The 144179-nt window shown below is 47.2% G+C and overlaps 1 protein-coding gene across 3 annotated transcripts; it reads right to left on the bottom strand.

The window, feature by feature from the left end:
* Positions 1 to 64317: 64317 nt before the first annotated feature.
* On the bottom strand, positions 64318 to 140639 carry Pxylp1 (2-phosphoxylose phosphatase 1). 3 transcript variants are annotated; one of them, XM_045136903.1, is made up of 6 exons: positions 140588 to 140639; positions 103923 to 104054; positions 83428 to 83586; positions 82474 to 82600; positions 71618 to 71757; positions 64318 to 66650 (listed from the first exon to the last, which is right to left on the bottom strand). In XM_045136903.1, the coding sequence occupies exons 2-6, from the start codon at positions 103999 to 104001 to the stop codon at positions 65713 to 65715; spliced, it is 1443 nt and encodes a 480-aa protein (XP_044992838.1). In that variant the 5' UTR covers positions 104002 to 104054; positions 140588 to 140639; the 3' UTR covers positions 64318 to 65712. The 3 variants fall into 3 exon arrangements, with proteins under 3 accessions (XP_044992838.1, XP_044992839.1, XP_004663672.2); XM_045136904.1 differs by lacking the exon at positions 140588 to 140639 and adding an exon at positions 140089 to 140193; XM_004663615.2 differs by lacking the exons at positions 103923 to 104054; positions 140588 to 140639 and adding an exon at positions 101286 to 101381.
* Between the last annotated feature and the right edge of the window lie 3540 nt (positions 140640 to 144179).

Below are 144179 nucleotides of genomic sequence, written 5' to 3'. Positions count from 1 at the left end.
GGCCCCCCTCCCTTGATCCTTGCAGAGGACCCAGCTGGCAGAACAGAACAGGCTGCTCACAGAGCTGCAAAGCCGCAATGGATACCATGCAGTCATCTTAGTTTTTCAATCAAGAAGCCCCCACTTCCGTGGGCCTGGAAGGCTTGGGCTCCTGGGTGTTCTTGCAGAAGCATCAAGGAGACCCTATCATAATATTGACCTTTGGTCCAACTTCAGCGAATGAGGAACTTGAAACCAAATTCAATATGATTTTAGAGAAAACCAGAAAGGTGACATTCCTTGCACCTGAGTGTTCTGGAGTAATTCCTAACTACTGCTGGTATTTCTCCATGTAATGTAATCTGTGAAATTCCTCTTTGGGAAGAGAGGAGCTCCTGGATCTTGACCAGAGCATCCTTCTCTCTCCTTCTCATTGTCACCTCTGCCCATTGGAAGGCCCTTCTTGTTTATGCAACAGGAATAGCTTAGTTTATAATGTGCATATTGCACTACTAGAAATATGAGTTCTTGCCAAGTGCTGCACTCCTCATTTTAGAAATAATCTTCAAGGGCTGGAGAGATGGCTTAGCGGTTAAGCACTTGCCTGTGAAGCCTAAGGACCCCGGTTCGAGGCTCGGTTCCCCAGGTCCCACGTTAGCCAGATGCACAAGGGGCGCACGTGTCTGGTGTTTGTTTGCAGAGGCTGGAAGCCCTGGCGCGCCCATTCTCTCTCTCTCCCTCTATCTGTCTTTCTCTCTGTGTCTGTTGCTCTCAAATAAATAAAAAATAAATAAAAAAAATTTAAAAAAAAAGAAATAATCTTCAAGAACAATCATAAGAATCCGCCCTGACCAACTGCTCTCTAATTGGATTGCAGGCAGCTCCATCAGAGGGAATTCATACCTAGTACTGAAAATGGAGTTATAAGTTATGTTTGGAAGGCTATATGCCCTGTTCTCTGGCTAAAGGAGAATGTTGTGCCCATCAGATTGCCCTCCATTTTTATTTTATTTGAGAGATAGAGAGAGAGAGAATGGGCACACCAAGATCTGTAGGCACTGCAAACAAACTTCAGACACATGTGTCACCTTATGCATCTGGCTTATGTGGGTACTGGGGAATTGAACCTGGGTTCTTAGGCTTTGCAGGCAAGCACCTTAACCACTAAGCCATCTCTCCAGCACCCTCAATTGCTCTCTAAGTAGTCATATTTATGTCCATAGGTTAGGGCTGTTGTCATTTTTGGTTAGAGAAGCTTCTTTTGGAAGGTGACAGTAACTTCCATGAAAACCCTAGACTCAACAAGGTGAGAAGTGACAGGTGAGTGCTCAGTGTTGGATGAGACATCTCTAGCACACCCTCCGGGGCTCAGGGAACACTGTGGAGGAGCTGACAGAAAGAACCTTAGTGCTGCTGTTACCACTCATCAGAGAAGCTCCTCTGTGATACTAAGGAGACTCAAAACTCATCGAAGTGCTAAAAGCGAGAGGCTGTTGGAAATTCATTGCTAAGTGACACATCTCTGTCAACCCCTCCAAAGCTCATGGAACATTGCAGAAGGGGCGTGAGAACCACAGGATGGGGAGGAGCACTTTGGGGACACTATCCTCCGGACATGAGCTGACCGTTGTAGGCATGACCTCACAGCGGCTGTCCTTACCTGCATAAGACCGTCACGATGTTGAGCCCATCAACATTTTGACATAGAGGATGGAGGAGAACAAAAACAATGGATGTCAGAATAGAAGAAGGACTGCGTGGAAAGAGGAGCTTCACTGGAACGGGGACAGGGGAGGAGAGCAAAAGAGGGTAATGGGAAGGGACTGTGGTCAAATTGCAATATGTTCATGTATTAAAATCATCAACTTAGGGCTGGAGAGATGGCCTGGCGGTTAAGCGCTTGCCTGTGAAGTCTAAGGACCCCGGTTCGAGGCTCGGTTCCCCAGGTCCCACGTTAGCCAGATGCACAAGGGGGCACACGCGTCTGGAGTTCGTTTGCAGTGGCTGGAAGCCCTGGCGCGCCCATTCTCTCTCTCTCTCTCTCTCTACCTCTCTCCCTCTCTCTCTCTGTGTCACTCTCAATAAATAAAAATGAACAACAACAAAAAAATTTAAAAAAAATACTTAAAAAAAAATCATCAACTTAAAAACCACCGGGTATGGTGGTGCATGACTTTAATTCCAGCACTTGGGAGACAGAGATAGGAGGATCACTGTGAGTTCAAGGCCAGTCTGAGGCTGCATAGTGAATTCTAGGTCAGCCAAGGCTAGAGTAAGATCCTACCTCAAAAAAAAAAAAAAAAAGTAAAAGAGGACTGGAGAGGTGGTTTAGTGGTTAAGGCACTTGCCTGTGAAGCCTATGAACCCAGGTTCAATTCCCCAGTACGCACAGAAGCATAAGGTGGTACATGTGTCTGTAGTTTGTTTGCGGTGGCTGAAGGCTCTGGTGCATCCTTTCTCTCTCTCTCTCATAAGTAAATAAATAAAAAATATATTTTAAATGTAAAAGAAAGAAAGAGATCAGGTATTGGGCCTAGATTTAAACCCAGATGGTTCTGGCAATAATAAACCTAGTGTCCAGTGAAAATTACCTAAGGAATAATGGGGAATGGCAAGTCCTTACACACATGAATTGAGTTTCTTTGAGTAATTAGGAGTTGTGAAACCCACACTGTGCAAGTAAGGTATTCTGAGAGACAAAAGTAAAATATCTGGTTCTCTCCCAAAGGAAGCGACCATATAGCCAGAGAGGACCACCAGGGCACTCTGAAGCTCACAGAGGGCCTGACTGGCCTTGACCACGAGCAGCATGAGGAGCCAAAACCCAGGGCTGGATGAGTCCAGAAGTCTCCCTGGGTGAGGGGTCCTAGGAGGAAAACTACACCCACCCAACTTCCCGGGTTCTGTGAGCCGAACTAGACGAGGAGGGAAAATGAGAGACCAGCTTGTAGATGGCATCCGACCCTGAGCAGGGGAGCGCAGACACGAGGCAGCCGGGCTTCCGGCATGGGAACTGCACACCGAGAAAAGCGCTTAAGAAGGATTATGAGGAAGCTCCCATGCAAGACGCCATGTGTTAGGGATTCTGGGAGTCAGTAATTGTTTCTTTGTAATAATGCTTATGGTATTCTTTTAAAAGTTGACTTTGAGCTGCAAACATTGTGTACATTGCACAGAGAACTTCTAAAGAGGTTTATAGCTGGATATGGTTTAATCCACACTATTAGCTAGAAGGAGTGAAGGGATTATTGACTTACAAAATCAGCAAGTCCAGTCAGGAGTGTCTGGATGGAAGAAATTTGGGATAAGATCAGACACTCAGTGTTGACTTCATAGAGTGGTTATGGATTGCTGCAGGAGTTGGCGGACGACCATGTTTTCCTACAAGATCTCACTTGCAGGAGGAACAACTAGAATGCTGCTGAAGGCAGCTGGGGGAGTCCAGGACAGCATGCGAGAAGTCATCCCAGGCAGTGGAACTGACAGGGAGCTAGGACTGTCACGTGATAACTGGGGCCACCTCAAAACCCCTCCATGCCTCACTTGACATAGGTACTCACTCACTCATCCAAGCGTTTGTGTTTGGTAAAGCTCTGTGGATGGTTCTGGCTTCAGCAATGTGGGACTTGGTCTCTACAATCCAATGGCAGAGACACGTATGCAGAAATGGTTGAAGCTCATCGTTCTCTTCCCCTGCTTTCCTGTCCACCTTGTCCTTCTGGAAAACAAATACTGGTTGTATTGGTAGGGGACTGGCTCTGTTGTCCTCCAGCGTCAACTTTTGGTCTCCTTTTGTTAACAAGAGGGTAGATGTTCATTTCAGCACGAAGTTTCTATAACTCCTTTCCTTACCTTCCAGAAAGTACAGATGGAAGGAAAGTTCTCTGTTTGACCGAGATGAAGGGTATAGAACAGATAACAATCTTAAGAGGAAGAAGAGTTCAGAGGCTCCTGAAAGAAGAAAGGATTAGGATCAGGGTGGGGTTCGAAATTGAGAGTTTTATTTAGAGAGAGAGAGAGAAAAGGGGAAAGGGAGGAGAGAGGAAGAGCATTAGGTACAGTGTGATAGAGAGAGGGACAGGGACGATCTGGGATGGAACATCCTTGGTGAGCAGAAGGACTTGGAGCCAGAGACTCGTGCCTATCTGAAGGACGTTGGGATCTGTGTGGTGCTTTGGATCTCCTTCACAGTGACACTTGCTTCTTGTCTAAGACAGTTGGTTGTGGGGGAGGGGTTACGGTTTAATGTGTTCTTCAAAGTTCATTACTGGAAACTTATTTCCCTATGCAGCAGTGTTGGGAGGTGGGGACTTTTGGAAGGTGCTTAGGTCATAAGAACCTAAAAGGGTCATAGTGGGTTAGCACCATATAAGAGGACATGACAGAGTGGAGTTGGATCTTTTTGCCATTCCGCCTTGGGTCACGTGAAGTCACAGAGTTCTCGTCTCGTCGGTAAGGGAAAGCTGTATTCAAGGCAACATCATCTTGGAAGCAGTGGACAGTCTTCACTAGATGACATCACCTTGATCTTGGATTCTGCAGCCCTTAAAACTGTGAGGGGGGGCTGGAGAGATGGCTTAGAGGTTAAGGCACTTGCCTGTAAAGCCAAAGGACCTCTGGTCAATTCCCCAGGACCTGTGTAAGCCAGATGCATAAAGTGGTGCATGCATCTGGAGTTCATTTGCCATGGCTGGAGGCCCACTTTTTTTCTCTCAAATAAATAAAATAAAGATATTTAAAAAATTAAAAACTGTGAGGAACAAATTTCTGATCTTTATAAATCACTCACTATGGGGATTTTCTGTCATAGCAGCACAAATAGTCTAAGACAGGAAGTCCTTTTTTTTAATGTAAGCTATTACTAAGACGGAAGGCAGGTCAGGTTTATGTGTAGGTGTTGTGTTACCTTCAGTTTTGGAGTCAAGTTCCCTCAGCCTCCTCTGTGCAGGTTTTGTTTTATGGTTTTCGAGGTAGGGTCTCACTCTAGCCCAGGCTAACCTGGAATTCACTCTATTCTCAGGGTAGCCTCGAACTCACGGCAATCCTTATACCTCTGTCTCTGGAGTGCTGGATTAAAGGCGTGCGCCACCACACTTGGCTTGTGCAGCTTTGATACCCGAGGTCGTTGGTCTCTGTGGGTGTCATGGTTGGGGATATGGTATGGCTGAGCACAGAATGACCCAGCACAGCGCGGCTTTCTCCACGTGGAGCACACAGGCTTCACACCCGCTTTTTACACACAGTCGGCTCTGTGGCACAGATGGTCCCTCTCGTCTATCCTGACCCATGTTTCATGAGCTGAGCCTGGAATCCACTGTGGCTTTAAATTCTTCTCCAGATCCCTTCACCCCTTCCATTTTCATTGCCATTCCTTCTGCCAATCCAGATAATCCTTCCTTTATGGAATGATTCTGCCATTCTTGTTTTCTTTTTAAGAAAATTTTAAATCATTTTATTTATTTATTTATTAGATACAGAAGGACAGAGGGAGACAGGGAGAGAGAATGGGCATGCCAGGTCCTGTAGCCACTGTAAACGAACTCCAGATATATGTGCCACAATGTGCATCTGGCTAATGTGGGACCTGGAGAATTGAACCTGGGTCCTTAGGCTTTGCTGGCAAGTGCCTTAACTGCTAAGCCATCTCTCCAGCTCCCCCCACCCCGCTTTTTTTTTCTTTTTCTGAGGTAGGGTCTCACTCTAGCCCAGGCTGATCAGGAATTCACTATTAGTCTCAGGGTAGCCTTGAGCTCATGGCGATCCTCCTACTTCTGCCTCCCGAGTGCTGGGATTAAAGGCGTGTGCCACCATGCCCGCCCCCACCCCCACTTTTTTTTTATTTTCCAAGGTCGGGTCTCACTCTAGCTCAGGCCAACCTGGAATGCACTATATAGTCTCAGGGTGGCCTTGAACTCATGGCGATCCTCCTACCTCTGCCTCCAAGTGCTGGGATTAAAGGCGTGTGCCACCAGGCCCAGACCATTCTTGTTCTCTAAAATAATCTTTCTTTAAACTTAAAACTTACCCGTTGACTTTCTTATCTCTGTATCTTCCTTCTTAACATATTACACATCTTACCATTTGTTGCAGTCAAGTTTGCATTGCTGGCAGAAATCACCCAGCCAAGAGCAGCTTGTGGGAAAAAAGATTTATTTTGGTTTACAGACTCAAGGGGAAGCTCCATGATGGCAGGGGAAAATGACAGCATGAGCAGAGGGTAGACATCACCTCCTGGCTAACATCAGGTGGACATAGCAACCGGAGAGTGTGCCAAACACTGGCATGGGAAAACTGGCTGTAACAGCCATAAGCCCGCCCCCAACAATACACTGCCTCCAAGAGGCATAATTCCCAAATCTCCATCAGCTGGGAACCTAGCATTCAGAACACCTAGGATTATGGGGAACACCTGAAAATGTTTTGCCTCTGGCCCCCATAAACTGATAGCCAGACATGATGCAAAATGCAATACATTCAGTCCAACTTCCAAAGTCCCCATATTTTTTTTTTATCAATCCTAATAATGCTCAAACATCTCAATAATCCAAAGTCTTTTAGCTAAGCCATAAACCCAAAACCCATAATGACACAGAATAAACATTCACGCTACAAAAGATGGCACTGGGCACAGCAAAGAAATATTCAACCAATACAAGACTTAAACAGGGCAAACATCAGACTCTGTAGCTCCAAGTCCAACAACACTAGTCAGTGACAAATCACGCCAACCCCCGCTCGCCAACACCAGGTGGACATCAGCAATAGGAGACTGTGCCCAACATTAGCAAGGGAAACACTCGCCAACACCAGGTGGACATCAGCAATAGGAGACTGTGCCCAACATTAGCAAGGGAAACCTGCCTATAACACCCATAAGTCTGCCTCCAACAGTAGACTGCTCCAAGAGGCATTAAATTCCAAATCTCCATCAGCTGGGAACCTATTATTCAGAACACCTGAATCAAACCACCATACATACCATTCTACAAAATTTTGATTCTGAGAGCTCAAATTATCACCAAGTTCTTTCATAGTCTATAGATACCTTAAGGACAGAGACATTGATTTATCTATCCCTAGAACAAGGTGGGGTACTGGGATTATACATCTCTAAATAATCGTGTGATCCCCTCCCTCACTTCCATCAAAGGGCTGCATGAACTAGTGACTTCCTTTTCTCTGAATTCTTTAACTACTTTTCCTGCTCTGTTCAGTCGTTTGTTATGTAACACATTTAGTTATTAAATTGCAGACTATCTTGTCTGGTCTATTTCTGTAGAATGTAAGCTCTATGAGGATAAGGACTTCTCTAGTTCCAAACCTAGAACTATACCTGGCATATATTCTTATTGGGCAATCGGGTTCCTGGAGAATCTTAGTTACTCAGTCAGTGTGGAACTGACTTAAGCAGTACATTTTGGAAACATATCCTTATGAAAACAAGTCTTCATCTGTGTTCATCATAAACTCTTGAGAACCTGAAGTTGACAAAGTATCTTCTATCTCTGTCCCATGGAGTTAAAAACCCCTCAAAAATAGAAGTCTAGATATTTATAAGTAATAATTCATTAGATAATGATGGCATTTAATAGTTGCAATTTATAATATTGAATCAAAGAGAACCAAAAAGAGAAAATAAAAACATTCTTACTTTTAAAGAAAATTATTGATTTTTAAAATTTTTCTGTGCTAGACTCAGACCACATATTTGAGCTGCCATTTTAAATATGTGTATGTAATGTACATCTAAAAATGTTATAAATATAGGAATAATTAATAAAACATACATGGATCACTTAAATAGTACGGTTAAAGCAAGAAACTAGTTAAACTTCTCTCAAGTCATTTAACAGCAAAGCTACCCTTTATGAGCTCCCAGGGTCCTCTGCCTAAGTATAGAACAGAACTGCCTCCCTCCCCCAAATATGACACAGTATTGACTTTTGTGAGACTTTTAAAATTTTTGAAAAATATTTTATTTATTTATTTGCAAGGGAAAAGAATGGGTGCACCAGGGCCTCTAGCCACTGCAAACAAACTCCAGATGCAGCCTTAACCTCTGAGCTATCTCTCCAGCCCCATGTGAAATTTTTTAATTGGCTTTTCTTTATAGCTTTATAACCTATGTTTTTTAAAATTTTTTTTATCTATAAACAGAAAGAGAGAGAGAGAGAGAGAGAGAGAGAGAGAGAGAGAGAGAGAGAGAGAGAGAATGAGGAAGAGGGAATGGATGCAACGGGACCTCTTGCCACTGCAAACAAACTCCAGATGCATGAACCATTTTGTGCATCTAGCTTACATGGCTACTGGGGAATTGGACCAAGGCTGTCAGGCCTCGCAAGCATGTGCCTTTAACCACTGAGAAATCTCTCCAGCCCTACAACCTGTATTTTATACTTTTAAAGGTTTTATCAAAATAATAATCCTCATTGTTAACAAAAAAATACTAAACACAACCAACAGTTAACCATCTTCCCTCATCCCACTCTATAGAAATAATCATTGTTGACCTTTTGAGACATTTCTTCTGGCTGATCTCTATATATCTTCACATAATAGACTTATACCACAGTATGTTAGTTGTACCCACGCTACAAGGATGAGTGAGGACAGTATGTTCTTATCCACAAAACAAGTATTTGAATTGTACCTGATCTGTCCTCAGCAGTGCTGGATGCTAGAAAGCACTGGAGCAATCTTTTAGATTTTGAAGAAAAAATGATTTTTCCATCTGAAAAATGAGGTCTTAGCCAAGATTATCACTAAAGTATGGCCACTGACTATGAGGGCAAAGATAATATGGCACACTTTTTTTTTTTAAACTAAGGAAGTCATCTGAGGATATGCCAAAGTGATTTAAGGAAAACCCAAAGGACAAATGTAGGCTCCTGAAGTGGTTTAATATAGTGAAGATCCTGTGTCTTCCAAATTGGAGCGTGGGAGGTCTTGGAGCAAAGATGAGGATTTGATAGATACTTGGTATGTAAAGAAATTGTATAAGACTGAGAGCTAAAATAATGACTGAGATTCTCAGAATGACAAATGCAAACTCCAGGAAAACAAACGACCAAAGGTTGTACTAGAAAAGAAATACACTTAGCATGATTGTTAACCCTACAGTGAACAACAGTTTTTCATGGTCCCAACAATGTAAACCCTGTTGCTCATTTTCACAGTCTTGGGCTAACTATAGAGACATTAGAAAACACTTAGTTTTCATTACACATGTCATACACCATAAAGGACTTCTTTATCCCTGATGTGCAGATGTAATGATTCTATATTTAAGAGGCTTGTATCTTTCAGCTTTTGCTTCTCATTATCTGCTTCTGTTCTGTGTACTCCTCATTGCTGGGACAAAACACCCAACAAAAAGTAGCTTGTGGGAGAAAAGGGTTTATTTCCGCTTAAAGTTTGTAGGGGAAGTTTCATCATGGCCAGGGAAGTGTGGCAGAGCAGACAGCTGAGTATCACATCTCATCACATCAGCTGGGAGGAAGCAGAGAGTGAGCTGAGCTGGCACTGGCGAGGGGCCTGAACTATATCAACCCAAGGCCCACCCCCAGCGACACACGTCCTCCAGCACGGATCCACCTCTCGAGGGTTCTATGACCTTCCCAAATTGCCACACCTGCTGGGAACAAGGTAGTCAAAACACACGAGCCTCTGGAGGACATTTCATTCAAACCACCACACATAGGTCTTGTATTAACCCATTATGTCTCCTCTTTATGTCATTTAAAAAATACCTGTTACACGGGGGAGAGAAAGAGAATGGGCATGATGGGCCCAACAGGGCTTTTGCCACTACAAATTCCCAATGCATGCCCCACTTTGTGCCTCTGGGTTTATGTGGGTACTGGGAAATCAAACCTGGGCCATCAGGCTTTGCAAGTAAGTGCCTTTAACCACTGAGCAACCTCTTCAGCCCATACTTTCTCTTATCTTACAATTTCAATCTCTTTGTCCTCTCTCTGGAATATTTTTCAGCTCTATACACTAAAGTTTCTGTTACACACACACACACACACACACACACACACACACACTTTACAAGTGTGTCTTTAATAAGAGCACTTTACAATTTTGAGTACTCTTTTACATCAATCTTGTTTTTTCATGATGTAATATCTTTTCAGATTTCTCTGAGGACGCTAATTGTTAGTTTCTTCCCTTCTGTTTCATTTTTACTTGAGTCATATTTAAAAAAAAATACTTTTTTTTATTTGCAAGGAGAGAAAGGGAGGCAGAGAGAGAGAGAGAATGGGCACTCCAGAGCCTCTAGCTGCTGCAAACGGACTCCGGATGCGTGCATCACTTTGTGCATCTGCCCTTATGTGGGTACTGGGGAATAGAACTTGAGTCATTAGGCTCTGCAGGTAAACCCTTGATCACTGAGCCATTTCTCCAGCCCTTGGGTCATTTTGTTCTTATTCACTTATTTGGCCATTTCAGTTCTTTCTCTCAGAATGAAGCTATATGATTCGAATTTTCTTTACTACTTGGTTGAGGCTTTGGCCATGTGGTGATTTATCTTTGCCCCTTACTTGTGTGAATTAGACTAACAACAACAGGTAATTAGAAACTGCTTTTGTTGGGGGGGGTGCGAAAACATGGGCTTGTCATGTAAGCCCACAAAGTACCAAAGCCTGACAACTGTCTCCTTATTTGTTTTTATTTATTTGTATGTTTCCTTTACTTCCTGTCAGACGTCAGATTCCTGTTCAACTTTGCAGTAGACATCTTAATTACCCAAGGAGCGCCTGTCTAAGAACAGGTGATACAAGGTTGCTTTGCTCTAATTTACCTAACCTGTATCATCTTCCTTTAAGACTAAAAGCACAAAGATAAGACTAACCAAGATATTTTACTACCAGCTTTGACAACGTACTGTTCCAGATTCCACCCCCGGCAAAGTGACTGAAAATTGCCAGTGTCTGTTGTAAACCTGAAATCACCTTGGATTCTAGAAACCATGAATCCTCATAGACAGATCACTCCATGATGAGGTCAACCTACATGGGAACAATTATCCTGTGGTGGGATCTGAGTTTCTTCTTCCACAGAAGCAACCATCTCACGGGAGCTTGATTATCCTAAGATAAGGCCTTGTCCAGTCACCGGGTTTGAGGTGATGAACAGACTAGCTTGATCGGCTGCTTGTTTACTCATATATATGTCTCCCCTGCCCCAGCCCATCCTCTACTTAACCCTAACGCTCATGTCAGCTCCCCGAAGATGGGCTGCGTGTTTGATCTCCATCTCAGCCAACATGTGGCATTAGAGTCAAATATTTTCCTGCCTTTTCCACCACAACTTTTCCATTTGATCCCAGCCAAGTGGCCAGACCCAATTTGCTGGGACTCCGAGAGTCAGGTCTCCGGCCCGGTTCTGGTTACACAGCCCCTCTGGCCTTGAATTGCTCCTTGGAGCTGTGGTATTAAATGAACTCACATGTACTGGTCTCGCTACAGAGCGGGCGAACCATTTGCTGCTTCTTTTCTTTTTACTCTAATTACCTGGCAGCTCTTCAGCTTCCCAGCCACTTAGCCAGGGCTCTCCTGAATCCCAGCCTGTCAGGAGTCTGGTCTCTGAGAGGAGAGCAAGGGTGCCGAAGGGTTTCCCCTTCTCCTCAGTGGGGTGTGCAGAAGCACCCATGGTCCCACCTATCTGCCAAGTGAGGCATTTTATCAATCACCGTAGCTCTAGCTCCAGTGCCCACTCAGCTAATGTTTACAAGATTGCTTAGCTCCCTGCATTTTGAGATTTCTTTCTCAGTTCTATCCTCCAGCCCTTCTTCACACAATATAGGTTTGTTTGGCTTCCTTTATCCTCTTTCTTCTTCCATCACTCCTCTGTCCACCATGTGACCTCCGGAAATGCTTTATCTGCTGAGAGCTCCTTTATTACCACTCAGCGATCACCACGATTCAATTGCTTTTTTTTCTTGGTGGGGTCTTGGTCAGGAGAAACCAAGCATGAAGACGGCCCATCTTTCATCTGGTGCTCTGTTACCCTCTGGGTGCATACAGTACCAGGTCCTGTGCTTGAAATCCTACCTCTTCCATATGCTTTCCTTACAGTTTGTATACTTGGGTAAGATGAGGAAGGGAGGGAAGAAATGTGGTGGTAGTCAAAGCAACTCGCTTTAGTTGAGGTCCCTTTGAAGACAGTCTACTAATGCATTCCCATCAGATACAATTTGAATGTTTAATTGGCCACAGAAAGGATTTTAGGCAAGGCTTCCCGAAAGACATTGCAGTGACAATGAAATAAAAATCACTTAAAAAGGATGATATAGTTACTGCCAAGTTCCAAAGTTGTGATGAGCATTTCTTAAAACCTTTTTTAAAAAACATCTTTCTTTTCTTTTTTATTTTCTTTTTATTTTTTGTTTTTTCTAGGTAAGGTCTCACTCTAGCCCAAGCTGACCTGGAATTCACTAACAAGTCTCAGGGTGGCCTTGAACTCACTGTGATCCTCCTACCTCTGCTTCCAGAGTGCTGCTGGGATTAAAGGCGTGCGCCACCACACCTGGCTCTTTCTTTCTTCTTTCTCCCTTCCTTCCTTCCTCTCTCTAACTTTCTTTCTTTCTCTCTTTCCTCCCTCCCTTTCTTTCTTTTTTCCTTCCTCTTTCTTTTTCTGTTTTTATTTATTTATGTATTTTTAGTTGTAGAGGGATAAAAATAGAATGGACATGTCAGGGCCTCTTCTTGCTGCAAATCAACTCCAGACACATAAGTTGCTTTGTGGATTTGGCTTTTACGTGGGTACTGGGGAATCGAACCCAGGTCAGTAGCTTTGCAAACAAGTGCCTTTAAATACAGATCATCTTCCTAACCTGTGTCATTTCTCCATGACAATATTACTGGAAGTCAGCTTTAGGATGAATGTGGGCTATTTCCTTAAAATAGCTCCATTATGAACAAGAATCATGTAACAGTTACCTTCTTTTTTTATTTTAGAGAGAGAAGGGGGGGGGGAGACAGACAGACAGACAGATAGAATTGGTTCACCAGGGCCTCAGCCACTGCCATCGAACTCTAGACACTTGTGCCACTTAGTGGGCATATATGACCTCATGATTGCCTCACCTTTGTGCATCTGGCTTACATGGGATCTGGAGAGTCAAACATGGGTCCTTAGGCTTCCTAGGCAAGTGCCCCAACTGCTAGGCCATCTCTCCAGCCCACAGTTACCTTCTTGTTGCTGGGATAAAATACCTGACCAAAAGCTGCTTAGGGAAGGAAAGGGTGTATTTCTGGCTTGCAGTTTTGAGAGGAAGTTTCATCATGGCCAGGAAAGAAAGCATCAAGGGAGCAGACATGCAGGAGTCACATGTCCACAGCAGCAGGGAGGAAGTAGAGGGAGGATGAACTCTGTATGTGACAAGTTGGGGGCAACAAGACCGACCCCAGTGATACACCTCCTCCAGCAAGACTCTACTTCTCCAAGACCTCACCAGCTGAGAATTATGCATGAGGCTTAATCATAAACTCATGAGGCTGTAAGGGTCATTTTATACTGAAACCACTGTGGCTGCTGCCATTACATTTATAACATAAACATATTGCATAACATTAAATTATTACTTTGAGAATCAGAATGGTGGAATGCATGAACATTTAGGCATTTAAAATTTTTATTAGCGAATAATTATAACTTGGAAGGAAGAAGAACTAGCCTCCAAATAAATAGACAGAAATAATAATCAGTTGGCAACCATGTCTCTAATTAAGGAATTTTCTAATAGCTATCCATATTAAAGAAAAAATGTGTTCAACCATGATATAGTTGAATGAGAACATCAGAATCCCGTACACGTGTATATACCAGAAATTTAATAGGGGGCCACATAGATGCCAGAGAGTCAGAGCTGTTAGTGACAGCAGGAAGCCATTCCCAATCGTGTGCTACAGGAGGAGACTGCCGGGGTCTCTGACAGTGGCTGGGATCACACTGGGCAGCAGCAGGAGCCATTCCACGTCAACCATCAGCGGCACCATGCACACTGTATTGCTCACAATATGCCAGGCCTTAGGGACTATGCATAATATAAATACACACGTGTATGCCTCTCAAGTTCTCCCTATACTTTCAGATTGACCATAAGCTATCGCTAATATAGATGCCAACAACATGAGATTTTGTGTGCATGTGGATGCCAGAGGATGAACTCAGGTACTGTTCTTCAGCCACTGACCACCCTCTCTGAGAAAGGGTCCCTCATCAGCCTGGAGCTTGCCAAGTAGGCTAGCTTGTCTGGCTAGTGAGCTCAAAGGATCCCCCTGTTTCTACTCCCCCAGGGCTAGGATTACCAGTGTGTGCCGCCACCGCCAGCTTTCTTTTATGTGGGCCCCGGGGATCGGATGCAGGTCCTCGTGCTTCCGTGGCAAGCACTCCACCCACCGAGCTCTCCAGCCTGTTTGAAAATTATAAACCAGGAAGTACATCAACCATCCACTTTTGGATGTGGAAGCCATTTTTTCCTTCGATTTTTATCTCCAGTATGAACACCAGGAGAGTACCACAGTCTGTGACGCACAGCTGCCATTCCTGGACATTAGCAGTCTTGGGGAGGTGGTCCTCAAAGGAGCGACTCCACCTCCCCTCTCCCTTGGACGACAGGGAAGAGGGTGGAGGTATGTCAATCACTCACCTGGTAAAGAGACCACGCCCACTTAAATGCATGTTCAAAAGGTGGGGGTAATAGATCGCCCCCCTTACAGCTGTGATGTACTATGCACCAAGACACTCCTTCCTTCATGCAGTTGCTAGCAGACCCTCACTTTTGAGCCTAGCCCCTGTCTGAGCTCTAACCCAGAAAGCTTAATTTTTCCCTTTCTTACTCTTCTTTGGATGCTAGTTGAAACTCCAAGCATGTTTCTCTGAAGCTTTAGGTTTTTTATTTTTTCACGCACTTCTTGATAAATCTCCTCTGCCTCCGTCCTCACCATCAGTGTAGCTAATTTTTCGTAGTTGCAAGACCAAGGACTTGACAGCATGAAGACCTGAAACACCATCACGGTCAATGCGACACAGCTCAATCTGTGTGACTTCTGGAATCGATGCTAAGTTTAGTATGCGCTACTCATTTTCATGACAACAGGAAGGAATAACATTCCAAAACCTAGACTTCACAAGTAAGGAAGGTCGTGGGTGGAGGTGCTTAGCTGGCCGCGTTCCCTCACTCACTCCCACCTGGCAGGTGGCAGACTAACACGTCTGTAGTTTACAGTACCTTCTTCCAGAGACTCTGAAATGTACAGGGCATGTGGAGGATGCTGAAAGCCTGCCCTCCCTTAGATGAGAGCATCAGCACTAAGGAAACCAGAGGGGCGGAGAGGCAGCAGGGCCACTTTCAGCCAGCGCTCCTTACAAAGTCTGATGGTTAGGGGCCGGGCGTGGTGGCGCACGCCTTTAATCCCAGCACTCGGGAGGCAGAGGTAGGAGGATCGCTGTGAGTTCAAGGCCACCCTGAGACTACAGAGTGAATTCCAGATCAGCCTGCACTGGAGTGAAACCCTACCTCCAAAAAACAAAACAAAACAAAACAAAACATCCAAAACCAATACAAACAAACAAAGTCTGATGGTTGAGGCACCAAGAGATCTGGTTGAGCCCCACGGGCCCTGACTCATTTCTTAGGTCCCTGAGTCTCAGCGACTCCCTAGCCCTCCCTTGGCTCAGGAAAGACTTTGAGTCTAGAGAAAATGGAAACCTGAAACTGTGGCAGGTGCTCCCCACTTTTTATTGTTTTTTGTTTTTCGAAGTAGGGTGTCTGTTTAGCTCAGGCTGACCTGGAATTCACTATGTAGTCTCAGGGTGGCCTTGAACTCACAGTGATCCTCCTACCTCTGCCTCCTGGGTGCTAAGATTAAAGGTGTGTGTCACCATCGCTTGTTCACTCCCTTTTGTAGCCTCATGTTTCGCTGTGAGGAAATTGCCACTTCAGAGAACTAAGATCACTGTAACAATAACAAACCTGGGGTAGAAGGAAAAAATGAGAAATATGAAATAAATTAAAGGGGAAGGGGCTAACTAGGAAACTTCCACAGCCAGTGGCTACCCTTTATTTCGAGGTTGTTAAGCCTCATTCAGTTTCAAGGATATACACAGAGAAAAAAAAAAATTCTGTCTTTCTAGGTAAGAACCTGCACAGCATCCCTTCTGGGAACAGACCTTGTCTTCCAGAAGTTGTCCGTGGGAGGGGCCCTGTAGAGTTTTTGGGAAATCCATGGGGTGTTCTCACTTGGTCCAATGATATGGGGGTGAGGATGTCAGTGGACACTAAACAATTAGATTGGGCAAGGGATGCCTAGAGAGGAACCCCACTGGGAACAGTACAGTGGGCGGCTGAGAAAGGTGAGGGGCTCCCAGCTCCCACCCCTGACACATACACCCATGCCCCACTTACTGTACACTATACCTTCAGGCAGATTTTGAGCTGAGGAAGATGTGCTCTGATGGTTTAAAGGTAAAATGTCTCCCATAGGCTCATGTTTATTTTATTTTATTTTATTTTAATTTTTTTATTTGAGAATGACAGAGAAAGAGGAAGACAGAGAGAGCGCGCGAGAGAGTGAGAAAGAGGCAGAGGGAGAGAATGGGTGCGGCAGGGCTTCCAGCCTCTGCAAACCAACTCCAGACGGGTGCGCCCCCTTGTGCATCTGGCTAACGAGGGACCTGGGGAGCCGAGCTTCAAATCAGGGTCCTCAGGCTTCAAAGGCAAGCGCTTAACTGCTAAGCCATCTCTCCAGCCCTCATGTGTTTAACTACTTGCTCCTCAGTTGTTTGGGAAGGTTGTAGAATCTTTGGTAGGTGGAGCCTTGCTGGAGGGGGCCTGCGGAGGGGGGCAGGCCTTGAGGGGTTACAGCTTGACCCTCCCTGCAGCTTGCTACCGTTCTCTGTCTGTCTCTCCAGCTCCCTGCTGATGGGCCCTGAGAGCCAGCCTCCTGCTCCTGCCAAGCTTTCCCACCAGGATGGACTCTACCCTCTGGAACTGTAAACTGCAGTCAGCTCTTTCCTTCCCTAGTTGCTTCTGGTCAAGTATTTTGTCCCAGTGATGAGAAAGCCATTGATGCAGATGCTAGCAATACTAGCTAGCGTCACTGTGAATGGACTGAAAATAAGAAGTGACGCTAGGTGCTCAAATCATAGCTCTATAATTACACCTAAAAGAAAATAATTGTTTTGTGTTTCATTTAGTTTTTTTTTTTTCAAAAATGAATTACTGGGCTGGAGAGATTGCTTAGTGGTTAAGGTACTTGACTGTGAAGCCTAAGGACCCAGGTTCAGTTCCCCAGTATCCACATTAGCCAGATGCACATGGTGGTGCATGCGTCTGGAGTGGCTAGAGGCCCTGGCATGCCTGTTCTTTCTCTCTCAAATAAATAATAAAAATAAACAGTTATAAAAAGGGGATTATTGCTATGGTTTAAATGTACCTTCCAAAACTCACACGGAGATTTAATTGTCACTCTGACAGTCTTTGGAGGTGGGACCTTGGGGAGGTGATTGAATTGTAAGTGGATTAGAGCTGCTGTCGCTGTAAACCTGAGTGTGTTCTTACTCTCCTCTCTCTCCTGCAGGCTGACCTCCTACCATGCTGACAGATGCTGTCACCATGCGCCTGGTCTTCCAGCCTCCAGAACCATGAGTGAAATAAACTCGTGTTGTTTGTAAGCCACCCAATACCCAGCTTGGATCTTTTTTTTTTTTTTTTTTTTTTTTTTTTTGCTTTTTCAAGGTAGGGTCTCACTCTAGCCCAGGCTGACCTGGGATTCACTATGGAGTATCAGGGTGGCCGCGAACTCACGGCGATCCTCCTACCTCTGCCTCCCGAGTGCTGGGACCGAAGGCATGCGCCACCACGCCCGGCGAGCCAGCTTGGATCTTAAGTGACCTGTCAGGACTTGGCCCTCAGAGGGGCACTCTTGACAAGTGCTGAAACCTTCAAATGAGGCTGAATGGGGTTTTTAGGTCATTTCCTGAAGGGGACTTGCATTTTAAAAAACTATATTTTAGGGCTGGAAAGATAGTTCAGTGGTAAAAAACAAAAACAAAAAAATCCTAAACATTCGTTTGTAAAGACTGACAGCCAGGGTTTAATTCCCCAGTACCCACATAAAAACAGATGTACAAAGTGGCGCATGCACCAGGAGTTTCTTTGCAGTGGCAGGAGGCCCTGGCGTGCCCGTACCCAATCTCTCTCTGTGTCTGTCTCTTTCTCTCTCTCAAATAAATGATTAAAAATATTTTTAAAAGTATTTTAATAGTATCTTAAAAATATTTTTAATTATTTATTTGAGAAAGAGAGTATGGGTCTGCCTTGGACCTCTTGCCACTGCAAACAAACTCCATATGCAAGGGCCACATTGTGTATCTGGCTTTATGCGGGTGTTGGGGAATTGAACCCGAGTAGGCAGGCTTTACAAGCAAGTGCCTTTAATTGCTGAGCCATCTCCCCAGCTGTTCTTTTGCATTCTGACCATAAAGAAAGCCGAGAGCAGTTTTATCCCACCATGCGCCCCCTGCCATAATGAGCTACCATATCACAGAGCCAAAAGCATTAAGGCCAATTAATGATGGACTGGAGCCTCCAAAACTGTGAGCTAACACAACCCTTGCTCCTTTTAAGTTTATTATCTCAGTTATTGGTTCAAATGAGATGAGCGGGATCATCTCTTTGGCTTGTCATCAGTGCCTACCTGTGGTGAACAGACATTTGTTCGTGTCACCAGGAAAAGTCACGCAACTCAACTGACACTCAAACAGACACAACAGAAACAAAGATAATTTAGGAGGAGCAGTTACATGGCCTCTGCTATGAGTATGACACATGCGACTGAATGTGACCTGTAAGTGGGGTGGTCGTGGGGGCTCCCTTTCCCATGTGGTATGGGATGGTGGGCTTCTGTGCTCTAGTGACAGCTGTGTGTCTTCCACTATGGGGGATAAGACTTGCAATCAAGGCTGATCCATCTGAGGACGTAGCATCGCTGTCAGGAATCCTAGGATGTCCATCCTCTCGTATATGGGATAGGCTGACATGCAGCCTTGAAGAGTGGGGTCTTCTCTGTGAAAATGGGGATGACCTCCCCAAATGGCTGCTGCACTAGAGATTATATTCAGTCCCCAAGTGGCACATACGGGGTGGGATTGTAAGCAGGCTGTGGGGACCGTTGCTTGGCCTTTTCTGTGTGTGATAAGCTATGCAACTAAGGCTCAGCTACCTGCCCAGCTAGAGCTTGCCCACATAAAGGAATAAACACAATAGGAAAAAGGCAGCAGACGCTGTCCGCCACATGACATATGCAGACGCCGTCCTCCACATGACACATGCAGATGCTGTCCTCAGCCATCCTCCACATGACACATGCAGACACCATCCTCCACACGACACACGCACACACTGTCCTCCACATGAGACATGCAGACGCCGTCCTCCACATGACACATGCAGACACCGTCCTCCACACGACACATGCACACACTGTCCTCCACATGAGACACGCAGACGCTGTCCTCCACGCGGCACATGCAGACACGGTCCTCCACGTGACCTTGTGATCTGGCACAGGTGGAAAGGGGGGTGTCGGGTCGTTGCTCCTTCCCGCTGGCAGCATTTAGCAGAAAGGCTGAGGCCTCCCTGGCTATCAGGGCCTGGAGAACAGCAGAGGAAGCGCAGACACTATGAGGGAACTGAGCACACCAGGTTAGATCTTTGCTAGAGTCCCTCCTGGGGTTTGGACATTTGGAAGCCATCAGAAGATGCTGAGGAGGGAGAGAAAGATGTAGAAGAGATAGAAGATCATTTCAGGTGCAACCTTTAACTCAGAGGAAGGGAAAATCCATGATATAGCATGCAGACAGCAGCCTTAGTAATGGCCCAACACAGTAAACTGAATTGGGAAAGGCTTTTTAAAAATCTTATTTATTTATTTATTTGAGAGAAAGAAACAGAGAAAGGGGATGGGTGTGCCAAGGCCTATTGCCACTGCAAATGAATTCCAGATGCATGTACAACTCTGTCCATCTGGCTTTCCATGGATGCTGGAGAATTGAACCTGAACAGTCAGACTTTGCAAGTAAGTGCCTTTAACTGCTAAGCCATCTCCCCAGCCCCAGAAGGACTTTTAGATAAGAAATAAAAGTGTCCCTCACAGCTTGACTCATGGGGCAGTGGGACAAGGGACAAATGGGATGGGTCCGAGTGCGGCTAACACAGAGAAACTGAGCAGTGCAGCTGTCTGTCCTTCCTTTGGATGAAGGTGTCATCATCTGAAGCCACACGAGAGAGTTCAGTCCCTAATGGATTGGCTCATGCGAGCCATACTGGGTCATTGCTGGCTGAGGTCTACCTGAATGTCAGGGACTGGAAAACCATAGAGGAACGCCAGACACCACCAAGGGAAGTGAGCATGCAAGAAACAGTGTTTGATGCCCGGTTCACCCGACCTGGTAGACTGTGATAGCAGGAGAGATAAGAAAAAAGTAATTCAGCAGGGACCTTGGCACTGGTATCGAGGTTTTCGTGGCTTTGTTGAACCCCACAGTGTGACAGGCTCCTTAGGGGGTGGGAGAGGCTCTGGTGGATCTGAGCAATTTGGACTTGCATATCAAGTGCTGAAGCTGTCGTGAAGAAATGAAAAGGGGGGAGGGCTGTCAGATGAAGGGAGCTGTCCAGGTCACTCCCAGACAGACCTGGTGGCAAGATTTGGGTAGAGCCAGCACTCCGGAGCTGACAGAGAGTGAAGTGCTGCATTTGTGAACCTGTGGAAGGCTCTAACGTCTGAGCTATAGGTCACCAAAGGGTGGATGAAAGAATGGGAGACAGAGTGATAGGGTTAAAAAGATTAAGCTTTCTCTAGCGATGGGCAGCTTGGCACCTCAGAGTATTGCTGTCTGGGTACATTTCTCCCCGCCCCCTCCAAGAAACTATACTTGAGGGGTGGAAATTCCAGGACCTTTTCCACAGCTAGGCGTGGTCATTGGAGAGGCAGTGACCAGCTATAGCACTGGACAGGCGTGGGGAGCTGCAGCGGGAGGCTGTTGCAGTCCGCTTCGTGTTGCTGGGCAGGCACCAGACCCAGAAGCAGCTTATGGGAGGACAAGGGTTATTCAGGCTCACAAATTCCAGAGAATACCATCAGTGGCGGAACAACCTGGCTCCCTTCCAGAGGTTCATAACAGTTAGACACCATCATACAGCCAGTAAGCACCCCACAACCAGAACACTCCCAGACCTCCAAACTGCTCCCCACACACCTTAGGAGTGGACTCCAAGATCCACCCCCAAACACACCTAGGGGCTGGACTCCAAGGCGTGGCCCCCAGTGGCATATCTCTTCCCCAGGAGGGCTCTGCCCAGTGGAGATTCAAGATTCAAGCCTGAGTCGATGGGGCCACATTTAAACCACGACAGGGTGGAAGGCAACAGCATAGCTCTGCTTACCCCTGGCTCCAGGCCAAGCCTGAGGAGCGCTGACCCCACAGAGAGCATTAGGGGCCGGAAGTGACGCAATAGCCCCCTGGCAGCAGCCACACCCCAGGAAGAGGAGACTGTATTATGACTCATGGAAAATGAGTATTATGGAGGGCTGGATGAATAGCGCCCCCCACATCCATGCCATAGTCCCCGATATTGCTCTGACAAAATAACCAACACAAAGGATAGAATCTTTTCAAATGGTGTCGGACCTTGCCAATATAGTTTTTAAAATAGTCCCCAGGGCTGGAGAGATGGCTTAACGGTTAAGCGCTTGCCTGTGAAGCCTAAGGACCCCGGTTCGAGGCTCGGTTCCCCAGGTCCCACGTTAGCCAGATGCACAAGGGGGCGCACGCGTCTGGAGTTCGTTTGCAGAGGCTGGAAGCCCTGGCGCACCCATTCTCTCTCTCTCCCTCTGTCTTTCTCTCTGTGTCTGTCATTCTCAAATAAATAAATAAATAATATTTTAAAAAAAACTTTAAGGGCTGGAGAGATGGCTTAGTGGTTAAGCACTTGCCTGTGAAGCCTAAGGACCCCGGTTCAAGGCTCGGTTCCCCAGGTCCCACGTTAGCCAGATGCACAAGGGGGCGCACGCATCTGGAGTTCGTTTGCAGAGGCTGGGAGCCCTGGCGTGCCCATTCTCTCTTTTCCCCTCTATCTGTCTTTCTCTCTGTGTCTGTCGCTCTCAAATAAATAAATAAAAAATTTTAAAAAAAAAACAAACAAAAAAAAACTTTAAAATAGTCCCCAGCTGCCGGATCCCAAGTGAAGCTGGCACTTTCTGCTTAGAGCAGACAGCGGTGAGCGTTCAGGGGCCCTGGCTGCTCTCTGTAAAACGATCTCATCATATAGTGCTAATCCTTGGGCACCTTACAGATTTGGAAAAGCACTGGGAAAAATAGTGAAAACAGTAGTGAAAGAGTTTAAACAAGAGCACCCCGGGGGGGGGGGGGAGAGTGGGAAGGCATACCAAGAAGCCATAAGGCTACTGTGCCAGAGGTGGGATACGCCCCTTGGGGTGGTGGATGAGAGACGATCCTGAATTCTCATAAACGTGAGGGCTGTTGGTTGCATGCCAGAACTAGACGGTAAGTCTCTGTTGCTAAAGACCCTGCCCACTTTGGCTGCAGGACATGGAGAAATCAAGCTGGCTGACGTACTACCAGAGATATTACGCAGGCTGTGGGGGGAGAGCTGTTGCTGACTGCCCTGCTTAGTGACCGGCCGTGTGTGCTGTGCTACCAACGTGCCAAAAAAGGTGTGCCTGCTGGTGTAAGTATGGCACAACTTTTATGGGTACAGCTAACTGCTCTATGATTGGATTTAAGACCCACTTCTCCATAGGAGAAAATGCAGTTTTGGTCCCGTAAGGCAGAACAAAAACCTGTTAGGTGTGTGTGTGGGGGGGGGGGGGGGCAAAGGCCCTTGTGGGGAAGCTACTGCTGTTTTGCTAAACAGGTATGCGTGCCTGTCAACTTGCCTTCTAAACGTTCCTGTTTATGCCCCAGGTTATTGATACTGTCAGCATTGGTCAAGGAAGCTTCTTACTTTTTCTTCCTGTCTTTTTCATTTTTTTTATTGTAGTAGACAGTGGTGATTGTGAAGCCTCATAATCAGTCAATTACTAAGAATAAATGTCTGTTGCTGTGGCATACTGGCCCAATGCTCAGCCGGAAATGGAAGAAAATAATCACACATCCATAGCACCCCCTATGAGGCTCAGGGAACATCAGAGAAGAGGGACAGGAACAAAATGTAAGAGCCAGTGGAAGGGGTAGAGTGCTGTGTCACTGTTTCCTCTGAATTGAATGAAGCATTCCTTCTCAGAGAACCGGTGAGGCTCACAAGATCCAGGAAGCCAACAAAACTCCAGAGGCTCAGAAAGTCAAAAGACTCATGAAGTCCCTTCCCAAGGTTTTGTAAGCAGTAAACACTAGCTGGGGGAGAGTCTTTGTTGGGGAGCCACCTGCAAGGTGGGCAGGGGAGTTCCAGGGTGCAGCTGTCAGACACCCTCGCCTATGCTAAGGTGAGGTTTCTTTGGTGACTCAGCTGCCTCTGTTTCACCTATGCTCCTGGAAGTAACCCCAATCAATTCATTACACCCCTGTCCTCTCGCTTACCAAGATAGACTTGGGCGGAACTTCTTTGGTTTATTGCCAGCATCTTATCTCCTCAGGAAATGTCACCTGACAAAGGGAACGATTCAAAATGACCTTGGCTTTGTCTAATGAGGTCCTAGTGCTAGATCACAGGCAATGCTTCATCCTGCTTCATCCGGGGTGGTCATTTCCTTTACATCTCACCAGGAGACCCGTCAATGCGGCAAAATACTGTGCAGAAGTCACAAAGAAGGAGGCATTTTTATGTGTTCTGGCATGGAAAAGTAGTCAACACGTATTTTGGAGTTAAAAACTCAAGCTGCAAATAAAATGTACACTAAGAATATTCTACTATACTTGTATATATTTTTACATATATGTAAGTAAACATGGAGACAAGGGTCTGGAAAGACAGAAATCCAGGGCTTGCTAAGTATCCTATCCTGTGGGGAGGGCTTATACCACAGAGCAGTGTCTCAGCCCAAATGCCCAGAGCAGCACTAGATTAAAATTGCACAATAACCCACACAGGTTATATTCACAAATTCATTTTTTTAAAAATTTTATTTATTTGAGAGCGACAGACACAGAGAGAAAGACAGATAGAGGGAGAGAGAGAGGATGGGTGCGCCAGGGCTTCCAGCCTCTGCAAACGAACTCCAGACGCGTGCGCCCCCTTGTGCATCCGGCTAACGTGGGACCTGGGGAACTGAGCCTTAGGCTTCACAGGCAAGCGCTTAACTGCTAAGCCATCTCTCCAGCCCCACAAATTCATTTTTGACCCACAAGTAGAAGTGCTTTCCCCCTATATTTGAACTACTGAACTGCCCAACTTGTATTCTATCTGAACACATAAAATAGTAAATTTGTTTTTCATGGTAGGGTTTCACTCTAGTCCAGGCTGACCTGGAATTCACTATGTAGTCTCAGGGTGGCCTTGAACTCATGGTGATCCACCTATCTCTGCCTCCTGAGTGCTGGGATTAAAGATGTGCGCCACCACACCTGGCTCCTAAAATGTTAAATTTTGATTGATGGTCAAAAGTTATTGGAACATATACCATTAGCTTTGGCTAGAAGCTCCTGGCTTTTGCTGTTGTTGTTGTGGTTTGTGTGTGTGTGTCTATGTATATGTTTGTGTATGTTTGGTGAGGTGCATGTGTGTGCACATGTATGTTGAAACCAGGGGTCTTCCTCAATCACTGATCACCTTATTTATAGAGACAGGGTCTCTCACTGAACGTGAAATTCAGTAATTCAGCTAGTCTAGCAAACCAGCTTGTCCTGGGCATCTGCTTATCTCCATCTCCCAGCACTGGGATTATGGGGCACACGCCACCATGCCCAGCATAAACTTGGGTAGATCTGAACTCAGGCCGTCATGCTTGCTTGTATGAAGTGCTTGAGCCATCTCTCCCGCCCCAAGTTCCTGGGTTTTAAACGAAGTGTTGGTCTTGGCTTGTTGTCTCCCATCTAGAGCTTGTGAATATTTCTTAGAACAAGGCTAGCCTAAGCCTTGGCCAGTATCTTTGTATTTAGCTTGGGCTTTGAGACAAATTGGCCCCATTGGACAACAGTCGGACAAGACTGGTAAGGGAAAGTCGTGGAGTCCCCTGTCCTGTGGCCAGTGAGTCCCACACAAGACCACCTGTCTGCATGGTGAGCTGGGGGCCAGGATGGGCTACAGAGTGCATTCCAGGTCAGCCCGGATTAAAAGAAGTAGAAAGAAGAAGGAAAGAAGGAAAGAAGGAGAAGGAGGAGGAAAGAGAAGGAAGAGAAGACCTCGAACACAAACCAATCATATCGCTTGATCGTCAATAAAGAATGATGGCCTATTTTGGTGCTGCGGAAAATGGCTGTGACAGACTTACTGAGAGATGCATGTCCTGTGGGTAACGTAAAGGGTTTTTAGGAAACATTTTGATTACACATGATTTAACATAAGCATCGACTGACTTTTACCATGTACGAAGCCCACGTTTTCTGATTTCTTCTTCATACTGAGAAGCTGGCTGGCCAGACCCCAGACTCGCCTGCAGCTCTGGGAAGAAGCAGGATCTGGAGCTGTCGCTGCAGCCCACCGCGCCTGCGCACTGCGGCGCCACCAGGCCCTGGGCAAGAGGTCACTGCAACCTCCGGTGCTTTGCCCACGCCCTGCCCTTGTCTTGGACGCCCTGGGCTCCAACCTGCTTGCTGCTGCTTGGCCCCGGGGTGACCCCTTCTTCCCGCTGAGGGAGAAGGGGGTGAGCAAGGCAGCAGGGCCTCTGTCTCACGCGTGCCAGATGGCAGCAGGCGGGAAGTAGGAGGTCCTGGGAAGGCTGGTCTGAGGGTTGCCTGAGGAGACAGTGGGAGATGCCAAGCGGAGCCAGCAAAGGAGAAGCGGACGAGGTAGGGTGGGGTGAGCTGCCGCGCGAGTGACTCTCACCCGGAGCTGCCCGGCCTGGCCATGCCTGACCTGCCATCGGAGGTCCCCTTTGCCAGTTTTCCCTTTTAATGGAGCCAGTCCTTGCAGGATTCTGTGCTTTGCACCCAGAAAAGACTTTACTGGGGCCAATGGTATGAGATCTGGCTTTACCCTGCTCCCCTTGGAATCTTCAGAGGCCTGCAAAGCCATCTACGAAGGCCAGATCTGTTGCTGCTTGTAGAACTCCCTCCAAGCCTCAATGGCTTGGGGCCTTTTGTGACCCCAAGTGCAGACACTGATAATTTAGATGGTATGGGCAAGGTCAGTGTTTAACAAATCCCTTACCGCAGACCCAGGCTTTCTTCTTGGTGCAGGAGGCCCACTTTAGGGCCAAATCTTTCTTTGTGCAATAATGTCTCTGTGCACCTGATGTCAGGTGTAGATTTCCTCTACATTACATTAGCCATGTTAACAATAACAAAGATTTACAAACTTTTAGCACAGAATCTTTTTTTAAATTATGAAACTAATATTTGTTTTTGAAACCTTACTACAGAATAGACATCAGCCAAGCAACCTCTCTGGCTTTCTTTCTTTCTTTCTTTCTTTCTTTTTTTTTTTTTTTGGTTTTTCGAGGTAAGGTCTCACTCTGGCTCAGGCTGACCTGGAATTCGCCATGGAGTCTCAGGGTGGCCTCGAACTCTCGGTGATCCTCCTACCTCTGCCTCCCGAGTGCTGGGATTTTTGCACCCCCCGATGACACCTGGGGCTCTGTCTGGGAACTCCAAGAAAGAGCATTCAGGGCACTGCTCAGGGCGGCGGGTCTTTCATCCTTATTGAGAGCAAACATGGAGTACTTGGTGTATATTACAGCTCCTCCTGAGGTCTGGGAACACAGGGAAGTGTGGGATCCATACCCAACATAAAGGAGAGGCAGACCAGATAAGACACGCCACCGTCACCCAGAGCCCATGCAGACCGGGGAGGGGCTGTAAGTATATCACATGACCATATAAGCTTGAGAAGGGAGAAGGGAACGAGGGCTGGGATGGCTAGAGCAGGTACCACGGCAGAGCCAGACGTAAGGAAGTTATACTAGCTCTCACAGGAAAAGAAAGTGAAATCTGAGGGGTGGAGTACACGCACACAAGAGGGGCACCTCTGCAAGGGTGGGTATTTCCAAGGTATACCCAGGGAACAGTTGGCTGTGCATTTGGTTGAAGTAACAAGACATTTCAAATGAGAGCATAGGAAGGACCAACAAGTGAAGAAAACTGAGGGTTGGGAAGGTGGCTCAGCAGTGAAAGGTGCTTGCTTGCAAAGTCTGCTGGCCCAGGGTTAATTTCTCAGGACCCATGTAAAGCCAGATGCACAAAGTGGGGCATGCATCTGGAGTGTGTTTGCACCGGTAAGAGGCCCTGTTACACCCATTCTCCCCCCCCCCCCCTCTCTCTCTCTCTCTCTCTCTCTATCCCCTCTCAAATAAATACATTTTTACAAAGAAAATTTGATGCATTTCAAGAGACTAAGGGCCCTGAATAATTCAACACATTGATGGAAAAAATCCCACAAAGAGAAAGAAACCAAAGTTGGAGCAAAACATGAGACCCTGAACTGAGAGATGTGGTGTTTGATATGAACCTACAAGAACGTCTAGGGTCAGCAGAGGGAACCTGGGTGTACCAACTCTGCAAAGGGGCACAGGCCTCCAGCCTGCTGACAGTAAGCTGCATATTAGCTTCCACTTACTTGTCAGGCATCAAGAAGCACGGTGACTCATCTGAAGTCACCCAGCAGAGGACTGCAGGGGGTCCTGACTCACAGGCCTTCCCGGAAGAATCCTCGCTGGGCAAGAACCCATGATCCCCAGGCATGTGTGATTGCAGCTGGGAGAGCGGCCTCACAACCCAGCCAGGGCTTCTTGGAACTTTCTCTTGCCCACACCCATGGAGGCGAAACAGCCAGACCACAGCCTCAGCTCCAGCCTCCTGTGACTTGCTGGCATCCGCAGTGTGGTGGTCTCCAGCTTTCTCTAAAGCCATCAACATGCATACATGTGCACACAGTTACCTCAAGTGAGGTGTGAGATTCGCTCCCAAGCTGGGGTCTGTAGGATGGAACTGCACATGGAAGGGAGTAGATGCCAGAAATTTCTGGGGGAAGATGATGTAAGATGTTCATTCCCTCATCAGACACAATGTGATGGTGACACATTTGAACTCACTAGTTCTGCTTCTCTTTCTGTGTCCCTGGTTTTGTCCAGTGGTTGCCTGGAGTAAAGTCTTTGCCCAAACATCCCAAACACTCAGCTGCCAGCTGAGATGAAAGCCATCTGGTTCCACACAGCACATGTTCACCTTTCTCTTCATCACTTGTAGACACACACACACACACACACACACTATAAAAACAAATTGGATACTGGGCACGGTGCCACACACCTGTAATCCCTGCACTCAGGAGGCAAAGGTAGGATTGTCATGAGCTTGAAGTCAGCCTGGGGCTACCAAGTGAATTCCAGGTCAGCCTGGGCTAGAGTGAGATTCCACCTTGGGGGAAAACAACAGCAGCAACAACAAACTAAAAAGCAAAAGCAAATTGTGTCTTAGGTTTGCTGTAATAGACATTCAATGGAGTTGAGGTAGGAGTAATTAGCAAAAATTCAGACACTAAGAGAAATGGTTGTATGCAGAAGGTCCTCTGTTTGCATACTCCCTCCATCCTCACAAGAATCTGGAGACATGAGAGGGGCATGTCATTGGGGGACAAAATGACACAAAGTCCCTGACAACGCAGAGGGTAGCCTCCTCTCCTTGGGTCCTTGGATTCCAGAGTTTGAATGATTTCCAGCAACTCCACGGGGAGAGCAAGAATGACATTGTCAGAAAAGGACAAGGACAGCCACCGTACATCCTGGTGGGGAAGGGACTCTCCTGTGGGAAGGCCACAGTGACTTCTCAGCATTGGGCTCTGAATTCCCAGAAATCTGATCCGGAAGATCCAGGCTGAGGCATTCTGCCGCGGTAGACAATGACTCAGACCTGATGGGAAGGCCAGATGCCTTCCCTGGGGCCACTGGTGCTGAGGGACTGGGTCCTTCTGCCACCAGAGGAAGAACTGTTTCAGCAAGCTCTGGGTCATCTGCCTCTCTTCCAAGGTAAACATGCCATTGCCGCTCCATTGTATATCTGGTCCAGCTAGCTTTTCTAACTAAAGAAACATTAAGTGGGGCTGGAGAGATGGCTTAGTGGTTAAGGCGCTTGCCTGCAAAGCCTAAGGACTCATGTTCAACTCTCCAGGTCCCATATGAGCCAGATACACAGTGACACAAGGGAAGGTCACATATGTGCACCAGGTGGTGCACGTGTGAAGATACTTAAGGGGAGATTTGAAGAGCACCCCTCATTGGAAGGCTCAGAGAGCATTCTCAAAGAGAGTTTGGGTTGACTATGGAAGGCCAAGCAGGAGTAGGACATGGAAGAAACTGGGAAAGGGGGAATTGAAGTGACTTTGAGAACCAGGCAGAACAATGAATGAGGTGGGGATGATGGCAGATAGCAATGCATGAAGGGAGTTACGGTGCCCAAAGCAGAGAAGCCGGATTCATCCCAGGGATGACAGAGTTGTGGAATGTTGTCAGCCTTAGCACAGTCAGACCTTGTTTAAGAGACATCCCTGTGTGTACCATGGGGGGACCCATCGAGGCTGGAAGCAGGAGTTGGGGGGCTGAGGCTGCCTCTGTGATGAGATGGGAGGCTGAGGTACTGAGGTGGGAGGAAGGGCCCAGGTCCAAGGAACGTTTAGAGACGAATCTTCACTCTCTGATAGCTGAGGGGCTATGTGAGATGGGCAAGAAATTCAAGGTGAGTTCCTGATTGGGGGACATGAGTGAGTGGTGATATCATTCCCTAGCAAAGGGATTTCAGGGGCTGATTAACAGCGCTTGCTGTAGAAGCTTGAGGGCCAGAGTTCCATCCCCAGTGCCATGTTAAAAGCCAGCCCTGGCTACACATGCCTTTAACCCCAGTGCCAAGGAGGACAGAGATGAGAGAATTGCTAAGGCTCACTTCCCAGCCAGTCTGACTGAAATATGGCAGTTCCAGGTTCGGTGAAAGACTCGGCTCAAGGAAATACTGTGAAAGACTAATGGAGGAAGGTACCTGACACTCGTCTGTGACCTCCACACACATATGCAGACAAGTGTTTATACCACGTACAGAAGGCACACGCATGTGAAGACACATGCACACACCACACACATGCACAGAGAGCACACACATATGCAGAAATGTGCATACACCACACACATGCACAAAGGGCACACACATATGTACACACATATGCAGACATGTGCACACGCCACATACATGCACATAGGGCACACACATATGCAGACGCATGCATACACCACACGTGCACACACACACATCTTCTAACATTAGAAGAGAGAACTTGTGAAAGCAGTTGGGTGGGGTGGGCTGGCTAAGATAGCGAGTGAGAAGCTGGTGAGTCCACTTGATCAGGCAGTTACGTGAAGTGAGCAAGGTGAGAACAACGTAGGGCATTCATGGGCATAAAAGTGTGTGGGAGACATCCCCTTGAGGATGGATAGACACAGAGAAGTCCATGAAGGAGACTGTGAGGAGGGGACCTGAGGGAGGTGTCACTGTCTTGGCACCGGGCTGAGTGAAAGAATGAGTGAGTGACTATGCATATTAAAGTGTTTGTCTTTTTTTTTTTTAAATCTCTGGCTCTCTCTTCTTGAAGCAACTTCAAGCACTAGATTGTACAGCCAGAAACTGTCACCATCCACCTTGGAGCAACAGCCACCAGGGCTCTCATAACGTAGATCTGGATATGGTTATGAGAGTTTTCAGGAAATAGAGGAAGTCACGAACTCTCAGTAGTTTTCCAACCAGTGGTTTCCTTGCCTGTCAGTGTTATTTTTCCCCCAACAGACTTTTAATTTTAGTCTTATTCTAGATTTAAAGGGAAGTTCAGAAGATTGCATGGAGAAATCCCATACACTCAATACCACATTTCCCTACTGTCAATATCCTACATTAGGTGGGAAATTTATCATAATGAACAAACCAATACAGATAACATTATTCTTAGCTAACTAAGTTTTATTTTTTTAATTTTTTAAATTCAGTTTCCTTAGTTTTAAGCCAATTTCCTTTTTGCATTGAAAGAAAGAATCGTGGTTATGACATTACACTTACCTGTCATGTCTCCTGAGGCTCTGGCCTTAGAAAGTGTCTCATGCTCCCCTTGTTTTTGATGAGCTAGACAGTTTGAAGACCAACGGTCAAGTGTTTATAGAATTTCCTTTAATTCAAAATTGATGCCTTTCTCATGGTTAGAGTGGGTTCTGGGCTTTAGCGGGAGACCACAGAGTGATGTGGTGTCGTGACACGGTACGTGCTGACGGGACTGTCAACATGAGTCATCCGTGCTGATGCTGGCACTGCTCACCTGGCTGAGTAAGTGCTCGTCAGCTTTCTCCGCAGCAGAGTTCCCGATTTCCCCCTTGTTCACACTGTTCTCTTCAGAAGGAAGCTACTCTGCACACCGTACCCCAGAGGCTCAGGGGTTATGCGTGGCCCCTCTGACAGGGAGGCCGTCAGCATTTTGAATCTCCCTCTGCATTTCCACTGGAAGGGAGAATCTCTTCAGCATCTTTGCACTTTTGCAGACGCTCTTTTAGGAACACATGGGCTTGCCATGGAGCATGACTTGAGAACTCTCATTGGACTTAACATTTCTTTCTTTCTTTTTTCAAGGTGGGGTCTCTCTCTAGCTCAGGCTGACCTGGAATTCACTATGGAGTCTCAGGGTGGCCTTGAACTCATTCCTACCTCTGCCTCCTGAGCGCTGGGATTAAAGGCCTGTACCACCACGCCCAGTGACTTAACGTTTCTTTTTTTTTTTTTTCTCAATTTTTATTGACATTTTCCATGATTATAAAAAATATCCCATGGTAATACCCTCCCTCCCACTTTCCTCTTTGAATTCCATTGTTCATCATATCCCCTCCCCATCTCAGTCTCTCTTTTATTTTGATGTCATGATCTTTTCCTCCTCTTATGATGGTCTTGTATAGGTAGTGTCAGGCACCATGAGATCATGGATATCCAGCCCATTTTACGCCTGGAGGGAGCATGTTGTAAGGAGTCCTGCCCTTCCTTTGGCTCTTACATTCTTTCCGCCACCTCTTCTGCATTAGACCCTGAGCCTTGGAAGGTGTGATCGAGATATTACTCAGTACTCCAGGCACTTCTTTCCAGCACCAGGATACCTTCTGAGTCATCCCAAGGTCACTGCATCTGAAAAGAGAAGATTCTCTACCAAAAGTGATAGAAGCATTAATATAAGGGTATGAATATTAAGAGAAGTGCTTATTGGGCAGTTTGATAAGCATAGTATATACATTTATCCAGACATTAGCAAGCATTACACCCCTAGGGCTCATGACTACCCCTGTTTTAAGTTTTCAGTATCAGGGAAGTATTCCCTCCCTTGGAGCATGCCTCCAGTCCAATTAGAGGGCAGTTGGTTTCCACCATGATAGACATGCCATTATTGCACCCGTTGGCTCATTTGACCTGGCTGGCCAAATATAAGGTTTGCAGTATCCACTGTTGAGTATCTTCACTGCTGGTATCTCTTTCTCCCAATGAACTGCATGTAGAATGGCTTCTTCCAGCTTTCTGTCAGGTGGTCTACATGGAGGAGGTTGTCAGGTCAATTCCAGCAGGAGACTTAATGTTTCTTAATGTACCTAAATGCACACACTTTGGGCTGGGGAGATGGGTTAGCAGTTAAAAGCACTTGCTTGCAAAGCCTGTCAACCTGGGTTCAACGCCCGAGTACTCACATAAAGCCAGGTGCACAAAGTGACACATGTATCTGGAGTTATTTTACATTGGCAAGAGGACCTGGTGTGCCCATTCTCTGTCTCTGTCTCTCTTTCTCCCTGTTTGCAAGTGATAAATTAATAAAACTACTTTTTTAATAAAATAAACATGCATATCTCCAGAATACCACATCATAAGATTGTAAAATGCAAGTAAAAGGTCTTCCCTTCTGGTTCAAAGGCCCCCTTCAAAGCAAGCCAACAGGGTGCTTGCCAAGGGCCCACCAAGCCTGTTTGCCCTGAGTTGGTCCCAGGTATGAAGCTTGACCTAACAACAAAGTCAGGAGACATAACCTCTGCCTCCCCCAAAAGGCAGAGATCAGAAAGGAAGTATTTGAGAAGAGTAACGATGCAAAGATCTTCACAAAGCCAAGTTTTACTTTGTTCCCCAAACAGCATTCATTCCTGTGAGCCAAGAGTATCACTGGAAAGACAGCCCGATCACACATCGCTACAGAGAGAAGCCAGGCACGTGTTACACGGACATGATGGGAAAGAGGATTATTCTTTTAAACCATAACAAGAATAACTGCCATGTGAGTTAGAAACCATAGTGCTGGATCTCACCATGGTAAAGTTTTATAATTTAATACAACATGATTGCACCATGATAAGATAAGAACCTGTCCTACTTCCGTTCTCGCCAGTGACTGTGTCTCCACCCTCGCTCCACAACCTTCCTGCCTCTCCACACAGAAACTGCTTTTCTTTCTCTCTTTTCCTCCTTATTGCCTGGACTTTGAAGTCCAATGTCATGTAAACATTAACTTGCTTCTTAAATAAAGCCACAAAGAGCACACTGTAACCCAAGCGTCTGACTTGTCCCAACGTTTCCCACGAGCTCTAAGGAGTCTGGCTTCTTCTCCCACATGCCTCTGCCTCACAGAATTCTTCCTGAAACAGTATCCTTTTGCTGTTAAAGTGTTTCTCAGAGGATTCCTATTAAGGACTATTTTTAGGTAGTACTATCTACCAATTTCCTTTTGTATATAGTTAAGCCAAAAGATTTTTGATTTAAACAGAAAATATGCTCAATAGCAGTACAAATGATAAAAAGAAGGGCAAAAGTTTGAACTTGGCCTGGCAGCTTTACAAGCAAGCACCTTTAGCTGCTGAGCCATTTTTCCAGCCCCCTCCCACTTATGAACTTTTCAATTCATCAAACCACGCGCTTCATTAATGTAATCTTTGCAAAGCTGGTGCCAAAGGAGATTCTTTCTGAATTTGCATCTAAAAAACATCATAGAGGGCTGGAGAGGTGGTTAAGTGGTTAAGGCACTTGCCTGAAAAGCCTAGAAATCCAGGTTCTATTCCCCAATACCCACATAAAGCCAGATGTGCAAAGTGGCACATGCATCTGGAGTTTGGTTGCAGTGGCTAGAGGCCCTTGAGTGTCCATATTTTCTCTCTCCCTCTCTCTCTCTGTGCTTGCAAATAAATGAATGCATAAATAAAATATCTTAAAAACATCGTAGAGATGCTTTTAGATTTCTTCATTGGTTACATGATTAATATACCATTCCCAAATGAAGTAGTATAAAATGGTAGTAATTTTTCTAACATTGAGAGCTTTAATACATGGGTGGCTGAAAAAACAATTATAGCTGTAAGGGTTTGACTATAAAAATGAAATGTCTTTATCACTTCCGTCTCTACTGCAATGTGTGTTCTTTTGCAATGCCCATGTTGTTCAAAATAGGCTTCTGGACCTGAATTATGTAGCTGTACAATCTCAAATAAATAAAATATTGATACTAAAAGAAAAAAATGCAAATTCCTTTTATCTTACTTTTCTTACACAGAGTTATTTTTTCTAGACAGATGATTAAATACTGCCATGCATTTGCTGAATTGTGTGGTTAATCTTTCTCAACAGAAGGAAGTTTAGTAAATTTCCTCAGTTCACAATTTTTCATTATTTGACCTTTTCTAAATACCAAATGGAACAGTTATAGTCAATTCCATCAGCCTGCATTCATCCCCAAACACCTGTGTGCTGACCTAATGTAAAACTCTTGGCTAATTTTCTTTTGAGAACTGGCATAGACACAAAGCAAATGGCTGTTAAAGTTATGAAGTTTTGGATTTATTCTGAACTGCCATTATTTATGCAGAAGCAGCAGAGTATTCTTTGTTGTTATTCTGCTTTTCTACCATTATTTTATCATTTATCACTAAGCAAAATGACTTACATTGCTTCATTGAGTCTAGGTATTAGTAATCATGTGTCTAATTTCATAATCAAAACAGCCATAAACACATTCTTTCTAAATAACATTAACATTCTATTCATGTCCCCTCATCAATCTTTTTGGTTTTTTTTCTCCCTCTCTACTTCCCTCCTTTCTTTCCTTCCTTTATCAAGTCCGCTGGGCAGGTGCTTCTCTGGATGCTGGAGGATCAATGACAGATAAACACTTGGTCTTCGTGAAGCTTAGGCTATTGATTTAAAATCCTACCTTCTTGTCTGGCCTAAGATCATTTAGAGAAAATAATGGAATCCTGGAAAAGAAAGGCAACATGGACAGCTTTGGCTGAGCTGGAGGAAGAATATTTCACTAACCTTTAGCTGTTGCCTCATATCTTCTTGTGGGGCTCTGGCTATATAAACAGTTCTTTTCTCCCAAGAACTGGCTCTGGGGAGAACATTCTTCCTCCTTCAGCATGAATAACTCTAGGTTGGAGTGTTTGGAGGGACAGCAGTTCACTGAGACCCAAAGCAGGAGAGGCTTCTTAGAAACTCAGGCGCCCACACTCATCTGTTGCGGCTTCCTGAGGCCCAGGCTCCAAAGCCCCAGCAGAAAACCTCATATGCACAGGAAATTGGGGAAAACCAGATAAAGGCAACCCATTACGTGACACATGTGCAGAAGGGAACCAGTTAAGCATTAATTCAAAAGCCAGGTGTGGTGACGCACACATTTAATCCCAGCACTTGGGAGGCAGAGGTAGGAGGATCACTGTGAGTTCGAGGCCACCCTTAGGCTACATAGTGAATTCCAGGTCAGCCTGAGCTAGAGTGAGCCCTACCTCGATACTACCCCTCCCAAAAAGAGTTAACTCAAGTTAATTTAAGGATATAAGAGTGAGTGGTGCAATGGTTTACCTCATAAGAATCTAATCTCCAAAGCTAAGGCATTGGAAGCAAATGCTGAAGGCTCTCAGGGCTATCAAGGGCAGGTGGCTGGACAAAGAGACATTTCACCAAGAGCATGACAAATCACCGTGGGAACTCGGGATGTGCATTGTGCAGTGGACACGTACAGACGTAGCCTCGGGACAAACTTGCTTCTGCTTTGCCTCCTAAAGTCTCCCAGTAGCACCGTCATCTAGGGTCACAGTCTTCAACACATGAAACTGTGAAGACTGAGAAATGACTGACGGGTCTTCAGATCCATTGGAAGGAATGTTCTCCAGCAAAGACATGAGGTCTTATAATTTCATTCATCTGTTCTCCTGGTTTTGTTTGTTTCTGAGCATACACTATGGTCCAGATAATCCAGAGGATAATCTGATAATTAATACACAATCTGCTGGAATCACCTTCATGTTGCTGGGACAAAGCACCCAACCAGAAGCAGCTGATGGGAGGACAGTTTTTCTTTTGGCTTACAGTCTCCAGAGGAAGTTCCGTGATGGTAGGGGAAAGCATGGCATGAGCAGAGGGTGGGCATCACATCCTTGCTACAGCAGGTGGAAAACAGCATCAGGAGAGTGAGCTGAGCTCTAGCAAAGAGGAGCTGTCATAACACTCCAAGCCTGCCCCCAACAACACCCCTCCTCCGGCAAGGCTCCACCTCCCCTGTTTTCATCAGCCCAGGAGCAAGCATTCAAAATGAATGAGGTTATGGGGAACAACTCATTCAAACCACCACACAAACCCTTTCTTTTCAGATCTTACAGTCTAATGGAAAATGTAGGCTTATAAATAACTAATCAAATACCAGATTGTGACCAAAGAATAATGTATTTATTTATGAAAATTCTCAACCAAACAACAACCACAGATTAGGGGTTCTGATATGAGGTTCCTCGGGGTCTCAGAACAGGGTAAAATTCAATGTTCCCCAGGAAGGCGACAGAAGGCACTTTTTAGGAAGTGACCTAGCAATGAGTTCTAAAGGACAAGAGCCTTTCCAAGGGTGTGTGTGTGTGCGTGTGTGTGTGTGTGTGTGTGTGTGTGTGTGTGTGTGTGTGTGTGTGTATGTCCATCCTTGTGGTTCTTCTTACTAGGAAAAAATAGTGGTCTCAGACTAGTAGTTAATCACTAATGGTTCAGCCTCCTTGTTAAGCACCACATTCCAGTTACTTAGAACTGGTGTGGAATTCATTTGCTTGAGCCTGAACTGAAAAAAGATTGGAATCTCAAAGTCAAGGACTAAACTAAATCTTGAGCAGAGTGAGAAGACCTGGTAAATGAAAGGTCTGTGGGATTAACCTTTTGTTGTTAGCCAATCTGCTATTGATAACTGACTCATTGAGGTAGAGCAAGCCTTCCATTTCCTGAACAAAACTTAGAAACTGGTATGGAAATGTTGCAGAATCCTCTTCTGTTCTTCCAGACAGTTCCCAAGAATAGTTAACTGGAGGGCTTGAACTAATTTTTAGTTTTCTAGGACCCTAAGCCTGCAGACACGAAGGCCCCTACATTAAATTTGCTAAGGCTGTCACAACAAAGTACCACAGATTGGGTGGGAAGTGTACACAACAAAAATTTATTCCTTTCATTTCTGGAGGCTAGAAGTCTAAGATCAAGGCTGTGGGCAGGGGTGGTGTCTTCCTAGGCCTCTCTTCCTGGCTGAAGATGATTGCCTGCTTGCTGCCTCTTCATATGCTCTGTGCCGTGGCACACATCCTTAGCACAACTTTGTATGTCCAAGTCTTTTCAGAGTATAAGGAGACCAAGCCAGGCCTGATGGTGAAGGTCTCCAATCCCAGAGATTACTAGGGACACTAAGGTAGGAATGCCTAAATTTAATGCCTGCCTGGACTACAGAATGAGTTCAAGGCCAATGTTGATTACAGAGTAAGTTCAAGGCCAGCCTGGCAACTTAATGAGACTCTATCTCAAAATAAAAAGTAAAAAGAGGGTAGGAATATAGCTTAGTAGTAGAGAGAGTGCCTGCATGTGTGCATATGTGAGGCCCTAGGTTCAATTCCAGTATCAATCAATCAATCAATAAAAAGGGCCGGTCCTAATGTCCTGTTAGATTATTACTTGATTAATAACTTCATTTTAACTTAGCCATTTCTTTGAAGGCTCTACTTCCTAATATAGTCACATTCAGAAAGACTGGGAGCTAGGGCTTCTGCGTAAGAACTCTGGGGAAGATACAATCAATACAATTGGAGAACCCCTTTTGAGGATTGTTCCTCTCTGGGTGTCCTGTGATTTGCTATGTGGAAACTGCATGAACCATAGAGAAAGCTAGTGACTACTGGGCCCACTACTTCTCTTAAAAGAATGCCCATTCAAGGCTGAGCATGGTGGCACATATTTGAAATTCCAACACTTAGGCAGCCTAGGCAGGAAACTTGCTGAGTTTGAGACCAGACTGGGCTACACAGCAAGACCATTTCAAAAACCTGTAGACAAACAAACTAAAAGAATGTTCACTCGAAACCAAGAAGAAGATGGGAGAAACTTGAGGCCTGCACCCTACCCTAATATACTAATGAGATACTAATGAGATGGGTGCTTGCGTTTATTGTTACATTAAAAAATAAATCTTGGCTGAACACTCAGTGCTGCAGGACATAGAGCATCTTCAAGGTTTTTCAAAGTTGATCAGTATTTTGTTTTTATGATCATCAATGCTGAGCCCACCACTTTGTACAGGGCACAGTATAAGATGGCAGAGGTAGATGTGTGAATATATTTATGAAATCTAGTCCACAACTAAAACAGCAATATTTAAAAAATCAAACATTTTAATACCATCTAATCCAAAGACATACCAACTGGATGTATGCTAAGGAGTTACGGTAAGAAAATATCAAGTCTTTGTTTTCTGTAATTAAACCAGTATTTCTACAAGCATGGAAAACTTTGTACGTACAATTGCAATTCATGATCTAAAATAGTCTGGAATCTGAGCTGAGGTGTTGCAGGAAGGGTCTGTTGGCATCGTATGATGTGACAGCTAGTGAATTGCAAAGTGTGCGCCTTGTGTGTTCAGAACCAAGGCTGCAGTGAGGGCACATGACGAAGCACAAGTGAGCACTGCCAGAGACACTTGGCATTCATGACACATTTGATTTTCAATAAAGTTTTGGCTGTTGGGCATTCAGAAACCACTTGCTGTTGCCAATCTTTTTATGACCCCTATTTGCAGTTAATAGATGTCACATGGAATAGTCGTGGCCCACAGTTTAAGAATCTGTCATTTGGAAGACGCTTGTAAAATTTCCTCACATGGATTTAAAGAGGATTCAGAGTGCAGCTGCTCACAGAAGTGGTGAACTGACAACCCAGCCAGATGTCTACGGTCCTTAGAGTTTAGGTGAGAGAATCTGGCAAATGAGATGAAAATCACAGATGCTGATGTCATCCCTGACCCCAGGAGAGGAAGAGAAAGAGGGTCTAAGCCATGAGTCAAAGTGGGAAGATTCCGGATGTGGTGAGCCTTAGGTGTGGATGGAGGTCTATGGATGCTCAGGTTACAAGCCAACTGATCCAAATAAGCTTCGGGGATCAGAGAATCCTGAAATGTGCACAAAATTCTTTTCTTAAAATATTTATTTATTTGTAAGGGGGTGGGGGAGAAGAGAAAGAAAGAAAGAATGGGAAGCTGCAAACAAACTCAAGCTGCATGCACCACTTTGTGTGCTCAGCTTTACATGGATACTGGAGAACTGAACCCAGGTCAGTAGGCTTTGCAAGCATCTTTAACTGCTGAGCCATTTCCCCAATCCACAAAATTCTTTAGAGGCAAAAAATGCACACTCAGGTCAGATATATTAGATTTTGTTCTAATGTTTGCTGCTTTTTGGTTTTTGGGTTTTCAAGGTAGGCTGACCTGGAATTCTCTATGGAGTCTCAGGGTGGCCTCGAACTTGCGGTGATCCTCCTACCTCTGACTCCCAAGTGATGGGATTAAAGGTGTGTGCCACCATGCCCAGCTAATGTTTGCTGTTTTAAGTCAGTATGCTTGGTGGTAATTTGTTATGCATGAAAAGATATGTAATACTTTGAGTTATTCAGATTCTCCCAAATGTTGGCACATATCATGCGTTATTGAAACACACACACACACCCACACACACAATTTTCCAGCTCATCAGATGAGGTGGTTTGAATGTAAATAGCCCCATAGCCTCAGGTATTTTTTTTTAAAGATTTTTATTTATTTATTTGATTATTTGAGAGTGACAGAGAGAGAAAGAGACAGATAGAGAGTGAGAGAGAGAATGGGCGCGCCAGGGCTTCCAGCCGCTGCAAACGAACTCCAGACGCGTGCGCCCCCTTGTGCATCTGGCTAACGTGGGACCTGGGGAGCCGAGCCTCGAACCGGGGTCCATAGGCTTCACAGGCAAGTGCTTAACCGCTATGCCATCTCTCCAGCCCAGCCTCAGGTATTTTTGATTAAACTCTCTACTTCGTCTCTAGCAGGAGACTGTCACTCGGGGCTGATCTGGAGTCCAGCCCTCAGGTGTTCAGAACCAGCTCCTATTTGCTGGTGCTGCCTGTTGTCTCTATGGCATGGACGTAAATGAAGAGAGTCAGCTTCTTCTGGCATGAAGAAGCTTCCCCTGTAAGCCTTAAATAAACCCTTTCCTCCCATAAGCTGCTTTTGGTGGTGCGTTTGTTACAGCAACAAGAAGGTAACTATAGCATCAAAAAAAAAAAAAAACAAAAAAACCATATTGAGAGCTCATGGTGCAGATGTTTTCTTCAACCCTCCCCCCCTTTCTTTTTTGAGGTAGGGTTTTGCTCTAGACCAGGCTGACCTGGAATTCACTATGTAGTCTCAGGGTGGCCTCAAACTCATGGCAATCCTCTGACCTCTGCCTCCCAAGTGCTGGGCATAAAGGCATGCACCCCACCACACCTGGCATAATTCTCATATTTTTCTTGGAAGCTCAAATCTTCTCATTGGCATTGAATAGCCCATTTTTTTTCAGGTTAAGAGCTGTGTTCATTATTTTTTAGAAAACATCTACCAAGTATTCAAGTCCAAGTAATCATGCTATCAGTTGTTCAAATCAAAGGTGTTTTCTAGTCTAATTTAGCTAGTAACTTAAGTGACCACAGAATTACTTCTCCTCAGAAAGGACTTCAGTATATAACAGACATACTTTATGAATACTTCTCGCTTGGACACACAGATTATTAAAGGGACATAAGTTTGATGCTCAAAATTAAAAATGAGTATTATGTACAGCTCAGTGAGAACATTCTTAAGTGAAATCAGCTTCTCTATGCCCCACCTCTACAAGTATATTAAAAATACAGGGCTGGAAAGCCGGGTGTGGTGGTGCACGCCTTTAATCCCAGCACTTGGAAGGCAGAGGTAGGGGGATCTCCATGAGTTCGAGGCCATCTGGAGACTACATAGTGAATTCCAGGTCAGCCTGAGCTAGTGTGAAACCCTATCTCAAAAAACAAAAACAAAACAAAACAAAAATACAGAGCTGGAGAGGTGGCTTAGCTGTTAAGGTGCTTGCCTACAAAGCAACAAGCCGTTTGATTCCTCAGTGCCCACGCAAAGCCAGATGCACAACGTGACGCATGCATCTGGAGTCCATTTGCAGCAGCTGGAGGCCCTGACATGCCCTTTCCCTCTGTCTATCTCTCTTCTCTCTCTGCTTGCAAATATATATATCTAAATGCTGCTGCAAATATAGTTTGGTGCCACTGCCAAGATTCATTCAGACCAAGGTGCCAAAAGTTTTATTCACCATCTTAAAAGTAAATGTCAAGACAATTAAAACAAAATTCAAGTAACACTGTGAAGACAAAATTTGTTTTATTTATTTTTTGAGACAGGTTCTCGTGTGGTTCTCGTGTATTACCAGGCTGGCCTCAAACTCACTATGTAGCTGAGGATGACCTTAAAGATTTCCTCCTGGGCCGGCCTCCCCAGTGCTGGGATTGCATAGGCCTATACCACCACCCACGGTTCGTGGAAAGTTTTGACCTTGTCCATCCCCTTCCACAGGGAAACATCGCAACAACACAGACGTGCCGGGCACCTCTGAGAAAGCTCTTACTTGATGACTAACTTCAAAGCTGTCTCATAAAACACTGTTACCAGTACCTGCCGCTCCCTAGGAGAGGCCGGGGAAGGGTGCAGTTTGCTTAAGATATGGAAAACAAAACTGAATCGCTATGCGTTATACACACAGACAGTGCTTGGCAAGGAATGTGGCCCGGTGCTGAGGATCGGAACCGCGGGTCCTTGCGCATGCTGGGCAAGCAGCCTACACGGAACCACATTACCTTCTGTACCTGCCTGCGCTGAACACTCTCGTCCATACCTCCTCCAGCCACCGCGGAGGAGCTGTGCAGCCACACGAGGAACCTATGTTCTAGGGACAAGCCTGTCACTGCTTTCCGCTGGGACACAGGCTGGTGATAAGGGGGTCCGGGAACCATCTAGAACCAGCCCCTACCTCCTAGAGACACCGGGGACCAGCACAGGAGGCAGGCGGGAGGGCACCGCTGGGAACCGCCACGCTGCACAGCGGAGATGCTCGCGCCCCGACCTCCTGCCTTCCTCCCTAAACCCAGGCTTCCCAGATTCCCGCCTCTTCAGAAGCCCTCCCAGCGGCTAATCTCACTCCACCCTCCACTTTCAATCATAAGCAATTCCGGGGGCTGAGGCCCCGCGAGGATTTTTGGGAAATGGAGTCCTGGTCAAGAGGATTCTGGGAGTCGTAGTTCCTGCTGGTCCCTTGACACCGACGCCTTCATGTTTTCCAGTAGCGGTTTCTATTGCTGCAGAGCACTGGCAAGAGACGTGTACTCCAGTGTCTCGCTAGCCTTCGAGACCTGGCTTCCAGGGCTTTCAGTGGGGTGGGGAGGGGTTCGTGCGCGGGATGTGACAGGCTTGCTCCCCCTCCCATGGCGTGGCAAATGCTAAAGATGTGGTAATCTAGGACAGCAGGTGGGTCAGACCTTGAGATTCCAGATGAGCAACACTCAGATCTCAACGAATAGGGCTTGAAAAAGCCCTCGAGTCACAATGGGGAGATGAGCAATGTCTCCAGAGAGTAAAGAGCTTTTGTTGATTTCAGGAGCGGCACCCTGTGACCATCCTTGTGACTGCTTCGGAACTGGGCAGTAGTCCCAGGAGAAATGATGGGAGCAGATGATGTTAGTAGCAGTGTGCATTTATGACAGAAAAATATTCTTATGGTATATGTAAAGGAGTGCTACATATCCACCCATCTGTTACAGACATTGCATTATATGGTACTGTGTAAATATGCTTGGCAGATGCAACATTATGGAAATGAAGCAATTTCCATTTTCAGTGTTTTTCAGATATTTTTAAACACAAACACATGTTATTCTTTGTATGACAAAATGTCAAATGCCATTAGGTAAAAAAGATTTTGAGGGCTGGAGAGATGGCTTAGCGGTTAAGCACTTGCCTGTGAAGCCTAAGGACCCCGATTCGAGGCTCAATTCCCCAGGACCCACGTTAGCCAGAAGCACAAGCAGGCGCATGCGTCTGGAGTTCATTTGTACTGGCTGGAAGCCCTGGCACGCCCATTCTCTCTCTCTCTGTCGCTCTTAAATAAATAAACAAAAAATATTAAAAAAAAAAAGATTTTGAGGGAAAAAAATCGCTTTAGACTTTTCACATCTCAAATATGCTTTTACATGAGCATGTACCTGTTGCAGTCAGGTTCGCATTGCTGGCAGAAATCACCCGACCAAGAGCAGCTTTTGGGAGAAAGGGTTTATTTGGCTTACAGACTCAAGGGGGAAGCTCCATGATGGCGGAGGAAACAATGGCATGAGCAGAGGGTGGACATCGCCTCTTGGCCAACATCAGGTGGACAATAACAGCGGGAGAGTGTGCCAAACACTGGCAAGGGGAAAGTGGCTATAACACCCATAAACCCACACCCAACAATACATTGCCTCCAGAAGGCATTAATCCCCAAATCTCCATCAGCTGGGAACCTACATCAAGAACACCTAAGTTTATGGGGGACACCTGAATCAACCCACTGCAGTACCATTATATATAAATGGCATCCATAATTTCTCTGGACTATAGATATGAGTTTATATATTAATTAGCCAACTTATATTTAGAAAACTATCAAGGAGGCTGCATGCTAGAGGCTACATACTAAGTTTGGACATAAACTAAAATTCTAAAGAATTTTATAACTGTTATTTACAATTCAATATCACAATTCAAATCCAAAAGGTCTGATTTTTTATGATCTTCCTTTTCCTTATCTCAAGACAAAATTTTAGAAGGGAAGGCCAGTTAATTTAAAGGGTACTGACAGCATATATGTGGCTTCCGCTTTCTGGGACAGCAATATTATAGCAGTCTGAGGATTGTTTTTAAAAATCTAGATGAAGCTGGGCGTGGTGGCGCACGCCTTTAATCCCAGCACTCGGGAGGCAGAGGTAGGAGGATCGCCATGAGTTCGAGGCCACCCTGAGACTACATAGTGAATTCCAGGTCAGCCTGAGCCAGAGTGAGACCCTACCTCGAAAAACAAAAACAAACAAACAAAAAATCTAGATGAAAAGCTGGGTGTGGTGGCCCACACCTTTAATCCCCAGCACTTGGAAGACAGAGATAGGAGGATCACTGTGAGTTTGAGACCTGAGACTACATAGTGAGTTCCAGGTCAGCCTGGGCTAAGAGAAACCCTTCTTCAAAATAAAATAAAATCTAGATGAGTTACAAAAGTTTCACATAGATTAAGAAGCTTCTAAATAAATCTTATAAGAAAAGATATTGTTGCAGTCCGGTTCGCATTGCTGGTAGAAATCACCCAACCAAGAGCAGCTTCTGGGAAAAAGAGGTTTATTTGGCTTACAGGCTCGAGGGGAAGCTCCACGACGGCAGGGGAAAAACGATGGCATGAGCAGAGGGTGGACATCACCCCCTGGCCAACATAAGGTGGAACACAGCAACAGGAGGGTGTGCCAAACACTGGCATGGGGAAACTGGCTTTAATACCCATAAGCCCACCCCCAACAATACACTCCCTCCAGGAGGCATTAATTCCCAAATATCCATCAGCTGGGGAGCTAGCATTCACAACACCTAAGTTTATGGGGGACACCTGAATCAAACCACCACAGATATGTAATTAGATTAGCTATACCAGCATGTTGTCAACAAGGTTTGCTAGCTTTATATTCAAAACAGCTTTTTTAAAGAATATTGATCTATTTTTAGTAAAGTTTATAAAAGAGGTAGTTTTAAAAGAGAGGAATTTAATGTTTATGTTTGCTGCTAATTTTGTGAGGCTTTTAACAAAATTAGGGCTTAAATTTCTGTTCAGGCTGAACTCTTTTAATGACCATTTCACACTTCTGGCTAAACAGAGATGGACACATGTGAGATAATTGGTGTCAAATACCAGGTTAGAAGTTTACTTGTGGTCATTGATACTATTTTTTTTTTAAATGCCAGGTGTGGTGGTGCACACCTTTAATCCCAGCACTTGGAAGGCAGAGGTAAGAGGATTGAAGTGACTTCGAGGCTACTCTGAGACTACATAGTGAATCTCAGGTCAACCTGGGCTACAGAGAGACCCTACCTCAAAAAACCAATAAATAAGTAAATACAATAAAATCATGTGTTTGGGCTGGAGAGATGGTTCAGTGGTTAAGGCACTTGTCCAAGCCAAAGACCCAGCTTCAATTCCCTAAGACCCATGTGTTCCCTGGGGGCACATGGGTCTGGAGATTTTGCAGTAGCTGAAGGCCCTGGTGTGCCCATACTATCTCTCTTGCCCATACCCTGTTTCTCTCTCCCTCTTGCCCCTCTGTCAAATAAACAAATACAAATAAAAATAAAACACCTTAAGAGGCTTAAAAACTTTAAGGTTTATATGTTTTACTTCCAATGTAAAAATTTGAGCTGGGACATAACTCGGTGGATGAGGTATGCTGCAGGAGCATGAGAACCTCAGTTCTGCTTCCCTGAACTCACACAGAATGCCAGGCATGGTGGCCGTACCTGTAGCCTCAGCACTGGGGAAGTGGGGACAGGGAACCCTTGGGGCTCACTGAGCTCTGGTTTCAGTGAGAGATCTTGTCTGAAAGAATAAGGTAGAAAGCAACTGAGGAAGACTCCATTATGTTGACCTGTGGCTTATATAGTCACATGTATGCACCTACACACATATGAAAATGCATGCACATACCTGCAAACTACACACACACTACATACATGCCAAAATTAATAAAAGTTTTATATAGCCATAATACCAGTGTCTTCATATGTCTATGATCCTCTAGCATGTTAAGTTAGAATGCTGTGAACTGGAGTTTCCAGGAGAAAGACACCAATGTTATAGATTCTACAAAGATGTTTGATCTGAATTTTGTGATTGTGAAGACTTGGAATGTTGCTGATCTAGAGTTAAAATATCTTGGGTTATTTTTAGTTTTCTTAATATCCATTCTTTGCCCACATCTCTGGCTGACTTAACATCCTTGTGACTATCAAGTGAAACCTTTTAGACTCCTGAGATCTTTAGCAGACATTGTCTGTTTGCTCTATTGTGTCCATCTGATGGTCTGTGAAAAAGCCTTGAATTATGCCTTTTTATTCTGTAACTGCAAGAATTTCATGAGACTGTTTCCACATTGGAACATGTTATTTGGGACAGCTTGAATATGTGTTTCTGGCTATGTTTGTAACCATTCTGGCAGGAATGAAGAGGTTCTCAAGAAGTATCTGAGTCTCCCCCTTTGTCTGTCAGACTAATGAAACAATGGGCCTACATAAAATGCTGGTCATGGTGGCAGAGATCAGGAACTTCTCTAGGAATAGCATGTTGTCAGAAGGAAAAGGGTGAAGCCTGATGCTAGCCACGTCTCCTAGAAAGAGATTGCATACAGTTCTGACAACTTGTCAGACCACTTTGCAGCAGATACAGGAGCTGGGACAATGATAGGTCACTGGTGGGTAGGACCACACCTTGACCAGGACTGCTTAGTTATACATACATTTTCCCCTTTATTTAAACTGAAACCTCATGTCAGGACCTGGAGGATGGACTGAGGGATCACTGGACCTCTTGTTCTTCTTCCCAGTGACACCACATTGAATAAATCATCTTTTCTTACTTTCCACTATTACTCACCTGTCTAATTGGCCTGATGAGGACAGGTGGCTGAGCCCTGCTTGTTAGGGCCGCCAAGGCCCACGCTCTGACCCGAACAACTCCAAGAGCATGGCTACTGGTATTTGGCATTGGAATAAACTTGTCACTTACTCCCTTTGAGGTGAGAACTGTGTTTCACATTGACAATGGAAAGCTTAAAAATGGTTTATCAAGTTTGTGTCATTCAAATATAAATTTAGCACAATCATAACATTTTTAACATACATATGTTCCTAAACATGATCTTAACCTGTGAGTACAAATCAGATGTGGCCAAGCACTTTTTCCAAGATGTGCTACTCTCATAACTAAAAGGACACTATGCTGGTGGTAATGGGAATAACTAATTTATTTCATCAATTGCTAAACTTTAAGAAAAATTCTAACCATGGTTCTTTTTTTTTTCAAGGTAGTGTCTCACTCTAGTTCAGGCTGACCTGGAACTCACTGTGTATTCTCAGGGTGGCCTTGAATTCATGGCGATCCTCCTACCTCTGCCTCCCAAGTGCTGGGATTAAAGGCATGTGCCACCATACCTGGCAACTGTGGTTATTATTCCTTACAGCGTTGTCTGCTTTAAAGCCTTTAAAATCAAACTTACTGAAATGACTTCAACAAGTACTTATTCTTTTTCTTTAAATATTTGCTCTTAGAAGGCTGTTGAATCAGTTACTTTCTTATTACCGGGACAAAATACCTGACCAGAAGCAACTTGTGGAAGAGAAAGGGTTTAATTTGGCTTACAGCTCCACAAGGTAGAGAGCACTGTGGCAGTAAAGGCACAGCAGGAGCAGGAAGCCAGACATTAATTTTCACATCAGCAGGAAGCACAGAAAACAGCATGGGCGCCCTCATAGGCATAACTAAACTATCCCTTAGGGCCTAAGGGGCTATAACCAGTTGTAACACCTCAGCGGGGGTCATTTTGCAGTCAAACCACCGCAGTTGTATCTTGTATTTTCTTTGTAAAGCTTTACAACTGTTGCCTGTTGTGTATATTCTATACAAAGGAGAAACAAAAACCTCACCTCTTTCAATTATAAGGTGGGCATATTTAATGGGTATCATAGGAAGTCCAACTTAAAGCTGACTTTCAAAGAGAAAGATAAAAAGCATCTACTTTATGACCTGTCAAAGAAATGTCAGTAGACCTGGAGACAAAGAACTCTGCCAGATGCAGAAAGACAGATCCACAGGATATTGTGTTTTCCTGAATGAGTTCAGGAAAATTTCCTAATAGCTCTTTACTCTAGACCTCAAGGCTGCTTAAATTTAGCCAACAAAAAGAGCTTCTGGATCTAGGCATGGTGACACACACGTTTAATTCCAGCACTTGGGAGGCAGAAGATGAAGCTAGCCTGAGACTACATGGTGAATTCCAAGGTCAGCCTGTGGTGTATCTGTGGTGGCTTGGGTAAGACGTTCCTCATAAACTCATGTGTTCTGAATGCTAGGTCCCCAGCTGATGACAATTTTGGAATTAGGGCCTCTTGGAGGAGCTATGTTGTTGGGGGCGGGTTTATGGGTATTTTAGTAAGCTTCCCCTTGCCATTCTAGGCACACTCTCCTGCTGCTGTTTTCCACCTGATGTTGCCAAGGAGGTGATATCCAGCCTCTGCTCATGCCATGTTTTCCCCTGCCATCATGGCATTTCCCCTCTACTCTCTAAGCCAAAATAAACCCTCTGCTCCCATCAGCTGCTTTTGGTCAGAATGTTTGTTTTGTGTTTTTGGGTCTTAATTTTTTTTCCAAGGTAGGGTCTCACTCTATCCCAGGCTGACCTGGAATTTACTTTGTAGCCTCAAGGTGGCCTCAAACTCATGGCGATCCTCCTACCTCTGCCTCCTACCTCTGCTGGGACTAAAGGCGTGTGCCACCACGCCCCTGCTGGTTAGGTGTTTTGTGCCAGCAAGGAGAAGGTAACTGCAACAGCGCCATCTGCATAACTGCACATGTTCTATTTGACATAGAACTCTACATGAAACTTCATGTGTTCATGTCTCTGTAGCACCTTAAATCTCCACCTGAGGGTGTGTGTTTTAGTATTTGTAAGGTTGTCTTGATGAAAGGATACTGAAGCAGACTGATCTTTGAGGCCAAAAGGTGTATTTAACTCCAGACAAGAGAATGGCAGGACCCAAAGTGAGCAGGAAGAAGCTTCAGCCCACCCAGAAGAAGAGAAGTTTGTTGTAAGGGTCAGGAGCCTTGACCAAATAATTCATCTGCCTGCTTTCTATCTTTCCCAGGGCCTGTCAGCTTCAACGAGGCAGACCGTAGTCCTATGTAAAGCCCAGGCTTGTCCTCCTAAGTCAACGAAAGGCTTCTTATTTAGGTGAGGAGAGATTCTCTCTGTGGATTTGTTAACGCATCCTCCAGATTTCAAGAAACTGCCAGTTTTGCCGCAATTCAGATGGCAAGGTTCATCTCTGTTGTTTAATTGCTCCAACTGAAGTTCATTGAAAAAATTATGCTTAATGTAATTTGTTTTCTTATAGTAATTATTCCTAATTAAAGCAGTATGGAACATCATGTGTAGTTATTTCCTTTGGAGACTCTATGTTAGCATTGCATTTACCTGGAATATTGGGAGACAGAGTATGTGCTTGCCCAAATAAAAAAGCACAAAAAGGGTATGCTCAGCCATCAAACACAGACATGCCCCTGCTTTGCCTGAGTGTGTAATGAGCAAGTGTCATGAACATTTTAATTATAGTTTTGTTATAAACATAACTTCTGATAGAATTAATGGTAATAATATTGTATATTCCTAATTATAACCCTAACGACAAATTTTATTATCCATGGACTCCTTACATATAGTATTCAGTACACAGAACTCTTGTGACTAGTTCAAGTTTAGTAAGTTGACTTCTGGGTTAAATTTATAAGTCCAATCCAACTCAGTATGTCCAGCTCTACATTTTTTTAATTTTAATTTTATTTATCTATTTGATGGAGAAAGAGGAAGATAGAGAGAGAGAGAAAGAGAGAGAGAGAGAATGGGTGTGCCAGGGCCTCCAGCCACTGCAAACCAACTCCAGACACATGTGCCCCTTTGTGCATCTGGCTAACATGGGTCCTGGGGAACTGAACCTGGGTCCTTTGGCTTTTCAGGCAAATGCCTTAACTGCTAAGCTATCACTCCAGCCCTCTTTGTGAGGTAGGATCTTGCTGTAGCCCAGGCTGATCTAGAATTCACTATGTAATCTCAGAGTGGTCTTGAACTCATGGCAATTCACCTACCTCTGCCTCCCAAGTGCTGGGATTAAAGGTATGCACCACCACAGTGATTTAGTAATACTTTTGTCTATATATTTTTATTATTGGAATTTTTATGATCCTTCCTTTTTGGATTTTGAGAGAACATTGTATTTGGAAGAAAGTTAAGAAATAAGGTACTATAGGTGCTAATACTGGATTTAATCCATCAGATTTAATTTATTTTCTAGGCCCTGTAGTTATTCAATACATTCCATAGTTTGGCATAACACTTTTTCCAAAGGATATTTATTTACTTATAGGAGAGAAAGAAGCAGATAGAGAGAGAGAAAGAATGGGTGCATCAGGGCCTTCAGCCACTATAAATGAACTCCAGATGAATGAGCCACCTTGTGCATCTGGCTTATGTGGGTCCTGGGGAATTGAACCAGGGTCCTTTGGTTTTGCATGCAAGTGCCTTCACCACTAAACCATCTCTCCAGACACCGTGCATAACATTTTAAATGTGTAAAACTCATTTGTTACTTTATAGCCTATGGTAATGTGTCCATTTGCCTTTTGAATCAGAAAAAAATGTTTGGGTGCCTATAGACATGGCCCTGTGGGTAAAGTGCCTCTGCACAAGCATGAAGACCTGAGTTCAGATCCCCAGCACCCCCATAAAATTGTCAGGTGTGGTGGCATGAACCTGGAATCTCAGCACTGGCGAGGCAGAACTAGGGAATTTATGCTCGCTGGATAGCTTCTCTAGCCAGATTGGTGAGCTCCAGGTTCAGAAGAGATCTGTCTCAAAGAATAAGGGGGAGAGTGATTGAAGAAGACACCCAGAGTCAAGCTCTGGCCTCCACACACACATGCACACACGTGAGTTAGCACCTGAACAATATATGTCTCACACACAACCAAACATATACACATGCACACCTACCAGACACATACATATGCAAAAATAATTAAAATGAAAAAGGAGTTTGACTTTTTCTTTTTTAGGAGTTTGACTTTTTAATTTACTTATGTTTTTTGAATTTGCCGTTCTTGCTCTCGTACATACGCCCTCTCAAAGGGAATGCCTCAGCCCTGTTGTGACCCCACAAGACCTTCACCAATGGGGCCCCTTCACCCTTCATTCCTGCCTCCAGAAGCGTGAACCAAACAAACTTCTTTAGAAGTTACTGTCACCATGCCAGAAAAGCCTGTGAGCACACTGGTGTGTAAATGCACACAGACAGCCATCCCTGACCACATACAAATACACTCTCGACCTCAAACAGGACTGGTAAGTGGGTTGATATGCTTAGAACTCTCTTTCTCTCTCTCTCTCTCTCTGGAAACTCCATACCCAGCTCAGCTTTGATCTATCCCTTCCTTTGCCACCTTCCCAGCAGGACGGGAGCGAGATAAACGGTACTTCAAATTCAGCTCAGGGTGTGGCTTATCCCAGTGTGTTTCTGGAGGCTCTCCCATGAGCAGTTGTTCTGATCGCATCTGGTGTGCTGGACTCTTGAGAATCCAGTGAAAGCCATGAGCTCTCCTCCTAGGTAACCCATCACCTTGGCACACACACTAGTATGCAAGTGACTTTGAACCCCCCGTGCAGGCCCTGTGTGAGAGCTTCACTTGGAATAGATCCAAATGCTCATTTTTTGTGGTTGTCCTCTGTCTTACTTAGTTCATTCAGACAGCTTTCCTCAAATGCCTTAGTCATTTCAACTTATAAACAAGAGAAACTTGTAGCTCACACTTCTGAAGACTTGAGAGTCCAAGATCAAAGGTGCCTGCAGATTACATGTTTGGTGAGGGCTTTCTCTCACTTCAGAGATGACACCTCCTAGCTGCATCCTTACATGGCGTGTGGGCCAGTGAAGTTGCTTTCAAACTCTCTTCTATGGGCACTAATCTTTTTTTAAAAAACTTTTTTGTTGAAAAATTCCGTAAGTATAGTCAATATACCATGATCATGTGACCTTCATTTTCCCCTCCCGAATTCCCCTCCACTAAACCCCTTCTTCTTTCCAATTACTCTCTTCTCTTTTTTTTTTTTTAAAAAAAAAATTTATTTGAGAGCAAGAAAGAGGGGGTGGGGGGAGAGAATGGGCATGCCACGGCCTTCAGCTACTGCAAATGAACTCCATATGCATACGCCCCCTTGTGCATCTGGCTTATGTGGGCCCTGGAGAGTTGAACTGGGATCCTTTGGCTTTGCAGGTAAACGCCTTAACCGCTAAGCCATCTCTCTAGCCCTGGACTCTCTTCTATCTTGATGTCATTGCTATGCATATCTTGTGTAGGTAGTGTTAGCCACTGTGAAGTCATGAATATCAAGGCCACTTTGTGTCTGGAAGAGAGCATTGTAAGCAGGCCCTTCCTTCCCATTCTCTGATGGTTCCTAAGCCCTGGAGGGTGTGACAGGGATGTCTCTGTGCTGAGCACCCCACTGGCACTCCTCAGCACTGTGGAGATTGTGAGTCACACCAGTGGTCACTGCCATCTGGAGAGAAGCTTCTTTAACTGAAAGTGAGAATAGCATTAATATATAGGCAAAAAGTATTTAGAGGGCAGTTTGGTAGGCATAATGCATGCATTTAAGCAGATAACAGTAGTAGTATTTCCCTCCCCCCTGGCCCCAGGTTTTATGGCCTCCTCAGCTATAGGCTTTTGGCTAGTTTTTCAGTACCTGGCATGAATTCCCTCCCATGGAGCGGGCCTCTGGTCCAACCAGACAGTCTTTGGTTTCAATGGCCACTAATCTTATAACTGCTGTTATGACTTAATCATTTCCAAAATGGTTCTATCTCAATGCTATCACATTGGGTATTAGGTTCCAATATATGAGTGGGTAGTTAAGAGGGTGTGGTGATTAAAGTGTTGTCCACTGATCTCTGTTTAGTAATCCACAGAAATTTCTTATGAGTGGGTCTCCAAGGTTGCTTCCAAGAAGGATTAACTGAAGGAGAAAGTCCTTCCTCCAGAGCAGGTGGCCCCACTCAGAGGGGGACTTTATGTAAGGAAGCTCTGGGAGAAAAGAGCCCCTTCCTTCCTTCCCCTTGGCTGTGGAGCTGCTTGCTGTCTTCCAGTGCTGATTGAAGATCAGTGCGGACTGAAGACCAGCATGGATCAAAAACCAGCGGCTCCTCAGGAAGCCTCCAGGCCTTCAGATCGGGACTGCTGAGGCATCTGGCCATGTGGACTGAGCAGCTCCCGGGTTCCTGGATTCTCGGGCCTGCAACTGCTCTTGGACTACTGTAAGCCAATCCAATAAATTCCCTTTTAAATATAGTTCATTCTAGCAGTCCTGTTCCTCTAGAGACCCTGACTAATACAGAGGGGGACAAGAAAGGGTTCTAATCCGTAGGCGAGTTAAAATATGAGGCAGGTATAGGCTCTTGTCCCACCCATCTGTCAGCAAGGCAAATCATAGCAAGCCCTCTGGGGGACAGTCATTCGCTGGCTATCTGGAGAGTCAGCGGTGCGGGAGAGGGTTAGCTTGTCAGAGGTTGCGTGAGGTTAGTAGGTCAGTTAAACATCAGGAGGTCAACCAAATGATTTATAGCTTAGAAACTCAATCTGCCAACCAGCCTCTCAGACAGTGGTCCGTCAGGATCCAATAGTCCGAAGGTCAATTGAGTGATTAGTCTGTCAACCAGGGAGCCAGCTGTCAAGAAGACTAAAGGGCTGACTCATCAGTGGGACAGAAAGAAGTTGAAGTTGTTAGCCCTAGGCAAGGCAGGCATCTTTTGGGGCAAACTTCTATATTAGTGCACCTTCAAAGCTTTTTATTTATTTTTTTAAAAAATATTTATTTGAGATAGATAGATAGAGAGAGAGAGAGAGAGAGAGAGAGAGAGGAGAAAATAGGCCCACCAAGGCCTCTAGTCACTGCAAATGAACTCCACATGAATGTGCCACATTATACATCTGGTTTATGTGGGTCCTGGAGTGTTGAACCTGGGTCCTTAAGCTTTGCAGCACCTTAACTGCTAAGCCATCTCTCCAGCCCTTTACCTGAGAAAGTGGAGAGAGAGAGAAAAAAAAAAAAATGAGTGCACCAGAGCCTCCTCCCACTGCAAACAAACTCCAGATGCACATGCCACTTTGTACATCTGCCTTTACTTGACTACTGGCGAATCAACCCCAGGCCATCAGACTTTGCAAGCAAGTGTCTTAAGCTGCTGGGCCATCTCTACAGCCCATTTCCATTTTTCAGTTAATTTTTTTTGCAAAAAGTCAGGTTGCCCAGTCTGGTCCTGTCTTCCATCTTTAAAATACAATTTGTGCATGCTCCAAAGTGCTCCTAGCCACCATTTGAACCTTTCTATGTTCCATGACCTTAAGCAAAGCATGGCCAAAAATGTGTCCACCATCTTTCCTCCTTGAACTATGAAACTGCACATGCTCAGGAATGTACCCCTTAGCTGAGCATGTTCAGGAATGTGCCATCCCCTAACATATGCCCTGTAGAAATGGGCATAACTTCCCCAAATAAAACCCCCATGCCTCCTTTATTCAGGGAGAGCATTGCTTTGAAAATAACTCCTCTGCTTTCTTACTTGCTGCTGGTAAATGGTTCTCTGCTTCTCTACAGTTCTTGACTGTGCTGGTTTTTGGTTTTGCACAGTTGAGATGCCAACATCTGGTTAGAGGGTGACCATCTGGGACACTGAGTGAATCTCTCTATGCTAAGCTTGTGGATACTGTACACAGGTGGAAAGACAAGCTCACTCCTCCTGGGCCACCAGAGGGCTCTTCAGTGCGCTGGTGAGAAAGCCTTACCCAGTGTGGTGGACTGGGGAAAAGCCACAGAGCCAGGGCTAGGTGGCTCGGCCACTAGAAGACAGAGTGGGGGATCCTTCACAGCTGCGCCCTGTACACATCCATGTACTGGAGGGAGCCCCAGGCTCTGGCCAGCTTCTGAGGATGGCTGCCTGGAAAGACTTCCCGTCCTGGGCAGATCCTGCCCACACACGCGTGGTGCCAAGACAGCCAGCTGTGAACTAGGAAAGACGTGGCCCTCCTGCCACGATTGCTAGGACCCAGCAGCAACTTGAGTATTGGGCCCTGGGGCTGTGTGAACCTAGAATGGGGAGAGCTAGAATGCCCCACATGTCTGCCTGGAGCTAGGAACAGAGCTGAGGCACGAGGACAGGATATCCCTTCTGAGGAGGCACATGCCATGTCCTAGGCTACTGCTCCAGGACCCAAGGACGGGCCAGTCTAGGGGCTCAGAGCCTCCAGTTCCTTGTCCGGTGGCCAGCAGCTTCTTCTCCAGTGAAAAGTGGCTTTAAGCAGAAAATATGGAGGTTTGATATTGATAAGGAAGGAACCAAGGATGAGGGACCAGCTCCTGCAGAGAAAACTGAATTGTCCTTACATGGTGTCAAGTGATGTTGAGCACAAAGGAATTCCTCAGTCACTCAGATTGTCTTCAATGCCAACGAGGAGTCTATGTGCCCACCAAGTTATACATCCTTGGTATGCCAAACACAACTCAATGCCTGCACATGAGCCTCCTGGCTGGCTGGGAACCTAGAGTTCCAGTGACCTGCAACAATGACAAGAAAAGTCAGTCACTCTGGGGCAATAATGGCTCCTGCCATGTGGAGAGGCCATGTGCCTGCAGCTGCGGGTCCACTCTCTCATACAAGTTACTCAGCTTTCCGACAAGGAATCCTTGAGGGAGGAGAGCCTCAATGTCTCATCTGAGGCCTTATGCTGGAGTTGGACGTAGTCTACATGGATCCCAAGCTCTCTCCCTTTCTGAGGTGTCACATGATGGCAGGGGGAAGGAAGAGCCATGAGAGGCTGGCAGGATCCTAGGAAGATTTGCCAGGGGCTCTGGAAGTGACTGCTCTCAGAGATCCTGCGACGCTGCCATCTTACCCGGTGATGCTAAGACCCCTGTTCTTTCCCCAAGGCATGCGGGCAGTACTCATCCACCACAGTTCACACGCAACCCCTCCACGCTTGTGTTCATTACAAAGAATAAAGCTGATGGGGTAGGTGGGAGCCAGACCACGGGGGGCTTTACTGGTGCTCTTAGGAGCATACGTCTTCATCAGAAGGCACAGGAGGGCTAAGGACGGGCTTTGAACAAGGAGTGGCATGCTTTGACTTAAAGAGCCATATGCACAATCTATAGCTGCCAGAGAGATACCGCGTATCTACAAGCAGTGGCCACACACACTTTCACTGACGTGCAGAGTGCTGCAGAGCAAGGCCACGGGAGGCGGGCTGCTGGCTCTCTTCTGCCTCTTCCTTGCCGTGAGGCTTGGGCAATGCATCCTCTCAGCGTCTTTCTTCATCTTAAAAAATGATGATGACGACTTCTCTTTTCTTTCTTTCCTTCTTGCCTTTTTTTTTTTTTTTTTTGAGATAGGACCTTATGTTGAAGTTCAGATTGGTCTGAAATTCACTAGACAGCCCAGGCTGACTTCAAACTTGTGGTGTTCCTCCTGCCTAAGCCTCTTCCAAAATGGGAAAACAAACAAAAAGGGGATAATAATAGCAATTTATAAGTCATAGCATTATTTTAAGGATGAATCAAGGCCGTGCATATTGAGCACTGCCCAGTGCCTGGCCTAGTGTAAAGCCCCAAGATCGTGGCTCATTTTTTTATTTTTAATTGGAGGTAGGGTCTCACTCTAGTCCCAAGCAGACCTGGAGTTCACTATGTAGTCTCAGGGTGGCCTTGAACTCACGGCACTCCTACCTCTGCCTCCCCAGTGCTAGGATTAAAGGTGTGCGCCACCATGCCCGGCTCATGGGCTCATGGCTCATTCTTTTTTTTTTTTTTTTGACATTTTTTTCTCAATTTTTATTAACATCTTCCATGATTATAAAAAATATCCCATGGTAAGACCCTCCCTCCCCCCACTTTCCCCTTTGAAGTTCCCTTCTCCATCCTATCCCTGCCCCATCTCAATCAGTCTCTCTTTTATTTTGATGTCATGATCTTTTCCTCCTCTTATGATGGTCTTGTGTAGGTAGTGTCAGGCACTGTGAGGTCATGGATATCCAGGCCATTTTATGTCTGGAGGGAGCACGTTGTAAGGAGTCCTACCCTTCCTTTGGCTCTTACATTCTTTCCGCATGGCTCATTCTTTAGGCCACACACACATATCTCAATGACCACCTGTAAGCTGGCCCATGCAGGCTTTGGTCTGACAGGATCTCACTTCTCTTGCTTCCCACCCTCGGGCTTTTTGATGCCCTGTGGATGGAGCCCGTGGATAAATGCTTCCCCTTCTTTTCCATATGTGAATAATCCTGAAATATATATCATAAGCTTCTCAGGAGGTCCTATGGGATAGAGCAACCAGCCACCCACAGGATACTCTGCTCATCAAGCATCTTTACATTGACTTCCCTTGTAGTTCCTTGTCTTTCCTCCTGCTTCCTGGAAACACATTTCCTACTAAACTCTCTACATGTAACACTTTTTTTTTCTCAGACTCTGCTTTCAGGAGAGCCCAGCCAAGATGATCCTCAGCAAGTAACTTGATTCTATATTCTTGAAAATGTTGCACTGGGAAGAAAATAAAAAAAGACACAAAGGGGGCTGAAAATAAGAGTACCCACAACAGGGATGTTGGGAAGGAGAAGGGCGACCCTTGATTAGCCGTGTGCCATGGCAAATGAGGGGAGAGGGGGTGATGTGCATTTGTGGGTCCTGGAAAAACTTTGCCACCCAAGATGATCCATGTCCCGGTCCTGGTTGTGCCCCCTTCTACTGATTGTGTAATTCTGGGCACATGTCTACCTCTGAATGGTTATTCATTTGGTGAGATATACAATATATGTCAGTGGAAGGCTTATCCCAGTGTCCAGCCCATGCTATATGTCTAATACATGGCAAGCCTTGTTATAACAGCCCGCCTGTCATTAGCTTTGGACTGTCCAGAATCAAATTTCTCCTGCTACTTCATCTGTGCATATAGTCATCACTCAGTATCTACAGGGGACTGGGTCCAGGACTCTTAAACCTCTAGCTACCGAAATGACTGCATGATCAAGTGTTTTGTTTCCTATGAGATGACATCATATTTGAATATGACATGCACATCCTTCCCAATGCTAAGTCCTCTCTGGTGATTCGTAATACCTCACTCAATATGGATGATATGCAAGCAGTCATTATGCAGTATTGTTTAGGGAATAATAACAAGAAAACATGGCTGTACATATCCAGGGCAAAAACTATTTCTTCTTCAATTTTTTTTTTGCATGTATAAAGTATGTGTGATGTTGTGAATTATGTGTGTTATGTGTGGTGTATGCATGTGCATGTGCTCCTTGCACGTAAGTGTGGGGACCAGACGAGACTTTTGAGCGCCCTTCTCTACTGTCCTCCTGTGTGCTTCCTTGACATGGGGTCTCTCAGCCTAGAGCTGTCCATTTCAGCTACTGAGCCCCAGGGATGCTCTGGTTTCTGCCCTCTGCAGACTGGAATTATGGGCATGTAACACCCAGTTTTTATTTTTTACCTGTTTCTGGGGAGTTTGGGCCCTCATGCTTAAGCAGCAAGCATTCTTAACTGCTGATCCATCTCCCTAGGTTTTCTCCCGTTTTTTTTTTTTTTTTTTTTTTGACCCACCATTGGTAGAACCTGAGGTTGTGGAAACCTACAGACACAGATAGCCAAGTATACTTAGTGCCCGCAGTAGAATGATACACCTCACCAAGGCAGTGATAGGAGGAATTTGTGATGAGAGGTTTCCTTTTGTGTGTGCACATGTATGTGTGTGTGCATGCATATGGACAACCAGAGGGCAACCTTGCAGGGCTTCTTGGGCACTGTCCACTTTTTGGAGACAGTGCCTCTCATTGGCCTGGGATTCACTTAATTAGGTGAGACTGGCTGGCCATTGATCCACCCATTTCTGCCTATCCTACCACGCCTGACTTTTTGGTGCAGTGAGTTTGTTTTAAATGGAGATTCTGGGGATGAAACTCAGATCCTCTTATTTTATTCCCTGGGCTCTAAATGCCTCCAGATTTCCTGCCTAAGCAATCAGAGACCTTGGTCCCTAGTGTGCCTGGCCTTTGCCGCAGGTCAGTCCCAGGAAGCAGCCTCGGGAACAGATGTGCACTCAGAAAGCTTGCTGTGGAGTTTACGGACCCATGAGGCAGAGGCGGGGCTGTGAGTCAGTCACAAGGCCTCCACCGCCCTCCACGAGAACTCCGACATGCCATTGTCCCCTGCCCGTTAGGTCCCTGTTCTGACTAGTCAGTGTATGTGGCTGCCCTGGGAAGGTGGTGTGGTGCTCTTTATCAGAATAATTCCCTGAAAGGGTTGGCAGCCTAATGCTACCAGCAACTGGGGAAAGTATAACCTAAGTGGGGATCTGGGTGGCTTTGGAGAGGGGGCATTCACTGTTAGTTTTGTACTCAGCATCCATACTCCCTTCGTAAGTGGAAGATGGTTTCGTTTGGAACAGCAATGTGCTTAATAAAGTCCTCATTTTCTTAGATTTCTTTGCAATGGAAGTGAACAAAGGGGCCTCCATTTTGACCCATGAGATGTCAGTAGGAATCTGGGTTCCTGGTGGGATCTTGCACCTTCTGGAAATGATACAAGTCTTTATTTGCTCAGTCCACTGCAAACAGGTTTGGACTGCATGCATGTAATCCAACACAGACTTAAATTGTTGAGGGGGGATTGTCATGCATCCTGATTGAAAACATGGTCCTCCAAGTGAAATGGATATAGGTGGAGTTCCAGCTGTGTGGTACGCCAGCTAGCTATATAAGGTTTCAGATAAGTCACCCCAATATGCAAGTGTGTAAAATGGGAATGATATGATATGCTTGTCTTAATATGTAATGCTTGAGCCACTCATTTGTTTCAGTTTGCCTGGGATTTTTTCAGTTATTAGCACTGAAAATCCATCAGTGGTAACTTTTAAGTGCCAGGCAAACTAGGACAGCTGGTCAACCTATTAAAACACATCCCTTAGCTGTCCCACTTTTTCAGATGCAAGACCAGGCCTTGAACACAGAAAGATTATTTGATGCTGCCCCCTAGTGGCTGACCATATCATAGCATGGCAAACATATATTACATAGATTTTTTTTTTTTTTAATTTAAATACCAAGCCAAGATGGCTGGTCAGAGGTAGCGGTAGAATATTCCCTAACCATTTAAATTTATAACTGCTGTAATCCCACTGTTGTACTAGTTCACGGATATTCTTGAACAAATATGGTATCAGATGGGACTACTGCAAAGATAATATTAATATAACAATGCAAGGAAGGTCCTCCTTGGAATATTAACCTTTTCCTGAGTATATCAGGGCAAGTGCTCTTAACATTCACTGGTGTTGTGCCAACTTGGGTTACACTTTAAAGTGAACTCTTTCTTGGGGGAGGACCACCTCACTCTCACCCTTACTCACGGGTCTTAGAGGAATAGGATTTCCCCCAGTGCTGTGAGGCTATGTGGAGCCCATGCCAAAAGGCAGGATTCTGAGTGTTATCCAGAAGCCAGGCCCAAGACCATCCTCTCCGGAGGGCACTGCAACTCTGAGAGAGCCATACTCCTATGGGTGACACGTTTTCCACAACATGGCCAGTGTGGGGAAAACGTGTCACCAATAGGAATTGGGCTTCGGAGGCCAGGAGGGCCTGACCAGCCTTCCTGACGTGTTCAGCTCATTACTCTTGAACAAGCTCCCTGAACTCCTGAGCTGGGTTGTAGACACATGTTAATACAGGAATACAACCCAAACACTCAGTTTGCTGGTCTTGAGCCATGGGGATGAACTGGTGTCCAGGCCCACACCCTGCTAGCCACTGTTGAAGCCAGAGCTGTACTGTGGAGCCCAGATGTTTTCTGCTTGAAGTTGTCGTTTTACACACTACATATCCACCCAGGCATATCCACCCCAGCCTGTGCTGCTGAATCTGTCCAAAAGGCTTCCTGAAGTTTCAGAGAAATGAACATACAAATGAGGCAGGATTCCTGCCTCTCCTTAAGTTCTAGGAAGAGGACTCTCCTACGTCTACTAGCCTAATTTTGCCCCTATGAAGACCTTTCAGTTGGTTTAGTAGCCTGCTTGACAGCCTATCCATTTCTGTTATCAGTAGGACTGGTGGTATAGCCCTGTACTCAGAAGGCTGAGGCAGAAGAATCTTATAAGGTCAAGGCCTATCTGGGCTACAGAATGAGTTCAAAGCCAGCCAGCTTGGGAGACTTAGTGAGACTCTCTCATTTTTTTTTTCCCCCAAAAAACGAAGTGTGTGGGTGGGTGGGCGGGCAGGGGCTGGGGATTAGCTCAGTGGTGGAGTGGCTGCCTAGTATGTGTGAGGCCCTGTGGTCAATTCTCAGTGCCACAAAGGGGGCAAAAAAATTAATAGCCTATAATTAAGTTCTTCAATTCTGTTCAAAGTGAAATCAGAGAAAGAATACTCAACCTGAAGTGGTGGTGCAAGCCTGTCATCCCAGCCCTGAGGAGTCTGAGGCAGGGGGATTACAAGTTTGAGGCCAACCTGGCCTACATACTGAGACTATATAAAACACACACACACTCAGAGGAAAACACAGAGCAAGGTGAGAAGAGGGGAGAAAGGAGGGAGAGAGGAGAGGAGAAATGCTGCAGTGAAAGTGTTTCTGCTCAGAGGTCTCTAAAAGCAACATGATTGTTAGTCTTTGCTTGGTTATGTGGGAAATCTTATAGTTTTAGTGGGTTGGCTTTTAATTTCAATTCCATGCTTTTTAAGTAAGAGTTATTAAAAAATCCCTAATTTGTATCACGAGGCATTCAGTGGCTGTCTCCATGCATCTATGTGTCTCAAGATGGAAGTTTCTTGAAGACGTGTTGTTGATCAAGTTACTGAAAAAAACTTGTAGGCACACTGCTAAAAGAAACAAGTTAATAAAACATATTTTTCAAAAGCAAGTTTGAGGGCTGGGGAAATGGCTTCGTGGTTAAGGCATTTTCCTGTTAAGTCTAAGGCACTGATTCAATTCCCCAGGACCCACTTAAGCCAGGTGCACAGGAGGCATATGCATATGGAGCTCACTGGCAGTGGCTGGAGGCTCTGGCATGCCCATTCTTTCTCTCTTCCTCTCTCTCTCTCAAATAAAGAAATTAAAAAATATATTTTTAAAAAGAAAGTCTGAGAATAGATAATCACATTGTTTCTATTTAAAATTATGTATTTTCATATATCTGTGTGGAACATTTACAAAAGAATTGCCCAGGAATTCAATATTATGAAATATTTGGTCTTTGTTTCCCTACAAAACCCTTGGCATCTACAACATGATTTTATTTTTTGCATACATCAAAGCAAATGATGTGGGCTGCCCCTTAGGGAGCTCCAAGTGGGAACTGGTCAGCAGAAAGACCTGGGCATGATTAGAGAATAAGACTTTCAGTTCCATCCCCAGGTCTCCAGAGAGCAGAAGAGTACTGAAAGTCACATTGACTGCCAAAGGCCAATGACTGAATCAATCCTGCCTATGCCGTGGGTTCTCCCCAGGAGCCCAAGGGACAGGGTTTGGAGAGTTTCTGCATAGCTGAATACATGGAGGCTAGTGGAAGGTGGCTCAGCAGACCAGGCCATGACGACTCTGCACCCCTCCACCCACCTCTCCGTAGGCCTCTTTGCATCCTTAGTAACATCCCTTACAATGAACTACTTGGATTGGAAATTTGAATTTATGGCCAGTTGGTCAGAGGCACAGGCAGGTAAGGCAACCTGGGGCTTGGGATCTGGTTCCTGAACTGTGAAGAATGTCAGTGTATGGGTGGAGGGGGGAGGTGGAAATCTTGAGGACTGAGCCCTCAACGGCACGTATTTCAAGACAGAATTGGAGGGCATATAGCTGCAGAATTGACTGGTGTGGAGAGAGTAGAGTAGGAAAAACTGAGTTGAATCTGAGTTTTCCTTTTCCCCTCCAACAACACGGTGAACTTCACTTTTGAAGTTGTTTCTCAATACTGTTTATTTTTCCAAAATTCAGGAATTAATTGTTTTTAAATTTCTCTTTATTTTCAAGTAGAAAGGGAGAGGGAGGAGGGGAGGATGGGTGCACTAGGGCCTCTTGCCACTGCAAATGAACTCCAGGTGCATGTGCCACTTTATGCATCTGTCTTTAAGTGGGTACTGGGGAATCCAACCTGGGCCATTAGGCTTTGCAATCAAGCATCTTTAATGACTAAGCCATCTCTCCATCCCTCATAAATTGATTTCAATTATAAAAATAAGTATACCCTTAGCCCTGTCATTAATGAAGTCATTAGCCTACTTCCCAGAAACTAACAATTAGTCCATGAACTTCAGCTCAATATGGAATGAAGGGTCTCAACTCAATCCTATGCATTTCTAATGTCTTAGGAAGTAAAACACTCATCTGTAATTTTGATGTTGGCTCATTCAAAATACTTATTTTTGGGGCTGGAGAGATGGATTAGTGGTTAAGGCATTTGCCTGCTAAGCCTAAGGACCCTGGTTTGATTCTCCAGGACCCATGTAAGCCAGATGCACAAGGCGGCACACGTATTTGGAGTTTGTTTGCAGTGGCTGGAGGCCCTGGCATACCCATTCTCTCTCTCTCTCTCTCTCTCTCTCTCTCTCTTCCTACCTTTCTCTCTCAAATAAATAAACAAACAATATTTACTTTTACACACAGACTCAAAAATTGAGGTTTTTTTTTTTCAAACAAAATTTCTTTTTTCTTTTTAAATCTTCAAGCTGTGCTTAGTGGTCCTTAAGTCTGATAGATTGAGTGGGAGCAAGAAACCTGAATGGGCTTTAAATACTTAACAGAAAAAATGTTTTCCAGCATTAAACAAAGCAGATAAGATAAAATTTAAAACTACTGTTTCACACTTGGAAAGAATTAAGTGGCTTATTAGTACACAGCATTAGCTGAACAGGCTAAGAATTCTTCAAAAATTTATTTATAGAAACAGATGTGTTCAAATGCAACACTGTGGGAAAAAAACAAATGAAGAGAAATGGTTGGAATGCCAGCAACACTGGAGAGGCCCACTTGAATTTCCATGTCTTCAAAAATAACTAGCACCATGAATCTAGAAGTCACAGATTTACTTACAATAGCTCCTAATATATAAAATATACCTTACAAAGATCATTTAACTATCAAGTAACAAAGTTATTCTACAAACATTTAAAAATTAATCAGAATTTACCATTTGAAATTGATGAAAATGGTTTCAAAATTGATCCAATTCTACAGCTTGTCAGAAGGAATGACCCATCATTAGTTCTTTTTTCTTTTCTTTTCTTTTTTTGAAAAAAGTGCCTGAATTCAGCTCCCAGCCTCCTTCCAACCATCAAGCCAGCGCGGTAAACTGATAGAAGACCACATCTAAAACTGGTCTCAGAAAATATTTTCCTAGACTATAAAAATACTAAGTGGGATACAAAAGTTTTAGCATATAGACTGCAACAGACAAATATTTAAAACACACTTAAACTATTTTGTACCACAATCATTGTGAACATCAAGTATTATCCTAATAATTTTCTACAATTCATTCTGATTCGATGTCTCCTTCCCCTTGTGTTCCGTTACTGTGTCAGATACAGACCAAGTTCTGTGTTTGTATAGAAGTGACAGGAGGACCCGTTGAATAGCCTTTGGTATTCAACCGGTTCTCAAAGTGCTGGCTGTGCAACTGTGGCAGAGTCTGTTTTGAAAATTCAGGAATCAGCAAATGACAGCTTGTGAGCGTAAACTGTTACCACCTGTGTTGTTTGGCCTGTGAACATCACCACGTTCTCTCCTCTGTGCATCGCAGTGTCACTGGAGCAAGGCTGAGTAGCCGCGACAGAGACTCTGTGATCTGGTTTGCACCGTCTAAAATATTTGCCATATGGCCCTTTCGGACAAAGATGCCAAGCCTTGCTTTAGACTAATTACTTAGGGACATTTTTCACTAAGCAAGGTCAAAGTTAAGAATATCCAAGATTAAGAAAAAATTGGCAGAGATTTGCTGGTTCCATGGCAGGCCAAAAGGGTATGAAGTAAGATTGGCAACTTTGGGTACGAAACAGGATTTTGTTCTTCTACATGACCCCTGGCTGTTGTGTTAAGTACCTTATCTCTCTGAACTGGCCATTTTGTACCGAATAACTCACCTACCATTTTACAGGAATTTTGCTGTTTAGCAAAACCCCCCGCATGGCTCCCAGACACTATCTGCAGCCTTAGAAAATCCACACTGACACCTTTAACAGACCGACCAGAAACCAGCCCTCCCAGGTCCGCGTTTCCACACAGGCTCTACCGGGCCAGGCTAAGCACCTTTTAGATGCCTTCCTTGTGACATGCATCATAATAACTAGTACTGCTACCATCCAGGGCCACAAACATGTCCCTTTTGACAAAGTGGACCAAGTTCTCGAGAGGACACATGGGCTTGGGAGACCGCTTGTGGTAGTCCTGGCAGAACGAGGTGTGGAATGTGACATCGACTCCATTATAAAGAATCCGGACCGAATGTTCCGTGGGCTTTTCTCTGTCTTGCCAGAGCTCAAAGATCAACCTGGCAGCGAACCTTGGGAACCTGGCATCGGAGAGGCCCAAGGCGCTGAGAAGTGGCGACAGAGTGACGTCGTGGGCAGAGAGGAGAGTGAAGAGCTCCTCCGTGCTGCCGTGGGCGGTGCGCAGCATCCTGTCGACGGTTTGGTTGAGGATGGGGTGCGCCCCGAGCAGGGAGTACCCCAAGTACAGCTTCTTCTCGCGCCTCTCTCGCTCGTCCTCGATCTGGTGCGTCTTGATCACCTTGAAGTGCTCCATGTCAATGCAGCCACTTCCGGTGCAGGGGAAGCTGACGTTGTGGCAGAAGTGGCAGAGCATGGGGTCGATGGGGTTGGCCGCCCGCAGCTGCTTGGTGGGCACGCCCACGATCTTCGCCATCTCGCCGTACGTCCTCTCCAGCTGGCTGTTCTTCAGCCGCAGGAGGTACTGGCGGCGCTGCTCCTTTTCCAGAAAGTGATTTCTCAGCGGGCAGTAGCAGCTTCCAGAGCAGAACAGGGCACTCGGCTGGTGCCTGAAATAAACCTTCTTCCAGTCAAAATCTGGGAGGAAGCCATAGAGCAAGGCCAGCCCGCTCTGCAGGGTGCGGCTCTTCCCAGTGGTCTCTAAGTACAGCTGCTCTGTGGACCAGTTGTTGGGCAGGAGCTTGTGCTTTCTGAGATAGATGTCCCTCAGCAGCTGGCCGTTCTGCAAATGCTGCACGACTCCTGCAACAGTGACACAAACTGTCCTTTACTGTGAGCTGAGCCAAAGGGGAAGTGAAGTCTGTGCCAGCTCTGGCAGGTTTGAGACGCGAGGGGATGACAGAACACAGCCCGTTTCCCTATCATGTGGTGGAAATTGCAAGAAGGGGTGCATGTCAACTTGGGGTATCTGTGAGGGGGTGAGGAGAGTTGGGGATGGCTTTGGTCAGGAGCCTCCCTCCCACCTTGGCTTGCCCTTCCCCAGGGGAAGCAGAAAGTAGGAATCTCAAAGCCTGATGCCTAGGCTGTGCCTGGCATGTGCCAGAGGACAGCGTCTGCTCCCTGTCCAGGGACACAGAAGTCCTCGGAGGGCAGGGATGGCTCTGTGAGGTCTGCCAGGGAGAGACACTGGTCAGGGCCTCCATGCCGCTCAGCTCACTTACTCACTGACTGTTTCCCTTACACCACACAGTGAAGGTGCTACTAGCCTCCCAGAACACCCTGCTTGGTCCCTCACGGCTTCCCAGGCTCATTAACAAGGATGTGCTCTCTATGGGATTTGGAACAATCTCCCAGATATCCAGATTTCATTTTTATTTAAACATTTTTATTTATTTGACAGGAGAGAAAGAGAGCAGGAGGGAAGGAGAAAGACAGAGAGAATGAGAATGGGCATGGCAGGGCCTCTAGCCACTGAAAACAAACTCCAGATGCATGCATCACTCTGAGCATCTGGTTTTAAGTGGGTATTGGGGACTAAAACCTGGGACTTTTGGCTTTGCAAGTAAGTGCCGTTAACCACTGAGACATTTTTCCAGCCCAGAAACTTTCGTTTTACATTAAAAACTTTTGTGAATGAAACCAGTGTGAATGACTTCCTGGGGTGAGAGGCACAGAAAAGGGAGGCTGGAACATGAATAAAAGCAAGACTTTAAGCTTCTCTTTAATACGGGTTTGGTTTTGTGCCACCAGAGCACAATCAGTGAGCTTTTTAGAAAATGAAAAAGCTCTGTCTTAGGCAAGAAAAGGTGACACAAAGCAAAAGCAAGCTCACCCTGGTCTAGCCTGCAAGACATGAGGGGACATTATCTCAGCAATGGAGGTGTGGGACCTGCAGAGGGTGGAGCCTTGCTGGAGGGAGTGGGTCTCTGGAGGTGGGCCTTGAGGTTTGATAGCCAGGGCCCAGCTTCCTGTTTTCTCTCTGCTTTGTGCCTGACAATGTGAAGAACCAGCTTCCCACTCCTCCTGACATGCCTTCCCTGCCAGGCTGGACTCCACCCCCTGACAATGTCAGTTGAAAACAAACCATTTCTTTAAGCTGCTGGTCAGTTATTTTGTCCCAGGAATGAGAAAGAAACTAATAGTCTCCCATTCGAGTTCATGACATGCATTCTATGACCCTCTTATTCTTCCCTTACACTCCCTTTCACACTCTTCTCCCTTCTCATGGTCTTTCCACTTTCATGTCCCCCCACCTGTGGGTATATATACACATGTGCATAAGTTAAAAAATATTTATTTATTGGAGGAACAGAGAGAGAAAGAGAAACAGAGACACACACTCAGAGAGAGAATAGATGCACCAGGGCCTCCAGCCACTGCAAACAAACTCCAGACCCATGTGCCATTCTGTGCATCTGGCTTACATGAGTACTGGAGAAATAACCTGGGTCCTTGGGCTTTTCAGGCAAGCTCCTTAACCTCTAAGCCATCCCTCTAGCCCTACATGCATAATTTATAGCTGGATTCTGAATATAAAACATGTAATATTTTTCAGAGTTTGGCATATCTCACTTAACATAATGATCTCCACTTCCATCTATTTCTCCTGTGAATGTCACAATTTCACTCTTCTTTACAACTGAATAAAATTCCATTCTAGACAATCAGGCCTTCTCATCCTCTCCAAACACAAACCAAGTTCTCATGACTCAGTTCGTGCTCTTGAAAGTCCTCAGCCACTACCAGGCTCCCTCCACCTTGTCTAGAGACCTTTCTGCCCCTCTCAGGTCAGATTAGCGATTCCTTGTCCAGGGAGCACCTGGGCCTCTGTGACAGCAGGAGCTTCCACGGGACCTCTGTTCCCATGTGCACTGTCCCACGGCAGCCTCAAGCCCCTTTAGGACAGGCCAGAAAGGGTTTTAGTCAGAATCCCTTCCCATGTTCAGCCACTGCCAGGCATTTTGAGAAGAATGGGCATGAATGAAAACAATTTAAAGCAATAATTTGATACAGTTGATGGGACGTGGTCCATAGGCGTGACAGTTCAGTTATAAGTGACTGCTACAGAGAACGACACAGTTTTACACAGAGTTAGCTGGGCGTGGTGGCACACGGCGTGCATACCCACTCCTTCCTTGGGAGCTTCACCTCCCATTCCCCCTCCCCAAACCTGCTGGGCCTGCGGCTAGCCTTCCCTCTGCATCCTAACTCTTCCTATAATAAACTTTATAATTCACCATGTAAAAAAAGAACTATAGATTTTTAGTGATATTTAAAAACAGGTAAAAGTAGTCATTTAAAAGAAAAGGAGGGACTAGAGAGATGGCTTATTGGCTAAAGTCACTTTCTTGCAAACCTAATAGCCTGGGTTCTATTCCCCAGTACCCATGTAAAGCCTGATGCACAAAGTGGCACATGCACCTGGAGTTTATTTGTAGTGGCAGGAGGCTCTGACATGCCTCTTCTCTCTGACACACACAAATAAAGTGTGTGTGTGTGAAAGAGAGAGAGAGAGGAAGAGAGAGACAGACAGACAGGAACAAACAGTACTATAAAAATGATTGCTGGAGTAGCACTACTTCCGAAAAGGAAGCTGACATGATATTACTTGGAAAGGTCGGGTGCATGATTTCCTCTACGTGTCTGAACCCCCAGCCTCTTCTAGTACTGACTTTGCATCCCGACAGGGCTCTGCAGTCACCCTGTCCCCTAGGCCAGAGCTCATGGATCCCGAGGACCTCACTGGTGTCTCTCTTACAAAGTTCATCTCTGAACAGGGCTAGGATTGCCTCTCTTTAGACCCAAGCAAAAAGCCACAGTGCACGGCAGGGACAATGATGCCACTGCTAAACATTAACTGTCAGAAAAGATTATCATGGAGATTCTTACGTGAAAACAATAGGATCATAATGTTAGTACTGCTCAGTGCCTTGGTCACTGGAGTTTTTCACTACAATGGGCAGTTGCTAATGCAGAGAGGCACAGCTGGAAAAACTGCTGAGAGTGAGTGACTACTGTGTGCTCAGCTTCAAACATGACAGCTAAACCACCCTTCCTAGGTTCAGGGAACCTCACAGAAAAGGGGGCAGAAAGAACTTAGGAGCAGGAGTTTGGGGAGGAAATATGTAAAATGCTATCTTTTGGATATGATTTGGCCACTACACTCAGGAATTCACAGCAGCTGTGGTTTCCTGCTCAGGATTGAGCCTGACTAGCCTTCACCAGGGATGGGGCAAAGATACCTGAGAACCTAGACCTCCCAGATGAGCTAAAGGCAGTGAATGACTGATGGAAAAGGGGGACTGAGGGTCATCAGGGGTGTCCCCCCCTTGGTAAGTTGCCTATTTCACAGTAAACCATTTACCTATGGCCATGCAAGCAACCCCAATTTAACTCAACAGATATTGAAAAATAGGCATAGGAGATGAGCATTAATGGGGAAGAAGGCTATTAATGGCAGGTGCTTAATCAGAATGTGTGGAGCCCTTGAGGTACTGGTCCCTATGACAGACAGACAGACAGGATGGACCAACCTCTCCCTAGAGCAACTGTAACAGTGAAGTACTGTTGAGTATTATTAATACCAACAATGCTAGATGCTAGTTGAATTGCTAGCACAATGTTGTTTTGTAATTAAGTCTTTACTAAGTTGACTGTAAACACCCTTCGAATGCTCTGCGAGAATGATTAAAGTTGTCAGGAGCAAGCCCTTTGACAGGCCCTTCCCCAGGGCCTGGCACCCTGCAGTGGGGACCTGTCAACTGAGCGGCCCTTTGACTAGTTAACAGCTGGATGGCGTTCAAGGCAGCCCAGCTGCTTTGGACACTATGGTCATTCTGAGGACAGCCCAGCAGCTGCTGGGGACCCCTTCCGACAGCTTCCCTGGCCTGGCAGCGCGGGACTCTAAGGGAGACCAGCCTCAGTGAACTCCAGATGACCCTGCAGTCATCCTCCCCGGCACAGGCAGACTCTGACCCTGTGACCCAGGAGAAGGCCTATGATTGGTGGAAGCACAGTCCTTCATTTGCATGAAGGGCAGCTAGGGTGAGTGCAAGCGTCCTAGCCACACCCCTTTGCTGGCCGCTGGAGACCCTCTCCTGGTGCTGCTGGGCACAATCTGATCCTGCATGGGCTTTCATGCCTACTTTGGATCACTGTCATCGGTAGTGTGGGCAGAGCTGTTAACAAATGAAGACGTTGGAAGCAGAAGTAATGGTGTAGGCAGCAGCTGCCACCCGGGCCCGTGGCAGCGGCAGCAGTTAGGACCGGAGGGCAGCCAAGGAAGGAGAAAGAATGCGGGAGGGGGGGAGCTAACAAAAGCTAGAAAGATGCAAAGGACTAACAAAGAGAAACTGCAGGGGGCACAGGAGGGGTAGGGTGGCAAGGCTCTCAGACATCCTGGGCCCAGGGAGGGCTGGTAGGTGGCGGCCCTGGTGCTCTGGGCCTTTCTGAGGGCGGTCACACTAGCAGGAGCTATTTGCATCCCCTCCCTGCTGCTGGGCCCTGGGAGACAATAGCTGGAAAGCTGTTACCGATTAAGCCTGGGGCATTGTGCCTCTAGCTCACAGGCTTGGGCCCAGGACTCCCAGCACGAAAAGAGCTTCTGTTTTACTCATGATTTTTAGCTGCAACAAAAAGACTCCACACAGCTAACTCATACCGCACTTGTCCAGTACGTGGCCCACACACTGTACCTTGGGAACTGACTCCTAAAGTCCACAAATGGAGATGGGGATGGGAGGGACAGTCACCAGATCAGTTACACATACCTGTCTGTGTCAGCTCTCCCATCTCACACAGAGGATGATTGGGGTAAAGGGGAAGGGAATTTAAGGGGCTTTCAAAAGAGGATCCGGATCCTTTTGACATATGACTAACGAAAGCTTCCAGTTTAGGGTGATAGGGTTTCCTAAGGAGAAAACACAGAGAATTAATGTTTAGGATGCTCCTGGACATTCAGCATGCACAACCTCACACATGCCATGGCCTCTTTTCCCCAATAACAGGTTCTGGCTCAATCATTTTAAAATTCCAATTTCATTATGACTTGAACACTGACACCTCTACACACAAGTCCTCTCCGTGAGGTCAGCCCGAGTCCCTAACCTCTGCTGAACGTGGCTCCATGAGATTCAGCTTGGCCTCTTCCAGCATGGCCCACACCCTGCTGCCTCTGAGCTCCCTGGGAGGCCGCCGACATACCACAGCAGTCACATCCTAGGCTGTGAGCTGTCCTGGTTTCTCCCTTCCCTGCCACCTGCTCTCCGGAGTTGTAGATCCTTCCATCCATGGCTCCTCCATCTCTGCTTCTCTCATCCTCACCACACGGCCTGGGATCTGACCTCACGCAGCCTTTCCAGGATGGCAACAGGCTGGACTCTGGCCTTCTGCCGTTTAACCGTGCCATTCTCATCTTGCCTTCTCTACTACAGCCCCAGGGGGATCAATGTCAAAGGCAACTCTGGGGCATCACTGTCCTTCCACATTGCCGTATTCTGGAAAGAACCATGCATGGCCTTTTGCTTGGGTGTGCCTCTCCCCCCACCTGGGGCCCTTCCCCTGTAATATGGCACTGTGGCCAAATGGTGCCAGCCACCTCCCAACCCCTCAGCACAATCCACACCTCATTCTTTCCTCCCAGAAGATCTTTCCAACCCTTACCCAGCCAACTCCCACTCCTTACTGGCTCTGACTGCTGGGAAATTTCTCTTTTGGAAAAATCAACTAAATAAGATAACTCAGATCTATCCCCATAGCTTTTTACAGTTCACTAGGCATTTTACATATGAAATACATCACTTAATGAGAGATTGCAATGAATGTTTTTTAAGAGTATGAAATCTGAGATTGTTTCTGCCACAGGTATATAAACTAAGTTGAGAATTATTTTTTCATATCACCAATATAGTTTCCCTGAATAAAGAAAAGACCTGTGAGTCACACCTATTTTCTCTGAATATTGAAATGACCTGTAAATATGCACACATTTGCTTTGAATAATAAAACGGGCCACAAATGTGTCTACATTATCCAGCTGAACAGAGCTGGACATACGGAGCAGTTCGCAAGTAAATGCATTGTGAATCTGCATGAAAAGATGCAAAGATAGATTGTTCTAATGGCAAAGCCCTGTGTCTGAAAACCCTATTAACTTTGGCAATACTTTAAAACTTGATGTCAAAATTAATTTATATCTCTTGAGAACATAAAGCTGAAAAGAACCCATCTTTTAAAAAGTATGTTTGAAAATTAGAGACTGTCAATGCTGACAGGCAGTAGAGTCTAATAAATCCCCCTGGATAGCTTCAGGGAATTGTGTCTTTCTATAAAAACAGAGAGTGTTTTATTTTGCCTGTGGCTAAAGCCCATAAATGTTTATAAACTAGGAAATAAAATGTCCAGACTGACAAGGAGGCTGCCAGTCTGCATTCAAGGCGGCAAAGGCGATCTGTCAACACGACTCAGATCTTCTGTTCTAGGCCATTACTTCAGGTTGGTGACATCTTAGAGAAAGCTCTGCTGCCAATTTTAGAAATGGAATTTCACTACTTAACGTGTTTGCTGAGATGTCTCAGGTTTTCAGGGCATCTGGCTGCTTAATGGTGCCATGATATCTACTGGTATTCATTACAAACTCCTTTTCCCAGCGTTAGAGACTGAACTCAGGGCTTCACACACGCTAGCCATGTCACATGTACTCTCAGCTGAACAGTCCCTTCATTACAACTTCCCTTATGAGGTGGAAACAAGAAGGTTTGTGGAAGAAAAATATGTACAGGACAGAAAGCAAATCGCCGTATCCTTTTCATGCGAGGAGGACAAGAGAGCTAAGGCACAAGATCTGACCTGAGTGTGGCTGCCCGACACAGCCTGCCTCATGCACGGCTCCGTCCCTGGAGCCCCGAGGGTACCTAGCACATGACACTCCAAAGCCGTGGAACGAATCCACCTGGGAAGCATCCCAGCCTTAGATGTGACATGAAAACGCCACATCTTCCATAATCTGGGACAATTAATGTGGTAAGTTCCTATAGCATTTCTTACAATTATGCAGATCTTGCAGGTGATATTAGTGACAAAGGCTGTTGGTAGTAAGGCTATTAGAAATCTGTTTTCTTTGTCTTTGCCTCTTCTGAGGAAGAGGCCCAATGGTGCTCACTAGTGGGATGGAGGGGCACCTCCCACCTCCTGGCTCAGGCCATACTCACAGTCTGTTCTTTCTCTCTGGCCGTTATTTAGGCTAAGCAGCACCCCAGGTTAGCTATGGAGAATCTCTGAATGGTGGGGAAGCAAGAATCTGGAAGGAACCTCCAGTTCTATATGACCAAGTGAGGCCTAGTCATATGAATCTTGTCACACAAGAGATAAGCTTCTTTATGGCTTAAGGCAAGGTATTCTTGAGTCTCCTTCACAGCAGCCAGGACTTGCCCTCTCCCTGAGGGTGTATTTTTCTCTGGGAGAACTCTTATGATTGTGGTTGCTTTAGAAATCTGCTTTCATTCTAAAAGCAGAGAATAAAAACTATTTTTATTTAAAACTTTCAACCTTCAAGTCATTCACTTCAGAGCTCTTATTTACCATTTTGCTTGTTTTGTTCATGCGGCAGAATCCCAAAGCCAAGCTACACACTCATGAAAAAGCTATGACCCAAGACATTCTTGGCAGGTGGTTAAGGTAAGCTGAGCTGAGTGAGAGGTTAAGTCCAGCAACACTGACATCAGAAGACACAATATTAAAAAGCTTACCTGTCTGGCAAATAAAAAGAACTCAGACCACATTTTAAAACCTCAAACCAGGGGCTGGGGCAATGGCTCAGTGGTAAAGTGCTTGCCACACAAGTATGAGGGCCTGAAATGCTGAACATAGTGGTGCATGCATGTAATCTCGGCACCAGGGAGGTAGAGGCAGAGAAACTGTGGGGCTCATTGACTAGCTGGTTTAGCCCAATCGGTGAGCTCTAGAGACTGTGCCTCAAATAAGATGCCTCAAAGTAATAAGATGAGGAGTGAGGAAGATACTAAATTTGACCTCTAACCTACACACACATACATGTATAGTCACCCATATGCACACAGGAGTCCACACACATACGAATATGTATGCATACCACACACACATACACATGCAAAAACCAACCTTAAACCAATTAAAGAATAGATCAATCTGGGTGTGGTGGCACATGCCTTTAATCCCAGCACTCGGGAAGCAGAGGTAGGAGGATTGCTGTGAGTTTGAGGCCGCCCTGAGACTACATAGTGAATTCCAGGTCAACCTGGACTAGAGTGAGATCCTACCACTAGTTCCATTTAAAAATTTTATTTAGGGTTGGAGGGTTGGCTTAGCAATTAAGGCATTTGCCTGCAAAGCCAAAGGACCCAGGTTTGATTCCCCAGGACCCACATTAGCCAGATGCACAAGGGGGTGCACGTGTCTAGAGTTTGTTTGCAGTGGCTGGAGGCGTTGGTGCGCCTGTTCTCTCTTTCTCTCTCTCCCCCCTCTTTCTCCATCAAATAAATAAATAAATGAATAAAAACAAATAAATAAATAAATAAAAATTAAAAATTTTATTTATTTATTTAGTTTTGTATTTTTTCAAGGCAGGGTCTCACTGTAGCTCAGGCTGACCTAGAACTCACTCTGTAACTCCAGGCTGGCCTTGAAATAATAATGAGCCTCCTATCTCAGCCTGCTCAGTGCTTGAACTAAAGGCTTGAGCCACCACACCCAGCTTAGTTCCAATTTTTAAAGAAATAATTCTAAAAAGATAAGCCTAGTGTACACTTCTCAGTCTAGATGTCTGGGTCTTTTTGCATACTTCATGTGACCAATTGTCCTTTCTTCTGCTCTCATGACAGACGTTACTACATAAATCTTCTGACCTCTTTCCTACCTAATACTTCCACATTTCCCCCAAATCCCCTTTTCTCTGTGGGCCGTGTACAATACTGGCATTTCCCAAGGTTCTGTTTTGGCCCTTTCACTCCACAGGTTCTAGCTGACACCATTCTAGTCCCAGCTTCAAATGCTATCGACAGATACTGAGCCCGCGCCCCACAGCCACTGTCCACCGGAAACCATCAGCTGAGTGTCTGAAGATAGTTCCCAGGCAGAGCTGAGGCCCCGAGTTACAACTCCCCCCCCACCTCTCCCCTCTCACCCCACAGAGCAGCTGCACCAGCAGCAACAGCCCTTCAGAAGCCTGGGCCCCCCTTTACCCCATCCTAGCTGTGCAGCCCTCTGATCCCACCACCCGAGTCCTTGAGGCCCAGCCTCCATCGTTTTCTCATTCAACAATTATTTGTCTTGGGGAAGAGAGAAAGAGACAGAGACAGAGAGAGAGAGAGAGAAAGAGAGAGAGGGAGGGAGGGAGAGAGCGAGAGGGCGAGCGCAGCAGTGGAAAAGAACAAATAAACTCCCTGCTTTCAGGGAAAGGGTTTACATTCCTTCCATGTGAACACCGCATGCACGTGTGTGTGTGTGTGTGTGTGTGTGTGTGTATGTGCGCATGTGCGCACGCGCATGGAGAAGAGAGACAGAGAGGAGAGAAGGGAGGGAGGAATGGGGAAGAAACAGCTGTAGTGGCAGAAAGCAGGGAAGGTGGAGGCTGGAAGAGGCCTGTCATTTTAATGCAAATGTTCTAAGTAGAATTCACTAGTTGACTTTTCAGCTGAGACTTGAAGAGGCGGGAGAGGCTGTGGGAAGCACTCCCGGGGACAGGAGCAGCTAGCACAGAGTCCCCGAGGCAGCAGTGTGGGAGGTGAACCCCTAAGGAGGGTTAGGAGACTGGCAGGTGAGGCCAGACAAGTAAGGGGCCAGGGAGGTGCTCAGAGGCCTTGGAGACGTGGGCTCTGGGCTGGAGAGATGGCTTAGTGCTTAAGCACTTGCCTGTGAAGCCTAAGGATCCTGGTTCGAGGCTCGATTCCCCAGGACCCACGTAAGCCAGATGCACAAGGGGGCGCACGCGTCTGGAGTTTGTTTGCAGTGGCTGGAGGCCCTGGCCCATTCGCTCTCTCTCTCTCTCTCTCTCTCCCTCTCTCTATCTCTCTGACTCTTTGTCTGTCGCTCTCAAATACATAAATAAAAGTAACAAAAAAATTTTTTTAAAAAGATGTGGGCTCTGACTCCGAGTGAGGTCTCTCCTCACGTCACTACCCCACGACAGTATAAGCGTGCCACCAGCTTCTAGCCTGAGCTTCACGTCACAGCTGTCAGAACGCTGCACCCCCTCAGCCCTCACTGCCACCTCCCTCGGAGCCCGCACGCCTGGAGCCACACTGCCTAGGCGGCCACGCAGAGCACGCGGGGCCCCACGGCACGCCGGAGCGATGACCGCGAAGGCACTGCCCAGGTGGGTCTCACCACTGAGGGGCCACTCCCCAGCAGCGGCTCTCTGACTGCTCCACACACCCCATCAGTCCCTTTCTCGGGGTGGCCTCCCTCCCTGCACCAACCCAAGCCATGCCAGGTTGCTCCTCTTCTGACCAACTGTGCTACCATTTCCACCTTGACTTGCTCTTCTTCCATTTCCTTCTCTCCTTTCCCTGCCAAGGCTGTCACCTGTGCTGGTGGTCATTCGCCAAGGGCTGGCCCAGCTCTCCAGAGGCAAGTGGATCATGAGGGCAGGACAGACAGCCTTCTGGGAAGCCTCGGGTGCCTGCTCATCCCCTTCCTGTCCCAGGCGGGCCACGCTGGCCCTGCTGTTACACACGCATGCCCAGCTCTGCAACCACAGGCCCCTCGTACTTGCCGCTCTCTCCACCGCTCCCGGGTCTGCGCAGGGCCGGCTCCGCCCCGCCGCCTACCTGTTTGCTCATGTGCCACCTCCCGACTCATCAGCCTGGCACACGAAAGGAGCAAAAACCTAAAATGTGCTGCATAAGTGCTTGAAAAGAGTATTTTTCTTCCTTGGATATGGAATAGTATGTTTTCACTTGAGAATTAAAGTCATTTATAAAACATGGTACATAAGTGGTTCATAACTTTAATGCTGCCTGAACCTAGTACCAGGAAGGTTAAAACAGCACATCTCATAATCAAGCACAGAGCAGCGCCATGTGACATAGCACTGTGGGAGGTACTTTGAGACAATGGACTTTTAAGAAGCCCCAGTGCCCAGGCTGTCTGGCCGGACAGTCCCCTTTCATAGAGCAGAGTAATGGGCACACTACCGGCCTTGCTACCTAGCAGGAGGCCACAAAATTACTCATTTGTAACCTTAAGTGGTAACTGGGAACACATGAGTCACTGCTGGGGACCCAGATGCCACAAGCCCAGATAGCCAGGAGTGGGTATACACACTGCCTGCCTACTCACTCCTTCTCTAAGTATATGTTTGTAATGATAAGCCAATTCTTTTTGTGTTTAAAGATGGAATTAAACAACACTAAGTACAGTAGAACTTGCTTATCTGTGGGGGTGCTTAACACCACAGTGAGCATGGAACCCCATATATATATATATATATATATATATATATATATATATATATATGAACATACAGTGTTCATGATACCCACAATAAGGCTTAATTAATTTGTAAGTTAGGCACAGTAAGAGATTATCAACAATAACTACTAATAAAACAGAACAGTTAGAACAACACGCTGTGATAAACACTGTATGACTGTGGTCTCTCTAACCTATTTCTGGAATTTTCCTGGACTGCTGCTAACCACAGGTAACCAAGTGGGGAGTGTTACAGTAATTAAACATGCTACTACAGCTTCTTCCATCTCCCATAAAGGATATGAAACAGCTCCTGCAAATACAGAACGATCATGAAAACCAGGAGAGAGAAATAAGGAGTGAGGCTGCTTGGGCAGCAGGTCTCAAGGACTGGGAGCTCCAGAAATGTCCCCACTGTCCTACAAGGTGTGGCCGCTGCAGTGATTGCATGAATGGCCCTGGGATCCAGCCTGACTTCATGGCCACATCGGTTGCGGAGAGGGGAAAAGGCTAGTTCGAGGCTGCTGCAGGCAGTGACATGTCACCAAGTGTGGGGACCTGTGTGGATCAGGGCACGTGCTGGACTCTGTTATTTTATTTAGATCTTACAAGACTGCTATAAGGATGTATGCCTGCAAGGGGTACGGAATGGGCTGTTGTGGGGGTGTATTCCTGCGTGGGGTCCGGAATGGGCTGTTATGGGGGTGTATTCCTGCGAGGGGTATGGAATGGGCTGTTGTGGGGGGTTGTATTCCCGCGAGGGGTATGGAATGGGCTGTTGTGGGGGGGTGTATTCCCGCGAGGGGTACGGAATGGGCTGTTGTGGGGGTGTATTCCCGCGAGGGGTACGGAATGGGCTGTTGTGGGGGTGTATTCCCGCGAGGGGTACGGAATGGGCTGTTGTGGGGGTGTATTCCCGCGAGGGGTACGGAATGGGCTGTTGTGGGGGTGTATTCCCGTGTGGGGTCCGGAATGGACTGTTATTGGGGTGTATTCCCGCGTGGGGTATGGAATGGGCTGTTATTGGGGTGTATTCCTGCATGGGGTACGGAATGGGCTGTTATCGGGGTGTATTCCCGCGTGGGGTACGGAATGGGCTGTTATCGGGGTGTATTCCCGCGTGGGTACGGAATGGGCTGTTATCGGGGTGTATTCCCGCGTGGGGTACGGAATGGGCTGTTATCGGGGTGTATTCCCACGTGGGTACGGAATGGGCTGTTATCGGGGTGTATTCCTGCGTGGGGTACGGAATAGGCTGTTATCAGGGTGTATTCCCACGTGGCGTACGGAATGGGCTGTTATCGGGGTGTATTCCTGCGTGGGGTACGGAATGGGCTGTTATAGGTGTGTATTCCTGTGTGGGGTACGGAATGGGCTGTTATAGGTGTGTATTCCTGTGTGGGGTACGGAATGGACTATTATAGGGATATATGCCTGCGTGGGGTCCGGAATGGACTGTTATAGGGATATATGCCTGCGTGGGGTACGGAATGGACTGTTATAGGGATATATGCCTGTGTGGGGTATGGAATGGACTGTTATAGGGATATGTGCCTGCATGGGGTACGGAATGGACTGCTGTAAGGATGTACAGCTGCCTGGGTTATGGAATGGCATGCAAGGGCTCAGAGGGGGGAAATGATTTGCTTAGACATCAATCAGGTTCCAAAAGCTTCAGGGGGCTCCACAGCTGAGGCTTAAATCTATCTTGGGGAACATGGCAGCAGGAACCCAGCAGGCAATCGTGTCTGTCTTCCTCATGGAGGTCTCTAATTCATCTACCAAGTCCAACAGCTGTCACACGCCAGACTCTGGGCTGTGCTCAGTGACATGTGAATAGCCAGGCTCTGGGAGGGAGGAGCCCAGCTGGGAAAGATAAGATGCATGGTTTTGAGCACAAGGTCACTGCACTAGGCCAGGGGGCAGTGGCCAATGGCCTCCTTCACTGAGAACAGCCAGGGCAGTGGTCCCCACAGTGACTTTCTAGCAATAGTTAACTGGTCTAAGCTGAGATAATCAAATGCTCCTTCTGGGAATGTGACCCCCTCCATCACTGGAGAAAGGGGAGCAGACATTGGGAGTGGCTAAAGCTGCAGCATGTTACTGTCCCTGAGGCCCTGAGGTCACCCTGCATCGACCCAGCTCCCCCTTGACTGTTCAAAAGGCTGACATCTAGCCAATGGGCAAGCGGGATGTACCAGCTGTAAATGCATGGAGACCCGGCTGTGTGCAATGGAAAAAAGCCATTTCCCTCAGCTGTTTCCCTCATCCTATACATCCTAGCACACCCCACAGGGTCCAGACACCAAAGGGTTAATGCCCAGATAACAAGAATCTTGCACCCTTGCCCAAGCCCCAAAGCTGGCTGAGGGGTGGCTTTTAAGCCCTGTGACTTCCCCTCTGTGTTCTGACATACTTGCTGCATGGCCCCACTTTGTCGTGGGAGTCAGCCAATTCTGGTGCTTCAGACAGCCAGAGCCCCTCCGGGCATCACATGCCCTTGGAGGCTTCCTAGAGGGCGGAACGTCTCAAGGGATCCTGAGGACCCCACAGATGTAGTCTGCACAGAGATGGGGAGCAGGGGAGTACAGCAGGTGCAAGGCCATGAAGGGACAAAGTTGAGTAAGAAGTGGGGTCCTGGGCAGCTGGGGATCTCAGGGGAAAGTCTGAACAGATTAGGGGGTAGGGCTCAGTCCCAGTGGGGAAGAGTGTCCCGAGTCCTCTGACATGAGTTGGACACGGTCTGACACACGGGACTCTAGGACACACAGCGTACTTTTTGACGGCAGGAAAGAAGACATAAGTCCTCGGGCGGCCAGCCGGGGAGTTTCCAGCATGAGAGATGTGCACACAAAGCCTTAAGGTTTACACACAAAACACTTCTCTTCATCTCTCCCATGTGATCAGCCAGTCAGAAGGCTCTGGGAGTGACGAGTTAACCTGAAACTCCTGGGTTGATGCCCTTAAAGAATAGCCCAGGTGGCAGGCGGGCAATCCACAGTGCTGCCTCGCTGGCCCTGCCCAGGAAGGCTGGTACTCCAACAGCAGTCCACCAAAATAACATCTTCCCCACTGGGCACTTCCTTGCATCTCCTGGCCTAATGCAGTAAGCTCTGCCCAGGATGCTATGTGCCCCAGACATGCTGGCCAAGGCCAAGAAATCCTTTATTACTAACTGTGCTTCTAATTTTAGGGCCATGCCATTTCCATACACGTAGATTCCTTTCTCTGGTCAATTACTTTCCAGCCTAAGGGCTTTTCAACCAAGACCAGGCTGTCTCTATTGCTGTGAAAAATTAAATGGCTAAAACACTTTCATACATTCCTATGGCTTTGCAATTGTGAACATACTTTCTCATGAGTCCTCTCACTCCTCACCCCCGCCCTCCATGGAGGGAGCACCACCTTCAGTTTAGAGGTGGGAGGCCAGGCCCAGAGGAAATAAGGGACTCATGTGCTCACCCTGTGGGATAGCTCTGGGCTGGACAACTCCTCAGCCAGAGCACGACCTCCCAGCTTTCTCAAACTGAGTAACAACAGGCTTGGAGGGTGTGAACCTGACTGAATAGGGCTCAAACCTCCATGTATTTTCTGTGCTGCCTGTGGACCTCAGTCTTCCTCATCTATTGCATAGTGAGTTGTTTCCTTTCAACTGAAACATCCCCTCTTCCGGGGAGGAGGAAAGTTCCTAAGACACTGAAAGCTGAATGAGGCCAAGCAGTCCCGGGAAGCTCAGAAGTCAGCAGCTTCACTAGGCCCCTTCCCAGGGTGATATGAGCAGCCAGGAGCCAAGAGGCTGTCCTATGGAGCTGCGTTCAGGTGGCACAGGGAGCCGTAGAGATGCAGATTTGTGAGCCATCACTCTTGCAGGGGTGGACTTTTTAGTGGTGCAACTGCCTCTGAGACACCATGCTGCTGTAAGTAACCCCAATAAAGCTGTGGGGTCACCAAGCTGTTTGGGTAGAATCACTTGTTTAGTTTGTAGTCAGTGCCCTGTCTGGGGTGAATAGATGGCTGTTAAAATTTCCCTAAGAAAAAGCACACAGCAGCATTCAGTGTACAACTGCAAGTGAATGGAAGGGCGGGGAACTCCAGCTGCTCACGGCTCTGCTTGTAATTCTCCACTGTACAGGACATAGCCGACTTCTTAAAAATGACTTGTAGAACAAGTGCAATTTACCTGCTAGCCACCAGAGTGCAGTCGATTTCTGGTCTCTTTGTTTTGGGAATGGCATACAGTGGGTACCTGTCTCCATGGCGAATGAACACATGCACAGACACCAGCTTAAAATGATGTGGGGCGTGACCTGCAAGAGAGAGGCACATCTAGTCACCATTTGATAACTGACAATATTTCAGCAGGGCATGCCCACGCTGGGAGCCAGAGGACGTGGCAGTGGGGGCCACCCAGAAGTTGCAGAGCTATGAAGGGGCCTTAGCTGTGCTCAGTGGGGGCTGCTGAAGAGCCTCACAAGGTGAGACAGAGGTACGTGAGAAGGCCTGGCATGTCCCAGACCCCTCAAAATAGCAGGAGGTTCTGGGGATGCAGCCGGGGGCTGAAGGCTCTGAGTGTGGGTATGATGACTCACGAGGCCTCCCTCATCTGCAGAGACTGGGGCCCACAGAAATCCTGGAAACCGTGACTTCTGTTTTAAATTCTTCACAAAATGTGGTAGGACAAAAATAGTCATGCTCCACACCATCCTCTGAAACATGTTCAGGAAAGTAAAACTCGATGGGGGAAATGGTAGTTTTGGCCCACTGCTATGGCAAGACTCTGGCAGGGGCCCCATGTGCATGCCAAGTTTATCCAAGTCTACCCTGAAGGCTGGGCAGCTGAGGACAGGCCCCCGAGGCCGGCCGTGGCTGCCTCCACATCTTGCCAACATTCAGTGAATACCAGCTTCCTCTTCTTCAAGGCAGTTACTTCACCCTCATGCATGGGCACTGCCAGCACCCTCGTCAGAGATGGGACCATACTAAGACCTAGGAGCTCATTCCAGAGCACAGCCTGTTGGACTTGAGCCAAGGCCAGCTAGCTTCGTACCACTGTGTGAGGCTGCCTGGAGAACTAGTCCCCTGGGTATCCAATCCCAGGCTACCAGGACGGAGGTGGGTGGCGCGCCGGGCCTACCTTCCATGCTCCGCTCAGCCACACTTGGGATGTTGCAGTACAGAAGTGCTTCGTACACCGGGTCCGTCACAGGGGGCTCCGTCACTGGGTCGGGCATGATTCTCTTTCGACTCTTGCTGCTCACTCCATTCTTCGCCGTGGACACAGGGATGAGGTGGACTGCAAGGAAGGTAGAACGAACGGGTCATGATTCTGTAGTCACGGAGGTGCCAGGCCAGCTTCCATGGCCCGAGGTGAGGATTGGGTATTGCTGTGAGTAGGCATTCTTTCTTTTAGAGTTCGGGTGGACCTTAGTGGAACCGGAAGTCAGCTCCTATTCTGAGTGCTCCCCACTGTGGACTGACTCCTCCACAGGGATAAGGACCGGCGCAGAACTGGGGCCTCTCAGAGAAATGCGGCCCACTTAGCATGATGTGGTGGTTTGATTCAGGTGTCCCCCATAAACTCAGGTGTTCCGTATGCTAGGTTCCCAGCTGATGGATATTTGGGAATTAACACCTCCTGGAGGGAGTGTATTGTTGGGGGCAGGCTTATGTGTGTTATAGCCAGTTTCCCCATGCCAGTGTTTGGCACACTGTCCCATTGCTATTGTCTACCTTATGTGGTTCAGGGGGTGATGGCCACCTTCTGCTCATGTCATCATTTTCCCCTGCCATCATGGAGCTTCCCCTCGGCCTGTAAGCCAAAATAAACCTCTTTTTCCCTCAAGCTGCTCTTAGTTGGGTGATTTCTCCCAGCACTGCAAACCAGACTGCAGCAGATGAGGAAGAACCAACGCCTCGCTCTCAAGTTACTGGAACTAAAGGCTTGTAAGGATGCAACTCTTTATCACAAGTCACTTTATTATTTTTTTATTTAATTTTGGGGGGATGGGGTGAAGAGATGGGGAGAATGGCATGCCAGGGCTTTAGCCACTGTGAATGAACTCCAGATGTGTGCGCCAAGTGCAACACTGCATTCTTACGTCACTGTGCAATTGGCTTACGTCGACCTAGAGCTTCGAACATGAGTTCTCAGGCTTTCCAGGCAAGCTCCTTAACTGCCAAGCCATCTCTCCAGTGCCCAAGGCACTTTCAGCTCCACTCGCTGTAACAAGGAAGAAAGTCCTTGCCCACTGGGTGCGCGCTAAGAGCTAGCGGAGGTGTGTGCCTCACCTCAGATGACACCAGCTCACTGTGCTCTGTTGGCCCCCAGAGTCCTTTCTTGGACGTCTACTCACTAATCCTCTTGACATCCCTTCCCAGAAGACAGCCCGGGGCTAGGCATGCCTGTGTGGTATGGAGCCTTGACTCATCCTTACTCCTCTGCTCCAGTCTGCCCAGCCCATCACTGTCTTTGGGTGTCACGTGTGGGTCATGTGATCTGTCATGGGACCCATCCTTCTGTCAGTGCCACCTCCAGGGGGTCTGGCTGAACTGTGCATCGCAGCATCCCTACCCTCCGGTGGGGTGAACATGTGACTCTCCCATAGGCAAGGGCAGTGGCAAGTCAACCACAACCACACTCCTTTTCCTTGTGAGAGGCGATACGTAGACTGCAGAAGAGCCTCTCCCTGTTCTTTGAATGACAGCTCAGAGCTGCTCCAGCCATCCTCCTGTCTGGTAAGCCTCTCTCAGTACAGCCCAAGTGTTTTCTCACTTAGGGAAATGTCTTTGCAACATCACACATTTTCCAGTGATCCCCATATAGTAAGTCATACTGTCGCCACCTACCTCGTGAGGGGCGGGCTGGCAAAGAAGTGAGCCCATGATCTAGTTAACTTCTAGTTAACTTCTAACTTCTACTATATGCATCTATCTATCTATCTATCATGTATCTATCTATATCTATATGCAGAGAGATCCAAAAATAGACAAAAAAAAATCAATCACTAGTCTGCATCAGCCTTAAGCCCATGATTTCTTCTATGTAAATATTTAAAACTTCCCTTTGGCAAACAGATGCCCCAGACAAAGATAAGAGACAAATAATACACCAAGAGAACAATATTTGCAATATAACAAATGGCCCCACTACTGACAGATCATTGAAAAACAAAAACAGGCTAGTTACAGGAAAATAAATCCCAACAGTCAATAAACACATGAAAGTATGCTCAAGTTAATCATAACTAGGAAATACAAAACAGAATAACCAGTAGAACGTGAGTTTCTCCACATCAGGTTAAAAATCATGCTTCAAGGGTGAAGGAGATAGACACTGAGGACACTCAACACCTACCAAACCAGAGATCCAGAGACTCCTAAGTGCCCATCACTGAAATGGACTTAAAATGCTCCCAGCATGGCTCAGGGAATTTTGCAGAAAAGGGGGCAGAAAGATTGTTAGAGCCACAAGTTGGGACTTTCACACACAGACATTGCCTTCACCCCCCATAATGCATGACCCACAATCCCCATGGGGTTGACCTGGATCCCAAACGAAGAAGGCCTCTTCAGAAAAGGGGAAGGGAGGAGGGAAAGGATGGTAATAACATGCGTTATTTACATACTAAATACCATATCTAATAAATAAAACCATGCTTAACAATAATACTAATACTGGCAAGAGTGTGACCTCCAGGGTGGGAGAGATGGCTTAGCGGTTAAGGTGCTTTCCTGCAAAGCTAAAGGACCTGGTTCAATTCCCCAGGACCCACGTAAGCCAGATGCACAAGGTGGCACATGTGTCTGGAGTTCGTTTGCAGTGGGTGGAGGCCCTGATGTGCCCATTTTCTCTCTCTTTCTCTCAAATAATAATAATAAAAAAAAGAGTGTGACCTCCACTTACTGGAGATGGCAGTTAGACTGGAAGAACCTCTCAGAAGGACTATGTGGTATGTGTGTGTGTTATTGCTGATCTCACTATTCGATGCCTTGGACCCTATTCTAAACTATTCCATCGATCCCCACCCTTAATGATGTATGGCTAAGGAGATTCACTGCAGCCCTGCCTGTAACATCTAAACAGCCATCATTAGCTGAAGAGAATGTTATGTCCATAGTGAGGAACATTCTCTCTCTGTTAAAAAGAATGGGAAAGAATCAAAGATAAATTGAGTGAAGTTAATGAAGCAAGTCACTAGGTGCTGATGGAATTCTCTTTGTGTGATGAAAAAGCCATCTGGGGCTGGAGAGATGGCTTAGCAGTCAAGGTGCTTGTCTGTGAAGCCTAAGGACCCAGGTTTGATTCCCCTTGTAAGCTAGGTGCACAAGGTAGCATATGCATCTGGAGTTCATCTGCAGTGGGTAAAGGCCCTGGCGTGCCCATTCTCTCTCCTCCCTTCTCACTCTCCCTCTTTCTCTCAAGAAAAAAAAAGCCGTCTGTACGTGAAGGAACAGGCATTTGTTCATGACACAGGAGCCCAACGACATGTTGAGACGGAGACATACCATGATAGTCTCCTCTGATGAATGGAGGAAATGGGTGGAGTCATGATTTTAGTCTTTTTTTTTTGTTTTTGTTTTTTGAGGTAGGGTCTCGCTTTAGCCCAGGCTGACCTGGAATTCACTATGTAGTCTCCGGCTGTTTTTCTATAAATATCTACATTGGTTTATAGACCCACCACAGTCACGTATATATATTTAGGGTAATCATATGTTACGTGCATTCTGTATGTGCAGAAATAAGCATATTTCCATGTCTCAATATACATGTATGCATTCCCGTGCATTACTAAAATAACAATCATAAACATTCAGAATCGACCCCTTCCCAGCTCAGAATTAGGCCCATGGTTACACCAAGAGGTGTTAGAGAAGTCAGCGCCCAGCCCAGGTGTCTGCAGATCTTTTGCTACAGGGAGACTGGTAGCACATCAGCTTCCACACTGGCACCTTAACGGCTGCCCGCTTTGGGCTGGGTGGTGCCATCAGTGTTTGACTTTTCTTTTTTAAAATATTTTTATTTATTTATTTATTTATTTGAGAGTGACAGACAAAGAGGCAGAGAGAGAGAGAGAGAGAGAGAGAATGGGCACACCAGGGCCTCCAGCCACTGCCAACAAACTCCAGACGCGTGCGCCCCCCTGTGCATCTGGCTAACGTGGGTCCTGGGGAGCTGAGCCTCGAACCGGGGTCCTTAGGCTTCACAGGAAAGGGCTTAACTGCTAAGCCATCTCTCCAGCCCAGTGTTTGACTTTTCTGTCTATGGAGTCTAATAAATCTGGGCTCCTTGGCCAGACTGTGACATACTTCCTCTGTATCTGGGTCAGGACAAGGTACAGCTAAGGAGATGCAGTATATGAGTGGGTGGCACAGGGACAGAGAGGCCTGGCTTACTCATGGGCATATAGGATGAGGGTGCCTGGGCCTCCTCTTGGGAACCCTGGAAGCTGTATCCAGATGACCCAGGTGGGACTCAAGGAAGTGAGCATATCTGCAGGCCACTGATCCAGATTGGGTCGTGAACAGGAGGGACGTACGTCCAGAAAGAGCTTTGCTTCTGCTGCCCCTGGCACCGGGGCTCCTTGGCTTTGCCCATTGTTCAATGTGCCGAGATCACCCGGTGCTGCTTGTGTCCCCCTGAGTCATCAACACATGGTATCAGCTCACACAGGGACATGGGGGGGGGAGTCCCCTAGAAACCAGGCATTCACAGGGGCTCTGTGGCGTGGGGAGTGAGAAGCTTCCCAGCTCCATCTTCACCCTGCCCCAACTAACCTCTCATTGTTTTGCACTGCCGAGAGCCTGGTGCCAGCATGTGTCACTCGTGGCCCTGTTTCCCACCCTGCCCTCTCGACTGTGACTGCTCAAATCTGAAGAGTTACTGCCTCCGGGAAGCACCTGAGACCCTAGGTGGCCCCCACATCCTTCTCTTCCAAGCCCACCCAGCTCCTGCTGCGCGAGGCTCGCACCACAGAGCACCGGAAGCAGTCTGTCCGAGTTTGTGGCTCCACCACCCCAGATGGCTGGAGGGCCAAGACCACGTCCCTTGCACGTATGTATACATGGCTGACGGGCAGAGGACAGGCCATCCCAAAGTGCTTGCTCTACGTCAGGCACTCTGCTCTGTGATTTTGACGTACACTGTTGTCATTGATCCCTCAGGAGAAGCAGGGTTACCTCAGCACCCAAGAGTAGGGATGGGCTTCCCTGGCCTAAGAACCTGATGTGTAGCCGGTGGCTATGGACACAGTGGACAGGAGTTAGCGAGCCGGCTCAAGACCCATCTCAGATTCTTGGGAGACCCAGTCAGTTGTCCCACCAGGCTGTCCACTGAGGGGGGCTGGGTTGGAAAGGGGCCTGAAGGATCAGGTCCTTGTGGCTGGAGGCAGCCTCTGCCCTGGCGCCACTTGTCATATGAGCCCTTGGGGGCTGGCCCTGCTGGCTGGGCACAGGGAGTGGAGACTTGGTGTAGACAGAATGTCTGGGGGACTCTGGGACACAAGCCTCACCCAGTCTCCTGCAACTCCAGAGGCCCATGGGACAATTAGAAACTGCTGTCCAGCCGTGCATGGTGGCGCACGCCTTTGATCCCAGCACTTAGGAGGCAGAGGTAGGAGGACTGCTATGAGTTTGAGGCCACTCTGAGACTACATAGTGAATTACAGGTCAGCCTGGGATAGATTGAGACCCTACCTCAAAATAAATAAATAAATAAATAAATAAATAAATAAATAAATAAATAAATAAATAAACTGCTGCTGTCTAAGCAGATGAAATGGACTGAGGGGGTGTTTGGAGTGAGAGTGGCAGATGAATGGAAGGGAGGATCAAGAGTGCCGCTGTGGGATGGAAAAACCCCTGAATCTCAATGGGAGACCGGGGCTACACTACCACAGACCAGCAGACGCTGTTCACTGCTAACTAACCAGCTCCCTTCTCTGTGATGCGATCGCCACACAGAAGGGAAGACTTCCATCAGTCACCTTGTCTCCTCCACCATCACTTTCGCCCCATTCATACATCTACTATCATTTAATGAAGATGCCAACAAGGTCTCAGTTTCAAAGAAATGACACAGAGTATCGCCTCTTGGGCCTTTTCTTGGAATCTGCCTTTCTCCCTACCCTCAGAAGCAACCAGCAAATTTCTCAGAATCACAAGGTAACGAGCAGAGGATGCCCCCTTTAGCTCGTGAAGGTCCTTCTGCACCACTTCTCTCCAGCCAGCCACCAGCTCCCAGAGCGTGGGCCCACACACACGACAGATAGTGCCACAAGCCAACTGCTCCTCTCTGCTCCTCCCAGCCTGGGCCCTCATCCTAGGCAGAGAGCCATCAGCCACGTAGCGCACCACAGGCAGCGTGTTGAAGGGCTTCCTGAGGCCCTGCAGCCTGCAAGCTCTGGCCCTAACTACTGCTGGTGCCTGAGGCATCAGTCTGTCCAGCCACCTGTATTAGTAAGAATAAGGAACAGAAATTCTGGGAATGTGGCCTTCTGAGTCCTAGTACCTCCTACACACTTGGCCCCGGGTTTAGGGTTGTAGGTACACTACAATGGAGACCCTGGTAGGGAAGAAAATGTTGAGCTGTCACCATGAGTGGTCACTAATGGCCTCAGGTGAATATGGCCTCATCAACAAATCTTGGCCCAGCAGCCAGTACTGTGAACCTGGGGAATTTTTATCTGATGATTTTACTTTATTTATTGCTTTGCAAGCAGAAAATGAGAGAGCAAGAGAGTTAGAGTGGCAGGCAGAGAGAGTGGGAGGAAGAGTGAGTGAGTATGGAAGTGCCAGGGCCTCTAACACTGTAAACGAACTCCAGATGCATGTGCCGCTTTGTGCATCTGGCTTTACGTGGGTACTGGAGAATGGAACGTGGGCTGGCAGGCTTTGCAAGCAAGCACCTTTAACCTCTGAGCCATCTCCTGGCCCTGATGATGTCATTTTAAGTTTTGTTTATTCTGCTAATGGTCCCCAGAGGACAGAAGAAAAGGCCCCAAATTAAGGCCTGATTGTGACTTCTCAGCATAGGCTAACAACCACATGCTCGGGCTGGCCTGGGGGCCTCGGGTCACCTCAGTTATCCTAACCCACATGGGTTGGTAGGTTTGTTAAACCCAGGACTCTGTAGCTAGCTCACTGGCTTGCATAGACACTCCTCTAGAGTGCCAGGCCAGTTTCTGCAGGCCTAGCTCAATTCTGCATCTCAAGATGCTGGTCCAGAGCACAGGATGGAATTTACTGCTCCCTGGCTCCCATGGCTTGAATCTGACAAGCCTTCCATAGGTTCTCATTTTGAATATGTGTTCCCTGGCTGATAGTGCTGTTTTGGGAGACTGTGGAACCTTTAGGAAGTGGTGCCTTGGGGCTGAAAGGATGGCTCCGCATGTAAGAGAACTGGAGCGTGAGAGCCTAAAGAGGGTCTGAGACTGCCTAGGCTTGATTCTCCAGGCCCCACGTAAACACTTGGGACACCCACACCTTTCTGTAACTCCGGTCCTATGGAGAGCAGAGACCAGAGAATCGCTGGGGCTCATAAAGGAAAACAGGAGCTCTGGGATCTGTCTCAGAGAATGCCTGGATGAGAGCTAAAGGGAGGATACCAATACTCTCCTTGGGTGACCCCACATCCACAGGCACATTCATCTGCACATAAATGTGCACACACACCACATACTATACATGCAAAAAAGGAGGAGGACTACTGAGAAGAAGAGACGGTTCAGTGGAGGGGAATACAGGAAGGGAACGAAGGAAGATGGTAGGAGGGGTTACAATCAGGGTACATTGTGCATAGGTATGGAGGTTGTTAGTAAAAAGCTTACAAATACAAAATAAACGTAAAATATCAAGGACATAAGAAAAAACAGAGGTGGAGCGTGGAAAGGGGAAGGGAAGCAGGGGAGTCCTTTGACGGTCAAAGCCAGCCCCGTTCAGGTCTAGCTGCTTCCTGGTCGGTTACAATGTGAACAGCCCTGCCTCACATCCCCCCACCATGGACCCAGCATCTGCCACAAGCTCCATCTGCCATGCCTTCCACATGATGGCAAACTGGAATCTCTCGGAAATCAGGAGTCAAGTGTTTGAAGTGTTTCTTTCAGGTATTTTGGTCAGAGCATCACAAGAAATAACGGATAGACCGGCTTCCTTCCACCGGCAGTGGAACATAGGCAGCTTCCAGATCTCCGCCTCCTACCATCCCCACGTGGGCGTGACCTGGCCATTAGCTCTTCCTCTATCTGCCGAGTGAAGTCAAGTATTGGGGACCACGAGTGCCTCAGTGAACGTGAATGTGATGAGGCTAAAGGGTCGGCTCCACTTCGTGTTTGGGCTCAGTTGCCCTGTAAGTCACACCACTGACAAAGCCATCTAAGAATCAGTTGGGGCCAACATCTGGCCCAGACCTTTTACATTTTAACCTAGACTGGCTTCCTCATCAGGTACCTGAGTCACATTAGGACTCAACGGGATCAGATTAAATGCCTTTTCCACATCTGTCCCCTAATGTGTTTCTTACCAGTTCATAAAAAAGGCTTTCCCTTGGATGTGGGATCAGGAAGGGACATCAGGCCACAGTGTCCACATTACCGGAAGTACAATAAGCCAATCTCTCTACCCCCATCTCGGCCACCCCAAATTTAGCAGCTTTTCTGATTCCCTTAAACACATTCAGTTTATCTGAGATCACACCTTCTCTAAGCTACACCATCCCCCATCCTGACATCTCATTTCTGCAATTTCTTTCTCCCAATAATCTAAAAAGCTTTGGAATCCTCTCTCCTTTATCCATCTGTTAAAGGATAATGATTTGTTTTAACAGTCAATCCCACAATTCCCTTGGCACTCCTCTGCCCACTAAATTATCTTACATGCTCATCCCGTCTCTACTCTGTACTGTATCAGAAAAAAAAAACAAAAACAAAAACAAAAAACACCTGCTGTAATTGCCAACGAAAACCAAAACCACAACAAAGAACCCACAGTTCTGTTACCTGCCTTTGGTCACTTGCATTTAGTGGCTGGAGGGGGGGGGGGGAACACGTTATACAGATGAGGTGGCAATAGTCAAGTCCACATTTGAAGACTCTGAGATACTTGGTTATGCAGACAAAATCGAAGTAACAGTTGACCCCTGAGTCTCTTTATTTGAACTATCCACCAATCTTTCATGTTTTTCCCCTTTTAGTGTTGTCTTGTGGTGACTACAGGAGGTAAATCAGCAGGTACCTTTGCTAAACTGGCTGCATTCACAGGGCCAGTGGACCATGGCAGGCTGGACTGGAGGATGCATGCAAGCAGTCTCCTCTCTGATGCCTCCCCAGCCCCACCAGTATCTGCTACGGGGACTAGGTCCACTGATTGCCATAGCGTGAGAACTCCCACGGTGGTCTGAATTCGAGTCCTAGTGGCATCCTCCCAGAGGGGGAGGGAACCCTCACATTCTTCAGGGGGCCTAAGGCCCATTGACTTGAGGATGTGAAGACCAATCATGACAGAAAGTAGCAATAACAGAGATGACCAGACTGAAACAGAGCTATCGGGCCCTGCCTCCCGCCTGTCCGTGTCCTGGGTGTCCCTGACTCCTACCCTTGAGAACCTGATCAAAGCCAATAAGCCTCACCCTGAAAGAATACTGCATGTACAATTCTTAAATTTGATTTCTTGAGGTTCACAGAAGCCCTGCTACCTCGAGGTATAGCTTTGTGATCTCCGGGATCAGACTAAGAACGTAATGTGCTCAGAAGCAGGGTTCCAAGTTCAGCACCCTTGGAAAATTGTTAACACACTTTTATTTTTTCTTTTAAATACAAAAGGGATCTTGGGCTGGAGAAATGGCTTAGTGGTTAAGGCACTTGCCTGCAAAGCCAAAGGACCCAGGTTCAATTCCCCAGGACCCTCATAAGTCAGATGCACAAGGGGGTGCACATATCTGGAGTTTGTTTGCAGCAGCTAGAGGCCCTGGCGTGCCCATTCTCTCTCTCTCTCTCTCTCTCTCTCTCTCTCTCTCCTTCCCTGCCTATTTCTCTCTCTCTCTCATATAAATAAAGAAAAATAATGCCGGGCGTGGTGGCGCATGGCTTTAATCCCAGCACTCGGGAGGCAGAGGTAGGAGAATCGCCGTGAGTTCAAGGCCACCCTGAGACTACAGAGTTAATTCCAGGTCAGCCTGGACCAGAGTGAGACCCTACCTCAAAAACTAAAAAAAAAAAAAAAAAAAAAAAAGGAAAGAAAGAAAAGAAAAGAAAAAGAAAATATATTTTTTAAAGAGATCTTTATATCTCATGTAAACATGGGCTCACCCTAAAACAGTCATTCAACACTTAATGTGTAGCAAGAAAAGGAACAGCATTCATCTCTATTTCCTGATTGTGGATGCAACGAGGTAGCTGTCTTGGACTCCTCTGCCAAGCCTTCCCCACCAAGATGGATTTCCCCTTGAATGGGAACAGTGGCCAACCCTCCCCCATTCACAGCAGCATGAAGCTAGCCCGCTCAAACAGGCACTTAGAAGCCTGTTTGCTACAAAGCACTGATTTCACACTTGGACCCACAAAGCAGCCAGATGTAAGACAAAAGCCTGGCATCTCAGCCTTTCCTTTGGATCACATGCTCAACATGACAGTCACTCCAGGAGTGTCTGCCTAACCTATTTCACCCCCACTTCAAGACTGACATCCCAGCGTTAAGTTGTTGTCCTTGTTCTGCAGTCACCTTGTATTCTAGGAAGAACCAAAGCTCACAGGACAGACCACTGCTGGATGAGGGCAACTTTCCACGGGGGGAAGGCCACAGCGTGGAGTTGAAGTGGTATCTCCCCCAGACCTCCGGATCACCTTGCAGGACCGTAACTGAGGCCACGGTCAAGGGCACCACACCTAGACCAGGACCGCTTTCTTAAGCAGATCTCTTGCCCCTTGCCACAGTTCATCTATTTAAAACTAAAGCACATGTCGGTACCCCAAGATGGACATGACATCAGTGGCCCCTTCATCTGCTCCTGTTCCAAATGTAGCCATGTAGAATAAACTTTTCTTTGCTTTTCATTAAAAAAGAAAGTAATAATAAAAAGAAGAAGGGACTGGAGAGATGACTCAGTGAGTAAAGGCGTTTATAATGCAATGCCTGGCGGCCTGAGCTCTATCTTTTTCTGGGCACCCATGTAGAGCCAGATGCACAAAACGGTGCATGTATCGGGAGTGTGTCAGCAGTGGCAGGAGGCCCTGGCGTGTCTACTTGCTCTCCTTCTCTCTTTCTCAAATAAATAAATATTTTAAAAAGGAAGAAAGAGAGAAATAAAAAAAAAAAAAAGAATGGGGCTGGAGACATGCTCAGCACTTAAAGATGCTTTGCACACAAAGCCTTGCAGCCCAACTTCCCTGCTTCAGGACCCACATAAGTCCAGATGCACAAAGCAGCACAAGTGTGTGGTTCATCTGCAGTGGGAGAAGGCCCTGGCTCGCTTGCTCGCTCATTCTCTCTCTCTCTCTCCCTCAAATAAATAATAATAACAAACTGAAGGAGGAGGAAAGGAGACAGCACCCACAATCTTATCATTCAGAGAAACTCGCTGTGGTAGTTTGGATCAGATGTTCCCCAGGAACTCATGTGTTTTGAATGCTTGGTGCCCACCTGTGACAGTTTGGGAGTAGAGCTTTGCTGAAGAAGGTGTGTTGGGGGTGGGCTTAGGGGTGTTATAGACAGCTGCCCCTTGCCAGAAATTGGCGCACTTTCTTGCTGCTGTGGCAAGGAGGTGATGTGCAGCCTCTGCTCTGCCATCTTTTCCCTGCCATCATAGAGCTGCCCCTCGAGAATGTAAGCCAAAATGAATCCTTTCCTCCCACAGGCTGCTTTTGGTTGAGTGTCTTGTCCCAGCAACGTGAAGGTAGCTACAACACCCGCCTCCACATTTTTAGTTAACACGGGTGTCTTTCAGAGATTAAACTTGCGCTTTAGTCCTTGGATACTATCCCCTTTCCTCCAAGAGAAGCAAGCACGTTTTCGTGTCTCAGGTCAGTGCTTCAACCACCAGGCAGGCAGGCCACCTTCTGTGTAGAGCCAACAGGGAGAGGCGGCCCAATGGCTGGAACATGGGAGGCCAGCTCAGGGAGGGGTGTGGCTGGGCTAGTCTCCCTCCCTCCTCTCTCTCTCTCTCTCTCTCCTAGACACCTGGGACTGGGGAGCGGCAGGGTTCTGGTTGGGTTCCAGTCCCTCAGAAAACAAAGGAAAAGGAAACAAGATATGAAGACTGCAAACCCTTCACTCACAGAGTTTTCTGTCATGGCTGAGTCCCTGTCCTGTCCTGTCTGGGCAGCCCTGCCTACCAGGGACACTTTTGGGGAAGGCCAGTGAGCAGGATAGTGAGACCAGGGCTCTCTTCTGGGGCCCTTTGACTTTACCCTAAGTCTCTATGTGTGTGTGATGCATGCTTATATACATGTGGGCACATATGTGTGTGGTAGACATGCTCTTATGTATGTGGGTACATGTGTGTTAGGTATGCACATTCATTTGCATGTGGGCACATGTGTGTGAGTTTTGCATGTTCCTATGCATGTGGGCACATGTGTGTGCAGGTGTCTCCATCTTCTTCTGCCTTATTCTTCAATATGGGGTCTCTTGCTGAGCCTAGAGCTCACTGATTCAGCTAGTAAGCGCTAGGTATCTGCCCGCCTCAGTGCTGAGCTTGTCTGGCATTTTACATATGTACTGGGGTTCTGAACTCAGGTCCTTGTATTTTCTTGTCAAGTACTTTACCCACACAGTCATCTCCCCAGACCCCGTCCCGAGCCTCCTCTTCAGACACTTTAGCCCCACAGGGAGGCTGCAGTGAAGAGCATGGCTCCCTCTGATGACCCCTCCTTCCTTCGCTCCAAGGTCATCAGCGTCCCACCTCACAAGGCAGCGAGGAGTGGAATCTGGCCTGTGACTAAGTTGGAACACACGCCACTGGCTCAGACCCAGCTTGGTGGCTATGCCAGCTCACACATCCAGTGGCTTTTCTCCTACTTTGTCTCTCTCTGTACTGGGACTTGAATGCACAGGCACTCCCCAGAATTCACTGACAACTCTTACTAGTGCTTGTGACCTTGAATAATAAGCTCGATAACTATCCTTCTGAAGTATCACTAAACACACACACACACACACAAACACACACCATCTTTCTCTCTCTCTCTCTCTAACATAAAATATATCATGTGGACTTTTATAGGTGACAGCTAACCTTCTAAGGCATGTAGGTAGGTCTATACAATCCTGTGTCCTGGCTGTAGAAGGACCGCTGGACACTGAGGTCACCTTAAAATTCTCTAAGATCAGTTGGGCGTGGTGGTACATGCCTTTAATCCCAGCACTTGGGAGGCAGAGGTAGAAGGATCACCATGAATTCAAGACCACCCTGGGACTACAGAGTGAATTCCAGGTCAGCCTGAGCTAGAGTGAGATCCTACCTCGAAAAAAACAAAAAAACAAAAAATTTCTAAGATCAGAGAGAGAGGGAAGGGAGAAGGCAAATATGAGTATGCAGGGAGCAGGAGGGGAGAGAAGGAAAAGAAAACTTAAAATCCCCCCAAATCAAGCAAAAAAGTGCAGCCAATGGCACTATTTGCCATATATCCTGGGCCTCCAAGGGTCCCACAGAGTTGACATCACACGTGCGCTCATAGATCATGCTGAGGCTAAGGAAACAGGAGTATGAACATCCAAGGCCAACGGCACTCTATCTGCTTCTTTCAGAGTTTTCATTTCCCAGTTCAGGAGGAGTCGGCCAAGTTTGTGCTCTTTCCTTTTGAACAGCAGACTCAAAGCACCACATCAGAACAGGGACACAGTAGGGGTCTGGAGGCTCTGCTGGCAAGAGTCCTTCCAGCAGAGCTACACACCACAATGACACACACATACACCACAGCACACCTACATACATACCCCATAAACCACACACACCCGCACCCACACACCTAGCTGGTTAAACTGTGGCTCTTCAGCTGTCCAGCTGAGAGTGTCTGGAAGGTTACCTGCCTCCGTTGGCCTCTAGACTGTCCATCTATGGTGTATCTAACCTGGCTGCCACTGACCATCTACTTGCCCTGCTCTCTCTGCCCTCCATGCTCTTTGCCCTCCATACCCAGCAAAATTTAGATGCTAACATGACTGGGAAGATGGGGCTGGTCACTTCAGGTACTGGACAGACATGTTTTTAAATGAGAGTTTGGAAGGTTATATGAAATTGGCAAATAATGTTTAAAAATCTAAATCAGTGGTTGAGCCAAACAAAGTAAGTTCACAGACTAGTCTGGAGTGGCCGCTACATGCTTCAGGTCCTCCAAGTCTAGGCTTCCTGACTGTGAGCACAAAGTCCCACACAGTGGCCCCAACCCCGAGATCTACTTTGCACCCATTTGGTCCTCAGACACTTCCAGCAGCTCTACGTGCTTCACTGACCTCCCCAGCCACCCTCCTTCCTGGGCAGCCAGTCCCCGCTTGTCCTGTGGCTGGGCTCTGTCTGGCTTCCCCTTCTGTGCAGGATACTCTCCCAGAGCCTCCCTGTGCAGATACGGGGAGCCACCAGCTCTACATGGCTCACCATCCTCCCTATTTTCTGGACTTTGCATTGTAAAGACAAGACGTGAACGTGAATGACGGCATGGATGAACTAAGCATTTGCTGCCTGCCTGGGCCAGAGTCCTGGGTGTCACTGGAGAGTCATCCTGGTCCCATTACACCTCTCAAGTACCTAGAAAGCCCCAGAGCATGCCATGACATCTTATGTCCTTGTGTCTTCTTTCTAAGGCCAACACTTCCATACAAGTGAAACGGCCTCTGAGACCCGGCATCACTCTCCCACTGGCCACCAGATGGGCAGTGCTCCCATGACACCCCACCCACATGGGGTGCTGCTTCCCACGCAGACCTTTGGACTGGACTCCCACCAAGATCCGAGTCTGTAGGGGGCGGGCATAAACTTTGTCTGTTTGGGAATATGCATTAAGCGAAGTCCCTGGGTGGCTCAGATCCAGGTGCCCAGGTGTCCGTATTCTGGATAACACAGAACTGGACTGTAGGTTTTCCAAAAATGCCAACTTGATGGTGTCTTCCCTATTGCAGAGCCTCCCTCCAGCCTACAGCATGTAAAGTGGCGGCGGGAGGTGGGCTGTGGCTTATGGCCCAACTTCACAGCTATATTCCTGCCCTCAGTCTCTCTGCCTTTGCATTCTTACCTCCATCCTCCCGGGACACCTTTCCCTAGCATCCTGCTTAGACAGCTCGGACTCTCCCTGAGGGATGACTCCAGGTATCACTTGGCTCCCCAAACTAGACAGGGCCCTTGCCATCCTTCCTCCATGCCACTCCACCATAATCATCTCTAACTCGCTTGACTTAGCAAAGGCACATGCCAGGATTGTTCTGTGTTGGCACCAGGCCAGGCATTCTAGGAACACCGGCTGGTTGACTCCTTTGCCAATTCTGTCAGTTAGAAGCCATCACGATCCCCATTTTAAAGAGGAGGAAACAGGCCTGGAGAAGGTAAACAGCTTTCAAGGCTAGTTAGTAAAAGGACAGGGGTCTGCTCAAGAGTCCAGGCTGCTCATCCCACCATGCCCCTGCCACTCCCTGCCCCAGCACTCTGCACCTGGATTCCAAGCTTCGGCACCCAGTGGACCTCCACTGGACAGCGTTGCCCCGTGGCTTCAGATAGACTGAACCTCTAGCCAGCTCTCATGCTGGAAACTGATGGAATGTTTGATAGAGAACAAAGCTGTGTACACTCCTGGCCCTAAGGAAGGATGAAATGTGTCACACCTTGGTGTTTAAAGACATACAGTGAGATCAGGTCCAGTGACACCTGCCCTGCTTCATACTGTGCACAGAGAGTGACCCTCCAGAGAATGCAGACTCCTGTGGGGAAACACACACCCGCCTCACCTTGGCATGGCACTATTCCTAAGATGCTCCACCCAATGCTTAATGCCAATGTGTTTCCGTGTTCATCTAGGCCACGTAGTACAGGTCCGATTCCCCTTGCAGCGAGGGTTCCTCGTATGCTGAAGATAATCCTGGCTTTCGTTCCTGCAGTGAATTCTGTTCTAGTCAATTGGGGCCTGCCCAAAAGTATGACCCCCAGATATGAGCACCATATACTCTGTATGCATTAACCCCAACACAGCTAATGCACTCTGATTAAAAACAAATAAATGGGGCTGGGAAGATGTTTCCATGGCTGAGTGCTCACCACTTAAGCATCAGGGCCTCTCAGGCCAGACACCACCAAGTATGACCCCCAGAACCCTCGTAAAAAGCTTGGCATGGCCACGCACATTTGTTACCCCTCCCGTGGTGGGGAGGAGGCCCGAGGAGCTGGGGCTTGCTGATGGACAGTAACTCTGGGCTGAAGGAAAGAGTCAGCTGAATGCAGATGAGTGGTAAGAGAACAAGTGATGTTCTCCTCTGGCCTCTGCACACCTATGCATGGGGCACACACATCTGCTAGTATCCATGTACACACCACACATCACACACACTGCACATGCCACACTACATACACACTCTACACCCAAACACACATGCACACAAAAGCTCCAACATGTAATTGGATGATATATTTCAAAAACTTTCCTTCACCAAATAGTTGACATAAGCTCTGACAGCCTTCTGGAATACCGAGGGCCTGGTTTCTGATGATGGTGCATTTTGATGGGACTCTGGCATGCTGACAAGATTTATGCTGGTTATGCTTCTATGAGACAAGGGTTTTCCCACAAAGTTTCAGTTCTCAGTCAAGATGGCAAAACAACAATAATTAATTCTGTTTTATAGAAGAAATGAGGCTTCCATGAGCCAAAATGTTTCCCAAAAGTTTCTGCCCTCATACCAACTTTACAAAGGATCAGTAAGTAATTCTTATTTTATAGAACAGAGGCTTCCATGAGCCAAGAGTTTCCCAAAAGTCTCTGCTCTCACAGCAACCTTGCAAAACTACAAAAATTAACTCTGACTTCTGGAAGAAGAAACAAGATTCCAGCTGCGCAGTGAGGAGGCCAGCACTCAAATCCAAGGTCGTGATTCCCGAGCCCGCGCCTTCCTGTCACACTGCCATTTGGGGGATGATGGTTAGAACTTGGAGAAATGAGCCAAAAAAAAAAAAAAAATCAAAACACTGAGGTAAAGCAGGAAAAGTGGATGATTAGAAAGGAGCACACAAAGCAGGAACGTAACTAATGAGCCACATGTCTTCACATCCTGACGGGCTTTCCCTGCTGCAGTAAGAGAGGCCTTCCATTTGAGAGGTTATTTTCCTACTTGTAGGTATTTCAAGGACTTGGAAATACAGGAAAACACACACACACACACACACACACACACAGCTTTTTATTAAATCTATTAGCCTCTAATAAGCCATTAGTGTCATCTAAAATGAGCATATTTTAAGAAACTATAAGCAGTATCAATCTTTTTTCTATCCCTTCTCTACTATCTCTAATTCCACAATGTCAAACATATATAAGCACTTAATAAGCATATTGTGGGTTCACTGCACATTATCCTGGCCCAGAAGAAGAAATGCTTATTTAAACAACCTCATTTCTGAATCATAAACTGGGTCATAATTCTTTCACATCCAAAACATCAGAGAAAGAAAACTATTAGCAAGATGAAATACAATACACAATTATTTCAGAAAAAACTGTGCTTTTTACTTAAAGCAACCAACAGCTAAACAAAAACAAAAAACAAGTTTCATTTGATGACTTCCAATATGTTACTTAAAATAATTATATATGCCAACATGGTATTCACAAATTAGTCAAAGAATCAATAAAGAAAAGGAACATATACCTTAAGATAAGAAGGAAAGTACAAGTGTAACTCAAATGGCAATCTTTGTACTATAGCTCAATGACTTCCTAAGAGTACAATAGCAACCAATAAAGCAAGTAAGTAATTGAGGCAACTCCATTTCCACAGAAATGAGGAAACTCCGATGCTACAATTTACCTAGAAGTAGAAGAACAGTAAAGATGTCCATTTCTTAATGTCTGTCTGAACTCCAGCGTGTCCCAGAATAAAGAGCTTGGGTCCAGCCACGCCAATTCCCCCTGCAAAATTTTCCTTAAAAAAGTGTGGCTGAAAACTGGCTCTCCTCAAACAGAGGTACTTTCACAAGTTATATAAGCAAGACACACAAGGCCATTCAGTGACGCAGAGACCAGCTCATGCGAGAGAAACGCAGCGAGACACAAGTAGCCCACACTCACCTCAGCGCCTGCCAGAGCTGCAGGATACAGCTCTGGGCTGACTGGAGATCCCACCTCGCACTGAATGATGGAAACTTTCCAATGAAAAGCTATAAACAATTAAACTACTGAGAGCCAAGCCACACTTTTTAGAAAAGATTTATATGTTGCAGTTCATTAACCAGCTGGAATATTTTTAAACTTCTATGGCCACATTCTCTTGACCGCTTCCAATTCTGGAAGGATAAAATGAGTATTTTTTTTCTTTTGGTTTTTTGAGGTAGGGTCTCACTCTAGCCCAGGCTGACCTGGAATTCACTCTGTATTTACTCGAACTCATGGTGATCCTCCTACCTCTGCCTCCCGAGTGCTGGGATTAAAGGCGTGCGCCACCACAGCCAGCTTAAAATGAGGGTTTTTAATTCTCTTTGTTGCTGGATGGCCTGTCATGGGTAGGAGAGGTTGTCCTGGCAGTACGTCACTCTGGAGGTGAATCGGGAAAGCTTGCTCCAAGCCTCCTGTCTTCAGATCACCCACCGCTGGTACCATCTCCTCACATTCCTGTGTGGTCACTGCATCCAACTCACTGGGCCACCTGCTCCTTGTTCTGTCACTCAAACTGCCACCAAAATGCCACCTCCTCCCAGATCTCCCGGGTGGTGATGGTTGCCAACCATTCATCTCCGACTCCTCATGGCGAGTTAGTGAAACAAGTAGGTGACAGCAAAGACACAGTCCGCAGCATGGCACACATGCTTTCTCAGCTTCCAGGGTGCAGGCTCAGAAGGGGGCTTCGGTCTGCCTTATGCAGTAAGCATAGATTCGTTCACTCGACATTCCAGAGATACCTACTATGTGCTGGCCATGTGGGTTCCTGGGATATGGAGGGAAACAGGGCCCCATCCTTGCTCTCAAAGAGCAGACAGTTTTGTACAGGAATTAAAACAGAACGAGACGTGTCGATTCAGCGCAGCTAGCGAATGGAGGAAGCAGGTCTGGGCATCCCGAACATCACAGAAGTAGCCAACCCTTTGGAGCCATGAAAGGTTCTTGGAGGGACACGAGCAAGGGATGAAAGGAGAGGAGGGAAGAGAAGGAATAATTTGCCCACAGAGGATGGCAGCAGTGGGCAGAGAGTCTGGCTCTTTGGAGAAGGCCAAGCAGAGGGAAGCCACAGGGGTCAGTGGGCCACCACTCCAGGGCTGCATCCAGTGAGATACTGGGGCCTGGATCTGCGCTCCAGGATGGACTCCTGAAGGACAGCTGTAGTGTACACAGATCTGGGGCACAGGATGAGCACAGGGTCCAGTGGAAGATGCTGGAAGGGGGAGGCTCATGGCCTGGCTTTACCAGTGAGCTTTTGCCTTGCCACACAGGATGTTCCATAGAAACCCTCTGCCGTGCAGGGGCCCAGGCTTGATACCAGTGACCTAATCTCCCCACACAGTTCCAGCCCTGTGGTGACTGAACATAGCATGGACATGCAACTCTCAAGGAACCAAGCAGGGGCCAAACACCTCTGCTGTGCGTGGCACGGCAGGGAAAGTCAGAGTGCAGCCCTGCAGTAGTCAGCTCCACATCGACAGCACACGCAGTTTATGGGAGGAAGGGGCTTATTTCAAGCTTACAGATCCAGGGGGCAGTTCCATCAATGTCAGTAGCAGCTGCTTTCATACATGCAAGCAGAGAGAAACAACCAAATAGCCAGCAAACACCAAAGATAGCAAGCACAAACTGGCAGCAAGCAGGATCCCACCAGAACTCAAAAATTCTCTGCATACCTACTCAGATCTGCCTGCAGTAACACCTTAGGGCTGGACTCCAGCATCTGCCCTCAGTGACACCTCCTCCAGTCAGGCAGCTGGAGACCCAGCTTACAAGCGTTCATAAAACACCTGAGTTTATGGGGGAACCCCATAATTCAAGCCACCACAACCACTGCGTGATCCAACCTTGGGGATGTGAACAAAGACACTGGAAATAATCAGACATTTAAGGAATCCACAGAAGTCAAAGAAATTATGATGAGGCTAAGTGTGGTTACATTGGCGCATGCCTGAAATCCCAACACCCAGAGGCTGAGGTAGAAGGATTATCAGTTTGGGTTACATGGTGAGACCCTGCCTCAAAAAAACAAAAACATCAGGCAGCCTGGTGGATATCGTGTTGCTAATGGCTAAAAGACGGTACGGGAAGTTGTCTAGTACTTTAGGACTCCTACTTACAACCATCCACAATGGATACCAATTAGAAACAGACCCCTTTGTTTTAAGCCACACTGCTCATTAAAAACAAAAACAAAAGCTCAGGGCTTGCTTGCTTCCCACAAACTCAGACCCTCTCTTTCCCAGTGAAGTGCTCCTGGGAGCCTGCCCTTCCCACACCAGGCTGTACTTACAGAACTGCAGGCTGAGGCTCAGGACGGCCAGCAGTGCAGCCAGGGCCAGCAGCAGCAAGAAGCGATTGCGGAAAAGCATTATTATTTGTTCTATTTTCTCTTCATGGTTTCACCTCAAATCAGGAACCAGTCCTGTGAAGAAAGCAGAGGCAATAAACAAGGCTTCAAGGGGGAAAGCCAAGTTTGTCAACTGAAAATAATCTAGTCAGCCGGGTCTCTGGCAGGGAGGCATGAGACCCCAGCTGGAGAACAATCTCGGATTCTGTGATAAAAGTCTTTTGCCTCCAATTGAGCCCAAGTGAGAACACTTCCAGCAGCAAAGAGAGGAAAGCAGTTCACAAATGCTTCATCTGTCCTCTGCCACCATGTTTTAGAGGCATGGAATTCCCAAAGAGAGATGTCAAAGATGCAATGTGCCACGCTATTACATTTTCACAAGAACCAGCTCACATTGCTGTGACCTCCAACTTTAAATCTTCAAACCTGTTTGATGAGCCGTTTGCTAAGGTGACCCTGATCTCCTTTAATGGTCCCATAACTTGAGCATCGGTCATTGTGATGCACCCCACAGGTGTGCAAGGGGGTTTGCTCCTATGCCGAACGGCCCCATCTGCTAGCTAGAGAGCTCTCTCATTCTGGGCCGCTGAGCCCACGTCAGGTCAGCTCCGCCCACCCATTCCAATTTCACAGAACAACATCAGAACTGTGCAACAGGATTTTTTTTCATTTTCTTCTCCTTCTTCCTCCTCCTCCTCCTCCTCCTCTTCTTCTTCTTCTTCTTTTTTTTGAGGTAGGGTCTCACTCTAGCCCAGGCTGACCTGGAATTCACTATGTAGTCTCAGGGTGGCCTCGAACTCACGACAATCCTCCTACCTCTGCTTGCCAAGTGCTGGGATTAAAAATCACGCCCGGTTGGATTTTTCTTTTCTTTTTTTTTTTTTGGTTTTTCGAGGTAGGGTCTCACTCTGGTCCAGGCTGACTTGGAATTAACTCTGTCATCTCAGGGTAGCCTTGAACTCATGGCGATCCTCCTACCTCTGCCTCCCGAGTGCTGGGATTAAAGGCGTGCGCCACCACGCCCTGCTGAATTTTTCTTTTTTAATGATGAATGAAACCCTAAATTTTCCATCTGTGAAAAAAGTGAAGAGTACTATACTTTTACCCTATCAGCCTTACATATCAAGTTTATTTCCTGGTTCTTGCTGGGGCTTTAAGTAGACCTTGAAAACCCGTTTCTTTAGAAAAAGGTTCTTAAGCTACAGTAAAATTATAACAATTATGCTTCCCTCCACAGTCTCCCACGGACTGACAGACAAAATCAGATAAAAGCTCCTCTGCTAATGGGGCGAAGATTGCATGACTGCTAAAGGGCATGATGAGTGAATTATACTCCAATGAGCCACTTTGTGAAAAATACCTCTGCTGGGGAGACCTGCACCCCATCATTTCCCCCCTCTCCAAGGCGCTGCTCCTTTATAAAGGGACCTGTCAGGCTTTCTAGCAAAGAAGAATATTTGCTAAAAGATTGCCAAAAATACATTTGTACCCCACAGTGGAGTGGAATATTGGAACCCCTCTTCTCCAGGGACATCAAGCTGCTCACAAGAGTCCACTTCCTGAGGGGTCTGTACAATGGACACACTGGGAGCCAGTGCCATCCGTGTGGGCCTCACTCACTCTGCAGAGCAGGTATGTGCATTTCTAATGTGCACACAAAACCTGAAACTTGAGGGCATAACATTATTAAATGGTGGTTCCAAGCCGGGTGTGGTGGCGCACGCCTTTAATCCCAGCACTGGGGAAGCAGAGTAGGAGGATCGCCATGAGTTCGAGGCTTCCTTGAGACTACATAGTGAATTCTAGGTCAGCATGAGCTAGAGTGAAACCCTACCTCGAAAAACAAAACAAAACCAAAAAAAGGTGGTTCCAGAATGTGAATGAAATCTCTGCGGCTCTAAAATTCTTTCCTGTGGGTTACAGTGCCTTGCTTGGTACCTACAAGGTCATTCTAGTCAAAGCCTGTGATTAACACAGATCAAGTGAACTGATGTGTGACGCTTTTTTGAACATCATGCATTTCAGACCCCTCTGTACCTCAGTCATTCCTGATTGAGCTAATTCTCTCAATGACCAAAATATTAATTTATGTTTTTGGAAGCGGGTCATTATGTAGCTTAGGACTGATCAAACTCACCATCTTCCTGTTTCAGTCTCCAGAAGGCTGGAGTATCAATTACTTTCTTGTTGCTGTGAACAGATACCTGACCAGAAGCAACTTACGGAGGCAAAAAGGTTTAATTTGGCTCACAGTTTTAGAGGGTAGAGTCCATCAAGGTGGGGAAAGCTTGGAGGAGCCAGAATCTAGCATCACATGGGCGCTCCATAGGGAGGAAGTAGAGGGATGAATGCTAAATGCTCATGGCTCTCTCCTTTGCGTATGGTCCAGGGACCAGCCCACGGAATAGTGCCACCCACAATTAGGGTTGGTCCTCCCACCTCAACTCATCTAGTCTAGAAAATTCCTCATAGGCACGACTAGAGATTCGCTCCCATTCTGAATCATGTCAAGTTGACAACCGCAGATGACCTAACAGCACTGGGATGGCAGGGATGTGGGTGACTAGATGGTGACAAGATCGTGGAAGAGGGAGAGAGAGTCAGGGCACATTTAACCCTTTGGGGGCCTTTGTGCCACCAAGTAGGCTAGGGCTTTTCTTTGTCTTCATCTTCTTCTGTGGCTGATGCCATCTTTGGACATTCTAGCTCTCTTCTTTCTACAAGGGCATCTTCTGGAGTGCCTGCCTGGGACATGACACTCACAGTCTTTCCAAGCTCGACTGTGAGAACGGCCCTCCAGGCCTGGCTGCGGATGGGTGCCAGGGCTAGTGGAACCCTGCCGCAGCCTGGAGCAGAGAACAGGCTCAGTGCTATGGGGTCAGACGTGTGACAAGCTCGGGGACGAGTGCCAACTACTTCACCTCTGCAAGAGTTCCCCCATCTGGAAATCTGGACTAATTATCCCAGGGCGTTGTTGTGAGGACCAAATTCATGACTAAGTACAACTCTAAGTATAACCAAGCATCCCAAAGAAAATGGCTTTCACCTGCTGTGCGGCCTACCCAAGTCCTCTCCGCTTTGCTTTGTTACCGACTTCCTTCCTCCAGGGAAATAGGGCTGAGAATGGAGATTCTGGCCCCATTCTTTGGTTCCTCTCGAGTCAGCGGGTACTCAACATGCGTGTGTTCTTGTCCACATTCCCCACCCCACCCTCTGTAGTTCCGCCTCAGATCCAGTGTTCAGGCCTTTTGCCCTGGGCCTGGAAGGTCACTGTGCTGGTCCAGGGAAACCACCCTTCCCACCTTTTGAGTGCAGAAGTGTCTCTTGAGGCAGAATCTCAGGGGCAGACCTGCTTCTTGGTTGCCCATTGTTTGCAAGTAGGAGGCAAAGGCTTTCTTTGGCTACTGGGCTCCATCTGGCCCTTTAATCATTTCCTGCCTCCTGCTCCTTGGGGAGACTGTCTGTAGCAGTTACCTTCTCATTACTAGGACAAAACACCCTACCAGGAGTAGCTTATGGAAGAACAGGGTTTGTTTCGGCTTACAATTTCAAGGGTAAGTTTCACCTTGGAGGGGAAAGCATGACAAGGGCAGATGGCTGGGGAATGTTACATCTTCACAGCAGCAGGAAGGAGGGACTGAGTACCAGGCTTGGAGTTGGGCTGTATTATCCCAAAGCCTGCCCTCAGTGACACCTCCTCCAACAAGGCTCCACCTCCCAAAGGCCCCACAGCTTTCCCAAATTGCCTCCCTGCGGGGGCCACGTGTTCAAAACACATGAGCCTTTGAAGGACATTTCATTCAAACAGCCACAGTTTCCCACCTCAGTGACTAGCAGAAGCCACAAGAATTTCTGCACATGCACCTACGATTTTACCTTATACTGCTTTGTCATGAGGGATTCACCACAACATGGCTCAGAGCTGTATCCTGGTGGGCACCAGGCAGAAACAATTGCTGCTTGCTGATCAGATTTCAGGTGACAGCACAATGAATTCCCTGTCGTCTCGGCCTCCTCTAATTTGTCTGGGCTGCTCTGTACCCATCGTACTTAATATCATCCCAAACCAATCCTTAGTTTAGCCGAGAAATGTGTTTTGGTCAGTGGGGCCACAACAGATGTGTGGCAAGCACAGACATTGAGGCTGGTCTTTCATCCATGAGAGGATGCCTAGGGTCATCTCCTAGGGGATAAGAGACCATGTGGAACCAAGATGAGCAGCCTCTACTGAGGCTGTCTTCAAACAGCCAGCCTTCGAATCATCATACACAAGGGACATCCAGCTCCAGCCAAGACACCAGGTACTGCTGTTGGTAAAGTCTGTCCAGACCAGAAGAAATGCCTGGCCAATCCATAACCCACAAGCAAATACAACAGTTGCTGTTTTAAGACAGTAACTTTTGGGAGCTTGACACAAAGCAAAAGGTAATTGAGACAAAAGTGAGGCAATGTCTTGTATCTTTCCAGGACACTCTAAGCTAGGATCTCAACCTATAACCTCATCTGTAGGCACTGCCAGTGGACCTCTGCTTGTCCATTTTGTTCCTCAGAATGCTGAGTGCTGTTGGAGAGAGGCTATATTTATGCTCAGATGTAAAATAGTGAGGCTATGACAGGTTAACCACATGGCTGGGCTCTTGTAATTGCTTTACAGCTTCTAGTCTTTGGACTGTCATCTCTTCCTGTTTGTGGACAGTGGGAATGTCTACTGTAAATCTCCATGTCCTTCCTGACTAGGGCAGACTCCAGCATGGTCAGAGTCTCATTGGCTCCACGTGCTCCGGGGACCGAGCAGTATGATCCCGGGAACTGGAGACAGACTCCTGGGACAACACATGCCATCTTCACGAGTAGACTTGGAGATGGGAGCCGTGCCTTGTTTATCCAGTTTTAAAAATGTTGACAGACACACATGCCACTAGGTGGCGCACGCACCTGGAGTTCATTTGCAGTGGCTGGAGGCCCTGGCACACCCATTCCCTCTCTCTCTCTCCCTCTTTCAAATAAATAAATAAAATATGTAAAAAAAATGTTGACAGAGGGCTGGAGAGATTGCTTAGTGGTTAAGGCAATTGCCTGCAAAGCCAAAGGACCCAGGTTCAATTCCCTAGGACCCATGTAAGCCAGATGCACAAGGTGGCTCGTGCATTTGCATTTGGAGTTCATTTGCAGTGGCTGGAAGCCCTGGCACACCCACCTCCCCCAATTTCTGTCTCTGAAATAAATGAATAAATAATAAAAAAATTTAATGTTGACAGAATCCCAAATACACAGGGATTTAAAGAAGTCAGCTTGCAACTACACGTAGGATGTCAGAGGGTGTGTGTGCGCGCACAGGCCCATAGGCTTGTCCAGCACAGGAACTGGAGTGCACGGCTCTGTCTCTGTATCACTCTGTCGGGGACACTTTTCCAGGGGAAGTGACTAAAAGGATCCCTAATAGAGTGGAAAGGATGGGGCTCCCGAGACCCATGGACCTATGTCTGTTCCCAGCTCTTGCGCTCCTTTTCCACGAGCTCTCCTGACAAGTGACTGCCTTTGCTTCTCTGAGTTGTGGACTCATGACTTTTAAATAAGTCTGGGGATAAGGATTTGAAGAGCGGGAGGTGGCGAGGTGCAGACACTGCAGTGGGCAGAGCCCCGGGCACACAGTAGAGGCGCCAGGTCTGACTCTGGCCCTGGAAGAATCATGCGGACAGTAAACCTATCTCAGCGGACAGTCCCCCTTTCTCCAGAACCGTGGCTCCTGCTCCATGCTCGGCTTCCTTTCCCAGAGCCAGCCTACCTGTCACCTCCCTATTCACAGATCTGGACAGCCAGCCAAATCTGTCCCACATTCATGGCTCCTCAGCCATGATGACCTTAACTCAATTGCTGGGTCCTACCTTGCCAGAGGTTTCCCAGCCTAAAGCACGTGCCTCAGCTTGTAAGGTCCTATGCTAAAACATCAAGGATTACCAGTTCAATGGCTTCTTTCCAAATCTGTGGTCCAGACTTCAGCCTCACTTTTCCACAGCTCTCTTCCTCCTTGGCAATGCCTGGGAGGAGGCTTAGGCAGCCACACAAGAAGCCAGGCTATTCCCAAGTTTCCTTCCTGTCACCTTCCTGCATGTCTCTTCACGGGAGCTCTGTACCTAGCCTGGGGTCTAGCTGCCTCCTCAACACACCCCATCACACTCATGTAAGTCAGGCCAGCCCTAGCCAGGACTTTGGGCAGGCCCCGAGTAAAGCCCCACAGCTTGCCACTCATAGCCCAGAAAATAAAATCCAGAAGGTGACTCAGTCTTGCGTTGGCAGGGTGAGGTGCCACTGAGCAATTAGATCTCTTTTCCTACTCACCAGCATGTCTCAGGTTCCATCACCTTCCATGGGAGAGATATTCTTCATTCAATATGCACTATGATCAAACCCAATGACCTCAAATACTTCTGTGGAGACAACAGTTAATATGCCCAGGCTAAATAGTTACCCATCAGCCAGTACCTACCGGGCATAAGCTGTGTTGTGCTAAACCCAGATAAAAATAATAAAAGTATCTCAAATCCAGAAACAGAATTATTATATTGAATTCCTTACGAAACAAACAGAAAATCCAGATGATACTATTCAACCTCACCATGAATCTGAGCGGCTAAAGACTGTGGAATATAATTCTGAAAACAGTATAAGCTAATAAGCAGTTCCCTTTATGTTACGGTAAACAACATTTCTGAATTTTAAAAAGAAACATGCCAAAGGCATTTTCCAAGCTACTATTCTACCACCAGAGGTTTACAGAGCCTAAGCCCTGGCCTACTTTTTTTTTTCCTTGTAACAGCTAAAAATGTCACATCAGGCAACAGACTTTGGTCCCAGGGTCCCCTTCAAAGGATCCAAAAATTAGGGTTTTAAATGCAACCATGGCTACTTGAAAGAAAATATGCATTCAATTATCTTTCATTTATGCAGCTAAAGTAGTTACCAGGAAAAGAAAGATGAAATTAAATAATGAAAATGCTCTGGATGTATTCTATACTTTGATTTTTGGGGAGGTTATAATCTTTTTGGTCTAAGTCTTTCATGTAATTGTAAACTAAATATGAACCAAGCAAAGGTAAAAGCTGAATCTTGATAATCCTCCCTCTCCAAGGTCACCTCAGAGTGGAGTTTAATTACAAAATCAAAGAAAGTTGAAGCCTGATGAAGATATATGGATTCCAGAAGTGCCTGGAAAGCCTGGGCCATAGGATGGCATGCGGGGTGGGAAGCTATGAGCTAATACCACCAAGTCAGAGTCCACGTTTCTCCAGCTAATTAGGAGGCTTGATTCTAAAGCTGAAACCAATTCATTCATTCATTTTGAAATAACTTATTTACGCCTTTGCAGCACTCGAGAGGCAGAGGTAGGAGGATCGCTGTGAGTTCAAGGCCACCTTAAGATGATATAGTGAATTCCAGGTCAGCCTGGGCTAGAGTGAGACCTTACCTCGAAAAACCAACAAACAAAAAAAAAAAAAAAAAAAAAAAAGCTGAAATGCACGAAAGTATTTACAAAAGAAATGACATAATACCTAGAATTTCCTTTAAAATATTCTAGGGGGTTAGAGGGGACAGCAAAACGATGGAGGGGACTGGATGAGGTAAGACGAGCAAAATGTTGACCACTGTGGAGGCAAAGTGGTAAATCATTAAAGGTTCATTATGTGATCTCTGCTTCTGTGTATGCTCAAGGTTAAAAGTAGCTGAAGAAAAGGCTGGAGAGATGGCTTAGTGGTTAAGGCACATGGCTGCAAAGCTTAAGGACCCAGGTTCGATGCTCCAGGTCGTACATAGCCAGGTGCACATGGTGGCGCATGTGTCTGGAGTTCATCCGCAGTAGCTAGAGGCCCTGGCATGGCCACTCTCAGTCTCTCTCTCTATCACCCTGTCCCTCTCTCTAATAAATAAATAATTTTTTTAAAAGTGAATAAAATAAGGCAATTTATAAAAAGATTGAAGAAAAAAACAACAGCTTTTTAAAAAAAAATTAAGAAAATGTAAGCTTATAGTTTGGTCAATAAAGTAATGAGTTAGGCCACATTAACCATTAGGCCACAGGAACTGAGGCCTTGGGGAAAATGGAAGAGGGCAGCTTAGAGGTCGTAACCAGGCTGGGAGAGAGCAGATGGGCTCTCTGGAACTGCCGGCACAGACTGCAGAGCTGCCCTTGTAACTGTAATTCAGAAAAAAAGAGAATGCTCCAAAGGGGTAGTGTAAAGTCAGGCTGTCCTGGCTGTTGAGGGTGAGGGTGGATTGTTGGCTGCATTTAGGAAGAGCCAGGGAAGGGAGGTGCATGAGTCAAGGCCTCATGCAACAGGGGCATCTGCAGAGAGCCTCCGCACTGAAGGAACGCGAGCTGCCCAGAACCTCCACGGGTGCTTGACTTGTCGGGATCTGCTCCAGCGGCGGTGACTGGCCTGAGGCCCAACAAGACCCCGTGCACAGGGGGTTGCAAGCATCTGACTTCTCTTTAAGGCATGTGACCCACTGACCCCATGGGGTCTTACCGTCAGCGGGACCAGACATCTCTCCACCGCTTCTCTCTTGGTGCAAAGCCCATTGGTCTGCAGGTGGCAGTTGGAAGGGGGGAGGGGTCTGAGTCCAGGGTTCATGTCACCAAGCAGTGACAGCTTAAAGACCAGGCAGACTTTGTGGACTGATCTGCATTTCCTAGGTCATGGCTTTATCTCTTTCCAATACATGGTCTGCTCCAGGGGCACTGGACAGGAGCAGGTCCAGAAGCCACTCTGCTCTCTCAACAGTGACCTCTTACAAAATGCTTAGGAGCCATGCGGTGTGTGTGCCCTGCATATCTGCACTTTGCCCCATGCCTGGCCTTTCCCAGGCACCTCTCTCATCTGGAGGGCCCGTGTAACCTATGGTACTATCATGCTCAGATGTGGCAATTGGTGCCTCCTGGCCAGGGTGCAGCCAGCAATGGGGAGGGATGGTGGTGCTGGTCAGTACTGCAAACAGATCCCCAAGGAGGCCTTGGATAAAGGGTCACACTGGGCTCCCCACCTTGATTCCATGATCTGCCACACCCCAAAGTCTCACACAGGTAGTTATGGGCAAGAACTCAGGGGTCAGGTGCCTCAGTCTAGAGCTCTTCTCTACTCTGCAGTGAGCCTCAGTATGAAATAGGAGCAACCACAGACTATCTTCGGTCTCTGAGTTGATACACGTAAGGCAGACAGCACAGCAGCCCTTGCCCACTGGGCACTTTAGAAGGGCAAGGTGTGACTCTCAAGATGGTCTGATGCCCAGCAGCCTCACAACAGGCACTTACCTGCCTCTCCCTTACCTCTGCTCTCTCCCCCCAAAACTGTAGCAATACATTGCTCATTGAGACTATCAAAGAAAGTCTGAAGAGGTTTTGATACTAACCTGCTTCAAGGTCAGGACATGGCACTGTTTGTGTATTTGCAGAGGGGTGCCCAGCACTCTTCTCTGTCTTTCCTGTACCCTTGGGCAGACACATTTTGTCACAGATGCCTCGAACTATTTCATACGACTATTCTCTCTTACAAACAGACACCTCTGGATGTGAGTGGGATATGTGACCACCCAGCTAGACAGTATCTTCCAGACTCCTCTGCATTACTTGTAAGCATGTGACCAAGTGATCGTGGCAATTCCAGATGACAAGGAGGCTGTCTGCCACAACCTACCCTGAACTTTCTTCTCCCACACCCTCCCAGGCTCCAAACCACCAGGATGATGATGACTAGCTTTACAGGACAGCAACAAGACATAACGACCTGGCACACAAAACAGAGAACCCTGGGTGACCCCAAGGGACAAAGCCACCCATTTTCTAACTTGCTCACTAGCTCAAATTGTTTTTAAAGACAAAAATTCACAACCTCTAAAAGTCATCATTATTTTACTTCTGTTAAGGTAGTCACACCCATACCCCAGCTAAAACATGCCACCAGCCCTTCAGAACATGGCGCCGCTGCATGGGGCTACCACTTGGGGTGGATGACTCAGTGTGCGCCAACACACTGGCGATGAGCCGTTTGAGGAGGAGTGCCTCAGACATGATAAAACTGCAACGTGGTCATGGTAACCTCGGGTTTTGGCTTTTGTTTGTAGCCATAAAGATGGCTTGGCTAAAGGCAACAGAAAATTGTAGCCAACCCAGTGAGACACACCAAGAAGTCACAACATTAGGACAGCAGCTCTAAGGTTGGTGAGGTCAGCACATTATCAGGAAGCCATGATCTTTTTGCACGCTGTGCTCTTGGAAGCCCTCTGAGTTCGTCCTCTCCCAAGGCTTACTTCTCTCAGTGTCACGAAGTGATGGCTACATCTTCAGACATCCCAGCCATACCTGGATCGGCAGAAGGGACAATCCTGGACATCTTTACTAGAATTGTCTCCCAGAAGTATCTTCAACAGACTTGCCCTCCTCTACCTGGCAGAAGTGTGTCAAATGCCCAGGCCCAAACCAGTCAACGATATAGGAATGGACCATAAAACCCAAGTGAAACCAATCAGTGTTCCCTGTCTGGCAGAGGACCATGCAGGAAGGACATGGTGGAGGCCTGAGCAGACACAGGCTTCCACTAGGAGTCAGGCAGCTGGGGGTTTCTGTTACATCCCACACTGGGAGGTTTGATAACACACACAATTAGACCAAGCAGTGATTCCCAAACTCAGTCATCTGATACCGGCACTGGTACTTTTCAGATCTAGCCATCAAAGCACACGGAGTCGTAATCACACGTTTAAGAGCCAGCAGTGGTGCCTGACACAGGTATAATTCAGCAGCGACAAACAGCAGAGTGTGCTGCTAACAAGACCTTTTACTCCACGTTTTGCATTTCTAAAATATGCAGCATGAATTATTTATCTGGGATTTATTTCCAAAAAGGATCTGAGGCTGATGATCTGCAGATTTTATATTTTTAAATCTGTGAAATACTAAATAGGTTTTTTTTTCTTCATTTGTGTAACTACACATTCCAATTATTCTCTCTTTTGAGGGTTTTTTTTTTTTTTTGATTGTTTTTTGTTTTTTTTGAGGTAGGGTCTCACTCTAGCTCAGGCTGACCTGGAAATCACTATGTAGTCTCAGGGTGGCCTCGAACTCTTGGTAATCCTCCTACCTCTACACACTCTACCTCCTCAATGCTGGGATTAAAGGAGTACGCCACCATGGCTGGCATCTTTTGAGGTTTTCCCCCCTTCATGCTAAACTTGTCAAGGTCATGGCCAGAACAGACCGCAACGACTAATGCATCAGGCGAGTTTTCATGTATGCTTCAGTTATTTTTTACAGTTATTTTTTTCTCTGGCATTCTGGAAGAAGTCTGAGTTCCATCCAACTGTACCACTCTGCTCTCTCTGAAGTTTTCAGAGATGCTATGTCTGAAACTGGCATCTTATTTTCGGATGTCAAGTGCAGCTATAAGTACCTCGACAGAAAGGATAATGTGCACTTGGCATGGTTAGCTCACCACAAAGCCACTTTCAAAATATAGCTGCCTTTTAAAAAAAAATTTATTTTGCAAGCAAACTATGTCAATTAAAATTTTCTTAAATGTCAAGGAACACACAAGAGGACTGAATAGGCAAGCCGTAAAACTGGAATTACAAGTGGTATGTAATGAAGGCTTGAGTGATAAAAGTTATATTTTCCCTAAGAAGGATAGATGTGCAATGTGTATCAGATTCAGGAGAAAGCAAAGAAACCTATTTTTTCTGATGCCTGCACCCGTATGAGAAGAGGCACAAGCCAGGGTTTTGCTCTGGATGGGGGCGTGGGTGCCAGCCACTGTGCGGGTTTGCTTGATGAGACCTGCTTCGGGCTGGGGCACACTCGCTCCCAGGGCTCTGGCAAATCCTGTTCTCACTGCCCATCGGTGACCCAGTCATGATGAGGCCTGGGGCACCAGCACTCTCTGGGTAGTCACTGCTGCCAGTGGCCGTGGGCAGGGACTCCACGTCCTTCAACTATGCTTCTGAAAGCTGCAGCGTCGCCCAGTGGGACAGGCAGTATAGAATGAGCCTGACCAGGAAGCTGGTCAAGGCTGAGGAGTCACCTGCTGTCCGGGAACTGAGAGTGGGGGCCTTTCGGTGCCCTTCATGGGCCTGAACCCAAGTATTCTCTGTCACATATCCCCCAAAACATGTTCCCAAAACTATTTCTTGGCTCCCCTGCACTTATAAGTGACAACTAGGGCAAAAACTGAGCTCAAACCACTGTGATACAGATCCAACTGAGAAAGGAGAATAACACTGTTACACACTTAGATCAGCTGAGCTTAAAGTTGTGATGAACACAGGACTCAAGGTCAATGGCACTTAATGAGAAACTTGAGGGAAGAAGCTGTTGACACAAATAGTTTGGGGAATGTGAAGTTATTAGGTAGCTGGGATCCCTTTTTTACTCCTTTGTTTTCAAAAAGTTTAGCCAAATAAGAAGGCAGTCATTCAATATTCTCATTATACGTTGAGTTTCTAAGCTGACTTTTCTGGTATGCATATTAACTAAGTGCTCCTGCAATAGGTAGAAACTTGCTTGAGAAAACATCTAAGCTCCACGGAGTTACAGGGTGGGCCCTATTGTGCATGGCGGGGACCCACCAAGAGAGGAGTGGTTGTTACAGACTGTGTTCAGCAACTTAGCTGCTGTGAACTCTGCTGCTCACAGAATGTTGGCTCTGCTCGCTATTTTAGTGATAATTAACCGCAGAATGCCATATCACTGACCTTGGTATAAGTAACTCAATTAGTATAGAGACCTGTGCTTCTTCCCTTTGACCTAGGAACATACTTTGAAAGCTAAACAAATCATTCAACCAGATTACTTTGAAACCCAACACAAAATCCAATTCTCCCATGAACTATCTTCTATAATCAACCCTGACATTCTAGCAATTTTTCCTAAGACTCTAGGGATATCAGCTAACTGCTTGCAGCCTACAGGGCCCTGCCTGCTAGTCCAGCCTTACCTTAAGTCCTTACCACTCCCCACATATCCTAGACCCACCGTAGACTCTTGCTTCTTGGGGACTTGACCTTTTGAGTATGTAAGTCCAATTAGGGCAGTGGGTCAGCTAGGAAAGCATCTAGATGCCAATCCAGGAGGGGCATCTATCCTACCCCAAGACAGGATGAGGGATGGTGAAACCTGACACTCCCTGGGGTGGGGGAGGGGGTGAAACTCTCCAGCGAATATGCTGGAGCTGCTGCACAGGCACCTTCTCGGAGGACTCTGCCAGGTTGTGTGTCAGTTATATTTATTTATTCATTCATCTTTGGGGATGTGTGCATGTGGCCAGAAGAGAACATCAGACGTCCTCCTCCGTCACTCTTCCAGTTTATTTCTAAGACGGAGGTTTTCATGGAGCCTGGAGCGGTGGTATTTCATTTAGATTAGCTGAGCAACAAGCCCTGTTGATCTTGTCTGCACCCTCCTCAGCTCTGCAATTACAAGTGTGTGTGCCACACCTGTCTTTTAAAATTTCCATTTTATTTATTTTTTTTATGAGGGCCTCCAGACACTGCAGCCAAACTCCAGACACGTGTGCTATCTCGTGCCCATGTGCAACCTCACGTGCTTGCATCACCTTGTGCGTCTGGCTTACATGGGGTCTGGAGAGTTGAACATGGGTTCTTAGGCTTTACAGACAAGTGCTTTAACTGTTAAGCCATCTCTGCAGCCCCATACCTGGCTTTTGATGTGGGTACTGAGGATTGAACTCAGGTCCTCATGATTACACAGCAGTGCTCTTACCTGCTGAGCCATCTCCCCAGCCCATTTCTTTAATGTTGATGTAACCAAATACTTAAGAACTTTAGGGAGGAGGGCTGGAGAAATGGCTTAGCGGTTAAGCTCTTGCCTCTGAAGCCTAAGAACCCGGTTCAAGGCTCAACTCCCCAGGACCCACATTAGCCAGATGCACAAGGGGGCGCACGCATCTGGAGTTCATCTGCAGTGGCTGGAGGTCCTGGCGCGCCCATTCTCTCTCTCTCTATCTGCCTCTTTCTCTCTATGCCTGTCGCTCTCAAATAAATAAATAAAAATAAACAAAAAAAATTTTAAAAAGAACTTTGGGGAGGAAAGATTTGATTTGGCTCATGGTTTCAAGAGACTTCAATAGAACATCATGGAATTGGGAACGTATAGTGGAGGAAGTTCCCGCCTCACGGGGTGGGGGTGGGGGGACAGGAAAGAGAAAGGAAGGCAGATAAGGATCAGAGACTGAGCTAGAGAGTAACTTGAGGACAAGATAAGAGTCCCCCAAAGACTCATTCCACCTCCGCAGTGGCCGACTTCCTCCAGCTAGGCTCTACCTTCTTAACTTTTCAGAACCTGTCCAAATAGTGCTGCGAGCTGAGGCCGTGAGAGTGCTCATCACAGGAACCTGGGGGCACATTTCATATGCAAACCACTACAGGTAGGTACTGTTTGAAGCCAGGATCAAAAGGCCCAAACAGAGAAAGAGAGTGGGGTGTTTTCAAACCTGTTACCTCTCCCATTAAAGGGGTTTCTAAGCTTCATAAGTGAAACCACTGGGGCTGCCTTGATGAATAGAACGTGCTGGAGTTGATGCCATGCAGTCTCAGAGGGCAGGTCACAACAGCATATAAGAAAGCTAGCTGGTGGCTCACTTGCTTTAGAGCCTCGCAGCCACCATGCTGTTCTCATGAGAGGCCACCAGAAACAGGGATGGACACATAGCCCCTGCTATTCTAGCCTCCAGTCGAGTCAGGTCACTAGACATGGGAGTGATGCTTTCAGATTGGTTACTACCTGGAAAAAAACAGGAAGAGCTGGCTGGACCTCACCCACCTACAGACCATGAGGGCAGTGAAAATGATGGTTGGTTGAGGCACCAATTTTGAATGATTGCATTAGTCAACTTTCTGTCACTCTGAAAAAATATCAGGGACAATCAAGTTAAAAAGATGAAAGGTTAGCCGGGTGTGGTGGCGCACGCCTTTAATCCCAGCACTTGGGAGGCAGAGGTAGGAGGATCACTGAGAGTTTGAGGCCATCCTGAGACTACATAGCTATTTCCAGGTCAGCCTGGACCAGAGTGAGACCGTGCCTCGAAAACGGGCCCCCCAAAAAAAGATGAAAGGTTTACAGAGTGGGTAGGAAAAGCCTGAGGCTCAGTCGCCTGCTATCCCATAGGGACTGAGTGAGGCATTCATAATCCCACAGTGAACACCCTAATCCGACTAAGAAGGGACCCCACAGTAATGGGAGCCAGGACAAGGGGATAAACAAGTATAACTTGCTATAATATACATAACTTTTTTTTTTCAAGGTAGGGTTTCACTGTAGCCCAGGCTGACCTGGAATTCAATATGTAGTATCACAGTGATCCTCCTACCTCTACCTCCCAAGTGCTGGGATTAAAGGCGTGTGCCACCACTCCTGGCTTAAATAGTTTCTTTCAAAAGAGGAAAAGCTTATTTTGACTCAGTTTTAGAGGTTTGGGGTCATCATCTCTTGGCCTCATCAGCATGGGTCGGTGGCTAAACCTCAAGGTGTGAGCACGTGTCTAGAAAACAGAGAAAGAGTTAGAGGCTAGGATCCCAACACTCCCTTCAAGGGCATGCTCCCAATGACATAACTGCCTACTAGGCTTCATCTCCTAACAGAGGCACTGCCTCCCAGTAGGCTGGTGACATGGGGACTCCAGGGTCAGTTAAGACTGACACTACGAAGTGTGATTTGCTCTGTAGCCACAGTGAGCTCTGAGAGGCTGGGAACTTTGTCACACTTGTATCCCCAATGTCAAGAGCAGCATTTGGTCCAGGGCAGGTGCTCAGTCAGTATTTATTGTGAATGAATGGATGAATGAACAAGCAAAGAGAGAATGAACACACGAGGCCCCTTTCAGCTGCCAGCCATCATCCTCTACTAGCCTCCCTCAGCCAGCACGCTGCCCCTCCTTTGTCCCTCCATCTTTCCCACCTCAAGGACTCCTGACCATCCCTTGATCTAATGCAAAGGTAATTTCTTCAGTGAAGCTGCCCTTGAACTCCACTGAAAGAGCATCACCCTGTCTAACTCCCTGTCTCCTTACCTCTCTCCCTCGTGACACTTCTCGGGACTATCACTACATAAACAGAAGATCATGCTGAAATTCCTGTCGGCTGGCTGTTGTTTCCTGGGATTGACCCAAAGGCACGTGACAGCAGGGAAAGCCTCGGTCTCTTGCAAGCGTGTGCTCACTGCTGAGCCGAGCCTGGCACAGGGACAGCTGACTGCACAGCAGAGCACTTCCGAACGTACGGCCAGTCTTCTTAGTAGAAGGTGCCAATCCTTACAGAGTTCGCCTCCATACGCGGCTGAAGCTGACCTCTCACTGATGTCCCGTGCTCTACCAGCTTCCCACCCCCAGATTCTCCACACTCGCGACACTAGGGGTCCGAGAGGTTGAGCATCTGTCTTCCCCAGGCTTACACAGTGGGTCAGGGCAGGGTTAGAATCTGAAGCCAGCTCTTCTGGCTTGCCAGTTCAATGTGCTCCCATCACTCCACACTGCCTCCTGCATGTCTCCAGTATGAGCTGTCTTATTTATTTATTTAGGAGGGAGGGAAAGAGAATATGGGCATGCCAGGGCCTCTTGGCACTGCACATAAACTCCAGGCGCATTTGCCACTTTGTGCACCTGGCTTACTTGGGCACTGGGGATGTCAGGTTTCACAAGCAGGTGCCTTCAACCACTGAGCCATCTCTCTAGCCTCTTGGGCTGTCTTTCATAGCCATCCACTGCCTACCTGTGTCTGATCCAGCATCTTTATGGCTATTAGGTTAACCTTTTAAAATCTACTCACAAACCTCTGACATCTACTGTGGCAGTTACCTTCTGGTTGTCAGGACAAAACACCTGACCCAAAGCAGCTGACGGCAGGAAAGCTTTTATTTTGGCTCATAGTGCTAAGGGGAAGCTCCATGATGGCAGGGGAAAGCATGGCATGAGCAGAGGCTGGACGTCACCTCTGCCACAGCAGGTGGAAAACAGTAGCAATAGAGTGAGTCAAGCTCTGGCAGGAGGGACCTGGTTAGAACTCCTCAAAGCCTGTCCCCAGTAACACCTCCTTCACAAAGGTTCCACCTCCCAAACTGCCATCAGCAGTGGGGAACCAAGCACTTGAAACACTTGAGTGTATGGGGGACATCTGATTCAAGCCAACACATATACCAACTGGAAAGCAGAAATTCCCCCTCTGCTATAACTTGCTTACCTAATGTTCCCACTAATGTATTTGAAAAATGCTTTGATTTCTGACTCTCTTTGTTCTGTAACCATAGAAACTTCATGAAACTACTTCCACACCAGAACAAGTTAATTTGAGGCAGGCTGGATACATGTTCTTGGGCCATGCTCACTCATATTTTGGTTAAGAATAAACTATCTTTTTATTCCATTGAAAATGACAGCCAGGTTTTGCATCAGCATTACCCATGTAAATACCCTAAAACCATCATAATCCCTCCATCTAGACAAGAGCAAACAAAGCCAGTCATTTTCAAGAGAAAGAATATGTGAGACGGGTCAAAGTTCCTCATGTTTAACACAAGACCTTAAATGTTCATGGGTAACAAGAGCTCATGGTGAAAGTTTAGGGATCTCCCTGCCAATGACCAATGAGATGAGCCCCCGGGAAACACCGAATTCAGATCTCAGCATGGCTCCTGCTCACTGGCAGCGGCAGCGCCAGTTCTTGCCAGTTCTCCGCAGGTGGCTTTCCTTTCTTTCCTTTTTCTTGTCTCCCACCATCTTTTGAGATCAAGAACATAAGCAGTGGTGGTGACGCCTTGAATCCTAGCATGTGGGAAGCAGAGGTAGGAGGATCATTGTGAATTCAAGGCCAGCCTGGAACTACAGAGTGACTTCTAGGTCAGCCTGGACTAGAGTGAGACTCTCTTAAAAATGCAAAAAAAAAAAAAAAAAAAAATAAATAAAATAAGTAAATTAAATTAAAGGTAAAGAATGCTGGAGGTGTAAAAGTGCAAGCCTGCCAGGCTCTTCAACACATATACACATATGATGCCTGGAAAACCAGGACAGAGAGAAATCCACATTTAGAAATGAGATGGCAGGCTGGGGAGGTGGCCCAGTAGTTAAAGGAGCTCGCATGCAAAGTCTGCCAGCCTGGGTCGATTTCCCAGTACCCACACAAAAAGCCAGATGCACAAAGTGGCACGCACATCTGGAGTTTGCAGGGGCAAGAGCCCTGGTGCACCCATATTCATTCATCCACGTTCTCTCTCTCTCTCTCTGTCTCCTTGTAAATAAATAATTTTTTAGACTAAGATAGCATGTCTCACCTTTCCAGTTAGCAAAAGAATAAGACTATTCATCTCGGTGAATGTTAGCCATTATGAGGACAATTTTCTTAGTGTTGATGTGTGAGGGCCAACTGTGACATTATTTGTGGGGCTAGAGAGATGGCTCAGTGGGTAAAGAAAGGGGAGTGGTGGTTTCCATTAAAACAGTAAACACACACCTCTTTCCTTCCACAGGTACCTACCCTGTTACTCGATGGGCTCAGGTTCACAACCCACCGTCTTCCAAAGGAGCCAAATTAGAAAAGGAAGCTGTTTATTACAGTTTGGCCAAGGTCTTAGTATCCTATAGCAGTGTAACTAAGAACTTAACAGAAAAGAGGAAACAAAAGTGGAAAATGGACATATGTAGATGTGGTTGGGAAACAGGCTTCAGGCATCCTGGGGGAGGGTGGTTTCCACTGGTCTAGTAACTGGGGCTGCCTCCATTCTAACATGGGTGGTCTGTTACACTGCTATAATCCTACAAACACACACTCCCCCTGGCAACAAGGTATGGGGAGTTACTGTAAAGAGTCTGAAAACAACTGAGATGTCTGCCCATAGGGCAACGGCTAGAAAATTACAGTTTTCTACACACTCAAACATGATTCATCTTAAAAAAGAAGAGGTAGGTTTCAGTGTGGACAAACCCCCAAGAAATATTGCCAAGTTAAAATGAGAGAGTGCAAAAAGAACCACAATAATACATACAGTACCATCTCACCTATATTTATCTTGACACTTATATTAAAATTTCAGGAAATATGTACAGCCGACAGAGAAAGATCTGGCAAGAGTTGTGGTCATTTCAGCTGTAGAGCTGTGTAGTAGGAAAGGATTTTCAGTATTTACTCATATGTTTGTATAATGTGCTGTGCTTAGTAGTAATGGAAAAATGACAAGTAAAAAGGAAGCTAAGATACACTGTATACAGTTTGATCCCAATGATATCATAAAGATAAAGAAAATACAGAGCTGGGAGATGGCTTAGCAGTTAAGACACTTGCCTGCAAAGCCAAAGAACCTAGGTTTGATTTCCCAGTACTCACGTAAACCAGATGCACAAGGTGTTGCGTGCATCTGGAGTTTATTTACAGTGGCTAGAGGCCCTGACATGCCCATTCTCTCTATCTGCCTCTTTCTCACTCTCTCTCATAAATAATTTTTTTTTTTTTCAAGGTAGTGTCTCACTCTTGCCCAGGCCGACCTGGAATTCTCTATGTAGTCTCAGGGTGGCCTTGAACTCATGGTGATCCTCCTACCTCGCCTCCCGAGTGTCGGGATTAAAGGCATGAGCCACCTCGCCTGGCCAAAATATTTTTTTTTTAAGGAAGTGAAAAAATGCTTTAAAAGCCACTGGAAAAAAAGGAAAAATCCAGGAAAGAGTAAAACCACCCTAATTGTTATATGTGGGTTATGACTGTGAGACGGTGAGCACAAGCAACTTTAATTTTCTTTAACAAATTGAAATGGGAAGATGGACTTCCTGCTGCTTAGGAAGGTGAGACACCACTCAACTGGCAAAGTGCTTGCCTCCCAAGAATGAAGACCTGAGCTCAATCCCTAGAACCCACGTAACAATTCTCAGAGCTCTGTACCGGGACAGTGGACACCAGCAGAGCCCTGGAGCTGAGTGGCTGGCCAGTCTAACCTAATGAGCAAGCCCCAGGCCAATGAGATACACTGTCTCAAAGAGAAGGTCAGCATTTCTGAGGATGACACCCAAGGTGGTTGGGCTCTGTCTTGTGGTCTCCACATATGCACATGTGCGTGTGCACCTGCACACACGCCTCTGAACACATACACGTGCCAAAAGAAGAGACGGTGCCGGGATTCTAGAAAACCTACACTCTCACGTATCTTTGTGCATATTCCAAGTTTTCTCTTTTCCCCTTCCCTCTCTTTTTCTCCCTCCCTGCTTTCCCATTTTCCCTTCCCTCCCTCTCTTTCTCCTTCTTTCCTTTCCCTTTCCTTCCCTCTCATCTTTTCTTTGCCTTTTTTTGAGACCAGGTTTTTCTCTGTAGCCCAGTCTAGCCTCTAATTTGGGATCTCCTGCTTCAGGCTCTTAAGGACTTAGATTTCAGGAACATGCCACTATGTTTAGCTTCCAAATATTTATAAGAATATACATTACCTTTAAAACCATGGGGAAAAGTGTTGCAAAATCTACTTATGTGATTTTTTTTAATTTTTTTTTATTTTTCGAGGTAGGGTCTCACTCTAGCCCAGGCTGACCTGGAATTCACTATGGAGTCTCAGGGTGGCCTCGAACTGATGGCGATCCTCCTACCTCTGCCTCCCAAGTGCTGGGATTAAAGGCATGCGCCACCATGCCTGGCTTACTTATGTGATTTCAAAACAATTCAGTTAAGCAAGATCTCACAAGGCAGGTACACTATTATAAAGACTAGTTTGAAGGGGAGGGCCGGAAAAAAATTTTAAATAATAAAAAAAGACTAGTTTGGAAACAAGATTTTAGGCAATACTCTAGGCAACATGGAACCTAAGCGACGCTTCAGATAACAGCAAAACTGCCGGGGTTCACGCTGGGAAGCAGCCCCGTTCCCCTGCTATATAAACTAAGTCTCCCGGACGAGGGGCACGACACAGGGAACGGCATTTGCTGGGATGACTAGAGAGGGTGCATGAAAGAGGCAGGTGCTGTGTGACACCCAAAGGCAGGGGGCGGATGTGGGCATTCTGAGGAGGATCAGCGTGCACAGCGGTGCAGAGGGGTCTGAAGCCGGCCCCTCTGCCGTTGATTTCAACAGCTCCACAAGGAATGCAGAGGACTTGGGGGTCAAACCAGGTTCCCGCAGGAGTAGGAGACAACCAGATGTTTCCGAGCACAGCCCTGGCAGGACGGATTTGGAAGTGTGTTAAAATCACTCTGAAGCTGCTGATGGACACCCTTGCAGGTTCTCCCACCTGGGAAGCACAGCCAAACTCTGACACCCGGAAGGCACCCTCCAGCCTTCGGGACGCGCAGGCTCCCTGCTCACATTACACTATAGTCAGCAGGCTGCACCTCCTGCGAGGCGGTCCTGGAAGCAACTCCCAAGGCAGGGGCGGTGGGCTGCGGCCAGCACCTCACAGCTCCCATCGGTATCTCTTTGCACTCCATCCTCTTCCTCATTATTTGCATTCCTTATAACACTTGGACCCCTCAGGGCACACCATCCAGCCAGCAATCTCCATCCATAGATTCACAGCAACCTACGCGAGGCCAAGGATGACAGGCTGTTCATTCAGCCTTTACAGAGTTCCTCTTTCTGTTCCCCAGCTCATCCATCCCTCACTGCTGGGCATGGGGCAGGAGCACCTGAGGGAATGCAGGGCAGACCTAACAGCCCCATGGAGGGGACCTGACTTCTCAAAGTAAGCCAGTGTGTGGCAAGGTGAACCCCAGTTGGATGGGTTTCAGAGTCAGTGTGTAAATAGGATGTGTGAATGAGCCTGAGATGGGGGTGAGTAATAAGTGAAAATAGGTCACATGTGAGCAAGTAGCCCAAAGTGTTGGTATGCATCCAAGGGGAAAAACATAAATCAACTGCAAGCTCTCATCTCGAGGGCTCTGAGAAAGCACTCCATCAAATACCTCGCCGACAAGTATCTTGATCTGTCCTGACAGTTCCAGCTTTTCTCGCCATCTCCAGGCTAGGGCTCTGGTGCCAGACTCTATTTTTATAGCCTGAGTAATGCCTGGGCAAGGGACCAGACAAGGACTGGAGACAGAGGGAGGGGGCATGAGCGGCGACGGCACAGGCAACAGGGCCCACATCCTCCTCTTCCTCCACTTGCACCAACAACCTCCAAGGCAGAGTCCAGCACAGCAGCCGAACCCCGCAGAGCTCCGGCCAGAAGCAGTTGGCTGCCTCAGCCCCTCACAGCCCCTGAGTGCAGCTGGGGCTGGACCCCTATCAGGTGTCTTGTCCCCTTTTGCAACCTCAAGCGCTGGTGAGCAGAGGTGCTGGGCCAGTGACCAGTCCCACTGGCCCACCCCAGCTCTGGCACACTGCATTCTAAGAACCTCATGTGCCCGGTTTAATAACTCCGTGTCCGGGTCCATGCCACTCTCCTGGCCTGGATGCCTTCTTTTTATTGGGAATTTCAATATATGAATAAATCCCTCCCATTACCTGCATTGCTGCCCCTCCCCCACCGTCATTCCAGGGAACCTCTCCTCTTTTCATGGAGTTCCTTTTCCATTTTGATGTCTCCTTTGAAATTTTTTTTTAATTTTTATTTATTTATTTATTTGAGAGCGACAGACACAGAGAGAAAGACAGATAGAGGGAGAGAGAGAGAATGGGCGCGCCAGGGCTTCCAGCCTCTGCAAACGAACTCCAGACGCGTGCGCCCCCTTGTGCATCTGGCTAACGTGGGACCTGGGGAACCGAGCCTCGAACCGGGGTCCTTAGGCTTCACAGGCAAGCGCTTAACCGCTAAGCCTTGATGTCTCCTTTGTCCCCTCCTCTGTCATCTGTGTCAAAATGCTGATGGGCTCAATATTGTGCAGGCCTCATGGAGATGGCCCCCACTGTGAGGTCAGGAAAGCACAACGTGTAGTGTCTCAAAGTACTCTTCCCATCCTCTGGCTCCTATACTCTCTCCCCCTTCTACGATGCTCTCTGGGACTCTGAGCCTTCTTCTGCTGACAGGTTAAGAGCCTGGGTGCCCGAGTAACCTCTTTGGAACAGAGTCGCCCCACCATCAGGAAGAGCATGTAGGACTTGTGTGAGGGCCAGATGCCTTCTTGACCTGGTTTGTTCCTGCTCATCCTTAAACTCAGCTCAAAGGTCACCTTCCTCTGGCCTTCCTTGAGCCCAACCCTGAGTGATGCCCTCCAGTACTGGGCTAACAACTCCCAGGGCCTACCCTCCCACAACACTCATCAGCACTAAAGAGCCATGTCAGTTCCTAGCCAGCCTCCCCCAGGCAGCAGAGCTCAGCAGGTGTAGGGGAGGGAGAGAGCGAGGGAACCAGGAAGGGTGCTGTTCATGGAGAAGCACCTGCCGCAGTGACTACAGCCAATTGAAGAATAAACCCAGTAAATCAGTGACCACTCATCACTGCTTCCTGGGAAGCCAGCAGGCAATAGTAGGAAGGCATTTCTCAATGAGTCAGAGGGGGACATGACCTGCCACTCTCTGCTTTTTCCCCTCTTCTCCACATGTGAGCAAGGGTTGGGGCCTGTTGTGGTCAGTTTCTCCTTGCTGCAACAAACACCCAGCCAAGAGCAGCTTGTGGGAGAAAAGGGTTTATTTTCGCTTACAGACTTGAGAGGGAGCTCTGTGATGGCAGGGGAAACAATGGCATGAGCAGAGGGTGGACAGCTCCTTTTGGCCAACATCAGGTGGATAACAGTAACAGGAGAGTGTGCCAAACACTGGCAAGGGGAAGCTGGCTGTAACAGCCATAAGCTTATCCCCAACAGTACACTGCCTCCAGGAGTCTTCAGTTTCCAAATTGTCACCAGCTGGGGACCTAGTATTCAGAACACATAAGTTTATGGGGGTCACCTGAATCAAACCACCACATTCTGCCCCTGGCCTCCATAAACTGATAACCATCCATGATGTAAAATTCAATGCATTCAGCCCAACTTTAAAAGTCCCCATAGTTTTTATCAATCCTAATGATGTTCAAACATCCTCATAACCCAAGGTCTTTTAACTGAGCTGTAAAATACCAAAGCAAACAAATTAACAAACAAACAAACAAAAGCCTCATAATGGCACAGAATAAACATTCACACTGCAAAAGATGGCATTGGGCATAGCAAACAAATACTGAGCCAATGCAAGGGAAAACATCAAACTCTATAGCTTCAAGTCTGACAACTCTAACCAGTGACAAGTCTCTGGAGTTCCAATTCCAACCCACCAACTAGACTACTCACAGTCCTGGAAAACTTCCTCCAGTGCCACAGCAGAACTCCTTAGCAGCCATTCCATAGTCCGGCATCTCCACTGGGTCTCGACTGCAACCCGTGGCTCATCCTCCTGGCTCCATTGGGTCTCCATGCAGGTAATCCAGGAACAATGCTTCACACTGCCCATGGTGATTTCTAAAATACAAAACTGCCTTGCAAATCCAATGACCCTCTCTTTCCTGATTTATTATACTTCATAATATCAGGTGGGCTTTGGTAATCTAGGAGGAATAAAGCCAACTTTGAAAACAGCAAACTCCTTCAGCATTCTAGCCCCTTGCTTCAAAAGAATCCACATTCTTCCTGCTATTCCAATTCAGATCATCTGGCCCAATCTCAAAGGTTGTAATCTCTCAAACAATTACAGCTGAATGGGCAGCAGTTTTGGCCCAACCTTTTTCTGTGCCATATCCCTCTGCCCACATCAGCCCATTTCTATGCACTGCAACCCTGCATAAGCTTTCAGGATACGGGCGTAACACCAAGTCTCTCAAATAAACTGCTTCTAGCTCAGTCCAAGCAAAGCTCTTTCTCACCTTCATAAGCCAAACCTCACAGTCCATAATTCTTACTGCATTCAGGTCTTTCAACTCTGACCAGAACAGTCCATCAAGCTGTACTTATAGCATTTCAAGGAGTCTGTTAGGGTAAGGTTTCAAATCCTTCCACATTCCTCCCTCAAATCAATTCCAAAAGGCCAAAAGCCACACAGTCACATTTCTAGCAGCAACAATCTCACTTTTCTGTACCAATTCTACTTTATGGTCAGTTTCTCCTCGCCAAAACAACCACTCACCAAGAGAAGCTTGTGGGAAGAAAGGTTTATTTTGGCTTATGGACTCGAGGGGAAGCTCTATGATGACAAGGGGAAATGATGGTATATACAGAGGATGGATATCACCTCCTGGCCAACATCAGGTGGACAACAGCAACAGGAGAGTGTGCCAAACACTGGCAAGAGGAAGCTGGTTATAACACCCGTAAGCCCACCGTGTCTGCCTCCAGGAGTCTTCAATTCCCAAATTGCCACCAGCTGGGTGACACTCAAAACACATAAATTTATGGCGGACACTTGAATAAAACCACAGGGCCTAAGAAGAACGGAAACTTTGGAACCTAACATGCTCAAGGGCAAGGAGTTCTCTGAGGATCCTTAGGGACTAATGGTCATTTCCCCTGGGTAACCTCCAGCTACTATACTAATCAATAATCGACTGGGTGCTATTCCCACAAGGCTGTTAAGTACATACCCAGTCTTTTGATTAGCTTTTCAGTACTAGGTATGAACTCCCTCCTATGGAATGGACCTCAAATCCAGTCAGAAAGCAGGTGGTTTTCCCATAACAAGCATGCCACCACTAAGCAAGACTGACATCTCTATTATACCCTCCACGACTCAGGGACCATTACAGAGGAGGCAGTGAAAAGAATATAAGAGCCACAGGAAGGGAAGGAGTGCTTTGGAATACTATCTTCCAGACATTAAGTGGCTATAGTATTCATGACCTCACAGTGGCTGATGCTATCTACACAAGACCTACATAATATGAGAGCAAAAAGAAAATAATGATGAAGACTGGAGAGATGGCTCACGAGCCTACAAAACCTAATGACCTGGGTTCTATTCCCATGTAAAGCTAGCTGCACAAAGTGGCACATGTGTCTGGAGTTCCTTTGCAGCATCTAGAGGGTCTGGCAACCCATTCTCTTTCTCCTTGTTTCTCTCTACAAGAAAAGAAGGAAGGGAGGGAGGGAGGGAAGAAGGAAGGAAAAGAGAGAGGGAAGGAGGGGGTAAGGGAGCGAGGGAAGGAAGGAGGGAAGGAAGGAAGAAAGAAAGAAAGAAAGAAAGAAAGGAGGTAGGGAAGAAAGAAAATACTAAAAAATTTAAAAAGGAAAGAAAGAAAATATTTAAAAAATTAATGATGACATTAAAATAGAGCAAGAACTAATTGGAAAGAAGATATAGCTCCAGCCATGAAATGTGCAGGGCAGTCTGCTAGGTGTCCAGGGAAACTGCTTGATTTCTTGATAAAAGTGCTCAGTGGGGGAGGGGAGTAGAGGCAGTGGGCGAAGACGTGGGGGGAGATTATGATCAGGGCTCATTGTGTATAGAGCAGGGGCTGTCAATAAAAAGTTGTTGTTTTTTTAAAAATGCTCTGGGCCAAGAAATTGGGATAATGGGGACTTTACATCTGGCGATTCCTAAAGGTTGGAGAGGTATAAGAGGTGAGGAAAGACAATTTCCTACTGTGGATACTAGTTGGCACCAGAGCCTTCTGAGCACAGCTTTTCCTTCTAGAGGAGGTACCCCAGGGGCCCTTCAGCATTCACTCCTTCTTCATTGCTAAGGAAGTCCTAATTTTGGAGAGGAGAGTGTAGCAGAAACCGTGGCTAATCATGAAACCATCTTCTCTTCAACCTAGGCACATGACAGGGCCACATTTTCCAGCCTCCTTTGCAGGGAGTGTGGCCATGTGACTGAGCTCAAGGGAGTGCCAGGAGCCGTGGTTCGCCACTGCTGAGCCAGGCTCCTAACAGCCTACCACACTGCCCTCCATGTTCCTTCCACTTCTGCTGACAGGTGCAGATGAGCACGGCAGCCTTGGGAGCCTGGGTGCCTGACAGCCCTCTCTGGAGGAGAGTCGTCCCTCCATCAGGAAGAGCAGGTTGGACTTGCGTGAGCAAAACCTAATGTCTACTGCACTGGAGCCATGAAGTGTATCTGATTTGAGGCAGTGGCAAGCACTCTTCAATGTGCCCTGCTAAATATTCACGTGGCCCTTCTAACTGAGAGCAGCCACGTGACATGGCTCCAGCCATGAAATGTGTAGGACAGTCTTCTAGGTATCTAGAGAAACTGCTTGCTTTCTTGATAAAAGGTGCCTTTATAATACTGTCTTCTAGACACAAAGTGCCCGTGGTCTTCATGACCTCACAGTGGCTGACGCTATGCACACGTGGCCTGCACAATAGGAGAGAGAAAAATGATGACATGAAAATAGAAGAGAGTCTAGTTAAAAAGAAAAGGGGATGCAGTGGAGAGGGTGTAAGGAAGGAGGTTGTGGGACCAGATCCTGATTGTGGCATATTGTCCATATGTATGGAGACTGTCAATAGAAAGGGATTTTTAAAAAAATATATTTTATCTATTTATCTGAGAGAGAAAGAAAGAGGCAGATAGAGAGAGAATGGGCATACCAGGGCCTCCAGCCACTGCAAGCGAACTCCAGAAGCATGTGCCACATTGTGCATCTGGCTTACATGTGTCCTGGAGAATTGAACCTGGATCCTTAGCTTCAAAAGCAAACACTTTAACCACTAAGCCATATTTCCATCCCAAAAGGAAGTTTTATTTTTAAAAAAGTGCCAATGTGGCTGGCACCTCCTCCCTTCTGAAGAAGACAGCTTGCCTAATGCTGGGTGATGTCCTCCCATGCTGGACAACTTCAGAGTCCACAGCCTACTCTCCCCACAAAACCTATCAACTTTACACACTCATGTCAGTTTCCTTGGTATTCCCCCCCAGGATTTGGGGGACTCAGCGCTGAGTCATCAATGGTGCTGAACAGGTATGAGGGAGTGACGGGAGGGAGGGAGAGGGGCACCAGGATGGGCGCTGTGTGTGGAGAAGCACCTGCCGCAGTAACCACAGCAAACTGGGGACTAAGAAAAGGCCACCAGATACCAGAAGTGTCGATTAGAACAGACATTAGCTGCGGCAACCAACAAACTCCTACCTTCACATATCTCATTTCAAACCTGCTGGCTTAGAGCGCTGAAAGCCGGTTTTGTGTAACTTGTAGTCAGGCACGCCCATATCCCTGACAGGCTTGTGACCATTCAGCATTGATTCACCCATTTTTATTGAGCCCTGTTTCATTCTACTCCCTGCCTTGAAGCTAAAGCTGCAGGATGTAGTCTCTGCCCCCCATGGCTCCCGACAAGGTGGGGAGAAGGGCCAACGGGCAGCCGATATGAGTGCACCAGGCACTCACTCCCAGGGGGCTGTGAGCATTGGGCAGTGGGCTGGCAACCAGGTGAGGAGTTCCCAACTCCCTTTCGGGCACTGCGCACCCACAGCAAACACTTCCCACGCTAAAAGCAAGTAAAAAGAAAGCACCTCCTTAGCCCAGCCAGCTGCAATTACTTTCTGTGAGTAGGGTCGTTAAACACCATCAATTAATGCAACTGTTGCAGGATAATCAGCAGTCATTAAGCAGGATGCATTAAAGGAGAAAAGCCAAAATCATACGCCACTAACTTAGAAATGCTAGAGATGATAAGAGTGAGAGGGTGAGACAGACTTGCTCTGCCTGCTAATGTTAGTCATCTCCTAAAATATGCTTTCTTCACTGAGAAGACAGTAATTTTTCACCTTGAAGACAGAACCCAAAAAAAAAAAAAAAAAAAGAACCATCTAGGCCATGACCTTGCACTATAAATGCCCAAGCTTTGATTTTCAGGTCTGAGTTTCCATTAGGAACTGGGATAGAGACAGACAGGTTGGCGACAAAGGAAATCAAGAGGAGAACCAGAGAAGTTAGAGGTTCCAAACCAGAGCGGCAGCTCCTTTTAATTCAGTTTTCTAGACATGAATGGCATCATTTGCCATTTCTGTATTTTCCAAATATAGAGCTAGTTTTTGTTTTTTTTCCCCTTGAAAGACAAACCTCATCCATTTCAAATTCCAGCAGTTTAAAAATGAATAAAAATAGGCAGGCTGCCTATTAAGAAAATTGATGATTAGTTTCCCACCAAAGAGTGTGTGCTAACCACACTCCACGGAGCCTGCCAAAGCACTCAAGGTCCTAAAGGGTTTCCCATGCCCAGCCCCCGCTGCGGCCTCCTGGCAGCTCCACTACGTAGCACAGGCCAGTGAGGCCAGAGGCACGCGAGCCCGCCTCTCTATAGGGTGCAGAGTGCAAGCAAGGGCTGAGAAGGAAGGACCTCCCTTCCCAGGATGGCTCAGCAAAGCTAAGCCTATCAACCCAGTCTCTCCGGTCAAGCGGGGCCCATCTGCCACCAAGAACAGGTAGCCTGGTGGTGTGACTTCCTGCCTCTGGCTAGTCCCCTACCTGCCCTCAGAGTGGCTGTGCCATTCCTCACCCAGAGAACTGGGTCTCCGATGGTTTGGAGGGCTCCTGGCTGTGCCGAAGAACCAGTTTGAAACAGGAGCTGGGCAGCTCCTTAGTCAGTTGGGACTAAGAACAGTGCTGGGAAGACGAGGAAATACTGAGTTTATGGTCTCTTGTCACACTTCCCTCTAACAACCCGTGGCAGAGTGAGTAAAATATTAACCAAGGAGGATGTGGAGATGTGGATCAAGCACCTGTCATACAGCTCTCTGTGCTGAGTTCAGGCTCCAAGACCCCGCATAAAAGTGGGAAGCTGGGGCAGGCTTCTGTCATCCCAGTGCTCCTGGGGTGAGAAGGGACATGAGGTGAGGACAGAAGAGCGTCTTGGAAGCTCATGAATGGAGCAGTGAGCAGTAAGACCCTGACTTGAGATGAGGTGGAAGGCAAGTACTGAACGGAAAGTTGACCGCTGACCTTCCCACATGTGCCGTGGCATGAGTGTACACACACGTATACACATAAAAAAAATACAAATATTATTATTATTGTTATTATTATTATTGTTATGAACCACAAACATGAGCCAGGCACAGACCAGTGAAAATGCGTTATCTCTAGCTTCAACATCTGGCAAGGTCATGTCATTCCAGTGCACACCAGCTGAGGGTCACCAGCCTCCCCCTTCTCTTCCCTAATGATGACCAGGTCACACACCAGCCTTACATGGCCATGACAGGTGGCCAAGATCCAGGTCAATGCCTGCAGATGGGTCTTTAGTGCCCCACCCCTCCCTGTGACATAGTGACCACATCCTTCCTTCCATGAGGACAATGGTCTGCAGTCATCTTGGACCGGAGCATAGCTTAGTGGAGGAATGCTTACCTAGCATGAGGAGCTGGGTCTGACCCCCAAGTAACCCCCCCTCTGCTGTCAAAAGATTTAAGCCTATGTCTGTGATAACAGCAACATACATTTGTGAAACGTGTGCCATGGTGCTAGACACAGTGCCAAGCCCGTGGCACGTATACATCTCAATGCAGCTGCACTTTACCCTGAAGTCAGTATTTTCATCACGCCAAGTTTGCCAATAAGGGAACTAGCTGAGATACACAAGCTAAGCACTTGCTCAAGGCTAGTGACGGCACTTCCGGTCCTGCCAGGGTCCCCACACCCAACCAAACCCAGACCCTCCTAGCAGGAAGTCATCGGTGGGGAACCCAACAGCACAAGTTTGGGAAACCCTTCTAGGAGGCTTCTGGTGGCACAATGCATAGAACTGCTGGGTTTGCCTTGCAGAATGTTCTAAAGAAAGGGGCTGGAGAGATGGCTTAGTGGTTAAGGCGTTTGCCTGGGGGGGGGTGCAAGCGTGTGGAGTTCTTTTGCAGTGGCTGGAGGCCCTGACACGCCCATTCTCTCTCTCTCTCTCTTTTTCTCTCTGCCTCTTTCTCTCTCACTCTCTCAAATAAATAAATAAAAAAGAATGTTCTAAAGAAAGCCAATACTCCCTTATACTTCAGCACAGAGGCCCACCTGCAATTTTCAAATGACTGTAATCACATTTGGTTATAAGCAACTTCAGCAGGACTGTCCTAATCAATAAGTAATTCTCTGCTCAGGAGACCTGATTCTAAGGGAAACATTTAAGAGATTTTTTGTTTTGTTTTGATAGGTTCTCACTATGTAACCTAGACTAGCTTTGAATCTGTAATCCTCTCATCTCAGCCTGTCAAGTGCTGGGGTCAAGTATGTGTCTCTACCCCCAGGTCTAAGGAAAGCCTTTTAACCAGCCCACAGTCCCACCGCCCTATTTCTAAGTAAGTATGACTCATCACAGGGATCAAATACAGCACCACCACACCTAGCTTTTCTTAAGGGGGCTCTGGGGGTCGAACTCAGGTCCTCATGCATGTATGGCTAGCACTTTTTCCAATGAGGTATCTTTCCAGCTCTATCCTGTATTTTCAAGTGACAAAATTAGCAAAGGCTTCATTTTATTTCATAGTTAAAATGATATTGTTGGGCCAGGCATGGTGACACATATCTTTAATCCCAGCACTGGGGAGGCAGAGGTAGGAGGATCACTTTGAGTTCAAGACCATCCTGAGACTACATGGTGAATTCCACGTCAGCCTGGACTACAGTGAGACCCTACATCAAAAAAAAAAAGGGGGGGGGGGTGGCTGGAGAGATGGCTTAGCCATTAAGCGCTTGCCTGTGAAGCCTAAGGACCCCGGTTCGAGACTCGGTTCCCCAGGTCCCACGTTAGCCAGATGCACAAGGGGGCACATGCGTCTGGAGTTTGTTTGCAGAGGCTGGAAGCCCTGGCACACCCATTCTCTCTCTTTCCCTCTATCTGTCTTTCTCTCTGTGTCTGTCGCTCTCAAATAAATAAATAAATAATTTTTTAAAAAAAGATATTAAGCCAGGTGTAGTGCACACACCTTTAATCACAGCACTCAGGAGGTAGCAGTAGGAAGATCATTGTGAGTTCAAGGCCACTCTGAGACTACAGAGTGAATTCTAGTTCAGCCTGGGATAGAATGAGATCCTACCTCAAAAAAAAAAAAAAAAACCTTTAAAAAAAGATATGATTGTATCTCTTAAGGTCAGCGTTGAACCCAGCAATGAAGTAGGCTTAGGGAAGCAAGCTATGTTTTTGTTGGTTAGAAAGACACATGTCCCCACATAATTGGGGGAGGACAAACAGTATTTAAACAGTTTGTAAATTGGTATAAATGACGGCTCTCCCTGCAAACAGAAGAGGACAGGGAAGGAGAGGAGAGAAAGGGAGTCAAAATGGAATGCAATCATTTTGCTCTTAGTCTGCTTTTTAAAGGTCTGGTTTCTGTTATTGACTACAGCTCTCCCTAAGAAAGCTGGTCACACAGAGGCACCAGACGATAAGAGGATGTCTTGCAAACAGAAACATGAAGGTGTACAGTGCAGACACTGCAAGTGTCAAACGCGTGTGTAAGTTCCTACAGTCTCCTACTATCTGGGAGGAACAGAAGAAAAGAAGGAAGAACAACCCAGGTCCTAAAATTCCAGAAGAGGAGATTTCAGCCCCAAGTAGGCCCTTCTGCAATCAGGATTCTTAGCTGATGGGAAAGTAAGACTGTCCACAGCCAGACACCATTTATTATTAGATGTCTGAGTTCCCCAAGTTCTCCTCCAGCCCACAACTTCCAGCACAGGTGTATTTCAATGTGCAGACGGACGAGGATGGGGAAGAAGGGATTAATGGATGGGTGCATGCTTGGATAGATGAACTAGCAAAAAGGAAGTGGAGAGGCTGTATCCTTGCAGCAGGAACAGCTCCCTCAGACCTGTTCAAGTTCTTTTCTGATGCCTCTTAGTCATTAATGTGGGTTTGCTCTTCCCTTCATTAGAGATACTAGAGATTGAACTTTTCTTGCATATGTACTGAGGGGTGGTGTGTGTGTAGACCTGTGTGTATGTGTGTAGGCACATACATGCAGGTATGCATGTGGAGGCCACAACTTGAAACCAGCCATTTTCTTCAGTCTCTTAACAGCTTATTTTTAAAAAATTATTTGTTTGTTTGAGAGAGAAAATATGGGCACACCAGGGCCTCTAGCCACTGCAAATGAGCTCTAGACTCATGTACCACCTTGTGCATCTGGCTTAAGTGGGTCTTGGGGAATCAAACCTGGGTCCTTCGCCTTTGCAGGCAAATGCCTTAATTGCTAAGCCATCTCTCCAGCCCTACACCTTGATTTTTTTTTTGATATTTATTTTTATTTATTTGACAGAGAAAGGAGAGGGGGGGAGGGAGGGAGGGAGAAAATGGGTGCACCAGGGCCTCCAGCCACTGCAAATGAACTCCAGATGTGTGCGCCCCCTTGTGTATCTGGCTAACGTGGGTCCTGGGCAACAGAACCTGGGTCCTTTGGCTTTGCAGGCCAACGCCTTAATCGTTAAGCCATCTTTACAGCCTTATACCTTAACTTTTATTGAGACCACCATTCAGTTTCTGGGGATGAAGGGAAACAGGAAAGCATCTGGTTTAGTGATGTGATCATGGCTCTGTTGTCTTTTGGACTTACAGCACACATTGCAATTCATTCTGGGTCCATAGATGCCTCCTCTAGACTCCCTTGTAGTAGCTCGAGGTTGAGGAGCATCAGTGGGCCCTGTTCTATCTTCAAGGCTGTCTGGGACACTTGAGAAGGGTGCCTGGGAGGTGGTCTCTATCCTGCTAGAAAGCTAATCTCCCCTTTGCCCACATGTGCAGGCACACAGATCCTCTTGGCACTCCCTTGGACTTACACCCCTGCATCTCAGATTCAAGACCAACCTGGCTTGAGCCATCAGCTCCCATAAGAATATACTGCTCACAGAGCTTAAGACAGCTGTGTGTTCTCCCACCTTGTCAAGCCCAGTTCTCAGCTGGGCTTTTCAGGCCTTCTAAAAACCACAATGGCAGGCCCACCAGAGGGCCATTTTTTCTGTCTTCGTGATTTTGCTCCTAGCAGTACACCCACACCTCAATGTGGACACACTTCCTTACCCAATAACCAAGACCTGGGGCAGGTCCTGGGATTGAAATCTCCATTTCAGACTTTCTGAACCATACTATTCTTGCATCTTTTCTCCAGCGAACCACCCCCCACCTCAGATAGTAACATCTGTCCTTCTCTCTCCCACTCCCTTTCTCTCTCACTCACAAACTGCAGGCATTAATTAAACCTCCTCTAGAAAACTGATTTTGCCAGCTGCAGGCATTCTGGGTAAGAGCCAGACCTGAAGACAGAAACAGTCTGGGTGAGAAAGATAAGCTCATGACAGCCAGGGGCAGCCCAGGTTCCCACAGCCAAGAAGCACTATGCATTGTGGCTGTCCCCAGATTGCTGAGCAGAGGGGACAGAGGACCTTCTGCTAGCGCCTGACTGTGCTTGCCCTTGGGCTGGCCTGTAACACCAGCAGAAGAGCTGGACTTGCCCTGCCAGTGAGACACAGCCACCTCTGACAGGCCAAAACACTGACCTCCCTCCTACCAGCAGAACTGCAAGCCACGTTGTCAGAAATGTGTGCCAAATGTGTCAGAAATGGGCAGCAGCTCTGGGGTGGGCAGCGCCCACTAGAGCGAGGACAGCATGACCTGAAGTGTCCGGTGGAGTTCTGCAAGGGGCCCAGTTTCCCTCCCTGCCAGCCATCAGGGATCAGGAATGCCCAATACGCCGCAGCCATAGCTCAGGGTCTACAGGTCAAACCTCAGTGGTCCCACCTCTCAGGCAGCCACAGTGTCCATCACCTCCCCGCTCCCACTTCTGAGATGAGGACAACTATTTCCTTCCTAGAAATTCTGGGGTCCCCGCTGAAGGACAGGGCCAGCTGGCACAGCCGGACCTGAAATTGATATCTTTTCTCCCCCTTGGCACACCCGCACCCTCTGCCCCACCAACACACAAATGAATCTGTCTCTAACAAGAGCGATTTTTAATATATGCGTACGTATTGAACTCTGCTGAATTTAAGGATTTAACATTTTGAAAACACTGTAGCACAGTGGAGAAACATCGTTTGTGCAATCAGTCTGATTCAAGAGGGAGGTCCATTTCTTTACAAACACTGAGCACCAGGTTGGGGTGGGGGGAGGGAGGATAGGCTCTGCCTTAGGGCCACAGAGATGGCTTCACTGCAGGTGCTCCTGGCCGGCGGGACTCCTGACAGCCAGCCACTATCACCGCAAGGAGATCCCACAGGAATGTGAAACCTCTCACAGGGGCCATACTGAGCCACATTATGTCCTCGACTAGTTATTTATTCTATGGTAAAGGAACACTGAAGTAATTATTACTGAAGCCATCAATAGGAAAAAAAATAAAAAAGGCGTGTATGTAGGGGGTGGGGTAGAGATGAGCTAGGAGACTTCCATAAAGCTAAAAGTGTGTGCTCCAAAGCCAGGCCCACCCTGGTACCCACCTGCAGCCTACACGTTTCTTCTCTAAATAGGCAATTAATTTAATCCAAGATTTAATGAAAGACGCCAGAAGAGATGGATGGGGAGAATGCAGGCCCCGGCTCTCGGGCTGTCACCAAGCATCTCCACCTCTCTCCAGGGACCGGGAGGTTTTCCAAGCCATCTGCTTTAAATCGGCTTCCCACAGATGTCCTGACTGGGCACCAACACCTCTGAGAAGGGGGGCTGCATCAAAGCCTGACCGCAGTCACATCACGTCCCAAAGGGTAGTGGTGGGCGGGGGGGTTCTCAGCAGTCTGTTCCACACTGGGGGTCCACCCGGAGCAACAATCTGACCCTAAGTGGTGGAACTCTCCCGAAGCGCCCCCAGGTCATTCACCCCACACTTCCGATCCCGCGGATCTCCTGTCCTTACTTGTTGAATGCTGAGAAAGCATCCTTGCCTTTTTCCACGCAGACACTGGGCGTCCTCGGAAAACATGGCCCCCCGCACCCCTTACACCGCTAACCCTTCACGGTCCACAGGTGCAACTTGAAAGCCTGCTGCAGCCGCAAAGTAAAGCAACCTGCTCCACACACAATCCATTTGCGCGGCTGTGACAAAGCCGGCTTCCTTTTTTTATTTTTTAAGAATCGCGACATTCGACAAGTTCATCTGCAAAAGCCACGACAGCGAGGTCTACCTGCACGATCCCCACCGGCGTGCACGGGGAGGACAGCCTGCGCGCGCGGCGGCCGCGGGCCCGGGCTGGGGACTCCCGGGAGCCGCCAGAGCGGCAGGTAGCTCGCGGAGCCGGCTCCACCCCCGGGCAGGCCGCGAAGTTGCCTCTTACCTGGGGCGGGCTCGGGACTGCTGGGGACAGGGACTCCCGCCGCTCGAATTCCAGCTGGACCCGGGAGGCGGGAGCGCGGAGGCTGCCCGGGAGCGGGCTGGGGTGATGGCGGGGAGCGCGAGGAGGCCCGGGGCACCCCGGCGGGGCCGGACGGGGCGGGGGTGCGCGCTGGGGATCAGCCAGTCGGCCGGGTGAGCCGGCGCCGGGCAGCGCGAAGAGGGGCGCAGGGCCGGAGGGCGGGGACCGGGACCCCAGCGCGCGGGGGAGTGGCCAGGGGAAGGGGCGCAGGTCGGAGGCTGGGGGTGGCGGGGGTGGGACGAGCTCAGCCGCGGGGTTCACACCCGGGTGCTTGCAAGCCCGCTCCGCTCTTCCCGCCTCGGTTCACTAGCGAGACCGGGCACCCTTTTCAGTCTCGCCACCGGGGACCCGGGACCTAGGAACCACTCCTGCCCTGCCCGGAGCCTCGGCGCTCGCAGCGGCCGGTGCGAAGGCTACTCACCGCCTGGTCCCGGCCCGGGCTCCGCCGCTGCGCGTCCCGCTTCCCCGCCCGCCCTCCCGCCGGCTGCCAGCGCCTCCGGGCCGGGGCCGAGGCGAGGGCGGCGCGCGCTGGCCCGCCCGGCGCACGGGGAGCCGCAGCGCCCCCTGCCGACCCCGCCGCGCTCCTCGCTCCCCGAGCTCCGCCCGCGAGGCTGCCGTGCGGCTACGGCGACCCGCTCGCAGCTGCGGGCACCGGGACGCGGCCTCCGAGCGTCCCAACGCAGCCTGCCCCCCGGGGGAGGGGGGTGCTCGGGGTGCTGCGCGTCTCCCCACGCGGGACCGGGGATCCGTGAGGGCGCACGGGCGCGCCGAGGCCGGGGACACAGTCCTGGGCCGGCCGGGGCTGGGGAAGGTGCTCTGGGGCTGTGCGCAGGCTTGGCGGCACCAGTGCCGTCGCCCCGAGTGCAGCGGTGCAGCGTGGTCTCAAAACTGTCATGACGGTTGCTGCGGTGGGGCCTCCATCCCGGGTCTAGCCTAGACTTCTCTTCCGGCCCGGGCCACATCCGGCCTGTGTCAACTCTCGACCTCGCTGCTGATCGGTCCTCAAGGGCCTGCAAGTCACCGGGTCAAGGTCGCGGCCCGGCGCAGGCCCGGCCCCAGCCCCAACCCCCTAGGCCCATCAGTACCTGCTGCTTTCTTCGGTAACGCTGTTAACGATCCCATAGAAGCCCGTTTGTGTTACGTTTGATCCCGTAGTTGTGGGTCATTTCTTGCAAAGGATGGACTCGCACACGTGAAGATTCCTACAAGATTTCTTTTGTGGGAGTGATCTGACCAATGTCAGAGAGGCCATTCACTGCCAGATCGAGGTTACGGAGTGCCCTGTGTGCCCCACTCAACATGGGCAAAACAGGCACTGTTTAACTGTTGACCCCCGTTTATTGGGAGGAGAGAGAGAGATGTGGAAGTCAGAGGACCACTTTCCACCATGCTTGAAGCAAAGTCTATTTCTTGTTTGCTGTGGCATAAACCAGACTTAGCTTGCCCCAAGGGGAACTTCAGGGGATTCGCCTGTCTCCGCCTCCCATCTTGCTGAAGAAGGACCGATTTTTGCGCTCTGCATCCGGTGTCATGTAGCTTCTGGGGATCCGAACTCAATGCCTCATGTGAGCCTGGCATGCTCTTGATCCAGCCCTCGATCCTTTATTGATGACGTCTAAATGCCCATTCTTTGCCTAGATACTGTACCCATACTTGCACCTACCTCTGATTTCCACCTCAAGTCAGCAGATCCCTCCCCAAATTCTACTTCCCTGGTCTCCAGTCCACTTATCCCCTGTGATCCAGTCATGGTCAGTTGGCACCTACCTCAGTGAAGGACAAATAGGAGAAAGCTAGCCTCCTGTAGGAAGTTTCAGTTAGAGATTGAGGCCCAGGGAGAACCAGGAGATGCCACCCCGCATGCCAACCCTCCTTGGCAGGAATGGAACCCGTGTCTCATCTATGAGACTCATCTACAGCTGGATACAGTGACCCTCTGCCCACAGTCTAGCATACTACCTAGGTGGGCTTCCCGTCTTTCCCTTGCATGCCTGAATCTGACAAAAAATACATTTTCAATCACTATAAAGGCTGTGTTGAGTGTCCTTCCCCCTCTATTTCTCTGTGATTCTTCTGGCCTTACCCTGAGCTGCCTGGATACATATAAATCTGGCTCCCACCCACCCTGACCGGCAAGCCCCCGGGGGGGGGGGGAATAGAAATGTTTCTTGGTATGAATAACTATAACTATACTTGCCTCCTTTTTATAGTTTGGGGTAACTTTTCACTTTAATTACATGTATTTTTTTCCCTCTGGTCTCTGAATCTACCACATGCTTATTTCCCTTACACTGCACATTTACCACATAGATACATTCTCTAACTCGGCCTGTTACCTGAGTAGTTTCTCTAAACTCAGGCTAACCATGGGCATAACTCTCTTGATTACTTATTGCTCATCTGAGTTTCTTGGTCTCTGTGTTGATATTTTCCCTCTGCCATTCTTCCTTAAACTCCCTCATCTTCCCTTCATGAGGAAGCACAAACAGCCACTGTGGGTGTCTCTTCTAAAGCTCCCGACATCTGCACCTCAGTTCTACCTTCCACGTGCCTGTGCTGTACTCTAGTCTTTCTTCAAAGCCTCAATTTCTCCTAAGTGAGATTTATGAACTATCCTCCACATGCTTATGACTCTACTCTGCCTTAAAAACCTCAAATTCAGAAACAGCTTAGTGGTGAAGACACACTTGCCGCAAAGCCTAAGAATCCAGGTTTGACTCTCCAGCACCCATGTAGGCCAGATGCACAAGGTGGCACATGTGTCTGGAGTTCATTTGCAGTGGTTAGAGGCCTAGGCACACCTGTTTTCTCCCTTTCCCTCCCTCCCTCCCTTTCTCTCTCTCTCTCTGCCTGCTCCCCTCTTTAAATATATATATTAAAAAGAAAAAAAAAACCTCAATTTCTCTTAAATGAATCTCATGTACTATGCTGTTTTTCACATGAGAGCGTGTATCCTACTTCCCACTTGTTTATGACTCTGCTCTAGCCTTTTTCCTACATCCCAATTTTCCTTAAAAAAGCCCCATAAATTGTAATTTCTCCCTAAACTTAATAATTCATAAGTTATCCTTCTTAAGTTCATTTTTATCAATTATTTTAAAAAAATATTTTCATTGTATTTATTTGTTTGAAAGCAGAGAGAGATAGAGAGGAGACAGAGAAAAGGAGAATGGGCACACCGAGGCCTCTAGTCACTGCTAACGAACTCCAGACGCATGCGCTCCCTTGTGCATCTGGCTTACGTGGGAAATTGAATCTGGGTCCTTTGGCTTCATAGGCAAGAGCCTTAACTGTTAAACCAGCTCTCCAGCTCCCAACTCTTTGTTAAAAATAGAACACCACCCAAAATTGGGGTTCATAAACTTGGGGGACTCATCTTGAACCCCCAAACCCTGTACCATCAGAACACTAGCTAAGTTGCTCATCTAACTTTCTTTCCAGAAGCAGTATCACTCTCAGCCTTCTTCCTGTCCTGAGTACTGACAGTCTTTCCCATTCCACAGGCACGCAATCTTGCCCTCAAGCATTGCCTCACACTCCCATCTGGCTCCCAAGGACATCTACGATCCAGCGTATTCAATACATTCTCCTTCCTCCTCTGACTATCCTGCACTCGTCCCAAGCTCTGCTCCTTCACAGGTTGTCAGGATGCCTTCTGCTGTAAATGGCAGATAGCCCTATCTATAAACAAACAGATATTGATTGGTTCATGGTAATGAAAGCTTAGGACATGTCTGCTGTGGGCCTGGACTTCGTCCCAGAGTCTCAGGGATTCCCGGCCTCAGCTTCCCTTTCCCCCAGGGGTGCTACCCTTGCAGGTCCACACAAGTCCCTAGCAGGTCCAGGCTCTAATTCCAGCAGCAAACCAGTGTCGGTGCCAGTCACTGGAGCGGGCCTCTGGTCTGGCTTTGTGTGGCAGTACTGCATCCCTGTCCATGCTGTTTTCCAGCCACAGAAACGCATGGAGCTTGGCTTTCTCTCTTGACTACTTTCTCACCCTCCACAGAGAACAT

This window comes from Jaculus jaculus, chromosome 17, assembly GCF_020740685.1.
Source record: "Jaculus jaculus isolate mJacJac1 chromosome 17, mJacJac1.mat.Y.cur, whole genome shotgun sequence".
NCBI lineage: Eukaryota > Metazoa > Chordata > Mammalia > Rodentia > Dipodidae > Jaculus > Jaculus jaculus.
This window is presented reverse-complemented; position numbering and strand designations above follow the sequence as displayed.

Bases quoted from the DNA above. Each gene is read 5' to 3' on its own strand.
- Pxylp1 (XM_045136903.1), bottom strand. From the start codon at position 104,001: ATGCTTTTCCGCAATCGCTTCTTGCTGCTGCTGGCCCTGGCTGCACTG. The intron at 82,601-83,427 runs GTAGGCCCGGCG...TCTCTCTTGCAG, and splicing joins GGCTGAGCGGAGCATGGAAG to GTCACGCCCCACATCATTTT. The intron at 71,758-82,473 runs GTAAATTGCACT...TTTTCTCCTTAG, and splicing joins TGCACTCTGGTGGCTAGCAG to GAAACCCTATCACCCTAAAC.